The sequence below is a fragment of the Opisthocomus hoazin genome, chromosome 3 (assembly GCF_030867145.1).
Source record: "Opisthocomus hoazin isolate bOpiHoa1 chromosome 3, bOpiHoa1.hap1, whole genome shotgun sequence".
In the NCBI taxonomy this organism is placed as follows: Eukaryota; Metazoa; Chordata; class Aves; order Opisthocomiformes; family Opisthocomidae; genus Opisthocomus; species Opisthocomus hoazin.
Genome location: NC_134416.1, coordinates 25,097,515 through 25,235,751, shown reverse-complemented (window position 1 = coordinate 25,235,751; position 138,237 = coordinate 25,097,515). Strand labels below are relative to the sequence as shown.

General features: G+C 45.2%; 1 protein-coding gene across 1 annotated transcript; it reads left to right on the top strand.

Moving 5' to 3' along the window:
- The first annotated feature begins 67,128 nt into the window (after positions 1 to 67,128).
- GRHL2 (grainyhead like transcription factor 2) lies at positions 67,129 to 132,236 on the top strand. The gene is made up of 16 exons (XM_075415225.1): positions 67,129 to 67,265; positions 79,742 to 79,931; positions 82,900 to 82,967; positions 84,513 to 84,897; positions 88,015 to 88,067; positions 91,553 to 91,709; positions 94,213 to 94,324; positions 99,705 to 99,799; positions 108,746 to 108,904; positions 114,487 to 114,574; positions 114,662 to 114,801; positions 116,967 to 116,998; positions 118,494 to 118,588; positions 124,587 to 124,672; positions 130,801 to 130,865; positions 132,103 to 132,236. Exons 1-16 carry the CDS (start codon positions 67,246 to 67,248, stop codon positions 132,215 to 132,217), a joined length of 1,860 nt encoding a protein of 619 aa, XP_075271340.1. The 5' UTR covers positions 67,129 to 67,245; the 3' UTR covers positions 132,218 to 132,236.
- The last annotated feature ends 6,001 nt before the right edge of the window (positions 132,237 to 138,237 follow it).

Here is a 138,237-nt window from a genome sequence, read left to right as displayed (position 1 = left end):
AAGCCAGACTAATGATGCAGGGCTGATTCCTAATGACAGCCACAAGTCGGCATGTTTGCAACCAGTCACGAAACATCACTCACTCCTTCAGCTTCCAGCACAGGCTTATTTGTAAAGCATCTCCTGGCTGTTAGGGTAAAGCAGAATCTAGAGGGACTGGAAGTTTACCCTTACATTTCTGTTGTCACAGACAAATACCAGTTTACTGCCTACCAAGGTTTTCTAATGTCTGTCACCGTGCTATTTATGTAGCCCAAGCACCAGAACTCCCCTGGCATCCTGCGTCTTGTGCACATGAGTTCCTGGGAGTAAGCCACTGGCAAGTATTTCTCAGGCAAGACTGGCAGCTCAGCAAGACTCACCCTTTTTCAGAGAATAATCTTTACACTTATAGCTTCTTTAATAGGCTGATATTGAGAACATGCTGGAGAATGTACAACCCTGAAGCTTGAATGAGAGGAAACAGAGAGGAGATTGTATGACCTCATTATAAGGGTCTTATTAATAGTGAAAAATCCTTGTTTCTGTAGTACTCTTCACTATGATATTTGACCGGGAGAAAAACTCAAACCAGAAAGGCCCTGGATCACAAACACATGCAGCAACATTGTGAAATTGGTTGTTGGGCAATACCAACTGCTCTGATAGTTACAGAACTTTATATTTTGAGTTCAAATTTATTCTTAACCAGACTATGATCCTTTACCAGCATGATGTTAAGAACTTCAAAAGTTCTTCCTTTGCTCTGATATATTTAAAAAAGCAACACAGTCCCCCTCAACCTTCACTTTGTGAGGCTAAACAAGCCCAGTTCCTTTAGGCACTGTTAATAAAATGTATTCTCCGTTCTCACATTGAGGTTTGCAGCTTTCTCTGCACATGGTGCAGTCTTGAGTTCCTCTTCCTTGAGCACAGGTCACCTGAACTGCCCACAGATGAGTTCTGGGTATAGATGCCTGGGAATACGTCAGTACTCTGCTTCAAAAAGACCTCTTGAGATACATAAAGTATCTGTTTGCCTTTTTCACAACCATCCCATCATAGTCATGAAATGATCAACTATTATGCTTGACCAATCTGATAGCCCTCTATGATGGCATGACTGCCTGGATAGATGAGGGGAGAGCAGTGGATGTTGTCTACCTTGACTTCAGCAAGGCTTTTGACACGGTCTCCCATAATATCCTCCCAGGGAAGCTCAGGAAGTGTGGGCTGGATTAGTGGCCAGTGAGGTGCATTGAGAACTGGCTGAATGGCAGAGCTCAGAGGGTTGCCATCAGCGGCGCTGAGTCTAGTTGGAGGCCGGTAACTAGTGGTGTCCCCCAGGGGTCGGTACTGGGCCCAGTCTTGTTCAACTTCTTCATCAATGACCTGGATGAAGAGTTAGAGTGTACCCTCAGCAAGTTTGCTGATGACACCAAACTGGGAGGTGTGGTGGATACACCGGAAGGCTGTGCTGCCATTCAGCGAGACCTGGACAGGCTGGAGAGCTGGGCACGGAGGAACCTGATGAAGTTCAGCAAGGGCAAGTGCAGAGTCCTGCACCCGGGGAGGAACAACCGCATGCATCAGTACAGGCTTGGGGCTGACCCGCTGGAGAGCAGCTCTGTGGAGAGGGACCTGGGTGTGCTGGTGGACGACAGGTTAACCATGAGCCAGCAGTGTGCCCTGGCTGCCAAGAAGGCCAATGGGATCCTGGGTGCATTAAGAAGAGTGTGGCCAGCAGGTCGATGGAGGTTCTCCTTCCCCTCTACTCTGCCCTAGGGAGGCCCCATCTGGAGTACTGTGTGCCGTTCTGGGCTCCCCAGCTCAAGAAAGATGAGGAACTACTGGAGAGAGTTCAGTGGAGGGCTACGAGGATGATGAGGGGACTGGAGCATCTCTCCTACGAGGAGAAGCTGAGGGAGCTGGGCTCGCTTAGCCTGAAGAAGAAAAGGCTGAGAGGGGACCTTACAAATGCTTATGAATATCTTAAGGGTGGGTGTCAAGAGGACGGGGCCAAACTCTTTTTAGTGGTGCCCAGCAACAGGACAAGGGACAACGGGCACAAACTGAAGCATAGGAAGTTCCATTACTTTGAGGATGACAGAGCCCTGGAACAGGTTGCCCAGAGGGGTTGTGGAGTCTCCTTCTCTGGAGATATTCAAAACCCGCCCAGACGAAGTCCTGAGCAGCCTGTTCTAGGTGACTCTACTTCAGCAGGGGGGTCGGACTAGATGACCCACAGAGGTCCCTTCCGACCCTACCATTCTGTGATTCTGTGATTCCTCTCATTCCTTCCTCGCTGCAGCCCTCTCAGAGCTATGGGTGGCCTTTTTGTAGCAGACGCTCTTCTTAAGGTCTGACTGATCTAACACAGCTTTAGCTGACTGAACAGTAGGTTTCACAGCTACCTCTTGAGAGCACAAGAGAGACACCTCCCACAGGTGATTCACTCCAGATTGTTGTCTCACGTAGTAAGACTAAACTTCCAGAAGTGCTTTTCTTTCTGTATCACTGATGCAGAAGCCTTAATAACTGTTTGGTTTTGACATCTAGCATCCAAATAGCTCCAACCTTCATTCACGGGCCGTATTCCACCTTAGCAAATGTCACCTCATTTCCACTGCTTTAGTCACTAGTGCCATGCAGTGCTTTTAATATTCCATCCCTCTCCCATGCTGACAATACTTCAAAACTTCTTAGCATGTGCCATGGCAATAAATGAAAAAGTTTAAGAGGATCAGGCCCAACACCTTGAGGAATTCCAATATTAACTTCCTTCCCACTCAGTAATTCTTTGCCGAAGTTGACTTGTGCTGGCTCCTTATTCAGTCTGATACCCAGCTCTAAGGGCATCTTGTCCAGTCCAAGACAAGTATCATCACAAGGGAGCAAATCAACCTGGCTTAGCAAGTTATCTCATCAGTTTAGCATCCAGGAAAATGAGTTATGCCTGAAAAATCAACAAAACTACCAGCTGAGTTTGCCTTAATCATTTTATCTACATAATTTTCTAGTTACCTTCAGGTCTTAATTATTCTTTTCTTTAAAATCTGTTCTAAAGATTGCCCACGACTGTAGAAAGACTGATAAGTCACTGACTGCCAAGATAATCTTTGTCTTTTTAATCAGCTTGGGTATGGTGCTTACTGTTCTGCTGTCAGATTGCAGCACTCCTCCATTTTAAAATCTCTGTTCCTGGAACAGGAGTTTTGTACAGCAATTCTTCAAAACTCTTATAGAATCATAGAATCGTAGAAAGTTTTGGGTTGGAAGGGACCCCTAGAGGTCATCTAGTCCAACCCCGCTGCAGCGAGCAGGGACACCACTAACTAGATCAGGTTGCTCAGAGCCCTGTCCAACCTGGTCTTGAATGTTTCCAGGGATGGGGCCTCCACTACCTCTCTGGGCAACCCATTCCAGTGTTTCACAACCCTCATTGTGAAGAATTTCTTCCTTTTATTTAGCCTAAACCTACCCTGTTTTAGTTTAAAACCATTACCCCTCGTCCTGTCACTGTTGTCTCTACTAAAAAGATTGTCCCCATCTTTCCTATAGGCTCCCTTTAAGTACTGAAAGGCTGCAATCAGGTCTCCGCGCAGCCTTCTCTTCTCCAGGCTGAACAAGCCCAACTCTCTCAGCCTGTCCTCATAGGAGAGGTGCTCCAGCCCTCGCATCATTTTTGTAGCCCTCCTTTGGACCCGCTCCAACAGTTCCATGTCCTTCTTGTGCTGAGGGCTCCAGAGCTGAACGCAGTACTCCAGGTGAGGTCTCACAAGAGCAGAGTAGAGGGGCAGAATCACCTCTCTTGACCTGCTGGCCATGCTTCTCGTGATGCAGCCCAGGACACGATTGGCCCTCTGGGCTGCCAGCGCACATTGCCGGCTCATGTCCAGCCTTTCGTCTATCAGTACCCCCAAGTCCCTCTCAGCAGAGCTGCTCTCGATCCTTTCATCCCCCAGCCTGTATTGATACCGGGGATTACCCCAACCCAGGTGTAGGACCTCGCACTCTTGATGTAGATAATTTTGATTCTTCTCTCAGTCTGAGCACACTAAATGCTGTGAGCTTCTCTCCGACTTCACTTCTGGTCACTCCTGTGTCTCCACCTTTTTTCCAGCCAGCCACCCTAGCTTTATTTTCTGGTGTAGCCAGATGTCATGGTTTAACCCCAGCCTGCAACTATGCACCGGACAGCCACTTGATCACTCCTCACCTAACCCCCACGGGATGGGGAGGAGAGTGGGAAAAAGTAAAAACCCACAGGTTGAGATAAAGACAGTTTAACAGGAAAGCAAAGGAAGAGGTAACAATAATAATTACGATAATAATACTACAAAACACAAGTGATGCACAAATGCAATTGCTCACCACCAGATGAACGATGCCCAGCCCAGCCCCAAGCAGTGATCGCTGCGAGCCCCTGGCCAACTCCCCCAGCTTATCTACTGAGCATGGAACAGAATGTTCCTTTGGCCAGCTTGGGTCAGCTGTCCTGGCTGTGTCCCCTCCCAGCTCCCGCACACCTGCCATCCCAGGCCAGCATGAGAAGCTGAAAAGTCCTTGGCTGCCTAGAAACAGCTAAAAACATTGGTATGTTATCAGCTTTATTTTCATCCCAAATCCGAAACACAGCACTACACCAGCTACAAGAAAGAAAATGAACTCTATCCCAGATGAAACCAGGACACCAGAGCAGGAGAGGAAGTATTCCTTTGTTGCGTGAATTTACAGCAGCCACTGCTGGTTCCCTCTGGAAAGATAAACATGGCCATGTAAAGACAGCGTTACATACAAGACCACCTTCTGTTATTCACTATTTCACCTACCTAAAGCACCGTAACTTTTACTGATGAACCTTGAGAGAGAACTGAGGAGTCCTGCCAAAGTGAGGCTGAAGATGGTTCATTAAACTCCAAGGAAGCTGCTGGCAAAGTACCAAAGGAAGCAGTTCTATCAGGGAATAAAGGTCAAACTCTTCAGCTGAAGGCTTTGGCTTAGGCAGAGGCTAAAACACACATGTGAATTTACCCACAGGGGGCCGCAGGAGGGCCCAGAAGCCTCTTTCTTCACACCGTGGAGTGAGTCTTTCATGTAAAGGGTCTGCTTTTGTGCTCGTCAAAGTCAACAGCAAAACTGCCTTCGGTTTTAATGGCATCCTATGTTTGCAGAGTGCTTTTTGCTTGCTTGGAGCTGAACAGAGCTACCTACATGCTCCTTTGCGCAGGCATTAGTGCCTGTTTGGTGCCAAGGAAATGGACTGCATTGTCACAAAGGACCTTATCCAGCTACTAATTGCACTGCAAGAGATTTCTAAAAGCACACAGTCAACTAAATGCACACAGTCGATTTCCATCTCCTGTACTTACCGATCATTCTTACAGCCAGCGTTTAGGGAACTTGGCAAAGACTGTCAGGGTGAGCGCTGTTGCTGAATCAGAGTTTGTGCGAAAGAGGGGCATTCTTCCCTTCGCTGTGCTGTCTTGGCCGATTAACCATGAGGTAGCAGTGCTCCCCAATTTCATGTTCTCTGTCATCCTCACACCGTGTAAAGGTTCTTTCTTTCCTCAAGCACAGGTTTTAGGTCAGACAAGACGGCAGAACCTTGGTAATTCATCTGCTGCTAATTTGGTGGAAAATTACATCATCTGGTGAACTATTCTAAGAATTAATGTGATTCTAAGTTTGTACATTAGCTTTATTAACCTTTGGCTGTGTAGTCTGTGTACTGTGAAGTCTCGTGTGTCCAGACCAGCTGGACATCCTTACCAGTGCATTTGGGAATAAATGCATTTTGCAAAATGTTAAACTCAACTCGGAGGTTCCTACACGAGTCCATTAGCTACAACGGCAGAATTCCGGCGGCTTGGCACCAGCCCCCCAGGAGCGAGCGTGCAGCTGTCCTCGTGAGAGTACTGCCGGCCTCAGCCAGCCGTAAAAGGACAAGCGCTGTATAAGGTCACACACACAGCTTTCCCAGCAGCTTGCTGTCTTTATCTGCAGTATGCTCGATCGCACTCCTGGGCCTAATTTGCTCAGCTGATTGCTTAATGTGCCGTGCTCCACGGGGGGGTTGAGACACACAAAAAGGGACGGTGGCAGGAGCGAACGCACTGTCATCGGTGACCGCTTGTAAGCAGCACGCAGGCTACAGGACGGTGCTGACACGAGCACCGCACAGCCGCGGGCTGCAGCCGTCGCGGAGCTGCTCCTCAGTCAATCGCGCTCCAGCAAGGCCCGAGGCGTTGAACAGCAGGAGGGAACTCCCGAAGGCACCCAGGCTGAAAAACACGTGGAGCCGGGGCAGTCGCGGTGGCTGGTGGGGATGCAGCCTGTCCACCAAGACCTCACAGCCTTGCAGAAGAGCCCAGTGCACACGTCTGTGGGTGAGCCTGCCGGAGCCTGCAGTGTCAAGGCTCCTTATTAAGATGCTAACTGTTTATAGAAAGGCTTTCTGCAATAATGGGTAACAAATAGAAACCAAGGGTACTTTCAAAAAGGCTCACTAAAAGTTATATTAGTTTCTACAAACAAGCAAATATTTTTGGATGTAAGAGTGAAGTAGGTATAAAATATTTTAATGTTGGGAAGATCACGTGGTTCCTGCTCATGGAACAGTAAGACCATTTAACCATGAAGTATACTTTTACACTAGTTTGGCATGTTTGTAAACTACATAATGGAGGTGTTTTGGCATACCCTTATAGGATATATGAATGAGGACAGCGTATTTGTAGAGCTAATCTTTTACATACCTATAGTTCTAGTAATACTTTAACGTAAATACATTACCTAGTATGAGAAGATGCATTGTTTTGTGAAACTGAGACACATACATGCTTTACAAATGCATACATGCATTTAATACTTTTTCAAAATTATTAAAGCACATATTTGGGGAGAGAAAAAAGAAAACTGATGCCTGTCATTTAGTTATTGCTACGGTTGTCATGTAAGAACTACTAAGGATCCAGCTTTGTCAGGGTAGGATCAAGCTTACATCCTCCCGGTTTACACTGTGAAAGCACATGGCGTGCCCTTCATGGTTTTAATAATGGTCCTGTGACTCTTTAAAAGGATGAACTAAATGAAAGTTCAGGTCTAGACATCAGGAAATGCTGAAGTCCTGCAGAAGATACTGGGAGGTACTCTGGATCTGATGCCCTCACAGAAATGGCTCCCTCCTGCTTGCACTGTTTATTGAAAGTCATTTCCCTAAACGCTGCAGCTGGATGATTCTCAGATGGGATTTTTAAAATCATGATAACCTAGCAACGGGAAGCTGCACTTAGATATACACGCCAAACAATAAACATTTTATAGTGGGATACTGAATTTTCTACCAACTTGGCATCTCATCCAGATTTCCTGCCAGAAACATAACACACTGTAAAAATGGCATACTTTGGAAGTTCAGAGAAATCTGTGTTTTATGCTGGTGTCTAAACTTACTGAAGCCCATTAACAGTGTGCAGGAGTTATAATCGGGGCAGCTTACATCTGGAGCAAAGTGTTTGTCTTGGCTGTATTTTTGGTACAGGCTATACAGCCGTCAAAGACAAAGGAAGGAGAGCGAGCAGGCCATTCACATGACATCTGAGAAGTTAACAAATGCAGAGTTAGCAGAGAAACACCTGCACGCTAACTTCCAAAGCTAGTAGTACAAATTCCAAAGAAATAAAAGGAGCGTACAGTGCTCAAGAATGACTTAATTCAACCTCACCGCTTCCATGGCTTCTTTATCATTTATGGTGGAGATGATGGAACATAACTACTGAAGCCCCCGCTGAAGGCTTGCTTGCATCCCACTGGGATACCCGCTGACCACTGCTCAATATCTGGCTCCTACCTATGTGCATGCATCTCTAGTCCGAGTTACGCACTGTTCTGATTCTTGCTAGTTGCCCTGGTGGGAAGTGAGTAGAATTCAATGTCTTGCTTTTGTTAAAAATCAGAGGTCAAAAATCGGTATTTATTTCAGAGTTGCAAACATTTATTTCCTACTTCATTTGCTTTGACCTTATGTTGGTTTAGTCTGTCAACTGAGGTCAAAATTTTATCAAAAAAAGCTGAACCTTGCCAAACCAGCAAATCAGAAAATCCAGAATGAAAACCACAGACCTCCTGTCTGGATTCACAGCAGCAGGCTATGGCTCAGTTCAGCCTGGCTTACCCTGTAATTTTGTGCCGATAAACTAGCTATCACATAGCATGTGGGCTGTTTGGTAACGTGGCACCTCTCACCCCAGTTAGGCCTGAAGGTTCCCACGGGGTTATTCCAATGTGCTAATGAATCAGAAGCCCTTTTGTTTAAGCCTGGGGAGCGGGATCACTTTGCCGTGGGTGTGAGACAAACACAAGGCAAAAGTCAGCTCCTGCCCCAGAAGTACGACCTTGGGACCAGCCACAGGTGAGAAGAGAAGGTGAGACGAGTCCTGCAGGTGGGAATTCCTCACTGCTGCCAGGTCAGGCTTCTAGGTGCCGTACAGCAATGCCTGACATTGGAGCTCTACTCATTTAATGATTCATTCCGTAAGAATGAAGAATAAGGAATTGTTTATTTTACTAGAAATTAAAACCTATGGGTCTGAGAGACGCAGAAAGCCACGCCTAAATGTGCCAGCATGCAGGAAAGGCTGACCAGAAATTATATCCTGTGGGTCCAAGTAAGCATCCGCACAAAATCAGTTCAAACTGACGGTTAAATCCTCGGAGGCCATGCTTTCAGTGAACCTTGGCAGAAACACGAGCGTGGCTGAATCTCACTGCAAACAGAAGTAAAGCAGAAGGACTCTCTCTGCTTAGACAGCTGATCTGTGGGCCCTCCTGAAGCAGCAGTTTCTTCTGGAAGCCTTGTGTGCTCGCCAGTCTCAGGCTATGGTGGAAATGGTGGCCCCAGCAGACACTCCCAGAGAAATTTCTTGTGCTATTGAAATAGGCAAGATGGGAACTCTCAGGAGCTCTCTCCACAGCGTGTGACTGATTTGTCATGGGAACTGCATGGTAACATGATTATATGAATTTGTCTGAAAGGAAACCGGTCAGTTGACAGCATTTTCTGGTTGTTAGTTTGTTCCAGATAAAGGAATATTAAGATCTTCACTCTGTGCTCCATGAAGCATATTTGGACTACCTTCCCACAGCCAGCTTAGTCCGTTCTTGAAACCCTAGCAGTGTTTTCATGTGCATCACAACTGTACATAAAGGAAAACCTGCAGCTCACTAAAATCTTGGCTTGAAATTGTTGCTGTGCTCACGGGAAAAATCAATCCCAGAAGCCAAACCTACAGAAGCAAATGTTTCCACCATCTGCTGTGTCTTCTCTCCACCCTGCCGGCCCTTATACAGAACGCATTCCAGAGGTTTTCCAGAGCTCTGCTATCATTTTCAGCTTGTCCATCTCAAACTTCACACAAATTGAAAATTCTTTTCTTATTATCCATCTATAGAAGGCAGTCTCCCAAAAAACACAGCTTAGTCACTTCCCAAATTGATCATTACTGTAAGATTTCCAGTGACAACGAGCAGCTCATTTTCATTACCTTGGCATTCCCTCCTCACCGAAAAAAAACAGGGCAATAAGAAGTTGTGATTTTCCCCACCCTCCAGATAAGCTGCTTCCCTGCTGGAGCTATAGTGATGCTGTCTGATACCTGTACATCTCGAGTGAACTCCAAATCTGCAGCAGAAATATTAAAAAATGAACAACAAACCAAAGCCACAACTAGATACATATAACAAAGAATGGAAAGATTCTTTTGATATAAATTTAGTCAAAAGTCATCAGAATTAACGGCTTGAGGAGTAAGGAAAATGGGATGTAACAGCTACGGTCTCTTCCTGCTTCTTGCTGGAGACAGCAGAGCATGACTGGGCGTAGGAGAGCCGCGTGCTGTCAACTGTAGACTGCCTGTTTGTTAGCTCCAGAGACTTGCATGCTGTGCAGACAGATGGAAATCGTGTGATGCGGATACCAATGCCATGAGGCCGGGGAGAAAGAGGCGAGAGGGGAGGGTGTGTGGCTGCGGTGATCTCTGGCAGCGCAGGGCAGCGGCTCCTCAGCCGTTGCAGCTATGGCAGCAGCAGGCTCTGCTACCGAGAAAGGGAAATCCCTGCTGCTGTCTGATTTATCACTTGGTGGAAAACAGGCAGGATGGGTTGGCCCACATTTCTAAGACTCCACTGCTGCGTGCCTGCAGTGGGTGAAAGCTGGCTTCCCTGACAGAATTCAAACGTCCTGGGGGACAAGTCAGAGAGGCCTCAGTAGCAGAACTCACTGCAAACTGAAAATAAAAGGCATTTCTGTATGCATTACAGTGATCTCTTTTATTTTGGAGATGCACATTTTTTTTTTAACAGCAGAAAATGCTGGGCTCTTAATGCCCACCTTAGGTTTGCAAACATCTGACATCTCACAGACTGCAAAATGACCTGTTCTGCTCATGCACATGAAGAATACAAGCCTCCCAAGCCAGTGAGAAGAAATGGCATGCACAGTTATAAGAAGGCAGGACTGTGGTCTGGCTGCACGCTGAGCTCCGGATGCGCAGTCACTGAACAGTACTAAGCTGTACGGCTTCCTGGCTCTGTCACTTCATTTTCACTCGACAGCTACAGCACTGATCTTTACATACCCAGGGCTTCTGTCATCAGGACACAGAATGTACCACGGGCACGAACCCCATCCAACCAAAGCAAGAAGCCTCTGGTACAGATGCACCTCAGTGAACATGCAGAAGGAGTGGAACGATGGTTGCACAGTCAACCTCCATATTCTAGAGTGGTTTATGTGGCTTTGTGACCTCAACGTTAACTTCTGTGAATGTTTAACTGCCCAGGTTTTTAGAGAACAAATGGAAAATAAATCCACCACGTGGCCTCATACCTGCACCTGTATGAGTCACAAGTGGGACTGAAACACCGACTGTGTGATACGCACCTCTCTGCTCGAGCGGAGCATGTAACGGACCCTGAGCAGATGGCACGGAGCTGCCACTCTCCATGAGCCACCACAAAGGGCAGCTAAGCACACAGAGCACATGGAGTGACCTGAGCCACCCGACAATACAGTGGCAGCCTGCAGCAGCCACAAGCAGCACCGACAGGGGAAGTGTCCTTTACCCATGGTGGTCCTATGCAGGAATTTAGTGCATCTTCAAGGGTTTAAGCTGCCATATCCTAAATGGTCCCTACTGAGAAGAACATTTTCTACAGCATCTAATGTTTCAATGGTTTGGGCTGAAGTTACTTCCCTGGTTCCTCGCCAAATTCACGCCTGACAGCATGGAGGCACTCTGGTTTGCACAAAGTTGTGTGTTTTGACGGTATAAAATGACTGTGCATCTTAACACAGGCAAGAAAAAGCTTTTCACCACTAACCGGTTCTGGTCCTGGCTGAACTATTTTTAGGAAAATTTCAAGCTGAAATTCAGCCTGAGGCAGTATGAGAAGTTTCAAAGAAATGAAGTTTGGCAGAGAAATGGGGTGGAGCAGCCCTCTCTCTACACCCTGACATGTGCAAGCTCTGAAAAAACACCGGGATGCATCTGGCTGTTACAAAACCAACAGCAGGCGAGGCAGCCCCTCTTCTTCCCACCAGACGTAGATCTGCCTTTATACTTTAGTAATTTCCCCTCATCTTTTTTCACCCCAGCCGATCTGTTTGTCTGAGGCGAAGGAGGGATGCCAGGCCGCTGCCACAGCCCGCTGCGGGCCCGACCCTGCGCCACTGACCCGACCAAGCGCTCCGGCACCCTTCACCTATGTGGGTTTTATCGCTCCTGTCGCTCCCCTTCCCCTTCCCGCTCGCCCGGACCTGAAGCTCCCTCACACACCGCACGGCGGCGGCCGGGCAGCGGCCCCAGGCGCCATTTTGGCGGCAGCGGCGGCGCGCGTCGGACCAGGAGATGGCGGCCTTGCGCCGCCGGCGGCCCCGCCGCTGCGGGGCGCCGTGAGGGGGGAGGCGGAGGCGGGGCGGGCATCGTGCCGCACGGCGGGTCGCCCGGCCGGCCTCACGTCCCAGCCCGGAGTCACCCGGGCGAAGAAATCGCCGGGGCGGTCGCTGAAGGCGCGGGGGGGGGGGGGGAAGGGGCGTGAGGACAGGCAGCGGGCGGCGCGGCGGCGGCTGGCGCTCGCAGCCCCTCTGTCTGCCACTAAAGCCGGAGCGCTTCCCAGGCGGCTCCCGAGCTCTGCAGGCTCCCCGGAGCTGAGGTTTGAAGAAAAGAGTAGGAAATGGCTTCGTCTGGGTGGAGGGGAGCCAGGGCGGGCCGTGGCGCGGGGTAGTGCGTCAGCGGCCTCCTGGGCCCTGGCTGTCCCTGAGCGGCGTGGCCCGCGGGTCCGCAGGGAGCTGGAAGCTTGGACATCTGTTGCTATTTGTGCTTTGCCTTCAGCAAGCCATTTTCTGCCACTGCCTCGGCCTCCCCCCTCGCCAGCATGCGAGGACTCCTAACCCACTGGCGTCCAGAAGGCCTTCGCGAGGGAGAGGAGCTTGGCAGGTGCCTTCCCTGGGCTGGGCCGGCCGCTTCCAATCCAGCCACCCCGCGCTGTGCTCCTCCACGGCTAGTGGAAGTAGTTTGTCCATTATAAACAAGTGAAATACTTTGGTCTATACGCTTCATGAAAATAGTGTGACTTTGACCAAGTGTCTCCTTTTTCCATGAAAAAACACATTTTTGTTTCCCGTGATTTTTTAAAGAATAAAAGTGGGATTGGTTTTAGCTTGTACACCTACATTCTGTCCTCCTAGTGTATCTATTGCACAATGCATTTGCTCTCACCTCACTGTCTTTTTTTCTGAATAAAATAGTCACTTTGCTCTAACATACCAGCACTTGCTTTTTCTGCTCTGTGCATAAATGACTTTCTTGTAATTGTCTTCTTGACTCATAGCTTGAGCCTGCAGGTGTGGAATCTCTTGTGAATAGTACCAAGTGGCATCACTCCTGCTGACAGCAGTTCAGCAGTCAAATAAGGCCATGGCTGGACACAGGAATAAAACCAGAACGAGAGGCCTTGAACAGTGTGAAGCAGGGGTTACTCTCCTTTGGGAAGTCTGAAGGGCAGGTACCATCAGCTGCAGGAGTGAGCTAGCGCCAGCTGGCCATGTACTTGCGCAGTGGTTTGGCTGTGGAAGGAGCTGAGTCAGGGGTGCAGATTCAAGCTCTGTCAGTCAAAAGCACTTCCGTTTGAGAGGTGGGAGAGGCTCTGTCTGCATCCTGTAAACATCTGAGACAGATGTTGCCAAACATGTAGCTAAATTTGGGAGCATTTCTGTCTTTCTGACAAGCACAGCCATTTGTAAATGCTGTAGAAAGTTGCAGCTTTGCGAGCAGTTAGCAGAAGAGGGATGTGGAGTTGGACAATTCATGATAGGCTGCAGGGGCCCTTGGCCAAAAGAACACTTTAAAAAATCTAGCCCAGTAGCTAATAATCCATCTAATTTAATAACTACTGAGAGCAATGAAGCGTCCTCATTTTTTATACAAAGCTAATGCCAAAACTAGTCTTTTGTAGGGTCTTTTATTTACTTCTTTATTGCCATCAGAAGAGAGAGAGGTGTAATAATGCAGTAAGTTCTGCTACAGCCAGCCCATCAGTCCTCTACCAGGTGAATCGGTCTGTCTTCTTCGCAGCAGTAATGTTTCCTTGGAAGTTGGTCCTGCCAAGTGTGCGACTGTATTTTTATTCCCTCATTCAGAAATAAGATGAGAGAGCAGTGGATGGTGAAAACCACAGGATCATCTGTGCAGAGGGTGTGATTTCAGAATGAAAGCCTCTTGCAAATGCTTCCCCTCTGTAAAACGAGCTAGTGAACAATTAGGCAACTGTTTACTGGGTGAACACATAGCTGAGTGCTTCTCTTTGTCAGAGATTGTTTTCTTCCAAAATCTTAGAACAAGAACTGCCATAATAATTATCACCAGTTCCATTTTCTTTTGGTTTTTTACACAGAAGGTAGTACATCCAAACCAGCTCCAGCTGTGGGCTATAACGCACCTGCCCACAGAGTGTGTGTAGAGGTGTGGGCTAACAGCTCTGAAGGAAATTTTGTGTAAGCTGCTGTGAACAGAAGTCTCAGAACAGCCAGTTTCCAAACTAGGCTTGTTTCCCCTGCATGTATCAATATCGTGCTGTACACCATGTTGTCCTACATTAGTAAGCAAATATATGTATGCATTTTTATTAGAAAGACTATGTACCTGTAAAGTTGCACAAATTTAAATCAAGAGTAACCAATTCTAGTCTGTTTGGCAGGAGGAGTGTGAGGAAGCGATGGAGCCTGCTGCTTCAGGATGAGCAAACAGAAGAGGCTTAGCGTTGGCAATCATTTGTGTGTCCCTTTGGCCAAAAATGTAGCCCTTGGCTGTGGAGACTGCTAAATAATGCCAGTATGAGTTGCTACAAAGCTCTAGCATCCCATTCCATAAGTGATTGCCTTCCACTGAGGGCTGAAATGAGTGGATGAAATATGACTTGTATTTGAACCCAACTCCTAACCCACTGGTGTCCAGAGCAGCTGGAGGAGAAGCCAGTCGTCTGTGCATCTGGAAGGATCAGTAAGCTAAATGTTTTCAACTGAAAGGCTCAAACAGGGTGAGGAGCACCAGTGTACTTGGCAAGGATGGGGGTAAGCAGTGGCTCTAGAAGGACAAGGGTGCTTCCTCCCTGCTTCTACCTTCTCTCCATTCCTCTTGCATTAATTCCAGGTTATTGTTCACTGGCCTCTAGAGCAGATCTGCAGCATCATCAAGTGCTCTCTTGTTGAGCTCTTTCTGGAAGAGAGGATGCTTGGCTCAAAGATGAAAGCGCAGCCATCACACAAGCCTTGGTGGCCTGTTCACATCCAATGCTCGAGCACCGGTGACCTGCCGCCTATGACCATGGTGAGAGACCTGCCGCCTATGACCATGGTGAGATTGTCAGGTGGGATAGAGAGTGCCAGCTAAAGCACAGGGTCTCTGGAGAGCTGGATGGAGAGTTGTGTAGAGAGGAATCTCCCATCTCTGGAGAGTTGGGCTGGAGACTTGGGTGGAGAGGAACCTGATAAAGTTCAGCAAGGGCAAGTGCGGGCTCCTGCACCTGGGGAGGAACAACCCCATGCATCAGTACAGGCTTGGGGCGGACCTGCTGGAGAGCAGCTCTGCGGAGAGGGACCTGGGAGCTCTGGTGGATGACAGGTTAACCATGAGCCAGCAGTGTGCCCTGGCTGCCAATAAGGCCAATGGTGTCCCGGGGTGCATTAAAAAGAGTGTGGCCATCAGGTCGAGGGAGGTTCTCCTCCCCCTCTACTCTGCCCCAGTGAGGCCCCATCTGGAGTACTCTGTCCAGTTCTGGGCTCTCCAGTTCAAAAAAGATGAGGAGCTACTGGAGAGAGTCCAGCGGAGGGCTACAAGGATGATGAGGGGACTGGAGCATCTCTCCTATGAGGAAAGGCTGAGGGAGCTGGGCTTGTTCAGCCTGAAGAGGGAAGGCTGAGAGGGGACGTTATAAATGCTTATGGATATCTTAAGGGTGGGTGTCAGGAGGATGGGGCCAGACTCTTTTCAGTGGTGCCCAGTGACAGGACAAGGGGCAATGGGCACAAACTGAGGCACAGGAAGTTCCGTCTGAACATGAGGAAGAACTTCTTCCCTCTGAGGGTGACGGAGCACTGGAACAGGCTGCCCAGGGAGGCTGTGGAGTCTCCTTCTCTGGAGATATTCAAGACCTGCCTGGACGCGGTCCTGTGCAGCCTGCTGTAGGTGTCCCTGCTTTGGCAGGGAGGGTGGGCTAGATGTTCCGCAGAGGTCCCTTCCAAACCCGAACATTCTGTGATTTTGCGGTTCTGTGAGATGGACAAGGCTGCCCTGCTCTCTCACAGGGAGGGGAGCAATGCATAAACATCTTCTGCACCTAGAAAGAGCATGAAATTAGAAATCTTGCCCCCATAGGCCACCATGCTGCTTCCTTTTTTTTTTTTTCTGACAGGTTACCTGTAGCTGTGAGCATGAGCTTCCTGTAGGATGTGTTTTCTGGCAGCTGTTCGCTATATGGTACTCTGAGAGGGGAAAGACACCTTTACTTATGAGTGCTTTCAAATAATCTTATGGGTAGGCCAGTTACGTGTCTGCAAGGATTATAACGGTAGTTGCGTGCTTAAATCACCAAGCACTTTGTAAAGGAAACGATACATTGTCCCCGTTTCGGGTGCGTCGCGGGTGTGTGTAGGAGTCCACGAGGCATGCCCAGGCTCGCTGTTGAGCACAGAGGCTGCCGGGCGTGGGGCAGCCTGTGTTCGTGGCGCTTCCCTCCGCCGCGGAGTGGCTGCCTGCTGCACGCCTGCCAGGGACGGCCTTGGGTTGTGCCGACTCCTGAGCTGTGCGGGGAATTGCCTGGGATACTGCCAGTTGGCTTCAGCGAAACCGATGCCAAGGATTATGTCAACAGTTTATACAGGATTGGATTCCAGTGCCCTGGAACATCCCCTGGCGGGCTTTAATTTATACGACAGACTTAGCCAGAGAGAGACCAAGCGCTTTTCCCAAGGTCACGTAGTATGTTTTTGAGCCTTAATCGTGGGAGATCCCTTGGAAGATACAATTCCCTGGGCCGCAGTACACTAAATGCGCCACGGATCTTCTGTGTATGCCTAGGCTTTAGCGTAGAGAGGTGCTGTCACATGGAAAGACATTTTTTATATTGTTTCCTGAGTCTTTTCCCGGCTTGGAACCACGCAGCAAGCAAAATAAACTCTTGGGATTGAAAGCAGCAGAATTATACCAGGGCTAAATTAGGTTGTTATGCGAACAACCTTTTAGAAAAAGGGATTTGCTGAACTCTCCTGGGGCAGACAAAGATATATACCTTTGTCTTTAACACCTAAGCTCCAAGGTTTAAAACCAGGCATGAAACACATGATTTGAAGCACACTGGAAGAATGACCATACTTATCTTCCCATGTTTAGCTGGGATTCATTTAAAATTCCATTTAATGTCGTTTCTGATGCCTATCCCAATAAACCAAGACACTTTATTGCTATTGTGACATAAGGCTCATGGGTATCTGTTTTCCTAGAAACTCTCAGTGAGAGTCAGAATGCTTGAAACTAGATTTTGGTGAAATGTAGGTGCTTTACCTTCAGAAAACAATCCAAAATACCCTCTCTTCAGCACAGGCTAAATCTAAAGTACATATATTCCCTAGTTCCCTAGGCATGCAGGAAATGAAGGGAATGCACTGAGAAAGCAGGCACATGCAAACTCCCTCAAAATCTAGACTTTTAGCATGAAGAGATCTGAAATCCACCAGTTTCCAGCCTGGTTTTGCCTGTAGGCGTAGCTCTGAGTTCCCCACAAAGCACCGTAGCTGCCATCATCAGAATGTGACCCTTATTGGTGGCACTTCTGCTTGCCACTGAGAATAAGCATAATGGCTGGCATTCTTGCTTAGCGCTGGGAAGCACCTGGATCCAGTGCTCTTCTCAGCCTGAAGGCATTCAAACCCACAGTTTTTATTATGATTTATATTCTCTAACCACCAGGACTGGGGGTGGCAAAAGCAGAGCTGGGCTCAGACAGGAAGGCAGATCTGGAGCAGGAAGAGAGAAAGCCTGAGGGTATCTGTAGGTGGGTGGAGGAAGGCCTGGATTATAATCATGCTGAGGAGGGGGAGCTGAGAGAGAGTCTTCCATTCTGTGGGCGAGTGCTCTCCGGTCACTAAATTATCATGTAATGGGGTGGTGGTCATCTCTGCCTTCTCCTTTGGCTGTTTTGGGAAAAGCAGTGCTCAGCTCAGCCAAGTGTCTCATTTAGGAGAAGACTCTGAATTTCAAGAGGGCAAAGGAGTGCAGGGAAGAGGAGAGGGTCAGGGTCCCAGGCTGTGCCTTGTAATCCTTGCTCAGTGTGTGGGAGCATGGTGTCGCGTGTGGAGACACCTCATTCCCTCCACTGACCCTGCCAGGGGCCACCGAACTCCGATGCTGTCAGTCACGGTGGTGGCCCTGGGCACACGTGTTTTAGAGGATGCACTGCCTGTGGTGAGTGCTGAAGGGTGGCTTCTCAAGCTTTCCCCGTGCCCACTGCATCCCTGCCATGCAGTCTTCTCACGACGGCCGAGATGCAGAGCCAGGGCTGTTCTTACAGGGCATTAATGTCACATGGTAGGAACAGTCGCCTGGCACTCCAGTTGTGCCCTGAAGCTGTTTATGGGCTGCTGTGGTGATACTTGTTGTATTTATGCACCAAGAGAGGAGCGTGCTGCTTTCCAAGGGATATGTAGTGGTGGTTCAACTGAGATCTTCAGCTTACAGCTGACCCCTTGGAGACTAGAATACCCCTGTCTGCTCTGATATGACCCCATCAGGCAGCTGTTGGCTCTCTTTCCTGGCATGGGTCAGAGGTTTAGAGCTAGTTTAATTTAATTGTAATTAAAGGTGTAGACTTTGTGTAATTGCTGGAAAAATTAATGAATGTCTTGAGACATTAAGTTGTTTTCTGACTTTATTTGCCTTCCCCTTCCACACACAAGCATGTACACGCTCACACAAATGCCCAGATGCAGGCCCTCAGTGAGCTTCAGGAGGCTGCACCTCACTAGCTGTGTCCAGCTTTGGGCTGAAGAAATCCTGAAGGACAGCAATTCCACTGAAATGCCTCTGCCAAGCCCTTAGAGCAGTGAAGAACACACAATACCATCTCCCTGGGGATGGTCCAGAAAAATCCGACTGAAATTTTTTGTTTATGACTTGTACCCTTGTATGTGTTGGGACAATGCCCAAGTCCATGCACGCTCTGTCCTGATTTAAGTTACAGGGAGGCTCCAACAGAAATGACAGATAACATCATCTTCTTGAGAACTTCTGTCAGGTGTTATTCCCCATTCAGGTTTGCGGATTTGTTTGTGTGTTTGGTGCTGCTGCAAGTTGGCTGATTTATTATGCTTATTGTGGTAAATGTCTTTTAAATTGGGTGTTAAAAGGCAAGCAAGATTAGATTAAGCTAGAAATTACTGGAGGGTGATTTGCTGAACTTAAAGTAAATTAATAAGCGTATGTTTGGTGGTTCTAATGGCAAGAAGGACTTCTTTTTTGTCTCTGTTTCTCTGTCATTAGTGTAGTCAGCATACTGAATTATATTTCTCAGCTGTGGGTGTGTTACTGCAAGGGTGCGTAGGATGGTCAGGACATTCGGTCTGGTGTCTTTGTATTGGTTTAGGTGTGCAAACTGTGGCTGAGTGTAAGGTGGACAAGTTGGTAGAACAAATGAAAAATGGCAATTATTTTCTTCTGTACAGAAACACTGTCCCTGGAGGGCTCTTTGCATTTAGTAATTCAGTTTCATGGGTTTTACTTGAAGAAATGATATTTCATAAATCTCAGTCTTATACTTCTGGCTGGTTTGTGCTTGATAAATCATTGAATGGATCCATCAGGAATGTAGTTTCACATTTAAAACAAAGGTCTGGAGAGAGCTAAGAGACAGTTGTGTGATAGCTACAATGAACAAACAATTTACAGCATGCACAAGAACGGAGAACAATCATTAAAATCCCATGTGGAGGGTACAGGGGCCCACAGCTTCAGAGTACTGTGGAGTCCTTAGTCCATGCACATCAGCTGAACCCAAATAATCCTTTGCCCCCGCCACACAGGAGATCTTCCACTTCTTCCAAGCTTTCAGAATATCGCTGGCGTCAGCAGCCAGAGCCTGTTTCTACCCTTGCCTGTGCCCATGTGAAAAAATGCTGCTGGTGGATCCCTGTGTTTGCAGTTTGGGCTCCCTGCTACTCCCCAGCCCAGTCGCACTCAAACATCCATTTGGGATCTTGCCTCTAAACTTGCTCTGTGCCCACAGGAGTTCAGATTCCCTCTGCTTTTTGTCTTGCTGTGGATGAAATTGCCCAGCCATTAAAACCAAACCTCCTGGGAATATCCATAGGTGGTGGTATCTGAAGATATGGAACAAGCCTGCAGTGCGAGTACAGCAAATCCTGCCGCAGCACAGACGACGGGCTAGCTGGTTTCCTGAGGCTCCTGACAACTCTTTCTTCTATGGCCTGTTGGTCAGATAGCAAACGTGTCTAGGGGAAAAAACACTGCTCTGTGGTTAACATAATGATGGTCAGGCAGAAGGATGCTAGTTTGTCCAGCAAAGTGCAGGAAAAGAAATATCCCAGGTGCAGCTTGCAGCAACCAGAGATTAGGGTCTAGCTGGTTCAGTTAATGAAATTGTGCCAATTTATAGCAGCTGAGAATCTGGTCTCTGAAGCTTTCATCTGTATGAAGTCCTCAGGGACAGGAGATATTCTGGGAGGGGCATGTTCTGTACTTGAACACGGGTAGCAAGCCAGAGTGATCTGATTGGCCTCAGACCATAGCCATGTTTTCTCCTCCAAAGGCTTTTTCTCCACATGCTGGCTTCCATTTTTCAGTCTTTCTGAATTAAAACATGGTTTGTTCCTTGCCACCAAATCCTGTACTGGGAGAAACTCCTATTGCTATGGTCAATGTAGACTGGGGATCACCAGGTGCGATGAAGGCCGTAGGTTGGAGCCCAGCACCCAGGGTGGCCATTGTGAGACACCAGCCTTCTTGGAAAGTACAGCGCTGAGTGAGATCTGGCCATAAGGCCCTTCCCTGTACAGCAAGGCAGCCTGACAGCTTGCCTGGGCAAAGCCAGGGGCGAGTGGATTGGGGCTTTGGACACTCCACACTGGTTTCCTTCCTTTTGCGATCTACCCAAGCTGACATACATAAACAGGAGTTTTGTGAGAACTTTATTCTCGTGCTCTTTTCTCTTTGCAAGGCCATGCCCAGCGTATTAACTAGCTGTTTAACGAGCTCTTTTTTCTCCGAAATGCCAAGCTGCGAAAATGTTGAGAAAAACAGGACTGTCCCTTGCTACCAGAAGCAGTATCTTCTGGGGCAAGATCCTCTTACAGATGTAGCACCTAGGAGCCATAGTATATATGAAGTTATGAAGTCCTGGTTTCTGAGGGACTGGAACAAATTGAAATAAGGTGAGGGAGCTCTCAAGATATTTTAGATGAACCTTTATAGAGATGAATGCGTTTTTATGTTCTTTTGCTGAAAGTCATAGTCAAAATGTCAACAGTTTTGGGACCATTTGTTCACTGTTTCATTTAAAAGCTGGTAAACGGAGGTGGATTTCAGTGCAGTTGTTTAAAGATAAATGTTTTTAAAGAAACCCAGAGCCAATTGTTTTGTTATAAGCTCTCCTAGTGTTATTGTCCTGGCTTAGTTGAAGTCTGCATGTTCTGCCTCATTATTGTTTGACAGTATCTGAAGAAAACACCAGGAGTGATGTATTGGCTCTACTTAACAAAGTGCAACAGAGAAACCGGTATTTGGGCAAAATCACTTTTATATTTCTTTAGCACTTGGCCATGAGAGAGTCAGTACCTTAACTTCAGAGTAGGAAGGAAAATATTCTCAATATGTTTTAAGTTTTCTTTCTAAATAAAAGGTTTATAGATTATCCAATATTAAAAGTGCTCAAATGGTCTATTCTGTTTTGTGACAGTCAGTTGTAAAAGTCAAGCTTATAAAAGAATTAAGTGAGAGTTGTTTTTTATTAGTTTTTGTTATTGATGTTCACTGAATGTTAGAAGGGTTTGTACTCATAGAAAGTCCTGTCAGTTTAGGAAGCAGCAGCTGAATAAATACGCATGGAGTGGTTTTGAAGGGCTAATCGGTCTTAAACTGCCCTTCCCAGGCATGTGGGCATCCTCTGCAGGCCGCTGGGGAAGGGCATTGCCATCTGCGGAATACCCACGTAGCTGGGGACTGCGACACGTACGACGTGTGGGGTGAGAGGGTGCTGCTGCACCGCTCCCGGGGGTCTGCGTCCCAGAGGGGACCTGCTTCCAGGCTTCTCCTCTGAATTCCTGCAGCTGTCGGGAGAGGTGGGCACGTACGAACGGGTGGAGGGGCTGGCAGGACCCTGCTGGGCAGCGAGGGGCGGAGGCCTGAGGCAGTGGCCGTCTGCACCCAAAGCCTTGCACAGGCAGGGCTTCCCCGAGCACGGCACGCACAAAGCGGGCTGGGGAGGACATGCTTGGCAAGGCAGCCGCTGGCTTCTGCTTGTTCCGCTTTCCCAGTCCTCTGCTTTTCTGGTCTGGTTGGTGGGAGACTGTGCTGGCCACTTAGCTCTCTTACAGAATCATAGAATCGTTTACATTGGAAAAACCCTTAAGATCGAGTCCAACTGTAAACCTAACGCTGCCAAGTCCACCACTAAACCATGTCCCTAAGCGCCGCGTCTACACGCCTTGGAAATACCTCCAGGGATGGTGACCCCGCCACTTCCCTGGGCAGCCTGTGCCAATGCTTGATAACGCCTTCAGTGAAGAAATTTTTCCTAGTATCAAGCCTAAACCTCCCCTGGTTGAATGTGAGGCCGTTTCTTCTCATCCTATCACTAGTTAACTGCTAAAAGAGACCAACAAACACCCACGATTTCCGCATTTCAGTCTGTTAAACTCTTCATGAGAGCCGCTTGCTCCATCAGCTGGCCTGCCCTCTTGCTGTGGTCCGGCAGTATCTTCCTGAACTGCGCTGGAGGTTTGGAGTGGGGGTGGGAAGAGGGGAGAACACACTCATTGAGTTCCAGTGAGGGTTTCATTGCCTCCCTCGCGGTTTCAGAGGGGCCCGGGCCGAGAGTCTACCTGGAAGGCTGGACCCACCTCTGCACCGTTGGGGCAGTGAGGGAACATGGGCAATGACGATTACTGTCTCCCACACTGCTGCCTGGCTTGCGGGGCGTCCCGGGTTGGGCTGTCTGGGCTGCGCCCCTTGCCGAAGCACCCAACCCCAGGCTCCTCCAGCGCGGAGGGAGCTGGCGGTGTGCGGTCTCGGCAGCTCCCCGTGCTGCTGGTGCGTAACGCGTGCCTGCGTGCCCGCGGGCAGAGCAAGAAGGGCCTCCGCGGTTACGTGCTGCACCAGTGCTGCACCGCTGCGCAGAGCTGGCTACGCGCGCCGTGCGTCTGCCGGGTGCGTTCTCACAGGCAACCCACTCCCAGCGGGCTGCAGAGCCTTAAACCCTGCCCATGTCTGCAGCTCATCTGCCTGCGTGCCCTGATCAGTAGACACCATCCCTTCCTTCAGCGTCAGCAAGCTGATGCAGAGCCTGCTTGCTCGCTGAACCCAGCGTCTGCCATACAGGCACGCTCTTGTCCCTGCTCATGGCGGGGGGGTTGGAGCCAGATGATCTTTAAGGTCCCTTCCAACCCTTACCATTCAATGATTCTATGATTCTATAAATTTACACAAAATCTTTCCCGTGCTGTCTCCTTCCAAATGCAGCGTATGGAAAGCAAACTGTATCCGCACAGCCCCACGCTCCCCAGAAACGGCGTGTCGCTGCAACGGAGGTGCGCCGTGGAGGTTATAATGAAGATGCAGCCGTGGCCCTGGTGGAGAAGAGCAATGCTTCATCTGCAGTGATGTATTCTCTGGGATGGTGGCCAAGCAGTACAGAGAACGTTGTTAAATTTATGTTGTGCACCTAATCGAGAGCTCTTCAACCGCGGAGTTCATGTCCTCCTAGCCCAGCTAGAGAACAGTTTATGGAGTATGAGGAAAGATAATCCTTTTAATTGTCTTTTAATAATTGCTAGTGTTTCATCTCTATCAAAGATATTCGACTAAGCCCCTCAGGCTCCGAGTTTCATGAGGCAACAGGTTCTGTCAGGAAGGATGCACAGTCCATGCTCCACGGGAGAGCTTCATGGCAGAGCTCATCACTTTACTCCTTGTTTTATTTCTTCTGTTTTAGGCTGCCTGCATGGACTCCAGTAGCTACAGTTCACAGACACGAATTAGAGTACGGAGGGGAACTGAGCACCCACTCTCTTCTCTTTTTTCCCCTCCTGCTCACACATTAGGCATGTGGATCAGCTGGACACAAAAACTATGCTGACAGAAAGACACAGGGGATAACTGGAAATGGGATGAAATGCAACAGGAATTTGCTTAAGGTAGATTATGCCAAATTCACATGATGGCTTTCTTTTAGAAGATAACTGACCTTTTCAGACAAGGCAAACACAGTCAATTTTCACTAAGAGGTTGAAATAAACCCAAGAAATTACTTCTTATACTGGAGAAACACGAATTTTAAGGTAAGGAAAGCACTGACAAGCAGGAAGATCACGATGGGTTATGACAGAACGAGAGCAAACATGCCAGGAGCAATCACTGGTGGAATTCCTCCAGGATTAGACTTGGAATGGACCTTATTTAATGTTTGATTCCCATCTGTGGCACCAGAAGTCAAAAGGAGACAGCAGCATTAGCTGATGACACAGTGTTGAGTACAGTCAGTAGTGGGGTGCGTGAGGTGCTATCCACAGAAATCATGTTGGTTTGAGCAGCGAGCAATGGAGGGTAGTAATGGAATGAGGTAAAACATAGTAGTGCAGAGCACAGGGCCTGATATGAGAACTTCTAACAGGAAGCTCTGCCATCAGCTAGGTGGATGGTCTTCAGCTGGAAATAGAGGGGTGGGGAAGAGCTATGTGTGCGTTAGTCCTGGGCTGTTCAAACTCAGCTACAACCAAGATTTGGGACACTTTGTCTTTCCCCTTACCTCATAGGTTGTTGACAGTAACAGCTGACTTTTGCTGACCACACCACATCACACCTCGCACAAATACACTCACAAGAGGACAGGCTGCCCTGAGAGCACTCCTATTCCCCATGACTGGAGGTGACAGCAGCTCCAGCTTCTGGGGACTCCATCAGAGGGTCTGGGCATCTCACAGGCGGGACAGAGGTGAGGTAAGAGCAAAGGTAGACGGCAGAGCTGACCGCAGATAAATCAAGATAGCAGGTTAGCAGATGTGGTGGCCCATAGGCTTGCTTTCTAACAGTGTGGGGTAAGCAACCCAACATTTTTTAAATGGCACTTGATTTGTTTATGAGAGTTTGTATTACGTATTTACCTATGATAACTGACAACAGGGCTCAGTGCAGAGGTCCCTTCCTGCCATACATCTTCTAGTTTTTTTGTGAGTTGCTGTTATTTCCAATTTGGCATGTTTTGAAGATGGGAAATTTCAAGCAATCAGTCAAAGCTTACAGCTGTCCTTGAGTAAATCTGCGAAATATTCCTCCCTTCCTCCCCAAGTCCCTGGGAGTATCAGCATGGCAAGGAGGAAATGGTTCTTCATCTCTTGCTTCAGTGTCACTGAAGGAGCCACACGGCCACTGATTCATAAATCCTATCCAGTCCAGCCGGCGCTGTTTCCTGGGTACGTGCACACATACATACGTGCGTTCACGTGCAGGGCTGAGACTGGCCCAGTGGGCACTGGGGTGCCGTGCCAGCAGTAAAACTGCACTGAAGAGGCAGGAAAAAGATCACGCTGTGTGTTTTTTCATACCAATACTTGCACATGTTCCTGCTGGTGCTTCTGAAGTCGCATTTTGGCCAGTGTATGCATGCATCTTTGTGTATATACACGCGCATGCACATGTATTTATATGTATAGGCATCTGAAATGAGCGCAGGGGTGGGGAGGAGATCACAGAATCACAGAATGGTTTGAGTTGCAAGAGACGCCTAAAGATCATCTAGTCAAAGTCCCCTGCCATGGGCAGGGACACCTTTCACTAGATCAGGTTGTTCAAAGCCCCGTCCAACCTGACCTTGAACACTTAGATGTCTAGCTTCAAAGGTAGATGCGCTAATTTTACATGTCAGTGCTAGAGGACAGTATGTTTTCAAAGACAATCCTGCTTCCTCTTCTGGAGAGACCAACAGGAAGATACTGTTGTAGTTAAATTGCGGACATTAGTACAGTGAAGCCCAGGAGGACATTCCCATGCTTCCTTGGCAATGTCCCTTGTGACACCAGGATGGCCTGTTGTTCCAGCCACCTCAGAGACAAGCAGGTCATCCAGAAGAGAGGTGGAAATCAGTGTCCAAAGACCAGGGTAGGAGGGGCTTTTGTGACAGGGGAAATCCTGCATGGCTGTGTCCTTACAGGTATTAATTAAGATCCAGCTTTCAAGTGAACCTGTCAAATCCACAGTTCCTGTGACACATGATTACACCAGCAACAAAAAAAATGCTGCATTGTTTTATTTAAGAAGCCTGCTTATGCTGCACCCATACTTGGCAATTTAAGTGTTATCAGCACAGCAAGCTGCAGATGTAGAGGGACAGCTTGCAGTGCGCGCAAAGTAAAGATCCTTTTTCCCCAAACTGGCATCAGTTTTCCCAGCCCCTTCCACCCAAGTGGGAATGTTCCCGTTGCTCTGGTCCAGCCGCGTGTGCAGCTGGCAGACACACCTCTGCGAGCACCCGGTCCTCTCCTTGCTGTGCCAAAATGAAGGTGAAATGTGACCAGGGACACTTGTCTCCATGAGATGAGTTTGGATTTAATGTTCACGAACTTTCAGGCCTGCTGAAGCTATAAAGCTTCTAAGTTAACAAAATAAAGTCATGTAGTAGATTTAAACTGTTTGCTTATGTATAATCAATCCTTTTTCTAAGATGGATGGGCCTTGTATTGGTCACTGAATCCTTTGGTGAGAAAGGTCTGGAGATGCCTGAAATTTCTCCTTAATGATAATACTATCTTTGGTTAATTATCCCTTGTCAAATATACGGTTTGTAATTTAAAATGACTTATCCTAGATGTTGGCATTTGTATGACTGTAAAAAAGACAATTATTGAGTTATTGAACTATTTTTCAAAAAGCTAGAGAAAAGCACATCTTTTCTGGCTCTGGGAAGGTACTGGAAACTGCAGGGTCTGATATTGGTGGGGAGGAAAAAGGAGAAAGGGAAGAAGTCACATTTCCAGAAGTCACACTAAAAAACTGCTCATAACATTTCCCCCCCACCCCATCCTGTCTTTCTTGGTAATGCTTGAACTTTTTTGGCTGAAAGGATAAATCCCAGGTAAACAGAGGAGCGGGTGTGGGTGCCTGCGGCAGCATGGCACAGCATCTGCCCGGCGTGGCGGCGGCTGGTGGGGCTGGCATGAGCCATGCAGGGGGACGCGGGGAGCGGCTGAGGATGGCACGGTGCTGCCGGCGCCGCTCATCATGCACACCCATCGCCGGGGAGCACACGGGCCGTCACGGAGGACCCCACTTGTGCCCTTGCGAGAACAGCCAGCGGGCTGAGGCTGGGAGTAGCTCAGATTGGGCAAAAGTCAAGAATATTGTTTATATAGCTTAATTATTTTTCCAATGCTTTATGGAGTCTCTCAGCTGGGAAGGGCATTTCCAGCTAATGGAAGTTTGCTACACACACTAAATTTGTGACTCCTTTCTCTGAGATTTTAGCTAAGAAGTGCAGAAAGCTGCCAGGTGAAGAGAGAAAAGATACAATGAGAGATGCTTTCTCACTTTTCTGAGACTCTCCTCATGGGACAGGAGCTGTACGAGGCAGCAGTGCACAGCTCAGGCCTTTATTATTTATCTTCACCGGGACACAGTTTGATAACTTCAATCCCCAGTTTCACTTACCACATATTAAAACTCTTCTCCCCAGATACTCAGCCAAATAAATGCCCATGTATCTCCTTTTTCTGCTGCCAGAGGTCTCCAGGCTGCCTCCACACAACTCCTACGCAGACTGCAGCGAATATTTACAAGCAGTCTCTCTCACACATGTGAGAGAGGGTACATGCACAGCACTCATCTCATTTAGTGTAGGAGGTTTCTATTTTTTGCGTTAGTAGCTCCCAATAAGCTTTGCTGTAGCTCATGCTACATTATACTTTTTATGTGTTGTGGAGAGTCTAGAACGATAACAGGGATGCAGCAGTGCAAAACGGCTTCAGAATTTCCATTCTAAAGGACTAAAAGGAACGGTCTGCTTTTTCTTCTGGTTTTTCCATGGAGGCTTCAAGTAGCACAGTAATTGGGCAACGACTGGGTCGGAACGGTCTGTTTAGTTAGCACCCTGCCTCTCACACCGGCCAGGGCCAGACACCCCAGAGCTGGCTGTGGGAACAGCTTGGGCACACGTGTAATTTCTTGACACCGCAACAAATGGGGAGCTTTAACTACTAAGCCCGACAGTGCATTTGCTAGGAAGGGTGTTTCAGTGCATAAGACATTAAACTTCTATTCAAGTGACCCAGTATTTTTTTTCTGAACCATAGATTGCCAGAAAACCTTAGGCAATTCACTTTTGCTGTCTCATAGTTTCCCATTTGTATAAGTCCCTGTCTCACTGGGTCACTTGGACATATTGGGATACTGTAGTGATGGTGCCCACACAGCTCGCAGAAAGTTGCCAGGATGCCAAGAGGAAATGCCACAACATTATGTCCCCTGCTAGGGCTTGGTGTGATGGGCAGGAGTACCCAAGGCGTGTCCTGGATGTGTTCGGAGACTGCAATTTCTTGGATTTATGTCTCCATCAGAAGGGGCTTAGGTGACAGATTTGGCCACAGTCCTATGTATATAAATACTTTGACTAGAACTCCTAGTGATTAGGCAGAAAATTATCTTTCCTTGCCCAGTGGAGTCTGGGCCTCTTCATAGAAGCAACCAGTTACTGACCCTGTAGCTGGCAGTTGTAGTATGATGCTCCTCCCACGGAACTGTGTGCAGGCTTACTCACGTTTTACACAGGCCACCAAATCAGTGTTAATTGTGATGATTTACGGTCACTGCTCAGCCAGCCTGGACTCCTTGAGTGGATGAGTGACCTTGAGCTAGTGGATTTTGCACCTTCTTGCCGATGCCTTGAACTGTCCCCCAGATAAAGTTTGTTGTGAGTATCTGTCTTACCCAATCCAGAGGCAGGCAAAGGTGTTTGGTTAACCAGCTGCAAGATACTCTCTACATTTTTTTCGATGCTTGACTGAAGTAAAATATGACTTAAAAGCATCAGTAAATACTGCAGCTTTCACGTAAACACATCAGATATATGCCTGCTATTTCTTTGTTCTTTACTGATAATAGAGAAGTTGTAGAAGCAAGGCGTGTCCATACCTTCTGCTGTGTGGACTCCTCTCCATCCCTTCAGCAGCAGCCTTTTCCTACCAAGGAGTCTTTCAGGGAGTTGCCTGTGAAGGAAGGAGATGGGGCAAAAGGAGATGGGAAAAGCTGGGTGCTGCTCTTGGTTTTGCCAGGAATCTCTCTGCTTTAAGAAGTCCTTGGGAACGGGTTGTACCTGATACTATGAGCTGCCACGTAGCTCAAACCTTCTACAGCAGACTCCCAAAGGAACGTGTCTGGAAACAGCGATGCACTGCTGAAGAAGTGCTGTGTAGTCATACACTCATAATACAGCTTAGGCAAAAGGAAAGGTACTAACTAGTTACCTTCCTTGGTAAAATAAGCTCTACCATAAAAAAAAGCCATAAGGCTCCATATATTATATCTGAAAACTCCTGAGAGCTCAGCTAGGGAAAAGGCCAAAGGCCACCAAGTCCAACACCTTGCACTCATAGAAGCTACAATAGATGCAAAATTCAGTACTATGTCCTGGTCCCAAGGTAGTCATTGTTCTTTGAAGGAAGCAGGATAAACATGATGTTCTGCAAGATAATCCCAAATGCAATAGTAGAATATTAGCCAAAGGCTCTGCATCCCGGAGGAACAGTGGGGTAGGAGGTACAAGGATTAGGCAAAGAATCCCAAACTGGTACTTCATATATCTTTTCAATTCACAGAATCACAGTATCACAGAATGGTAGGGGTTGGAAGGGACCTCTGTGGGTCATCTAGTCCAACCCTCCTGCCGAAGCAGGGTCGCCTACAGCAGGCTGCACAGGACCTTGTCCAGGTGGGTCTTGAATATCTCCAGAGAAGGAGACTCCACAACTTCCCTGTTCAGCCTGTTCCAGGGCTCCGTCACCCTCAGAGGGAAGAAGTTCTTCCTCATGTTCAGACGGAACTTCCTATGCTTCAGTTTGTGCCCATTGCCCTTTGTCCTGTCGCTGGGCACCACTGAAAAGAGTCTGGCCCCATTCTCCTGACACCCACCCTTGAGATATTTATAAGCATTTATTAGGTCCCCTCTCAGCCTTCTCTTCTTCAGGCTGAACAAGCCCAGCTCCCTCAGCCTTTCCTCATAGGAGAGATGCTCCAGTCCCCTCACCATCCTCGTAGCCCTCCGCTGGACTCTCTTATCTTTCTTGACCTGGTGAGCCCAGAACTGGACAGAGTACTCCAGATGGGGCCTCCCTAGGGCACTGCAGAGGGGAAGGAGAACCTCCCTCAACCTACTGGCCAGACTCCTCCTAATGCACCCCAGGATCCCATTGGCCTTATTGGCAGCCAGGGCACACTGCTGGCTCATGGTTAACCTGTCGTCCAGCAGCACTCCCAGGTCCCTCTCCACAGAGCTGCTCTCCAGCAGGTCCACCCCAAACCTGTACTGATGCATGGGGTTTTTCCTCCCCAGGTGCACGACCCTGCACTTGCCCTTGTTGAACCTCATCAGGTTCCTAAATTTTCTAAATTTTCTAAATTTTACACTAGAACTAAATTGTAGATCAAAGATGGCTTCAGCTGTTGATAAATCTGAGTCTCTAACATCACCAAAGTTCATGCTTTGAAGTGGACCATATGGCTGGGGTGGAAAGTGGGCAGCCTTCACTGAATCCTGGTAGGGTTTGTCCTTGGGGTGCCGCATGGGTACATAACTACAGCGGTCCTGGTCCAGGCCTTGGTTCATGACCTGGCAGCCAATGCCGAGTGCTGTGGAGTGGCGTAACAAAAACACTGGTGGTGGAGAGTGCATCCATGAATGTGAAACTCAAACAACCTCTTGACCCACAATCCACCTACAGTTCAATCCACTCCACTCAATCAGATAGAAACCGCTTGCAGCTATGCAAATAGTCCATCCTACCTGTCTTGTTGGCCTTCCCTCTGCCTGACCTAATTAGTGTGGTGAGTAAATAGAAGAATGAGGTCAAATACAGGGCTAGATTTTCTTTGGAATGGCTCCAGATATGGCCAGGCCGATTGTTACTGTGGCATCCAAAGAGCCTGCTCCGGGAGCAATACCTGCGACATCCGTCCATCCAGAGGCCAGATGAACCAGAGTGGGGTGGCAGAGTTGTCAGCCCCTGAACATTGGGCTGAGGGTCAATATAAACAAAATACCATCTGTATAACAACAAGTATTTCCCCCGTTTGAGCTCTGGACTTGTGCTCACGCGTTCCTTTGCTTCAGATGCATTTCCATGGGCAAATTACAACAGTATCTGACATAGTAGGGGCTTTTAATGCGGGATCAGGTGCCAAGTGACTTCTTTTTTTTTGAGTATTAAGTAAAGACAGTCTGCTAGGGAGGCAGGCAAGCCCGGTCAAGTTCTCACATACTCGCTCTGTGGTATGAAGCCAAACTGCAAAGTTTTCCAAGTATTTTAATGAGCGTGTTTCAGACTTTTTTATTAATTTTTAATGCCTCTTTCTTTTGGCAGTTCCAACTTCTGTGCTACAGGAAAGGCCAAGCCACCCTCCAGTGCTGTTCCGGATAAATAGGCCTTAACCACAAGTTAACACATATATCTTGTACTACTTCTGAAGCTGAACGCCCCATGATCTGTCTGAGAATTGCTGTTTGCAGTTTCAGGTTGTGGTTTTGCTCTGAGAAGCCCCAGCCAGCTGAGGGTCTTGCAGAAAGGGCTGCTTCCTCGATGCCCTGACACCATCAGCCACTCTGAGAGAAATGCAGGAGCTGCAGCATCATTTGTTGGGCTTGCTTATAGGGATTTTGAGGGCAGAGTCCCCTTTTGGGGGATGGAGCTGGGTGGCAGGATGGGGAGGGAAAGGGGGTCATCAGAAGAGCAGCTCAGAGGATGGGGGAGAGACACGGAGGGTCTATCCTGCTCTGAGCCCTCTGCACATGCCCTTCTTGTAGTCCCAGCGGAGAGCGATCCTGGAGGTGCTGCATCCCTGGCCTCTGCTCGGTTTCTGAGCAAATCTCTTTACTTTGACAGTTTGATTTTGGATTAAGAGCTGGGAGGAGGATTCAGCAGTCTTGAAGGTGGAAGGAGTCCATAAAACACTGTCTTGCTTCTTTCAGAAATTTGTTTCCAGATCCCCTTTGGGGATCAACTTCAAAATTTGGATTGGCATTTGTATTTCTATATAAAAGAGCCTGTTACGATCCAGGCCTTTAATCACTCCCTTTTTACCTAGACAGCAATAAGGATATAACGTCTACCTCCCCAGAATGCCCCCGAGCCAGACCTCTAGACATTATTTCAGCAAGATCTTCCAACAGACACAGGCCAGGCTGGAACTACACGCATCCTGTTAAGTCTTCTGTTACTTTGCCAAATCTGGGAGATTTCCAGTTATGCATAAACTGGACACACTTGAATCCATTTGAAAAACTTTGTTGTCACCTATTGGCTTGACCCTAATCTCCTCTACCTGGCTGCTCCCAGTGGGATGGCACGTGGTGCTTGGGTTTAGCGAAGAAACCTAACTGCGGCAAAGCAAAAGGCCATGCAAAGCAGTAGCTTTCTCCATTAGTGTATAGTGAATAATTCTAGATTTACACAGAAAAATGTATGCATTTGAACATATGCTGTGATACAGATAAAGTAACACAACCCTTGCAGATGTAATTACTGATACAAAGTTCTACTTATTCTGCTACAACCCTTTTCCACATTGGAGAAGAAATAAGCCAGACATCCTTTTTCTGTGATCATTTTATCTGTCTATGGCTTACACCTACTTCAGTGAAGAAAATTACCTGCTTACCTGAGGTGGTTGCACAGACATCAAGGCTGTGAGTAGGCTTTAGGAACAGCTTTTTGTGCTAATCCAGTCCACACACCGCCGGGGCCAACAAAATGCTCCTGCGGATTCTCACAGTAATGGTACAAATATTGGCAGGACCCTTCCCCAGGTGGTGCAGGCTCCCTGTGGGAAGTGTTCAGACCTGATGATGGCACCTGAAGTAACTCTTGCCCTGTGATGGCTCCTGCTTTGGAGAGTTGCTCAGCAGCAGTGCAGTACTGGCCACTTCTGGCTTGGCCCTGCAGGAAAAGCTGGCTTATGGGCAGGGACTGACCACATTTCAGAAACCTGTTCCTCCTCAGTGCCTGCCCAGAGATGCTGGCCTTGCTCTGGATTCAGACCAGCTTACTGAAAGGCAGCAGGGACCCACTACAGCTTCAGTCTCCTCATGGCTATGTCTTAGATATGAAGTCATCCCCCAGTACTCCACACATGACAAACACCAAACAAAATGGGTGTTCTTGATGTTTGCTCTTTGCTTTCTGCTGGTCTATGATGGAGTGGCACAGAGATTAAAAGCTACCTCAATATGTGTGTGGCAATCAGGAGAAGTTCCTGAAGACTGGAGGAAAGCAAATGTCACTTCTGTCTTCAAGAAGGGCAAGAAGGAGGATCCAGGGAACTACAGGCTGGTCGGCCTCACCTTGATTCCTGGGACAGTGATGGAGCAGATAATCCCTGAAACCACTTCCAGATGCATGAAGGACAAGAAGGTGATTTGGAGTAGTCAGCAGGGATTTATGAAGGGGGAATCATCATCTCCGGCGTGACCTCATAGCAGCCTTCCAGTACCTGAAGGGGGCCTACAGGAAGGATGGAGAGGGACTTTTTACAAGGGTGTGTAGTGATAGGACAAGGGGGAACGGCTTTAAACTAAAAGAGGGCAGATTTAGGTTAGATATTAGGAAGAAGTTCTTCACCATGAGGGTTGTGAAACACTGGCACAGGTTGCCCAGAGAAGCTGTGGATGCCCCCTCCTTGGAAGTGTTAAAGGCCAGGTTGGATGGAGCTCTGGGCAACCTGGTCTAGTGGAAGATGTCCCTGCCCATGGCAGGGGGTTTGGAACCAGATGATCTTTAAGGTCCCTTCCAACTCAAACCATTCTATGATTCTATAAATCATGCTTAACAAACCTGATAGCCTTCTACGATGCAAGTTTGCAGGTGATACAAAGGTTGTGCCATCGTTCAGAGGGACATGGACAGGATAGGGAAGAGAGTCAGAAAGGAACCTCCTGAAGTTCAACAAGAGGAAAAGGCAAGCCCTGCCCCTGGGGAGAAATAATCCCATGCACCAGTACCTGCTGGGGGGCGACCAGCAGGAAAGTAGCAGAGAAGGACCTGGGGGTCCAAGGTGGCCATCAGTCAGCAATGTACCCATGCAGTGAAGAAGCCATTGTGTCCTGGGCTGCAGTGTCCGGTGCTCCCTAGTGCGAGAGAGACGGGGACATACTGTAGCGAGTCCATTGAAAGGCTGCAAAGATGATGAAGGGACCGGAGCAACTTTCTCACAAGGAGAGGCTGAAAGCACTGGGACTGTTCAGCATGGAGAAGAGAAGGCTCGGGGTGATCATGTGTATAAATAACCAATGGAGAGACAAATAAGAGGAAGCCAGACTCTTAGTGGTGTCCAGGGACAGGACAAGAGGCAACAGCACACACAGAAATACAGAAAATTCTGACCGCAGATAAGAAAGCCCATTTGTACTGTGCAGGTTGTTCAACACAGGCACAGGATGCACAGAGAGCTTGTGGAGTCTCCATGGTTGGAGATACTCAAACCTCAGCTGGACGCAGCCTTGGGTAGCCTGCTCTGGCTGACCCTGCAAGAGCAGAGGTTGGGCTGGACAGTCTCCAGTGGTGGCTGCCAGCCTCAGCCATTCTGCCTCTGTGATTCTGTTGTGTAAGGGCCTCCAGAGCCACGACCCTGGCGTTCCCCTGGTCACTGTGGTCACGGGTCTGTCCCCAGTGAGCTCCAAAGCTTACCCAGTTTCCATACATGCAGAGAGGAATATAAGAGGATGCCAGTGCAGAAGTGTTCCCTTGCTGTGTTTTATCTCAGTGTGTGTTGTGCAACTAACAAATCTGCCAAGGGATTTTCCAGTGGCATCCCTGAAGGCTTTGGGAAGGTTTTCTTTTTACATGTTTCTGTATTATCTTGAAAAATTAATCCTTCTTCCTGCATACTCGAAAGCTGTGATAGATGATAGAAATGCAGTCGTAGGTATGGATGGTCATCATGTTTTCCATTCACTTGCCATCTTACTTGTGTGCAAGTCTTGCAGTAGTTCTCCATACTGAAAGTCATTCAACTCCACTCCTTAAACATCGCACTTATGTGATCAAAGCTGCCTGTCATTTTTTCACCTCTGACTTCAGGGTTTGAGGTGGAGCATCTTACGGGCTCTCTCATTGCCTGCCCCGTGTCCCGGTATCCCTGTGCTACAGTTATAGCATGCTGGCTGCACTTCTCCACACCTGGTGAAAAGCACTGCTCTCCAGGCTCGCTGCCAGTCTGGTGGCTTTCCGTGTGCGCGTTCCTCACTCCACAGCCACAGCTCAGCGCTATCCCGGATTCACTGGCTGGACGTTTTTAAAACTCAGACATTCATTGCTGCTGTCTCCTTTTCTTCCTGGTATTTCAAAACACTTTTCTGGTTACATTTGAGTTTTATCAGTTTCTAGGTCAGTACATTTTTTGAGGTGAGCTCTTTCCTAGCACTGATCTCTGGGCACCTGCTGAGAGTGAAATCCCTTGCAGACTCCTCCGGCCATGCTGGGGCTCCCAAGCCGGCAGCGGTTTGGGGCTCAGCTGCTGCTGCAGCTCCTCCCTTGGGTTTCTGCAGCTCTGATGCCCACAGACTTACAGGGCTCCTGTCCTGGCTGCCCTGTCCCAGAGATGGCCGATGTGCTCAGTGCTGGTGTGCAGATGTGTAGCTCCCTCCTGGCCTGATCACGCTCTTGCCAAGGGGAAAGGTGGCTTTGGGCAGTGCCATTGCTGCACACCCTGGCAAGGGGCACACTTCTGGCTCCCCCAGCCTTTTAAATGCAGACACGGGACCTGCTGATACCTCCTCTGCATAGTCCTTTTCTCATCTGCCCTTGCGACGGCTTTCATGGCAGCTTTTATTTACGTTCATGTTTAAAGCAAACTGCAGGGATGCCTGGCTGGTGCAGTGGGACAGCGTCATTAGCAGGACACACGGATGAGGTGACTGTGCTTGCTGTTTTGTAAGATGCCACTTCCTGATGAGATGGATGGAATTAATTACAGCATTGATATTAGATTTTTTTCCTCCAATTAGCTACTTTTGAAATGTTGGCACAAACAGAAGAAGTTACAAAGCATTACAGCAATACTGAGAATGTAAGCTGCAGCCCTTTGTTTTAAAGGAATTAAAGCTTGATAGAAAGAACACTACACAGAGCATAGAAAATAAAACAGTAGAAATTTGAGATTAACTTTGTGCCACTTCCTGCAAATTGATCCTGGTGGGGAAGCTTATACAGAAATGCCAAAATAATATCACCTAGTTAAATACCTTACCAGTATTAAAACCCTTTTTAAAAAAATTATATTCTAGGTTTTCAAGTCTACTACCTTTGTCTTTGTATATTTCTGTGATCGGAATTTTCTAGCTTTATTTTTATTAGTTAATAAACCACATCGACTTTAATTAAAGAAATGCAAGCATATTGCTTCAGTGTTGTTTGCAATACTGCAGTTGTATGACTCTTGCTGTCTTCTTTACATCTTCCCTGTTTGCCTGTCATCCAGGCAAAAAGCATGGAGGTTTGTTTCAACATTTAGCTAAATCCAACAGGGAGTGCCAGCTTAATATTTCTGCATGTGACACAGGGCTGGACATGTATGGTTCTTTGTAATGTCACAGGCAGTGTTAGAATTTTTAACCTAATTTAAAACTGCTTTACAGAACTCTCATGGTAACACTTGAATTTGCCATACCGTTTGTCCAGGGATTGGAGCTGGAAGAACAATTGTGACAAATACATCTTAGCGAGTTTTCCTCTTCTTGCATAAGTCATCTGGTTTCTACTCAGCTACCCCTCTCATTTCCTCTTTTTAAAAATAATTTGCAAGCTAGGCATCGTTTCAGAAATTCTCACCATGTACCACTACTTTGTTCTGCTCTGCCCGTAACAACCTCCGTGAATTCAAGCAGCTTCTTGAGGTGGTCTTATGCTCTCCTAAGCATTTCTGCAAACTGATCTTTTAAAGAGCTTTAAGACTTTCCAGCAATGCATTTCCAACTGACTAGATGTAGTCTTGATTTGCCCTCAGGCTGCTTTCCCTCAGCACTTGCTTTTTGTTATATTTTCCAGTCCCAAGGGATTTCTCTTGAACTTCTGAAAAGGTTTGCTAAAGCGTCTCTAATTTCTTTCCCCATTTCCTTCAGCATGCCTGCATATGGCCTTTCCTTTTTACTGGTTTTATGGATCCCAAGCTTTTTATTAACTATTCCTGATCTTATCTCCTCGTTTCTTAATTCCTCATCATCTGCTCTCAGTAATCAGATTCTTGCTTAAGAAAATACCTGTTCTCTTGCAGCCAGAGACACAAAGGAAGTGTTAATATTTTCTTTTCTCTCTGACTACTCTTTAAGAGCCTTATGAAAGAAAATGCCTTCTCTGTTCTTTTTTTGCTGTTTATGGTCTTTCAGATGATCCAGCCTGATCTAAATATAGTGAAATATATCAGTGTCTCCGCCATCAAGTGTTTCAGCTGCAACTCGAGTGTGGCTTTGCTCCACTGCCTTCTAAATGTGCGAGCGCGTTAGCAGCGACCGCTGGCACAAGCTTCCTGTGCTCGTACCCTTGAATGGCGTTTGCAATCGCTAAACACAAACCAGGCGCAAAGCCCAGCTCTGCAGGTGATCTTGGCTCAGATTAATAGCGGATCCTTTGTGCCTTGCGACACAGGAGCAGTGCTCTCTGTGGAGTATGAGCACCTCCAGCTCCACTCCTGAAAACAGCTAGCAGTGTCGCACAGTACCGGCAGAGTAAGGGGCTTTGACTTGTTCGTGCGAAAAATAATGTCCGTGTGTGGGTTCTGCTTTTTTGTTGCAATGCTCACATGCTTAAGCTGTTGCTTGATCCACATTTCAGATCTCATTGGCTGGTGGTTACTAGAGGTTGACTGAGAGTAAATCCTAAAGTGTCTTAATTTGTTGCTCAACAGGCTGTGTTGAGATCAGCTTCTAGTTTAGCCCAATGCAGGCAACTTTGGGCACTTGTTGTTGCTCTGGAAGATGGTACTGGAGCTTTTTGACTCTCACAGAAAGAGGATGGACACATTTTAATGAGATTTGCGTAAACATTTCTTGGTGTATCTTGGTTGTGGGCCTTGGAGACCCATCAGCTGCTGACAATGACTGATCCTTTCCTCTTTTGACTAAAATTATTATTTCAAGCAGGAAAACAGCTGATGGAGACACTTGCTCTGGCCTTGGCAGCCTGATGGGCTCAGGGAGAGTGTCACATGGATAAGGTGAGGTCCTACCAGGTCTCCAGCCAGCACGTGTGAAACTGGCTGAGGTTTTTCTGCACAGTGCTTGGGAGACTAAAGCAATCAAGAACTCCTCAAAAATACTTTGACAGATTCACTTTCCACCTTGCTCTTGCCAGCCATTTCATTTCTCTGGACTGAGAAACCTGGGAGTCTGCAGGGCTTTGGGCACAGCCCCAAACCCCGAATAGGCAGGCAGGCCGCTGCTGAGGACCAAGCCACCTCTTTTTGTACCTACAAACTGCAGGTTGTGTCACTATCTGTGCTCTCCCTTGGGTGCCAAACCATGATTATTCCCTGCAATCAGTCCTACAGGAGCACAACTATCAAAATAAACCGGGGTCTTGGAACTGCTGTGTAGTATGTCAATGCTGCAAAGACTGCCTCGGTCAGCCTCTCTGGCTTTGCCTTTCCCAGAGAGATTAAAGTTGTCATCTTTTGCACCAGGACTGGATGTGGTAGCAGCAAACAGCCTGCTTGGAAGCACAACCTATGCAGACAGTAGATCCTTTTCTGCTATGCATGAGATTATGAGCAAGGTAGAAAAGTCAGTTTTCCTTATTTGTGTGTCACCTCCTCCAAAAATGTAGGTGGCTGTGGAAGTCAGTTCCCCTGCTTCTCTGACTTGCATGCATTTGAGGTCCCTTTTCAATGATGCCTCCATATCTGCTTTGCATAGACACCCAGTCGAAGCAGAAAAGCGGAGGATGCCCACATACTGCCATTGACAACCCATCTATCCCCCATGGGTAGCCCTGTGCCTGATTTAGAACTCCCTAATTAAACCCTGCTCTGAACTCAGGATTGCCCTTCCTTTGGGCTCTCCTGTGGGGCTCCAGCCCCAAGCACAGACGTGCCCCACAGACATCAGTGAAATTATTCTAGTAACCGCTTGTTTAAAAACACCCAATATTGCTATGGCTTTAGAAACAGAGGCACAAAAAAGTGCATGTAAACTAGACAGCGTCAGGACCGGGGCCCAAGCATGGACATGCAATAAGTGTTGGCATGGTCTCGGTTCAGGCCGAAAGCACTGTCCCCATCGGTGCCCGGGCAGAGCCCCGGGGTGGCCCAAGCAGGGTCCACACAGCGTGGGCACCTCCTTCGTTGAGCCAAATCAATTCCCCACGTCCTTGCTTTTGAGGAATGTGCTTTGTGTGCTTTTGCCCTAGTGAGGCCCCATCTGGAGTACTGTGTCCAGTTCTGGGCTCCCCAGGTCAAGAAAGATAAGAGAGTCCAGCAGAGGCCTACGAGGATGATGAGGGGACTGGAGCATCTCTCCTATGAGGAGAGGCTGAGGGAGCTTGTTCAGCCTGAAGAAGAGAAGGCTGAGAAGGGACCTAATAAATGCTTATAAATATCTCAAGGGTGGGTGTCAGGAGGATGGGGCCAGACTCTTTTCAGTGGTGCCCAGTGACAGGACAAGGGGCAATGGGCACAAACTGAGGCACAGGAAGTTCCGTCTGAACATGAGGAAGAACTTCTTCCCTCTGAGGGTGACGGAGCACTGGCACAGGCTGCCCAGGGAGGTTGTGGAGTCTCCTTCTCTGGAGATATTCAAGACCCACCTGGACAAGGTCCTGTGCAGCCTGCTGTAGGTGACCCTGCTTCGGCAGGAGGGTTGGACTAGATGACCCACAGAGGTCCCTTCCAACCCCGACCATTCTGTGATTCTGTGATTCCGTGATTCTGTGTTGTCACCCAGAGTAATCTTTGAAGAACAATTTCCAAGCTGTTGGTTTTTTTTTTTCAGAGCAAAAGGCAGAACCAGCCCCATTTCCCTTGGGTGACATCTGGCCAGCCTGGCCGAGGGTCACTGCCTTGGGCAAACGTCCACCACTGGCCAAAACCACGGGCTGTTGTTGCTGTGAATCCAGATTTCTGAGAGAAATGGCTTATGCAGTTGTGTGTGAGTGCATGTGTGCGTGTGTGCACATATGTATGTGGGCATATGTGTCCCTGTGTCTGGCTGTTTATCTGCCTGTCATCCCTTGCTAAGCTGTGAAGCCACTGGCTGACTCAATCAGATGTCACACATGTAATTTACTCCCAATGAATTTCACAAAAATAAGGCAGCAGAGGGAGGAAAGTGACACAAAAAATCCCAGACTGTAGAAAAAGTGGCCACAGGAGCTTGCCATTTATGACTCGCTAGAGAGTATACATGGGACAGTGTTTTTCAAAATGTTCCTGCTACAAAAACAGCCTCCAGTTGGCACGCACTTGTTCCTGGAAGCCAGATTGTTCATTTACAACACAAAACCCTGTAGGAAATCATATCCACTGTGTAGATGGGGACTGCTTTTAAACAGTTCATAAACTGGCCAGGTTTTGGTGGATTTTCACAGGCACAGACAGGGCCACGTCTGGTGCCAAACTGCAGCAGCAGCGTGAGGACATCTCAAGGGAAAGATGCTAAAACCATGTGCTCTTCCCAGGTGAGCATTCCAGTGCCTGGCCCGAGCCTCCTCTTGGAAGCAGCCAACTAACCCTTTCCACCAGTACTGGCTGAGTCTCGGATCAACACAAGAGGCAGATCCACAGAGGACAATCTCAGCCTCAAATGGTTGCAGTTTGCAACGGTTATCAGGAGCGGAGAGGAGAGGGTGACACTGGGAACATCAGATGACCTGAACGTTAGCCGCTGCCATGATGGGCTGCGGGAGCGGTGGCTCGGAGGGAGCTTGGCACTGGGAAGGGGCAGTGTGCCAGCAGCCACGGGGTCCAGAGGCACAGCCACGCCATGCCTCCTCCATATCGCAAACCCTCCCCTGAGGTCTTGTGCCAAAATGAAGCCCTTTGGTGCAAAAGATCAGGAGAAAAACAAGGAGACCGAGCGCTGCCAGGGGCGAGCAGGAGAGGAGAGAGGGGTGCCGTGTGTGCATGCCCCCGTGCCCGGCTGTGCGGTCAGCAGCTCCCTCAGGGGCATGGTGGCCTGAATGCCACCGGCGTGGCTGGGTGGGGGGAGCTGGGCCAGGGGAGAGGTCTCCCGGGGAGTGGGAGGGAGCGGGCACCATGCTGCAGCACGCAAAATCCCGCTCGGCATAATGAGGCCTGAGGGAAATTGGCAAGCGGGATGGGGCAGGAGTTAAAATGCGTGTGAGCGGTGGAGGGAGGGGGGCTTAAGCAATTCTCTGGGGCATGAAGCAATGCAGAAATACTTCCAGAGAAGCCCTGACACACTGTGTGCTGCTGAGGTGCTTCCTAGGAAAGCACACGCCATGGCTCTGAGCAAGGGCTGCCTGCTGCGTTGTGTGGGGCAAGGTGGCTGGCGTGCCCGCAGAGAGTGGCAGGCACCCACCGCCTGCTGGCAGCTCTCGCCCAGAGATCTCCCTGCTGCCCGTGACATGATGGGAACCCACCGAGGTCTCACGCTTTGCTCACTGGAAGCGGTTTCAGCACTCGGAGGTGAGATCTCACCTTGCTTCACGGTGCAGAAAATACATCTGAAGACTTAAAATCTAGGCAGGCTTTGTGCATCTCTACATGCACAGGCTGCCCAGGGAAGTGGTGGAGTCCCCATCCCTGGAGGTGTTCAAAAAACATGTAGATGTGGGACTTCAGGACATAGTTTAGCAGGCATGGTGGTGTTGGGGTGACGGTTGGACCTGATGATCTTAGAGGTCTTTTCCAACCTCAATGATTCTATAGTTCTATGATTCAAATGACAATACAAAACGTGCCATGGCCCCGTGGCCTGTCGGACTGCGCTCGCGGGAGAAGGGGTGGGGGTACACCCTGCAGCAGCTGGGTGGCTGACGCTCATCCAGTTTGTGCAATGTGCTGCAGCCAAAGTCATCCTCCTCACCTCCATCAGAGTCCAGAGGTGAAAAAAGTAACATATTTTTATTGTTGGGAGGCCTGTGTTACTTGGCAGGAACTGCAGGCTCCCTGTCCCCTTGCCAAGAGGAGCTTTGCAAACAAACGCCAGCCCTCCCAGGTTACCACTAACAACTAACGCATTATTTGAAAATCAGACACGGATGTGTAAGAGGCTGGTGGATGAAGGAACCTCCAGTGCCCCAGACAAACCGATGAGGAGCAAAGGCCGGAACTGTGTTAGTGCATTTAAAACCAAATTAAACCCAGAAACACAGCATGCTCCGGACAATCAGTATCAGGCAGGAGTGTGTGAAAGCAAGGAAAAAAGGACATTTGAAAGTCATTTCAGGACTGAAAAATCTGAGCTAAATGCCAGTAGCATTTCTCAGCAGCCTGGTACAGTAGCACTGAAGAAAGCAGTGCAGCATGCACCTAAAATACAGGCAAAGGTAAGTGACAGAGCTCATGCTGAGAACAAGGGGAAATGAGGCTTCTGGAGCAAAGGCAGAGGCAGATCCGGGTGAGCCAGCTGGAAAAAACATCTAGTTGTTCTAGGTGATTATTCACGTGAGCATTGTTCACAAGTTCACACATTCGGCATGACTGAAGAATACTGCAGCTAAAAAGGAGGCATGTGTACACAGTCCTCCTAAATCAGATGCTGCTACTTGATGTATCATGTCTGATAACTGGCCGCAGAATGATGACTGCAAGTTTAGACGTGCAACTGCTCATCCCTCCACTGCTGGTAAAGAATGCCCTGAGAGATAAAATCCCTGAGGGAACATGCAGAGTCAAAATCTGATTTGAATTTATGACTAGATGGCACTGACAGGAGCAAGAGCTCTCACCTGTGATGCTGCTGTTCGAGAAAACGCAAAACAAGTCTGCTCAGCTTGCTGCAGTCAGAAGTTGCAGTCACTGGGGATTTACAGATTCACAGAGGCAGACCCTCTGGGTCTTCTCTCTTGACTGCAAGAAGTGGCCTCTCCATTAGTGTGCTGGTGAATGAGTCCCACTTGAACACTCGACACTCCCTGTGGCATCTCTAGGAGAGCTTAGCTGGGCTGGGAGCTGCTGATGGGCAAAAGCCCTTCAAGGGTGAGGATGATGCGGGCAGGCCTATCCATAAAGAAAGAATAAAGCCTTGGAAGTTGTGGGAAAGAGCCGAGAGGTGCTTTTTGTAATGTCTCATGAGGTGACTTTTATGACTTGCATTGCTGCTCAGGAGATAAGGACCCAGCTGCAGACTGCCTCTGGCTCCAGCTCAGCTGGGGAAGAGGGCAGCTGGAGCGTCACATCCTCATCACTCCCGTCTCATGGAGGTCGGGACCTGGATGGAGTGGCAGCCATACTGGGTGCTGCTGGTAGTTTGGATGTGGGCTCTTTCCATGACTGTGGGAGAAGTCTGCGATAAGTGCATTTTCTCAGTTGACAGCAATTCAAATAAAATTTCACCACCCTTTTACCTTGAGCAATTTAGTCATCCTGAAGTGTTGCGCTAGCACAACCTGCTGCCAGCAGCCAGCTCCTCCTCCCATTCCCAGTGGGGAGAAACACGTTCCAGTCATTGGTCTCTACCCTTACGTTCCCTTAAAGATGATAATTTCTCCACTGTTAGCTAAGTCTGTTCAGAGATGCCATTTTTGTGATCACGAACATAGCACTGCAGCAGTGAGGGGACAGGAGTGGGTGAGATTGGACCAAGGGGCTCCTGCAGAGGCTTCAGGAGAGCGAGATGGGACTGGGGGACTAGCCCCAGGCAGGGCTGAAATGCCAGCCTGGCCCAACGACAGGGATCACAACAGCTCAGCCCCTTCTTCCAGCACCTCTGGAGGGGGTGTGGGGCAGGGAACCGCCGTATCAGCAGCAGGAGACTGGAGCGTCCGCAGCTCGTGGAGGTTGCACGTGATGTAAGAGCTCCCTGGGGCAGCATGGGTTGTGCAATGACTCCAGAGAGCCCTCTGTGACCACAGATTATGTTGGAGTAACTACACAAGTTTGATTTACAGCATCTGTGGACCTGACACAACTTATTTAACAAGCTCTAGAATACTCGGTTGCTGCACTGCCAGTAATAAAAGCGACTAGTACCCATGTCTTTCACAGGGTGAGCTTAAACAAGGCTGGCGAGGGATTTTACAGCTCTCAAATTGTTACTGCGTAAATTAAGTGTCAGGTATAACATTAATTGTTTGGGGCTTTTTTTATCTTTACACCATCGTGAAGTCATAACTTATGGCATTGCAGTCCTTTCTTCCAGGGCATCCCAGCATTCTGGCTATGCTCCTGGAGAAAGAGAAAGAAGGGTTGAAAAGATTTAGTTCCAGATTATTTACAAAACATGTCTGAAAAGATTTGACATTTCACAAAGGACTTTTGAATCACTAGAACATGAAGTAACATCTAATGGGAAATTTCTCACACTGAAGTAAAAACATTCCTTTAAAAAAAATCCAGTCTGTGAATTTGGGAAAAAACAAAAATTAAATATTCTGGAAGTGACCTTCTGAGCTTATTTCAGTTCTTAGCAGGACATTTCTCAGGGATAGAAAGGTGAATTTCCTTTTGACTCCCTGCTTCATTCAGCCTTTCACAGAGAGCATTTGTAAAGACGACAAGAGTTTTCACAAGAAATTAGTGATAAATGAAATTGCAATGGATTAGTATGTTCTCTAGTTCATAGGTCCTGAGGCTAGATTTACACAGCAGCATTTTAGAAAGGGGAGGAGTGGACTATGGAGGTGTTCACCACAGCATCACATTACCATTGACTTTGGAGTGGAGATTGAACCTGATAATCCTGTATTGCGTGTTTTGTGGGGTGTCTGGTGACATCAGATGCTCCTGCTGTATTTCCTAATAACTCTCGTCACATAACTGTCCTCTGCAACCCCTGCCTTGGCATAGACATTGGGGCTTGGTGGGTGAGAGAGAAGGAGGCTTTAGAAGGGTTTGGAGAACAAGGCTCTGTAAAGAAACACACTTGGATTTTCCTCCTCAGAGTGTTTGCCACCTCCTGCATGGGCTAACCTGTGCAAAACTGCTCATCGTCAGAAGTTAGACATCCTGGGCAAGTGTCCTCATTCAAGTGAGGGCAATGAGATACTCCAAGACCAGATTAAACTACTTCCCAAACCAAAGTGCTGCACAGGACCTCAGATATCATCCTGCCTGTGAAGGCTGCCCACAGAGGCAACCATACGCCACTGTAGCTTCAGAGATAATTGTGCATATGGAGGAAGATTTTATTTGAATGTCTGCCATGACTTCTTTCAGCCATTGAAGGAAACAGGCAGGGACATGTCAGTTGTCTGCTCAGGCTTTGTAGGAGGCTTTCATCCTGTGCTACCTACATAAGAAAAACTATGAGATCACTGGTTGCTAAACACTTGACGTGGTTTCCCAAGGTTTGCCTCTATGGTAAGTACTCTGGTAATTTGGGTAGTGTTGACAGAAGCCCTGAATATTACCCAAAGCGCTTCGTGATTATTTTTTTCTGCTGGCTCTAACAGCAAAGCACAAGTTCACACCCCCCTCCCTTCCAGACAGAAACACTGTTATAGAATGCTATGTTATGCTACTAATGATTCACAAAAAGTCCATCTTAATGCCCTGGCCTTTCCATTTTGGTGACCTGGAAGGTACAGGTATTAAACTCTCATATGGTGTCATGTACACTGCTCAGAGAAGGAAAATTTATGAAAGCATTATTACTATATTTAACAATGATATAATAAACATTCTCAGTTACTGATCTAGTTAGAAAATATTGGACTGAATATTACTTTTGTGCAGTGCAAAGGTTGTGTTTGTCTGTGCTCTTTGTTTAAGGCTCGCAGTGGAGAGAGGAGGGAAGAAGTGACTATGGTGACAGTGCTAATCCCCAATACTTTCCCTTTATTCCCACAAACAAAGAAACATCAACAGCAGACTCAAGCACTACAGCTATTACCACGACCTACACAAATCTCAAAATAAGATGGGTCTCATTAGCTTCCCTTTGACAACATGGGGTGCTAATAAGCACACATGCCTTTGAAGGAGAACCCAGGCACCTGCCACTTTAAAAGGAAGCTCAGGCCAAGGTGACACTGAAGCCTTCTGTAGTGCGTCTGTCCTGGGATTTTGTTTAAATTAAGTCATTGCGGAAGTTGGCAAAAAGCAGCCACAGGGGGTGGAGTTGCAGAAGAACCTATCTGTGTGTTTGCTTGGGTGTGGGGACTCGTGTTTGCTCTTTATTTCACAGATTTGAAAATATTTAAGAAATTATGTGTGTCATTCAAAGTAACAAATCCTTTACAATCTCAGTTCTTCCATCATAAAGCATTCCCTAGGAAGGCATTACTCCTTCATGTTGGTCTTTCCCCGGCTTGCCATCAAGACTACACTACAGTGACTATCCAAGGGATGCTTCTTCTCATCCTGCATAACTTTTGTTATTCCTGGCAAGGAAAGAATCCTCTGAGCTGTGATGGCTGCAGTTTATTTCCCACGAAGGCTTGCCATCACTACCTGGGCTGCAGTCAAATGGCGCTCTTTGCTTTGTTCCAACCAGGCTTGGGTAAGTCAAGTTCTTTGTGTCAGGATTTAATTCCTGGTGGCAGCAGATCAGCTTTGTTAAATGCAGATAGTTGCCTTTTTCTGTTTCTCTTTTTCTACTACCAGTACATAATCAGGCCAATATGAGAGCCACCTTAGTCACTGAAATAAAATAGCTAAAGCTGCAGAAGACCCAGTATGATGCTCCCTGAGTGCCCTGGAAGAGCAGTGACAACTCACAAGTTAGGAGATGCCAAAATGGAAGTTGCTTAAGCAAGTGGCCTGGAAGGGCTCGCATGCCCCACTGAGCCCTGGCTCTGGGTGCTCCTGGCAGGGTCTCCCAACCGAAATGCATCCCCAAGCCCCCTGGGGCCCTTGTTCCCACTGCTCCTTCTGGGGGATCTCTTCCAATAGCTCACTTCTTACCTGGTTAGATGCCACCCTTTCTTTACCACCTGAAATATGTTAAAGTCCGTTTGCGCCCTATTGTCCTTGTGCCAGCACTGCCCTTTAATTTAAATCGTGTTTATTTCCTGGTAGTTACTTCCTTGAGGTATTAGTATCTCCTTGCAGCCTTTGCCTTCTGTGCTGAACAAGCCTGGGACACCTCTGCTAGGGCAGAACGAGGCAGGTCGTGCCCGCGGGGTCTCACCACTCCCTTCCGCAATGGCCTCAGCTTTCGCTGGCTGGAGTTGCCTTCCTGCAGCGGCACAGCACTGGTCTGTTCATTGCTGTGCTGTTGGCAAGGAAAGCTAGCTGGCCTCTCTGCTTGTCTGCCTGCTCCGGCTGATGACTTCCCACATCTTATACCAATGCAGCATGAAGACATCCACTAACTACACCACACTAACCATTTAGTGTTGTTCCAGTTCTCCAGTTTCTTGTTGTTCCAGCCAAAGCATCTAGCTCTACAACCTCCGCAGGGACACGGTAGCATCCCCATCACTAGAGGTTTTCAATATGTGACTGGACAGGGTGCTAGATAATTTCATCTAGGCTCCATTTCCTGTGAAAGGTTGAAGTAGATGATCTTTCAAGATTCCTTCCAACTTGGGCTGTTCTGCAATTCTGTGATTCTACTGTTTGAAACAGCATCCATCTGTGGTCCTGCTTGCATCTTGGAAGTGACTCCCCTGCTGTGACACTGCTCCTGGTAGTGCAATTAGTGTCAGTAATGTTGAGATCTCTCGGAAATCCAGAACCAGGGGACAGCAGAAAACGTGGTGGCTGAGCCAGGAGGCCACACACAGTCATTGGTCTTGTCCAGACTGGGTCCCCACTGCAGCCCTCAGCCATCAGTAGCCCTTGTTCCTCCAGCCCCACCGCATTTCCTTCTACCTCTTTTAGTTTTCAGTTCTTCTCTCTAGTTCAAACAGTCCTGGTCCTTCCCATGTCCCCACATCCGTCTTCAGTCTGCCCTGCTGTTACCGCTGTGCCCAGAGGTCCCCTTCCCTTGCTCCAGTCTCATCCATGAAGTTCAGTGCTCCCCACGCTCTGGTTCCCAGTTGCAGCCTGTCTGCCCACCTTCCCAGCCTCCAGTGCCCGTCTTCCCCTCCTATGGTCCTTCTCCATTCCTCTGCCCCAGCTCCAGAAAGTCTCCCTTGAAGGGTAGTCTGTCTTCACAGAGGACTTCTGCCTCCAGGGTTGTCATCCCAGCAGAAGAGCTCTGGAGAGGCAGAGGCATCGGCTTGTAGGCCACACATAGCCTGGCGTGTGCTTGGTGTGGGTGGAAACACAGGTATATTCAGCTGCTGACATTAGCAACGTTACTGCTGAGCAAATGTGAATTTCAAAGGGATTTTCAAAGCAGACTCCTGAAGAAGTTTTTTTGTTTCTTCTTCTGCCTCTTCTGATGCCATGCTAACTTTCAGCATCTTTCTCGGAAGCAAGGAAATGGAGGAACTGTTCATAAATATGAAAACAACACTGGATAAAATAGTGTATTTTTCTTTACCCTTACTGTCACACACAGCAGAACCATTTTGGCTAAATATTTCTTAATACTAGGTTATCAGCCTCAAGCTGATAACTATTTCAGAAAACTTCTTCCCAGATAGATCGTCTGGTGATGGACAGCTGATCTCAAGGTCTCACAATGTGTTGTTTCATGAATCCTTACCCTAGTAACAGCAGATCACACCAGTCAGACCTATGGTTGTATGAAATGATCCACAGAACTATCTGCTCTTTTCACCTGCCCAGAAAATCTCATGAAGAGCTGCTGGGTGTAGTAATCTGTTTGCAATATGCTGGGAGGATGGAGAGGCCTGTAAGTGTCCAGCATTGCTCTGTTCAGCTGTTACACACTGGGCAGAGTGAGAAGGACTGCAAGAAACAGAAATGGCCGCTGTGGGTTCAGTTATGAATCATGGGAGGGACCTTTCCGTATTTGGTGACTCGGTACTATGGTAACAAAAACTCCACAAACACTTCACAGAGAATAAGGCCATATGTTTTCCGTTCCTCCTTATGCAGTGTAGTGCTGCCTGGGAATAACCTGTGGTGGTGAATTCTTTTCCTATGCTGCTATCCTAAAATATCCTTTGCTGGGGCGAAAGACTACTTCAGATGCCATTTATGACCCACTTTATCTAGTAGACTCTTTATTGGTAGTTACCAGTGAACAACAGAGCCCTTGTCGTGCTCTCCAGAGTCCCCATGTTCAGCCTGAAGTACTGCCAGCCTTTTGTACAGAACCCGAATAGCAGGTGGAGTCATCCTGCCTCTTCACACGCAACGGGCCATTCACTGTAAGCTTCATTCAGTGATGGCTGGAAGCCCCTTCAAAACAGTGGGTGCTTCCTAAGGGTATGTTTAATCACCATGACTGCACTGCTGAAGTGGGAAGGCTGCCTCCCAAACCATCCTCTAAGTAGCTTCATCCCTTCAGGTGTCCATTTAGAAAAGCATTTAGTACAATAGCTATTCTTCCGGTCTTTCCAAGTTCTTCATATCACATTGGTTCCCAAGTCACCTTTAACTCATGCCACTCTTTAAATGTTTACAGCTGTTCTGGCTAAAATGCTGATATAGCAGAAAGCAGCAGTCACCAAACTGAAAGGATGAATTCCTTGAGTTCACAAGAAGCATTTAATAAAGTGAACGGTGAGGGAAAACTCTCTCACAAGGCCACCACTGGTACTGCACTTCATTTCTCTTCTGACTTAATGAGTCTGGAAATTTCCTGTTCCCAAGGACCAGAAGAGCAAATCAGTCAGCATGAACCGCTCACAGCTCAGCTTCTCCGTGCAGCTCTTCTTGACATTATCAAGAGATGCTCCCAGGACTTCCAGTCTTGCTGAAATCAGGGGAACTCTTTCCACACACTCCAAGTGATGGTGATCAAGCCTGCACAGGGACACAAAACCTACAGGTGGGCAGAAAGCTGCTGGAGGGAGGAGAGCTCTTCACTTGACTCCAAGGCATTCGTGCTTATGGTGCAGCATGACTATGCATCACGATCATGACAATGAAGTCTGATGAAAGTGTCATGCTAAGGCATGCTACGGTTGCTGCTGTGCTCAGCAGGGCCAAAGCAACATCAGGAATGTAAGGAACAGAAAGCACTGGTACACCACTGGGGAAACTTAAAAGTGCCCCAGGTCTCGAACACTGCACGCAGTTTCTGTCCTCTGTGCCCAAAGGGGAGGTGACTGGAAATGTTAAGGTTGCAACAGCCATCATACGAACACACACTAAAACGTGCAGGACTCTTGCAGGTTGTAGAGGCCAGCAATACACAGGAGACAGAAGAAACAGTTTGCGTGCTGTTTCACACAGTAACATAGATGCCAAATGCCACAATCAGAAATGTGGTTCATAACAAATAAGATGATTATTTGAAGTACTTGATAACCTGTGGGGCTCATGGCTGCAAAACATTATGGACGTCAAAAGTGTACAGGGGTTCAAACGGTGGTCTGACAGATTCACAAAACAAAGTGTTGACTCAGAGGTGCGAAACGCAGAGACGTAGATCCAAACTCCAGCTGAGGAAGTCAGAGGCACAGAGTGGAGGATGCCTGGAGGGGGGAGAGTGCTGCTCACTTTTCCCAAAGTGCCCGGCGTGAGGCTCGTGGAGGTGTGTGGAGCAGTGGACGAGCCCCTCGTCCAGCCCAGGACAGATAATTGCATCCTATTACACAGTGGCTGTGGGCTGGGGGACGGGCCTTGTCACGTATTTCTCAGCGCTTTTTGAGAAAAGGTTGTATTTTCGCTTCGGTTCGGTCCACAGTGCAGAGATGACGCTGTGCTTCTGTAGTGCTTGCTTGGAGCCCGTGAGGAGTTTGTGAGAATAAATACAAACCTTGCTATTGTGTCACTAGTAGTCAGGCTTAATGACCGTTTATTGGCCCATACACTGTTGAGCAAAGAGACTCCCTCTTAATGAAGGTCATACTAAATAGCAGTGTACAAATAATGCTTAATGATTCAAAGTAATGCTGGATCCTTTAAGATCAAGGAAAATGGTCCCTAATTACACTTGGATTTCTTCTTTCTCAAATGACATCTACCAGTACACCAAGGATAAAGTCTTTTCAGCCAGGGAAGCATTTCTAAGTAAAAAAGACATCATTTTTACTAAAAATATAAAATCCTTTGTCATCTTGGTGAAATTAGGTTCAAAAGAATTACTGTGTGATACAAATAAATATTTATCTATAATAGCATACATGTATATAACCAGCAGTACTTATCATCTATTTCTCCCGTGGTGAATAACACGGGACTCACTCCTCCAACTCTGCAGGTGAAGATACAGAGACCAGGAAGGAGGATGTGGCTTCTCCAAAGCCGCACAATAGCTCAATTGTCAAGTATGAAACACGTAAGTGGAAATACACAAGCACAGAAGCCTGTTCAGGAATGGGAATAAAATATGAAAAGAATGAGCAAACCTTTCTGTTCCTAAAAGAGATAGGTCACCTCCTGCGGTAAAAAAAAAATAAAAATCAAACATCTTAAAAACACCTGCAAAGTCCCTAACTGTCTGCATAATTTATACTAGATTCCCTCTGGGGACTCGAAGTTGGGAGGGGCTGATGCAGGAATCTTTCCTGACTGCTGCGGGAGCTGGAAATGGGGCCATTTGCCACAGATAAGTGGTTTCACTCGATAAACTCCTGAGGCTTGGATTCTTGCTAAAGGCAGAGTTGAGGGTAACTGCACATAAGCTGTTTAACTGTTTCTAAACCAATTGATTCAGGGTTTCCCCACTTCACATTTATACTGTGCCAAGTGAGCTTCTCAGCTGTGCTATACGCTGTTGTGCCTGAGCTGGGCTGCTGCTGGGGAGCAATGCACACGGAATCCCTGCAGACATGTCCCGAGCCACGCTGGCAACCCATCCGCACAGCTTTTAGGCGGACACGCACTTCTCCTCAAATCAGCTGTACTCTATCTCAGCTTTTCCTTTCTTTTTTATCTCCCATGAAACTGTAATTGCACTGAAGTCTCAGTTATTGAGATTCTACGGGAAGAATCAAAACTCTCCTCTCTCCAGGTAAGGAAAAAAAGGGCCAGCTGCTTCTCACAGCGTTTTCCTCAGCTCATCTTCTCTTCCACTATTTACTTTACTTCTTTACCTCGCAAACAGCTCAACACCTTGGAGCCTGAGCTAAGCCCAGCCCTTTTGTGCCCTGCAGTCATCGCTGCATCTTTAAGGGAAAACTGATTCCCAGGAATGCTGTGCATGCACATACCTATCTGGGCGATGCACCCACACCTGCCCACCAGGTAACCCAGTGCCTGCTGGCCCTCGCAGCTGCATTCCAGCCGGCAGAGCTATTACTCGCTAATTGTTACCTGTCAAACAGGTAAACGAAGCTCTTGGGCCACGTCCAAACAAGCCTATATTCCCACGAAATCCTAAACCGGCAAACCTTTGACCTTTCTGCAGCCCCACTGATGATTTTTGTTGGGACTGATTTAAAAATACGATGGTATCTTTAATGGACGGAAAAACAGTGGCATGTTTGGCTCTTGTTTATTGTGACGAAGCTTTCTTGTACGTGTTAATACCTGCAGGAGAGCAGAGGATTACCAAAACAGGAGAGCAGAGCAGGCAGCCCAACAAACACGGCGTAGCTCATGTCTCCCGAATCACACGAGTGGGGTGGCTTTCCAAGATCTCGGCAACACAGCGCTGATCCAAAAGCAGTTTGTGGATGGTGAAGAATTAATATGCGAAACCTCCTGAGGCTGAAAAAGTTAGTGTACAAAGTGGCCCGGAGCCATCTGGGAGGGCTGGAACTGGCATTTCCTCTTCATTTCACCCCGTTCAGACTTGCTCCGCCGAGCGTAACAGCATCAGCCATAGGCAGCAGCCTGTTTCTGTTGCCCAGCGAGGCTGTCAAGATGGCTGGCTTTGCCCTGCTTAGTGCTTTCTGAACAGGCCAGTGAGGGAAAGTGGCTCAGACCAAGCTTCTCCATTGTAAAGCTCCATCCTCCTGGCTAATTGCACCAAAAAGTCATTCCCCCGTAGAAGCATACATGGAAAGGCAGCCTGCTCTTACTATAACACCTGTAAGATTGCATATGCTTCAACATCAAAATGCAGTAAAATAAAAAATGGGCTCTACTGAAAAAATATTCAGAATAGCACAGAAGTCCCTACTGTACTATGATCATCCTCCTTGAAAGCTCTTTGGCTCGGACTGTAAGCGCTTTGGGACGAGAACTGTGTACCTACGCATTCTCACAGCACGTCATACGATCTCACGACACTTCTGATTCAATAACATGATTCAGCCTCATCACAGCTTCACCCTGGGTGTCGTGTGGAGTCTCCCAGCTGTCAGAGGTGATAACCAAACAAAGAGAGGAGAGTAAACGGTATAAACCAGATTGTTATTGATAATAACAGAAACATGATCTCCCCAGCAAGATTGTAATCTTTCTCCACAAAGGTTGCAGATAGCCTGCATGGTAAGCTTGATTTTGACCTGTCTCTCACCTTAGCTTTACCCCAGTTAAACCAGACTTCTATAAATCTTCTGGATGTCATCTTAGACACTGAATTTTATTTTTGAATAGGTGATTTTTAAATTTTTTAATAGGTGAATTCTATTTTGGAAGTTACTTGGGGAAAGCAGTTGCTAGAGAGATCATTTCAAAGCAAATCAGTTTTTATACTTTACTTGAAAAAGCATTTCTGTTTTTAACTTAAAAGAAGCTCCAGACTGTGGCTTGGCACTTTTCTTTGGAACAGGCTAGTGCTTTAAGCACATTTTTAGGGGGTTTTAGCTGACATGAGATCAGATATGCTTGCACAACTTCAGCTCAGTCCAGCACTTTATCTAAATGCTGAGGGTTTGGGCTCAGAAACCAGAAGAGATCCTGGGATTTACAGCTGAGCTACCAGGTTTCATGGGGCTGTGCACAACTTCGGTCTCCTGCAGACCCAATGTGCTGTGCACAGATTCCTGCAGGAACTGGAAACTCCTCTGCAACTCCTTCTCTTTAGCTCCTCCCTCCTTTTTCTTCTCTTTACTGTGCAGAAAACATTAAAAGAGAAAGGATGTCCTGCAAGGGGATGAAAGAAATAACTTCTTCCAGCAGGTTGCCAGGCCTTTCCAGACCTGCCTATCTCCCTGCCTGTTGAGAGGTGCAAGTGGTAGGTGGTGGGACAGTTGGCTGAGTTTCTGTATAGGAGGAACAGGTACAAAATAAGAGTCCTTGTGCCGGGGAAGAATCTCTTGTCTTCTCCCGTTGCACACAGCCCACTGCACCCCCACAAGACTCCTCAGCAATGCAGGAACTGATCAGACACAGCATCTGGAGGTCATTCCATGGCTGATCCCCTCTGCCAGAGCCTCCTCCACACTCTGGGGAGACGGCTGGACTGCTGGCGGTCTGCTGACACCCACCTGCATTATCCCAGATTCCCTTGTGATAGGGCTGTTCTCCCAAGTGATGAGGGGGAGCCCATGGGCCAACAGCCATCATCGAGCCTTGACTTTAAATGGATGCTGTGAAGAAGTAGTCTTAAGGTTAAAGAGAAGATATCTTAAAATACAAATACAAAGGATGCCTGTTTAAAAACCGTAATGTGAAAACTGACAGCTGCATTACTAACACCCACCTAGAACCAGTTGGAAATAATTTGGCCAGAAAATGCTGATTTTTCCTGTATCTCTCATTCCTGTTTTGACAAACATTTACTGAACGAAGAGCAAGGTTTCAGGAATTTGTTGCTCCACACAGGCTATTAAGATTCCTGGAGCACCTGGGCTCTCGGGGCTGCCCTGCAAGCTGGCTTTATCCATGGCAGAGCTGACTGTCTGGGGCTGTCATGTCTCTTCTCTCTATGGGACTTCTGAGAGGGGGCCAGGAACAGCCCAAAGTCTGGGTTTTCTCTTTCAGACCCATAGAAAAACTTCTATGTGTGAAAGCCTGTTAACTTTTCCCAACGACGTACGTGATCAAATAAGATATTAGCTCTGTTGGCAAACCTTACCTCTCCTCATAGCATCACTTCTACAACAACATGGCTATTATATGAAGGATCTCCCCTTTGCAATTAGCTCTTATTGGGGAGATAATGGATGAATTAGGTTTTTCTCAACAGCTGGAGAAGCAGGTTAGTTGTCCAGAGGGTTGATTGATTGGAGGATTAAGGAAAATGGAGTAGAAATGTCCAAGCACTGATCGCCAGAAAAGCTGACTTGACAATCACCGGCTCATGCAGTCCCAGACCACTGCCCACGAGCACAGGCTTCTTATGTTGCCACACTTCTGCTCTAGCTTGAGCAAAACTGCATTATTCAGAGAGCTGGTGACATGGAAAGAAAGTTTTATAGCTTCTATAATGTTCAGAAGTGAACCATCCTAGTACTGTTACTCGATGCCCAGTTAGTTTAATTGAGAGGAGGTGTAATAGTTTAAAGCTGTGTTTACACTTGTTTAAGATTCAGAAAAGCAAATGTGGGGAAAGGAAGAAAACATGTAACTCTGAAGAGTTACAAAACAGCCTTCTTAAATGAAGAAATAAGGGATTCTAGCAAATGAACTCAAAACAATTGAGAAAAATAGATGTGTGCCTAATCAGACAAAACCCTGATTAGTTCAGTGGTGTCACTGATGCATCATGTCATTGACACTAACTCCTACAACTTTGCGTACCTCTTTTTACTAAAGGCCAACCTCTTAGATTCATGACAGAAATGTATTATTTAAATCTCTGATTCTTATATTTCATTTGTACACCAGGGAAAACTTGCGAGGGAAATACTGGGACGCTGACAGACAGATGAAACCTCTATTTTTTAAATGTCATGATTCTAAAACACGACACAAGGAAGGAGGTGCCACCACCTGTATGCATTCACTTCAGAGTCTAAAGCAGGGTTTGAAGCTCAGGGCCTCTGGAGTGTGTTCTATCATCTGTTGCAAACATGGCATGAAAGAGGCAGAAAGTAAGACAACAAGATTTGTGCATCTGTTAAAAAGAAAAATCAGCTCAGTTCTCAAATGCCTGTTTCTTTGCTGTGGCTCAGGACGCAGCAAGCCACCTAAACAGCAGCATCTTTGACACCGCTTCTGTGCACGCTAGGAGAGCCTGCTGCAGCACTGGCCTTGCATCTTCCCGTCACCACACTGTCTGTTGCCCACAGTAGGTGCTTCATTGCTGGTATCGGGGCAAGAACCGATTGCATGGGCCAAGCTGCCTGTGCTCAGTGTGAGATCGCTGGGAGGAGTTCGCTCCAGCTCCCAGCCACTAATTAGCCACTAATCTCATGCACTAAGATTCCCACACACCATGCAGGCTGCCTTTGGTGACTTTTCAATTAGCATCACAACACCCCAAGCTTTGAACACTTTGTGTATATTTATCTTTTCTTCCAATTGTCAGGGCCAGCAGACATAAATTAAACCAATTTAAGAGTATCTGTGAGTCTATTATTTGGCAGCTATTAGCCTAAATTGACATAATCCTCTCCCCGCTGAGAGTTAGACACATTTATGTTAACCTGGGTATGACCTGTAGTCTTTCACAGAAAATACGAGAAAGCACGTAGGTACTGCTGCAAAACTGGAGTTCACTTCTGCGCGTACAGGAGAAATGTCTGCCCTTATTACACTGGTGTGCCATGTCTAGGAGGGCAGATGACGCAGCCCTGCTGAGTGCAGGAGGACAAAACCAGCATGTCGATCCCAGACTGAACAGGGGCTGTACACAGTGACAGTTAAGGGAACTTTAAGAGAGGAACAGGCATGTGATATGGGAAAAAGAGCCTGTGAAGAAATAATTTGTTTGACTCCTCTTCTAGGACTGGAGACCAGGGCCGAGGAACCTGCTGCAGCCCTCCAGCATTATGCAGGCAGCAGCATACACCTGCAAACAGACTGAATTCAAGCCTATAGGGTCTGATCAGCAGCTCACAAAATTAGAAGGATTCTCAGTGGACTCCATCCACCCCAGGATCAGGCCTTCTGAACAAGCAGTATAGCGCTTCAAAGGAGAAAATGATGCTTGGGGCTTGGAGAGACTGAAAGCCTCACAGCCAGGAGAGGCCGCAAACTTACTGGGAAAGTGACTGGTCAGTACAGTGCAGGTCAAGCAGTTTCCTGGACACAAAGGCAATGACTACACATATATGTAACAAAAAAATCCCATTCCTTCACACTGCCATCAGTGATATGTGTTGGCTGATACAGACAAGCCCACAGCCAGGTTGCCACAGGCTACTGCCTCATCTCTGTTGGAATTTTAACTACTGTATTGTCATATTAGGGCATCCAGCTCCCAATCCACCCAGCTCCATTGTCATTGCCACCAAACTCTACACACTGGAGCCAACAGCTGCTGCTGGTGCAATTCTCTGCATTAATAGGCAATCTCTGAGCAGAGGCACTTCAAAGCACCCTCCTCAGGCTCAGAAGGTTCTCCCCATTATAAGTGTGATCGGTTGTTTACACTGAGGTAACTGGTGTGTGTATAATTGGCCTTGTTTACACTGAAGATTTTCAGATATCCTTGGTTCCCCTTCCCCCTCCCTGCCCTGATGGAAGCTCTGGAACCCAAAGGGAACTGCACAGATCAAGGGGAAATCCCCCCTCCATGCCCCCCATCTTGCAAGGCTGGGTTTGGAGGGCCAAAGCATCGAATTTAACCCCAGGCATCTACTGTCTACAGCTAACAGAATTTGAGCACTAGCTAGCTGTGAAATCACTTCCGAAGCAAAGAATGGAGATGCAGTGCAAAGGACAACCTGAACAACTGACATTCTTCATCGCACTGTCTATAAAAACCAGGCACAACACCTTCTACACATGCATCTTTTGAAGAAAAGATGGTCATTTCACCTGTGACTAACAAAATACCTTCTTGATCAGATAGCTGAACTCAAAAGCTTCACCGGGTCTAGTGATGCTGATGCTGTGGATTGTCTTGCACTTGCAGAAATTCACCACCACTGCAGCCACTGGAGGAGGCTGAAAGATTCAAGAAACAGATACTGCCAGAGCCGCTGGTGATGCCACGTCTCTCTAATGCTGAGAGATATCATGTCAGCCAGCCATGTGTGTGAGACTCCAGCAGAACTGGGCTGTACAAATGCTGTAATTAATTCCCCATGCTTACACCTGGAAGGCTTTCATTCACAATGAACAGAAAAGACTTCTTTGCATGCACTTTCACAATTGCTTTAACCCAAAGCTAAAACCAAGCTGCTGCCAAAAGAGGTGGGCCTGCCCTACAACTATCATCCCCTTCCTTTTGTTGGCTCTAGCACTCCCACAGTTTGGGAATGGAGTTTTCAGGGGGTCAAACCAGCCTACCTACCTGCCTGAAAGCTAACCCTATTAAAAAACAAAACCAAAACAGTTTTCAGGAAGATGAAAGAGCAAAGCTGCTTGCTGTGACACAAGAGGGCAGACATGCATGACCTAGGGTAAGAAAGAGAGAAAGCCCCTTTAGGCAGCCACATGCTCTTCTACTGGGCTAAGCCAACCAGCGGTGACCCTAATGCATTTATCTGTTAGGAATCTCAGCAAAATATGCTTTACTCAATGTTACTGTAAGAAGAGAGTTGAAGCATGCAGTTATCCCCCTCGCCTTGCAAACAAGATCCCAGGAGAGCCAGGGTGACAGGACATTCTGACGTTCTCTTGTGTGCTCCTTTTTACTCAAGTTGCTGCCTGCTCATCGCTGTGACCTTGAGGATACCATGGGAATCCCCACTACGGGATTACTTCCTGCTCCACTGCATTGTGGTACCAAGCTCAGCGTCCACCACCTGCACTTCATACATACATAAGACTCAGAAAGATTTTATCAGGAGTTATAAAACTCTGGTGAGGATGGACTCCACTCTGCCCAAGGTAAGACCTGTCCTTGAAGACAAACATGATATTGCATCATCAGTTGTCCTGTCTAGATATTGATGTCAGATTAGAGTTACCAGTGCAACATTTAAAATTCAACCTATGCTGCACATAGCCTGAACCAATTAGCTCTGATAAAATGAGATAAAGACATTTGGGTTTAAAATCCTACATTTCAAATGCAATTTGTCTATTTTGTGAGTGCAATTCACCCTGAATTGTTTTCCCCCTGTAAATTCTACCTTCACCTTTGCTAGTGATTTTAAAAAAAAAGGGCAAGGCTAGACTGAGAAAGGCATCTTGCACTCTCTCAAGCACTGCCTGGGAGCCCGCAGGAGGGCTGAGGGATTCTGCTAGGCAGCAGGTTTAATGAGCAGTTAGGCATGATGATGTTTCGGGGGCTAAGAATCCACAAGGCACTCAACACTGGCACGAGTTTGTCAAAGCATGTAAACCCTGCCTATGCTGTTTAAAAATAATTGTATCCTAAACCGGGGAACTCACTGGTTTCACTGGGAATGCAAGAGTACTTTCTAGGAGTCAGGCTGGAGCATTCAGCAAACTACCTGTCTGCATCTGGCACCAGCCTGAGATTTGGGCAAGGTGTAATAAATTCCTGGCTCTGTGCAGATTCCCCACATAACTTTTGGCAAGTCTGTTACTCAGAAACCTCACGTATAAAATGGAGAGGTGCTGCACCTACCTCACCGCGTCTGCCTCGCGCACCTCCTTTGAAAACTTCATAGGTCAGGAACTGTCCCTGGCAGTTGGTGCCCAGGCTGTCAGAGCTTGAGCAACTTCATCGTGATACCAGACGAGGTCTTCACCTTGGGGCTAGGAGACTGCAGGGTGTCAGTTTGGCCTCCATCTCACACGGGTTTGCTGAACCTGTCAGTGTGTCCTCCTGCAACTAGTTCACTCTGGAATGACAAAGCCCGAGCGTATGATTTTTCCTTCCTCCCCATGCACCTTAACGGTGGTATTGATTATGCAGAGGTGTGATTTATACCCCCAATGATGGCAAAGCAGGGTTTGCTTTCCCCTGAAAAGTCCTAGTACTCAGAGCAAAGTTTATGGTGAAATAAGAAGCAACATACTCATCTCACTCCCACCCTTCCCTGCAGGGCTATTGCTGATGTGTGGGAGCCAGAGAAAAAAACAGTAAAGAAATGTAAATGTAAATCTGCCTGCTATGCCCCTCACACCCCAACACTCCATATAAACAAACAGCCATCTCCAGCTACCGTTTTCAAGTCAGAGACAAGCAAATACTCAGCATCTGTCCTGGAGCTGCATAAAACTTCTTCACTGCAGAATACCTTCACCTCGCTTCTTCCTGAAGCTAAGATTTCCACTTACTTGGGAAAACAGAAGAGAAAGAAAAATATAAGGGAAAAGCACAGATTTTGTAAATCTGTTTATTCTGAGAGATTTGCTTTCTATACTGAAACAAAAGAAGCAAAATCTGCACTGCAGCTTCCATTTACACAGTGTGTAGGGCATGACACAGTAAGAAGTTTCTGCATCCTCAGCTAAAGGAGTTGGAATTACCTAGTAACTCCAATATGCGTCAAAAAACAATGAAGAAAATCAGTACTGGATTAGGCAGTGTAATAATGCACACAGGTAACAGAGACACTGCAAAAGAAAAATGAGGCATAAAGGAACTTGTAACCAGCCCCTCCAAGTGACGCACCGAGAGCCTGATTCCTGGGCCTGGCTATCCCACAACACCAGGACAGAATAGATGGAGTAGTCATCACCTCTCCCTGGGTGTCAGAGAAGTCGTTCCAGCAGCAGAGAAATAGCAAAATCTACTTTCGAAGCAGAGTCTGAGTAGAGATAAAGCAGGCTTGTAGGTGCATGCAGGGCATGTGCACTGTATAAACATGGTATCACTGAGATGGTGAACCTGATAGGACAGGCTGATGAAGCAGCTGCAGGGGATCTGGAACTGGGGTCTTCCCCAAGCCGTGGACAAAACGATCCTGAGCACTGAAGAACCAAACCCAGGCAATAAGAAAGGCCAAAGATTATGTCAACAAGCCCTGATCGTACATTGCCCAAAAAACCTGATGGGGTAATAGCATATACTGCCTTTATGTTTATGAACGAAACCAGTTGAAGGCTTTCTTCCGAAATATTCCTCTATTTTGAAAAAGAAAAACAACAAATAGTAGAAAGTGACACCGCTACACCTGTCTGTAAAGGTACCAAAAGCAGAGCTGACAAAGCTTAGACAGAAACACAGAGACACATGGTCTAGTGACCTTTCCATACAACAAGGCACTGCAGAGATCTCCTGGCTCCAACACTGGTTCCTTTTGTGCCACCAGACAAAGGCTTTATCCTCTGCCCTTCAAATAAAATAACATTTGCTTGCTCCTGAGGGCAGCCACAAGGATAAATGAGCAACAGCCAGGGGCTATCAACCCCACCTCTTATTCAGCAGATTCTGAAAGCAGCTTTTTCCATTTGCTGTGATTTCTTAAGTACCTTGCTATTTGATTATAGTATTGACCTATTTTAAGGGAAGCACACATTGATTTTAAGTGAACAGGATGATACCTCTACAGCTTTGTTTCCCAACTCCTGCTGCTCCGGTTGGAAAGTACTTATGTGGATTCTTTGGGCTGCATTTACTCTAGTTCCTGAGTGTGGGAAAAGTAAACAAGCAATTGTTTATATGCCATCCTTCACCTGCTGCATGCTGGAACACTTACATCTATTTTAGGACAGACTGTTAGAGCAAAAGGAGACACATTCATCATTGGTTTTAGAATACTTCTTACTGCAGTGCAATATTTTAGGCCCGTGGAGCTTCTATATTTTTTTTAAACTCTCAACATGCATATAACCAATGGAAAGACATTTGAAACTCTTAGGTTTTTCCACACGATGATCACATGCCTATCTCAGAGTCCTTTAAAACAATGCTCTGTAAGTCATAACGGTTCAAGAACTGACTGATGAGAGTCGGGAGCAGCAGCCCCAGCGGCAAACACAGGCTTAGCCACTCCCACTCCCCAGGGAGAGCCCTTCAGTCTGGGACTCCGTGGAACTTGGAGAAGGCCAGCCCACCTTCCCCAGGCACCCACCGCAGTAGGAAGAATAACTGTGAGCTCATTTTGTACAACTGAGGGAGTTCTATGTTATCAGGAAGAAAGAAACAGAAAAGAAGGAGGAGGAAAGGAAAAACAAAAAACTTTAATTTTGAGAAAAAGTTAGTTTTAAACTACTACTGGCAATTTAAAAAAAAATGTTCTTGTAATTAAAGAAAAAAGGCTATAGAGGTATTAGGACAATTTTCTTCTTGCATTCCCCAGTAACTGGGGACAAACTGACAGCATTTTACCTTCATCCCAAAATAGTTCAAATTAGGATTACTCCAAGTGTGTCTATGAATTCGCAGTTTTGTTCTATGGTGATGCAAAGATCACGTTGATTAACCCAGGAAGCTGGACAAAGCTTCAGGAAGATGCACTCTTAACATTTTTCTCACAGGTTGGGTTATTTAGGTTCTCTAGCTCTGTCCCGTAATGACATCACACAATTTTAATGGCAGTTTTATTTAACATATTTCCAGAGTCCCGGATGCCACAACATGATAAACTGCCTTTCAGAGACACCTTCTTATTCTTTTTCACACTACGATTTTACACTAAACACAAAATTACCATCATTAGGCGACCTAACTGTATTTTCCCAGTGTTTCAAAATGCTTGAGTGAATCACTAGAAAACGCTATCAGATAGATCAAAGCATCTGCAGAAAAGCTATCCTTCTATGTTAAATTCAGCTGAATTGGTTCCAAAACTGTGAGTAATCTTTATGAAATGGATTGGTATTTTAATGTCTGCTAATCAAGTACGAACCTAATATTCCAATCTATTGTCAGACTTTGCCGCCTTTTTAGCTGTCTCGATGACTCAATCCTGAAAGGATTTCCATGCTGTGAGCTATTTTCATCACTAAAAATGGCTTCTTCTGTTTTAAGCTGAAACAACATCACGTGTGCCAGGCTGCCTAAATTCAGCGTTGCAGATATACAGGATAGTCATGTTATAACTTTGGCATCTTTCAGAACCATGAATTCTACACTCATAATGAGCAAAACAAGAATACATAAAGCCCCTCCTTCTTTTCTTACATGTTTCCATACTGCTTTGATGAATCTAAAAGAAATGCAAATCAGCATTTCAAATAGAAAGTGCCACTGAGCTCCACACCTTACCCTGTGGCCAGGAAACGCTTGATGTTCCATGGTCCTCTACACTGCTGAACTGCTGCTGTCGTACATGATGTGGAGGCACCCGCGAGCTGCAGGTTGCTAAAGCGATCCCGACAGACCTGTTTGGGGAGCACAAATTGCAGTTTCCAGGCAGCATGACAGAAATCCACAAGTACTTGCCATTAATCACAAAATCTTCTATTCTCATAGGACTTTCATAGTTTCATTGTGAATCATTAGAAGGGTTACCAGGATCTTGGTTACTTAGAATTGCAGAGTAATTCATTCCTACAGGATAAGAATGATCTATTTGGGGTATAGGAGAGTTGCACTGAAATATTTTCAGCTTGTTTTGATGTACATGACAGCTTCATTGAAGTCAGCTGAGGATCCAAAGGAAAGGCTATGGGGAGGATTAACAGTAAATGTTGCATATCACAAAGTTAGTAGGTAGTTGGTTGTCTTTGAACTTACTGTGAGAGAGTATATTTATATTAACAGCCATCAATGACATAGAAAGACATAAATAAAAATACGTGGTAATCATTGCCTACTGAAAACAGGTGTTTTCAAACATCTGCTTTCTCACTGAACTGCTTTACAACACTGTTTTGACATAAATATCTCTCTAACATCTTTTATTGCATAGACTTCTTTTAAGAGTTTTCTGAAAGATATTTCAGGTACTTGGCACAATTAGTAAGCCTAGCTGAGCCTTATTTGTACACTTTATTTCCTTTACCCAGTGCTGGCAAGTCCAAACAACATCGACGCTAGCTGCTATGGAGTAAATGGTGTAAACGTGAGATAAAGCTTTAGACAGTTGAATTCTATACTGAATCCTTCCAACGCCAAAAAAACTATCATCTGCTGTGCAAACAAAAAAGGAAGCACAGTATAAAAACCAGTAGTTTACTATTTTAATTTTTTCCTGTACACTCCAAACACAAGTCCTACATTTTCAGTATTGTATTGCATGACTTTCATTTTTGCTCTACACAGCCTTTATTCTACAAGAAGCGACACTGGTCTGGCCAGAAATAAGATTAGCTGAGTTTTCAATGACTAACAGATTAGTTTATAATAATCTTGTAGATCATGAAGAATGAGCATCAGGCTGGATCAGGTAGGACTTGTTTGACCTGCTCAGCTAGAGGTGGAGTCCGACACTTTCAATTTGATTCCAGTCTGCAGTCTGAAGCAAAAGACTCATCCAGAAAATGATGAGCCCTATGTCTACCTATCTAGTTAAAGTAATTTTCAGGGTATATTTTTCCATCTAAGCAAGTCCCAACTAAATAATAGTTGTCATCTCCAACAGCCTCAGATCAAGAGTTCATTACTGCATTTTCCACTTATATTCCTAATAAACTTTGACCTTGGAACACCACCTAAGACGGTGAGCAGTAATTCAGTCTCCTGACTACCTCATTCTAAGAGAATCTCTCCTGAGAGCAGGCTGCTAAAGGCAGTTTTGTATTTGACCCAGTACTAGAACAACAAACTCCATTTCAGTCTGAGTTACAGTTTGGGTTTTGTCCAGGACTGCAGATGGCATCAAATGCAGTTTTCTTTCTTGTAAAATCACACATCAGCAGCATTTCTACCTTGGGGAAGGTGGCATTTTCAAAAGTGCTCATCACTGATCTTTTTCTCATTCTTCCTATACATTTGAACAGGAAAAAAAGGGGAAAAAAAAAAGACATCCAAATGTTTCTCATAACTGAAAAAATTAAAAAAAGAGAAAGAGGATACCCGAATTGGTGTTAATCCTATTGATGCTGCTCAAACAGGTAACCTTTTCAGGTCTCAAAGTTTCTTTCAGTGTAACAAATATTTGGGAAAGAAACCTTATCATTTCTACAGTTAACAGGGGGGCTTCACTAACTTAAACTGTTACAGCATTCTACCACTATTTCTCCAAAACAGCTCACAGTATCTCACAATAATGTGCCTGAGAGGCTCAACTTGTTTTAAGATTACATAGTAATTCTGTATTCAAAACAACTGCACTATTTGTAATGAATAGATTACTCTGTTTCTCTTCTGTATTTTATGAAGCCTTATGGCTTCCTCAAAATGTATTACACAAAGTAACTCATACAAGGATTGTTATGAAGTTCGATACCAGTATTTGTTATTCAAAATTCAGGCCACATTAGTGACTTCTGATTGAATTTACAGATTGTAAAACAATACTTCTTTCCTGTGACTGGACAAGAATGGCTAACTAATATCTTGTGCTCAGTCAAAGCATCATTAACCTAGCTAAAGTATTTTTCTAATTCTATTTAGTTAAAGTGATGGAAATCTTCATGGGGCTATGTTTAAGCTGACTTAAAATGGAACTGGCTTAATTTGGTTAGTTACTATGAATACAGATAAGGCCCGAGACCCGGTAATAGATGTTTGTGCCTGACTGCAATCCCATCATACCAAAGACTTCACAGAGTCGTTTGATTTCAACTGCAGGAGTAGGTGAAAGAAGATGATCGGGCCCCAGACCGCAATACTATGTTTTATACGTATATATAAGTATACATATGTATTTGGTTATGCAAATATATATTTCTGTGAATATCTCTTCTACTACCTTCCCTTGTCAGGTGAAAGCAAAGGTAGGAAATGGAAAATGCCTTCACTGAAGACAGTATAAATTTGACGGTTTTGGCATCGTTCAGATAATTTTCTTGCAAAGATCACTAAGTAATGTAATGGCCTACGCCACGTAATGGTGCATTCTTTACACATACAGCACTGTTTGTACAGCAGAGGTTATCAGCAGTCGGGTTGGGTGCCTACTATAGGAAGGTGTCTCCAGGAGGACAGGTGCAGCAGGGAGAATTAGCAGGGTCCTGACCTGTCTCTGGTGGAGGAACCGAGGATAGGTGAGAGCAGATGGAAATCTGTCCGCTACCTTTCCACGCCTCCTTCTCAAACTGACCCAACGGGGGGTCACCTTCCCCATCAGGGGCACAGCTGCTGCCCACAGGGCCCGATCCTCTCCCTTGTAAGCCCACTTAGCTCTTCGGGCAGATCCTGCAGTAGGGTGCGCTGGCCCGAGGGGTGACTGACAGACCGACGGTGCAGTCCTCCCTATCCACTTCGCCTCTGCCTAACAGAGCCTTCCTCAATAAACACCCCGCTGCGGCTTCCCCGTTTTCTCCCCAGCTTTCCCCTGCTGACGAAACAGACCCTGCAGCCCTCCCGGCCCCACTGTTCGCTCCCAGGCCACGCAGCGGGTGTCATCGCCTGCCTCCACTTCACCCCTCCGCCGGGAGAGGCCTTCTGTGCCAAGGCGTCCACCTGCATCAAACCCGGCCGGTCCCCACCGCGGGTAAGGTAAAAAAAAGAGAAAAAAAGTAAAAAATACCTGAAACTCAACAAAAGGCCCTATCTACGGGAACCGTCCTGCGAAGGCCGACGCCTCCCCGGGCACCTCGCAACGCGGCCAGGCTGCGGCCGGGGGCTCGCCGCGGGCACGGCCGCTGGTTTGGCGGGGCGCGGGTTCCCCACCAGACGCGAGGGGCCTCGCCTCGTCCCGTCGCCGCGGCCGGGAGCGGAGGCGGAGGGAGCGGGAGTTTGACGGCGGGGCCGCCCTCGCCGCCCGCTTCCCCTCCGCGGCGGGCGCGCTACCTGGCGCGCGCGCGGCGGCGGCCTCGGCCTTACCTGTGCGCGCCTCTTCCAATGGCAGCGCACCTGCCGGGCCCGCGCCGCCCAATCAGCGCGCGGCTCGCCCCTCTGCCCCGCTCCTTTAGTGAAAGAATCCCGGGCGCCGCTCGCGAAAGTTACCTGCGCGCGCCCGCCCCGGCCGCTCTCCGCGCCGGGCCCCGCCGCTGCCCGCAGGCGAGGGGGGAGGGGGCTCTACCTGCCCTGCCTCGGCGGCTGGCTGGCTGCGGAGCCGGGAGGGGGGCTGCGGGTGGGTATGGGGGCTGAGGGAAAGCAGAATTACCAGTAGCTCTGGTTCTGCCGTCCCGGGCGTTCACACGCGCGCACCTTCACCTGCACAGACCTGAAAGTCCAGTTCCGCCGGGCGGACGGAGGCACCGGGAAAAGGGGAGCGAGTTCATTGGATCAAACATGTCACAAGAGACGGACAAGTAAGTGATCGCAGGCACGCCGCTTGCTCCCGCCGCGCCGGTCCGGGCTGCTCCCCCTCGCCGCCCCGGCCGCCGGTCCCCCCCTCCGGACAGCGGCGCCGGGCCGGGCGGCAGGGCAGCGCCCGGGGACTCGCCGCCCCCCGCCTCGCCTTCCACCTGCTTGTGGGGATTCCGATATATATGTATATATATTTTAATTCCTCCTCGAGTTTAATTTTTTTTTTTTTTTTTTTTTACTTTTTTTTTCGCTTTTTTCCTCTTCTCACCTCGAGGGTCGCTGCGCGGGAGGGAGCTCTCCTCGCCCTCGAAGAGCGGAGCGGCCTCCGCCCGCCGAAGGCGCCGGACGAGAAGTGCGTTCTGGGGCTTTTGCGTTAGCGCAACAAAGGGCTTTCACCCCGCGCCGGGCACGGCCATCTTCCTCCCCTCGGCGGCAGGAAGGCCCCCGGCCCGGCTGCTTCCCAGCCGCCGCGTCTCCAGCCTCGGCGCCCTGACCTTGTTTTCCCGGCGGGCCCGCGGCCGCCCGGAGACCGGCGCCTTCGCCCGGGGTTAAAAAGTAACTTTTCCAGTAGCGGCGCCGGTGGAGGAGAAGGAAACCGGTCGGTCCCGGTCCCGCCGCGGCCCTTCTCCTGTCCGCCCGGGCGGGCACACGGCGGCCGGCCCGGGGCCTGGCGGCAGCGAGGCATGCGGAGCAGGCTGCCCCGCGGCGGGCGAGGCCGGGGGAAGAGCGGTGGTGAAGTGGGGTCCCCCCCGGTCCCTTCCAGCCGCGGGGCCGCCCCACCGGAGCCCGCAGTGGACGGAGCCGGCGGTGGGCTCGGCGGGCTCGGGGCCCGTCGCGGGGCGGGGAGAGGCGCCGGCAGCCGCCCTTGGGCGCGCAGGCCGCGGCTTGCTCCCAGCCCGCTTCCACCGCCCCTTCGTGCCGATCGGCCCCAAACCGGGGGTCGTTTCGATGGGCCCCGTTCCCCGCCCGCCCCGGCGCGTCGATGCTTGTGTTCCCGCGATGGCGGCGGGCGTGAGGGCCGCGGCCTGGCTGGGAGCTCGGCGGCGCCGAGGCAGCCGGGCGGGAAGAAGGCCATTTTACCCGCTCGGGTTGTTGGCGTGGCCGCAGGAGGCGGCTGGGGAGAGCAGCGGGACAGGGAAGATGGAGGGAGGCCGCCGAGGCCGAGCACTTCGGTCTCGCTGCGCCCCGGCCGTGAGGGTGCGAGCCCTCGCTGGGCTCCCCGGGGGCCTTGGTGGCCCGGGGGGGTGGAGAGGAGGAGCCTGCTGTTGGCGAGGTCGGGCCCGCGGAGGCTCGGTAACAGCCTGTCTGTCAAGGAGTGAAGGAAGGGGATTATCCGTTAGAAGCGAGCGGCAGGGTTGGTTGCCCCGATAGGGGAGAGGTGGGACGGTTCGAGAGAGAAAGGTTGGAAAAATAACTTCAGTCCTGGGCTTTTCAAACAGCCGCTGACAGTGGGATAGCACAAAGGTAGTTGCTGACCTGAAATGAAGCTGATAGTGGTAGGAGTTGGGAGCAGAGTGGGGTTTGGGAGCTCGTCTGAGCGGGGATGGGAACTAATGCCTTAGGTGGCCAGATAAGAGCAGTAAATGATTTAAGTGCAAGGAAGGGAATGAGGACAGAGCCCCCAGGGGTGCCGGTGAGGCGGGGAGGAGCAGCTGAAAGAGCAGTCATTGAGTTGGGAGGGGAGCCATATTAACTGCAAAAGACCCTAGAGCTGACAAGAATCGGTGACCTAGGGCATCCCAAAGCAACGGGCAGTTCCAGAGCTGCACGAAGGTGTAAGTTACTCGCTGGCTGAGCCTAGTTGTATGTAGTTTTAACAAGGGGTCAGAAACAAGGCTGCAGCAGATCAAGCACAGTTGACGGGAGTGGGAGGGGAATACGGGCCAGAGGTGGAAGAAGGAGGAACTTCGTACCGCAGGCAGCTTTGGAACAGAAAAACAGTACAGTGGAAACCTAACTCATGGAAGAAGCCAGGGCAAAAGTGGTTCTCTGGGTCTAGGATGCTGAGCTACAGGACTATCCTTCCTTCCCAACAGGAACAGTATGGCATAGGTGTAAGCTACTGAGACTGGAGCATTAATGCCCTTCATGCCCTGCTCTGTGTAGTGCTGCTGCTGTTAGCACTGTGAGGAACGTAAGAGCACTGCAGAGCACGTACCTTCAAGTAACAGCACTTTCCCCGTTGCAGGTACGCCTGTGATGTGTTTCTGGTTAAGGTGTTTAGAAAATTCATAGGTAAGAGTTTGAAAAGGAAATTAAAGAAATCCTCTGGGTGCTCTATACAGAAGTGTAACCTGAGAAGACAAATACATTTGTTTTCTGAAAAGATGATCACATGGAAGGAGATATTAGACTGATGGGGGGAGTCTGCATGGGAAGTTTTTTTGTTGGGTTTTTATTTGATTTTTTTTTTTTTAGGCTCTAATTATATCCAATTAAAAGCTAATCCAGAGAGTACAACGTTACTCTCCTCCACATGGCCTTTCTTTTACTTAAAAACAGATCTTCCCTACAGGCAGGGCTGGAGAGGGAAGCTCATTATTTTGAGGTCAGTTAATTTGTCAGTGTCATTGGACATGTTTTTGTGGGGTTTGTGCTAGTAAAGTGCCGGTGTAGAGGACTAAGCAGCTGAGGGGGTATAGAAGGCCTGGAAAAACACGTTCCTGCCTCATCCTTCAGTGGGTTTTTGTTGGGTTTTCTGGAGAGGTGGTACACCCTGCTGCACAGCAGCTCCGCAGGGCTGCCTGCAGTGTCCCTCTTCGGAGGGAGGAGCAGAGCCAGGGGTGCTGTGGTGCTACCTGCACCATCAGCTTTGAGGGAGAAAGGTGGACAGTCAGGTGAAAATGCTAAAGAACAAGTCGTTTGATTCTAATGCTAACTGAGGAGCTTGGAAGGGGAGATTACCCTTAAGATAGCGTGCCTATCTCTCCGTCTTTCCCTTTAATCTTTCTGCCTAAGCTGGGTCTTGCCTGCTTGCTTCCATGAACTCCTAGGTCAGAAGAGATAAGGCATGATTTCACATGCATTTTTCCGAGGTAATACCGACTTAAGCAGGCTGTGGCCACTTGTTCCTGCCTCCATTCCGCCCTCTCAGCTGTGTCAGGTAGAGCTGTTTGTGCATCTAGAGAACTGGCTGAGGAACAGCCTGATCTCCTCTTGGAGGCTATTTTTAACATCCATTTTTCATCGGTCTGGGTGCTTCATACACACAGGGGGTGCGATCAAATGGCAGGTGTTTAACGACAGAACTGCTCAAAGTAGAACCTCTGCAGAAGAAAATGTGTGTCCCTGCCTCTCTATGAATGATTTGGACGTCCATGCAGCTGCTTCTGTTACCGTCTGATTCCCAGAGCCATCACAAGGGGACCCTGGGGATTGAGCGGAGGTTGGGGGCCATCGAGTGGGGAGGAGGGAGCATCCCCTCTGCAGGATGTAAAGATGATTCCAGGGTTCCCTTCTGCATTTATAGGCTGAAGAGTTGTTCTTACTGTAGTATACAGAATAAAAGTTATCACCGCAGAACTCCAAATTGATGGCTGTAGTGCATTAGTGAAGCTAACTGGTGACCTCCATGCTTGTGAGACTTTACAGGGCTTTAGAGGTTGCCAGCAAATTGTACAGCTGCTTGGGATCTACCTGGTAAATGCCACAGCTGTGTCCCCACCACTCCTGGTGTTGTGTAAAGTCCTGAGTCCCACACAGGCTGGGGCTGCAGTTGCACACAGAGCAGGCATGGTAGCAGGCCTGAGCGTGCTGGTTGCTGTGGCTCTCTTGCTAGCTGGCCAGGCGCATGGCTGCGTGGTCAGGCTCCCAGCACTCCCAGTATGTGCAGGAGCTACTTGGGACACCCGGCAGATGGGGCTGGGGCATGCTCAGACTGACCACATTAAGGAGGACTTGGGGCAGCCTGGGTCTGCAGCTGGGCATGTGCTTGTTGGTAAATAACCCAGGGGAGGGTGAGCCTGGAGGTGGGAATGGGTTCAGACCTGCTCCCATGTGTCAGTGGAGGCATGTTCACATCCAGCTTGCTGCTTGGTAGTGTCTGCGGCAGAAGGAGATCTTGGACTCTTCACAGAGTAATTTTGCCCTGGTTTCCTATTTCTTCAGTGTGTAAATGTAGGTGCTGCCTTCGTAATATTTAACTTAAGCATCTAGTACCGTAACAACAAAGGGTATTTATGGTTTACAGTGTGATTCTGTGAATTGTTCTTAACTGTTTCTTTGAGGACCAAACATGTTTCCCATCAGCAGATGTTGAATGGCAATTAGATCACAGACTACTCAATTTTTATTTTTTTTTTTCCCCCCCCACTGCCAAGTGTCTGGATAGGACATCCATTGAGATGAATTTTCCAAAGTACTCATTCAGGAATGGACGGAGAAACAGGATTTAGAGGTGTTTAGTGTTTGCATTTTTCAAACATCAGGCATGCTGTCATGGATGTTCCCTAGAAAACCATCTCTGTGTAAGGAAGGTGGAAAATTGGTGTGCAGAACCTCATAGAACTTGGAACCATAAGCTTAACTGAGAGGAGTAAGGGTATCAGATGATTATGTCTTGCTGTTAACACTGCTGTCTCTCTGGTGCTGAAGTCTGAGACCAGACTGAAGATCAAAGCGGAACAAGAGGGAGGGGAATTTCCCAAGTCACTTGATTGTAATGATCGCATAACCTCTTCCCTGTGGAAGGTTCAGCAGGGACATCTGAAGGGGAAATGATATTACACCGGTTGATGTTTGTTGTCAAATATTTTCACAAATATTAATCTAGTGCAGACTGTCGATGGTTACTTTAAATATTTTTTTTCCCATGATTATGGAGCAGCCAGTTAAGCTGCCCTGTTTTTATACACACACACACACACACACACACACAAAATAACACTTTCAAATGCTGATCTAGGAATTCATCCTGGGATAAATCTTCATTAGCTTTTTAATCGGTGATTGGGACAGTAGTAGCTAATGAAAAGAAGTAATTATTTCAGACAGCCCAGTGTATTGAGACACTGTCCTATTCTTTGATAGTACTAGCTTCATAAAGAAGAGAACTGTTAATATGTTATGAAGTATTTAGCCAAGGAAACCATATTAAGTGCATGTGAACTGTGGAGAAGTCAAATATTGCAACATACCTGTAGCTGGAGAATGTCTCCAACCTTGAAGATTGTGTGTAATTTTCCTAATAGTGGGAGATAATGGCATCTTCCATGAGTCTATATTTTAGTTCTGTAAAGTATATGTTTGGTTTTGTGTGCTTTTTAAAAAATATTTGTGGGAAATCTTGACTGCTAGGATTGCTCAGCTGTTGAATTCATGTTTTCGTTCTGACTGTGTGAAAGATTTCATATTCTCAAAAACCAGCAATCAGTGATCAGTGCAGTAACTATTCCATTTCCATTAACTCTGTGGAAGCAATGAATGAACAAGGGCCACAGGGCCAAGGGTCAGGTTAAACTGCAGCAGGTTTGGGAAGCCTTGTCATGACCTGTTTTTAATTTTAAAGCTTACTACTGGCTGCTTTAAGTCGGCAAAAATAACCTATGCACACTGGAAGTATGCTTCTTAGCAAAATGGAGCATGGCCTGGTATGAAGCTGCTAAGTAATTGCTAATTCTGATCAACTCAGTTAGCTACTGCAGTCATACTCCAGAGTATCCTCATTTTTTGAGATGTCAGTTTTTTTTTACAAATATGCTGAAACCTGCATTTTTTTGAGATTTTCTGCTTGGTTTAAAAAAAAAGGCAACAGGCTACTTAGTGCACTAATAACAAAAGATTGTCTGGTAGAAATAATGTTTAATTAAAAGTGGAACAAACAAACCTCTGAAATCACAGGTCTAAAAAGTCTTTCTCAGGGTAATTGCCTACTTGGAACTAGTACTCACTAGACATTTACCGTACGTATTTAATCATTGTGTCAGATTTTTTTTTCGTATTTCCACTTTGACATACTTAATATTTTTTTTGTCAATGTTAATGAATCACCCATTTGTTTTAATCTTTTTAATCACTAGTGCATGCTCAAGTTACTTCGGTTCTGAGTAAAAACAAATAAAATGTCTAGTAGGCATCTAATTGTTGAAATAGTCTGTTTTGCCGTTCGCTGTTTCTGCTCTCAGCATATTATTTTACTTCCTCTCGGAATGTTTTGTAAAGGTAAAGTAATTTCTTTTAATCATTTAACATGTGTAATCTTGTTGAGATTTGTCTTGTGCTCAAAAAGAATAATTGTCCCAAAATTGCAAGAATCCCAAACCTGCGTTCATTAGTAGGTGAAATTACTCGGCCTCTTTAATGGGAGTTTTTTCCTTGCTATGGACTGCTGGCTGGGGCAGAGGGCACCTCATCTGCTGGTTTTCTGGTGGTCTAAATGCTTTGATTTTCCTTCACTCTCGAGTCATTTGTACGTTTGTATGCTCACTGGATTGGTTTAAGTGCAGTTTGGAGACCTGTTTATGTGTTTGGGAATGATGTGATTGTCGGCTGTGAAAGACAAAACACTAAGACACATGGGCCATAATTTTCCTGTTCCTTAAACATTTATGTTCCTTTGTAGTTTTAACGGAACACTATTATCTAATTGAAACAACAATGTTGCTGACTTCTTAATTATACTTTTGGCAATAAATCCTGAGGAGTGTAAACTTTTTTTAACTAAATAAATCAAAACTAGCAGTGAGTCACCCATGTTGTTTCCGTGGTTGTGGTGTTTTTTTTTTTTAACTTGATGTCTAGGCAAAGCAGTATGCTGAGGGTAGTAAATTTAGGCTAACGTTAGAATATTTAAAGCAAATATTTTCAAGCACTAGGGCTAGCTTTGGTTTGTATTTCTTTGTATAGTAAGCACAGACAGAAATTAATGATCTGGAATCTAAAGTTAATTACGTTGGATCTGTCCTTAGCTGCTTTTCAAATGGTCATAGTAGTTCAATTTGTACATGTTAATTCATATGTATGTACATTAGTTGTAAGACAAATTGTATGAACATCTGTTCTAAATCTGTTTTATAGTAGCTGTATAGCTGAACTGAGATTTGTGTAAGTGTAAAATAAACTTACAAAGGGCTTTGGAGCTTCTGAAATGCTCGTAAATGATCACGCTGCTCTCCTTAGCTATGTCAAAACTGGAGTGGGAGCTTCAGCTCTTTTTCCAGCTCTTGGATGCAGCTGGAGTGTACTCCTGTACCTTTTGCCACACCAAATGACATTCCCCATTCCTTGCTTTGCACTGGAGGAAAGACTAAGCAGGCCGGTATTCTTCCCATAGCACACAGAGTCGCAGCAGTCTTCAGCCTGATCTCTGGATGATTAAGGGATCAGAAACCCAGGATGCAACATGGAGTGCAGTCCGTGTCTGAGTGCAACACAGAAGTGGTCCCTTTGGCTAGCATCTTGTTCTACCATTTGTATTCCTCCCAAGGTTTACAGATTGGAGACAGTTGCGCTGTGTACCTTCTTACCTTCCAACTAAAACTGAGCTTAAGACATACATCCTATGGCCTTGATGCGCTGGGCTGGGAGCCAGCATGACATGAGTCTGTCTTGCCTTTTCCAGTTATTTGACTGGTGCTAAAATTTGTGTGCTTTATAACAGCTGTATGGACCAAAACCTCCTCTCTCCTCTCATGAGAGCTTGCAGAAGATGTGTGCAGATGTGCTTGGTCCCTTTGACTCACAGGTGTAAGAACAGGCAGGCTCAGGCCTGGGCTGAAACCTGGGGATGGGGACTCCTCCCATTCCGCTGCCCCTTGCGCATTGCTTGCTGTGTTCCCGCCTGGCACCTGGCCTTTGCAGGGAGGGGGAAGCCCTAATGCATTATCAGGGGGCAAAGAAGTCTGCAGGGATGTGTATGGAATGGCTCGATTCTTACAGTTTATTTTTTTAAATGTTGTTGAAAGAACAAATGCAATGTCCCAAAAGCAATTAAAACAAGCAAACAAAAACAAACAGGTAATGCCTGGGCTGCCTGCCCACCTTTGGCGCTCTTAACAGCCTGCTTTGGATTTCAGGGCTGAATTTCCTGGACAAGACAAAAGTTGGGGGACAGGCAGGCAGAGACCTTCTCCACTAGCACCAACTGGATCAGGATGTAATGCTGAGCCTGGATGGAGGAGAGTAGGATGCCACTGTGCTCGATGCAGCATGGCATCAATGGCAATGTGTGAACTCCACAAATTCAACAGAGAGCTCTTGAGCATCAAAATTAGCTGAGAGAGACTGGCAGGCGGGAGGTCTTGTTGCCGACTGAAAAGCAAGCTCTGATCACAAAGCTGTGATCTGATCACCGTGGTTCATGAATGTGTTAATGGGCGTTTATGATTGTGTAAGCTAATTCACAGATTGTGTCAAGTTGGGTGAGAATTTGCCTGTAGTAGGATTTTATAGCCCTAAGTGCTGGCTGTTGAAAGTTCATTATCTCTAATCTGAAGAAGAGCTTGAAAGGCCAGCCCTTTCCATTCAGCTAATTTATTGACATTAAGTACAATGTACCTCTCCACCTTAGGTTGTTATACAGCAGTAACTGAAACGAAATGAAGTCAGCCCAGTTTTGGACATCTCTGTTCATACGCTACACTTGTATATGGATTTATAAAATTCCATAATCTTCATTTTGTGCAAGTTAAAAAATATCAGTTTACTAGTTGCAGAAGTCACCATAACTGGTATAAATCTGGAAAATTTATGTATAACTTTTCTTATGAGGAAAGCAGAGCAATCATGTAAGATGGTACAAACAAGAAAATCTCTCCTAAACAGTTGGGGCAAGGGGGGAAGATTTTGCTAAATAAAGGCCGTCTGAAGTTTAGCCTTAACATAAACACTCAAATGTCAGGACAGTCTAGCTCCTAAGCATCCTCACACCTGTATATTAAAATACATAACCACCTACTACCGTTTAACATGAAACAACTGAAACGTTTTGCATTCTTTGGGACCTCAACTGATAGCTCGAAAGGGAACATGTACTTTTTGGACAGAAAGTATCCTCAATCGTTAAGCTGTATGGCCACGGTAAAAGGAGGGTGTGCTTTCAGCTGGGGCAGGACGGGGCTGCTGCTCCGCTCCTCGGCAGGCTCTTCTGGAAAATGGCCCTGGGGCTGCGGCGGGTATTTGCTGGTGTTGCTGGCCAGGTTGGATGGGAGTCTTCCACCTGCAGTCCTGGCCCCTCTTCCTTTCTTGAGTGAGTGGTTCTCTGTGAATGTGGTCACTGATGGGTTTGCGGCTTTTGATTAGATTCATAGATGTGTTGCTAATTGTGGGCTCCAGCTGAGGCTTTTCTCACAGGTGGGGGGCATTCAGAGCAGCTCTCCCCGGTGGGAGCTCTTTTGAGTTCCTTGTAGGTGTTACCCTTCGTCTTCTCTGTGGTCTGGGTGCCATTGGAGTCACTCTCCTGCAAGCAGCAGCCTGCTGCTGCACAGCTGGAACAGCTGGGGATGACCTGGCATGGACCAGTGCCTGATGGGGCCTGGGAGCTTACTTGTGCAGAGCCTCACTCAGGAGGTTGGGTTTTCTTGGCATGTATTAAGATACAAAGTATTTCTCCTCTCTGGGTATGGGGGACTTTGCTACCCCTCTGTCACATTTGGTTGAAATTGTGCAAGAGGTTCAGCAGTCGTGGAAGAGGAAAGGGCACGCGTGTGCACACACAAGTCTCATTTTTTAAGAGAACCCTCCCTCCCATCCAAACGACCTTAATTAGTAGAGAAGTTTTCTTAAAGTGAGCGCAGTTGTTTTGGCTGACTGCTTTGGATATAATCTTTGAAATGATTGACTATGTTAAATCATGATAATTGGGTCTGACCATTAACCTCCCACAGAGCTGATTACAGGGATGGGGGTGATGAGGAAGTTTTTTCTTAGTGCTATTGTTTCAGTCTGTTTGCAGTGTAAACACAATGAGTGTGTCGGTTGATTATGCTGCAGACCATCTCTCAAGCCAGAGGAGATGGGTATTTAGTTTTTAAACTTGAAAACCTGGGTTTTAGAGAAAACATGCTTTGGGGAGATGCTAGGGAGGCTGCGGGTCTGTGCGCCTGCTCCTTTCCAGCCATCCCAACTGTTTACTTACTGAGTGGCTCTTCCTAGACCATTTATCCCCTTTACTTTAGCTTCTCCCCGACGTGACTGTATAGAACACCTCTGAGGGACAGCACTCTCTTCATTGCTTTAAGATTGTCTTGACTAAGTTAGAGCAGCAGAGACTGACTCATCCCCTCCAGCATTTCTGCAGACGAGCACAGCCCGGCTCTTAAAAGGTGTGTTTTTAGAGGGCATATCATAGTCTGCCTGTAGTGCTCATAAATCAGTTATGATGATCGCATGGCTCTGAGCGCTCTGAGTAACAAAAGGCAGTTATTGATTGTAAGGGAAGATTGCTACAGGAAGGAGAGTGAGCGGTATTTTGTGCGTTGCAATGGGCAGCTGCCCATGCGGTGAAACAGCCCGGCTTTAGCTGAAGGGTAGCTTTGTTGAGGAAAGGAGAATCCTTGCCTGGAATAATTGCGTCTGAGCCAGGGAGAATTGGCTACTCCAGAGTGGAAACAGCTACCCCCAGCTACCTCTGGCACAGACAGCGGGGCTGTTGCAAATCTGATTTGAGTCACTAACAATAAGGTATTGAAAAGGCGAGCGGACCTAGCAGTTCTCTGTCTTTCTGTGGGTTCCTAATTTGTGCTTCAGCTTTGGTTGCTGAAGCAAACCAGTGAAAACACAAATGAGTATGTGGAAAAAAGAAGGAGAAAAATCTTTAGAAGAGACAGCAAAAGGCAAGGCAGAAAGAAAGGCCCTTGGAAAAGAAAGGAAGCTTCTAAAAATCCAGGTAGTTTAGATGAAAGGAAAATGCAATCTAAACTGTAATTGTTGGGTTGGCTGTATTTTGTGATACGAGGCTACCAAAATGCCCTCTTCCCCCACAGAGCTCATAAAAGTGTGCTCTGTGTACCAGGTGGACTGTTTTGTTTTTCATTAAATAAAGAAACTTGTAAACAGTGCTCTGTACCGTAGAGATGATAATCTCCGCCACCCCCCTCCTCTTCCTTAAACACCAGAGCACGCTCTTGGCAGGTTGTGCCAAGCAGCGGTGGGGCCCTGGGTGAAGCCTGAGCTTGCCGGTCACTGTGGCTTTGGGAGCCAGGCGAGACACGCTCCGGCGTCTGAGAGCGTTTGCTGCCTGGGTGTGGTTGTGCTTTTATCAAATCCTATTTCTGAAATCAAATAGAAGGCTCAGTTACACAGTGTTTGAATGCCACTCTCTGTGCAGCAGCGCCAGTTGGTTGGGTTCGGTCTGTGGAGCCGGCACTGCTGCAGGTAGGGGAGAGCAAAAAGGAGACTGAATAATGAACAGTTTTTATGTAGGAGACGGGAAGAAAGGTTTTATGAAGGTGACTGGGACTAACTGCTAGTCTCGTCAGCCAAGTTGGTATATTCAGTTATTCCGCCATCTTTGCAGCTTTCAGATCGGTAAGGTGTAATGTGTTAAAAGTTTCATTGTGATCCTTGTAACTTGAGCCACAGTTCTTGACAGTGTTCTTGCAACGCACAATAAGCAGCACCCCCCTCAGTCCACAATTTCCCTGCCTAATCTGTTTGCCTACTATCTTGTGTAATAGGAATGCTACTTTTTTTTTTTCCCAACTCTTTTATCCTGGAGTTTATTGAACATTTTACAAAAGGGCGTACTATTGGCTTCATTTATGTTTCTGTTATACTGGAAATTTCAGCGATAGCTGTGGTGAAGCAGTCTCTCCCGTGATATACGCAGACACTGGTCAGCTTGTACCACTTTCAGGGTAGGGGAAACTGCTCTGCTGCAAATCCCACTAATGGCCTTGTGTATTGCCGTGGGTCTGTAACTAGAGGTGATGAGTGATAAAGTGGAAATTGAGACCAAATATGTTGACTACTTCTGCTCCATCCGCTGGACCCATTGCTCATGTCCTGTTACAGAAAACCTCTCTAAAATTATGGACAAACTGCTTTCCAAAAGCAGAGAATAGCTAAATCATAAGGTGTACGCAGTATTAAATACTGAACTGTACTCTGTTTATGTAAACACTTGATTAGTATTACATATTTTTTCTTGTTTTCATTCATGTCATCTTATTATTTTAACTTATTTCAGTTAAATGCATTTTTCCCTAATCAAGTGTACATCTAGCAAAAATACTGCGGCAACATGTCCTTATATTGTTATGTCCTTTTTTCTGAATAGTTTTAAAATATTTTGATGGCTCTACCTGTATATTTGTAAAAATACATTTGAAATAGTATCACAAGATCTGCACACGTTTGATATTTTTGTTAAGTACTGAAGATACCTAATACTGAGAAGTATTTATGTCAGCGAGTTTATTACAGAGATGCTTTCTTTGATGTAATCATATCACTTTCATTGAGCTATGTGATGTTCGTTAACATGCCTTGTGACTAAAGTAATCCCTTCTGGATCACCATTTTATTCTTCCTGTCTATGCAGTAACAAGCGACTTGTGGCCTTAGTGCCAAATGACACTTCATTCAACACCAGACGAGCCTACACCAGTGAAGATGAAGCCTGGAAGTCGTATTTGGAGAATCCCCTAACAGCAGCTACCAAGGCTATGATGAGCATAAATGGTGATGAGGACAGTGCTGCTGCTCTTGGCCTATTGTATGACTATTATAAAGTAGGTAACTCCGTTGTTATTCCTCCCTGCTGCACTAGCAGGGGACGGTTCTAAGAGGCATCAAAAGAGCCAGTTTTCCAAGACAGAAGTCACTGCATCTTGTTTTCTCTTTGATACTTGTATCAAGCACCCTGTCCGTTTTAGGAAGCCTTTCTGAGACTGTTTTGATGTGTTTAGTTCCAGAGAGAAAAAGAAAAATCAGAAATCCCATATTAAATTTGCAACCATGTTGTCTTTTCGGGATAGTGGTGTTCCTCTTTCCTCGCAAGAGCGCTGGATGAATTAACCCCCTTTTTATTTGTTCTCAAATACTTGCGGTGTTCTTTAAAAAGTGGCGAAGGGAAGGCCTTGTCCATCTGTAGATTTGTCTGCTTTTCTGGTTCATTCCACACATGCTTTAGTTTGCTCTTTAACTGGAGTATCTCTCATCTGACAGTTTCCCATGTTATTTTTATTTGTATAATGATTGCAGCAGGCTGTGTACAAACATACAGTGAGGTCTAGCCCTTGCACTGGAAGTTTGCAGTCTGAATAGAAAGGTAGAGGACAGAAATGGAGCTGGACACAGAGATCTAAGTCAATATATGGGGGAAGCCCACACAGTTCCAGTTTATGTCAGGTTCTAAGCCCAGGGCTTTACATACCATTTTGATACCACTTTCCTTTTTTGTAGATTTCATAGTGTTGAAGCAGAGCTATGTTTGAGATTGCTGAAATCAGAGGGGAGTCCTACAGGGTGCATCTATACGTAATGCAGAAATTTCACTCTGAAACCCAGGCTGACCCCTTTGTACTCTGCAAATGGAATTGGTGTTGCCTACCAAGCACTAAAGTATAAAATTGTTCATTTCAGTTAAACTATCTCAGTATTCCTGAAGCCACCTATGGCTGCATTGGACAGATGATCTTCTGTGAATGCCAGCAGAACAACGCCAGCTCCCCTTGTAACTGATGAAGAAGCAGCAGGAATGGAAATTAAAAACCTTTGCTTTTAGTATTTATTAGTATAAATGGTTTAGAGAAAGGGGTGCCCTTTTTAGTCTCTGCTATGATTATTAAATGAGTGTTCAGGAGAAGGGGTTGTAGGCAAGATGCCATATACCAACCTTATGGTTAAATATTGTTTTAATTTCTTTACCGATTGTATTTCAAGATATGTTCCTTGCTTTTGTGTGTTGTTGTCAGCAGAGAAAAGCTTTTCCCAATGAGAAAGAAGAAAGGTCCTTTTTTCTACTTCAGAGTTACCACAGTGCCAGGGTCTATGAAGTTAATGCGGATTCCTAAAATTCAGGATGTGTATGAGCATCTGGAGCGTTGGCTTCTGTCTTAGTAATACCTTTGTATGTAGCAATTCATTAATCTGCTGGACTTTTTAAATAAAAACAGGGAACAGCCCTTTTCCTTCTCAAAACTATGTTCCAAGAGACATATCTGTTCCTTGTTCCAGGCAGTTGCAAAAGACTCGAGGTTCAGGTGGAATAAGCTGTGTTAATCTCAAAGCCATTTACAGCATTCAGACATAACTATTTCTGTCTTAAACTGGGAGAAAAGGACAAGTCTTGTTGATGCTCTCAAACAGGAACTTAAAACCTAACTTAAACCTCTGTGCTGTAATGTGGAAGTGTAGAGGAGGACTTCCAGTGCACCAGACTCTCGAATTGCCCTTATTTATCATCTGTGTCAGTTGTTCTGACATGCTGGGTAATTTTTTTGAAGTCCTTTTTCAAGTCAGTAGGAATTATTTGAACTTAACTGGGTTGTGTTCCCCCCCCCCTTTTTTTTCTTGTAGTGATATTTACCTAAACACAGACCCTGCTTCAGGGATAAATATATGATCTTAACAGGGGAATCGACGTGTGCTAGTTGTGGTTTGGATCCCACTTCTGAAATACGTGAAAGAGGTTTTTTAACCAGCAGGACACTTAACAGGGAGAGAAGATGTCCCTAAGAGAAGCAAAGGCTCTGGCTAGTACTCTCTGACTCTGCCGTTGTCTTTCAGATATAGCTGATGTTAACCTTGGCTACTGTAGTGCACTGTAGTATTGTTTTTCCTCTAAATTCAGATATTTTCCTGATTTTTCTTTATTTAAAGATAAAACGCACAGCTTTAGCCCATTCTCATGTCTATTCGTGCTCTTTAATCCTGATTTAACTGCTCTGATGGAGTGGATATACCTTCTTTTGTAAAAGGTAGAAGTTTTAGCTCCCAAATTGCTGGCTCAGCAAGAAGAAGAAAGTATGGTCATGGCAGCAACTTTGCCCTTGGTGATTTCATATCTGTGCTGGTGTCAGGAAACCGGTATTTGGGAAGAAAAATCTTTTAAATCACTTGATGTCAATTCTGAGTCTGTTGAGGGGCCAGATGTGACTACAATTTTACTTCTCATGGCTGTTGATGAAGCAGAAGTCAGTGTTCTCTGCTGACATGCCAGCATGCCCTGACCTGTCTCTGTGTTAGGAAAAGATCCACAAACTTTCCCGATTCATGAGTGCTGCTCCCTCCAGATTGCTCTGTAACAGGAGGACTTAGCTGGCGCTTGTGGTTTAATTGAAAACCCTTTTTCCTCTGAGTTAAAAGGTTCTCCATGCAAAGCTCATCAAAGCATCATGTCTTCCTTCTCATCGTTTACTGTTGTGTGAAAAGTGTGTGTGTGTTTGGGAATATAAACTTTGATTTTGGGATAGCTTGACGTAGCTTGATATTCCAAAGATAAGGACATACAGAAGAGTGCTTTGCTCCAGACTTACGTGCCCAAGAACTAGAAAGAAAATAATCTCTACATTTTTCCCCTCTGGTAATTCTCGTTCTGTTTACAATCAGCCTCCCAAAGAAAAACAGCTCCTGGCATCTGTGAACTAGACAACAAAGATACAGTTACATTTTTCTAGTTGTTGCAGTAGAGCAGTCTGAAGCTGCAAATACCTGACAGTTGCATTTACCTGACCCCATGCCTGGTGTTGTTCTCAGGTTCCCAGAGATAAAAGGCTGTTGTCTGTTAACAAAGTGAGTGATAATCAAGAAGACCAAGATAAAAGGTACAGTATTATTCAAAATCATATACCCAGCTACTAACAGTGTTGATCAGTTGTGAACTGAAGGAACGATGATAGCCTGAGGGTTTATGGTTTTCTTCCAAAAGATAAAAGAATGAAGGCTGTTTTGGGAAGCAAACTTTACTCCTTTTTACTTTTAGTTTATTGGAAAATTGAACAGTATTATTAAACATGCAATATGCAAAGTAGCAGAAGGTTTTGTGACTGTGTTTTGTTGTTTTGCTGCTGCTGAGATTAGTAAAATCAGATTATATTGACAGTTGGCTATTGGCTGCTTTTCTTTCAATTTTCTTCTTCTAGACCAAAAAGTTAGTAGTTGGGCCTCAGTAACCTGATTTTTATAGTTTTATTTAACATAACTTAGGGTCTGCCCAGAAGCAAATAAAGTAACTCTCTCTTAATTGTTCACTCAAAATGTTTTTCTCACTTCTCTCAGATTTCAGCCTTCCTCTGTAGGCTAAAAGTGACTTGAAGAGTCAGAGGAAGCTGACTCCTGCCTTTATTAAGACTTGTGGATAAGAAAAAGTGTGTATTTATGTAGAAAGAACTAAGTTTTCACATACAGGAAGGTATCTTCCTGTAAAATTATAGTGGAGAGCAGCTATACAGGATTTATTTCAATGTAGCTAGTTCGGGACAGCCTTAGATGGTCTCCACTAGCAGTATAAGGTGAAAGTTTAAATCATAGTAGTACAAGTTCACTGTTTCAAAACAGAATATGATACTTTTTTGAGGGACAGTTTAACTTCTGAGAACACCACAGAAATTCCTAAGTTGAGTGTGATTGACAAAACTGGCCTTTGGTGGAAAGCCAAGAGAGGAACTGTAATGTCAGAACGTATCTCCTGGATTGAAAACAAAGCAGTGTGTTACACCTACTAAAAGTTTTACGAGTTAACAATTTTATGTCAGTTCAACTACTATCAGCAATCAGATTGCTTTCAACAGCAACCGTGGGTAGATGTGGGAATGCTGCTGGAGGTTACCTTGCAGCCGCTATAGTTACTGATCTACTCTGATACAATGGGATTCTTGGGCTTGCTCTTTCAGAAGAGCATTGGTACCAGAGTTACACAAGCAGCAGTGGCCTGTCAACAGCCTGAAAGGGCATGCATCAGTGTATGACTTTTGTTGTTGATATTCTGCCTATTTCACATGCAAATTATCTACTTTGAGTAACCCATACCTCGCCTTACTCTTTATAATTGTTTTGTACCTGAAGGCTGTTGCACTGGTGGATTGATTTTTGCATCCAAATTATAAGCAAGGCAAAAGCAACCCCGGATACCCAGAATTTGTTGTAAGAAGTCATACCAATTATAGGTCATATGTATTGTCTTTCTCTAGCTCTGGACCTCCCTGCTTGCCTTAAGATGTCTTTTGCTTAGTATTTGTTAATGTACTACTTCTTATGGCTCTGATAGAGCTGAAAGATCTCCTTCCCTGCCATCTAAGAACATTAAGCTATTTAAGGAGGAGACTTACTTTGTCAGGACAATTCTTAACATTTTTGGTTTTGTCTCACAGAAATTGTGTTAATACCACAGAAGCTCAGACTAATTTAAGCGGGGGAGAGAACCGCGTGCAAGTCCTGAAGACGGTGCCGGTTAACCTTTCCTTGAACCAAGATCCTTTGGAGTCGTCCAAAAGGGAATACAACACAAACGTGTCTGGGAGCTCAACGCCCATCACGGGGACTGGAGTGACTGTGGTTAAAGCAGAGGAGTTCACCCCTGTTTTTATGACGCCACAAGCACACTATGCAAGAGGAGAAAATGAGGAGCACCGAGGGGTTATCTTTGAACCATATGAAGTGTCCAACATTGCTCCTCACACGAATTATCTCAAAGATGACCAGCGCAGTACTCCTGACAGTACGTACAGTGACACCTTCAAAGACGGAGGAACAGAAGTAAGTTTTTCACCTCAAATTAGCATCTAAGAACTCAATAAAAAGCTGTAAACAAGGAGATTTGGGCTTGTAAACAAGATAAGGAGATCTGGGCTGTTCACAAGAACCACTAGAAGAACAGTGATGCTTCTTTCAACAAATTAATCTCTGCTGCTTGCCCTGTTCCTGTCAGTCTGTCCGCTGATTAGAGGGGAGCATCATGAGGTGTTTCAGAGCAGTTTTAAAGTTGTTTGTTGGAAACTGACAATAACAGATACTGATCTTTTGTCTTCTGGGATATTGTGTCAAGTAGACTATAGTTGCCATTCTAAGAGAAGATCTGTTACCTGTTAACAATATCTGCCTTCAGGCCTGGTCGTAACAGTAAGAAATAGCAGCCACTTTGTAACTGGAAAGTTCTTAATGTTCTCCTGAAAGTGCAAAATGAACAGTGTCAGCCTCTGCTGCTAGATATACCCAAGTGATTTATTCAGCAGCTGTCTGCTGCACTAAGCTGTGCTCTGCAACATGGGCAAGTGAGGAAAAACTAGTGGAATTTGGTGACTAGAGGGGAATGGAGAAGTTAACAGGCAGGGAAAGACTTGGGTGTATGTGTATGTAGGGGAATAAGGAGGAGAAGGGAGACAGGGAGCTGCCTTGTAACTATTTTACGCTGTTATGCTGAGGCAAAGTAATTATAGAGTCAGCTCTCATACAGTGAGTACCCTCTGGCTGCTTTTGCCTGCTGCAGAATAATGCAAACAAGCCAGAAATGTAGAAAGGTAAAAAATATTTAAGACTGACACTACCTCTGCAAATAATTAGAGATATTAGGTGGTAAAACTCTCCTCGGATTTTCTCCTCCAACTCTATGAGATTGTAAATGTAACAAAAGTAGAAGGCAAGCTACATTAAGGCTGAGTTGTTCTGACTGAATATATTAGAAATTTACTGTGTGTATGTGTATTATAGAAAAGTAATTGTCCTTACACAAGCATCATAGATCAGAGGCGAAATCCATTTTCAGATATAGAACACATTTAGGTCAACTAAATGAATAATTAATGAAGAAATCTAGCTTGATATTGAAAAATCAGTAAGATCAAACCTTGGATTAGAAACACTGCTCTGCATTAACAAACCACATCATTTCAGCTGTTTTTCATTGTAAGTGGTAAATGGCTCTTTATGCGAGTCCAGTGGTAGTGTACTCATGGCTTTCCCTGGGGTGCTGTAGCTGAGTGATTCCATTACGCTGGTTTGTTCTGGGATGTGCTGATGAGAGCTATGCCAACAACCTGCCTCTGCTGTGCAGAGTGCCATCAAATGTGCACAGTCGTTTAACTTCGAGGTAAAAAGTGAATTTGGGCCTTCTGGCCCCAAACACCTGCATGCTTATGGCACAGGAGCAGCAAGAGCTTTCCCGCCCTGCTGCAGCCTTACTCAACCCTTAGCCTGTACCTTCGTTTTTTCTCAACTACCCAAATCCTGGGATGCGCTTCACCCTGCAGCGCTCCGACGGCTTCTCCAGCCATGTGCTGTTATGTGGGGACCGCTGTAGGAGGCAGGTGTAGGGACAGCGTGAGGTAAAATGTCAGTATATTCCAAAGGAGAAACTTGTGCTAAATAGCATTTAAAGTAGAAATACAGTTGTTCTTACTAGTTTTCCTACTCGGTGAGAATGGCTGGGTTTGGCTGCAGTAGATTTGCTCTGATATCTGCTCAATTGTTAGACACATTGTGAATACATACTTAGAAATTTTTTCAAAACATTTGAGTGACTTAGTTCTGTTATACTGAAGGAGTGGTGAGTTTTTGTAGATCCCTGTGGTAGTGGACACTTCAGTCAATCATTTGCTATGTTCTTCAGATACAATTTTAACCATTATGTAAATATACCTTTCTCATCTTTTTCATATTCTTATTTAGTTGTGATTAATTTGTTAGTCCTTTTAGTATAGACAAAGTTTTCGGGGATAGGTAAGTAAATTGAATGTTTTTGACAATGTCAGCCTCTAGCCTTCATATAAAAAATGATTAGCATGTTAATGTGGGAACATCTTTATTGTAATACCCCTCAGATGTTAGATTTCTTAGAGTATTTATCTATCCTACTCCTCATGGATGCTTGACTTTTGATCTTCAGGAAATGTTCCTAACCAGTACATATGTTTGCTCTTAACTAGTATCTGCCTGGATATTTGTTGTGGCACAGTTGTGCGTAAGGTAAAATTACAATTTCAAAAATTGCCTGACTTGACACTTCTGGAAACAAAGCAACCTTTAATTGCGTACTGGTGATCACAAAAGAAATCCTGGAGTAGTGATCCATCAGTGAATCAGAGAGACATCTGCAAAAACATGTTTCAGGCAAAAGGCAAGCCAAGAAGCAGCAGCAAGGCTTACACAGTAGAATATGAACGGGCTCGTTTGCTTGGGAAGACAGAGTACAAATCCTTGCTTAGTCTGTGCAAAAAGATTTCAGTTTATCAGAATTCCACCTCTTGATATAATTTTTTTTAGTAAATGTCTCTTCATTTTTTTTTTTTTTTTTAAAGAGTGACTGTAGGTCTCCTTTCATCTGGTAAAGCCTGTGTTTTGCTCAAACAGAATCTTACACTGAAGGTAAAATATTTCCTTAGCCTGCGTTGCCACTCCTATTCAAAGCAGACGGTGTAGCAAACTGAATTTTTGTCAGCATTTCATTGTAGGCCTTAAGGTTAGCTAACCACGCATATATTTTTAAATAAAGCAAAACAAAACAAAAAGTGAAGTCTCTAGGAAAACTATTATTTCATTTCAAAATCTACTTGTCTTTGAGATGGGGTACATTTTTGCAGGCTTCTTTTCGTAAAAGTTAACATGTAGGCAAGGAGTTTAATAAGGCAGAAGATGGTTTTTCAGCTGCATTCCTGCAGCAGTTAGGTTATGAAAAACTCTAAAAGCTTAACATAAATGAATTATCTCTGTCAATTCTAGTGGAGGATTGTAGGATCCACTCCAGTTTTTAGGGATTCTGAGTTTTAAATGGTTGATGGTTTCTTCTGAGGGGTTCTTAAATAAATACAATTCTACTTTTGTTGGCATTTGCATTTTGATTGTATCAAACTAGATTTAATTGTTGTTTTTATTTTTCAGAAGTATCGCAGTGTGTCAGTGGGGGCTGAAGAATATATTTACGAACAAACAAGGTATGGCGTAAGCTTTGAAATGTGTTGACTGGCATCACATAGGAATGTATCGAGGAGAGGCTGCCTGCGTCCACTTCCCACCTTTGCTTTCATCACCCTGGGGCATCTGCAGGGCTCCCTTGACACTGCCCAGCATCACTCTCCCCTTCTCCTGTGCATGTTACCTTTCATATCTGACCAGTTTATATCTTCATTTGTTATCTTCCATCAGCATTGTTTCAAGTCAAACTCTTCTGAAACCCCCTGGAAATAGGTGAGATTAAAACTGTTAAGAGAGGTCCCCCAGGTAACAGGGCACAGCTTTGACAGCCAGGTCATGGAAGATCTTCCCCACCTTTCCGGATGGTAGGATGCACAAGTCAGATGTCCAGGATGGTTGAAATGGCTCCACCAACCTCATGGAATTCGCATCTTTGATTTTACCATTTGTTTTTTCTAGCTACTCCTAATAGGTTTTCTGGGAAACCCTCTGTCTTTTTACACTGCTTGTTGTGGTGCTTCATGTTTACCTATAAAAGAACATAAATGAACTACCTATTACAAACCATGTAAAATATCCTAAGAATTCAGAAAAGATTTTTGAAAAGTTCCAAAAATTGAGGCTTGAAAGGAATGGCACCTTCCCTAAGCACAGAAAAATGTGCATGTAGAATAGGCAAACACTGCAGAGTGACTAATTACTAAAGACTGTGGTCAGTACAGTTTATAAGCTGATGCTTCGTTTCATGCTTGTGAATAGTTCTGTTTATATCTGAGAGATTACTCTCACTTTAGAAACAGGAACATGCCTACATATTTTTCCTGGAGTAGGCATATGACTGCTTCTGTAGTGGAGGTTTGTTACAGCTTGGTCTTTTTTGTGAGGAATATTAAAACAATCACTGACTGCAGTGAGCTCAGAACTGAGTCATTATATAGGCAGTACATATGAAACAGATATTTAGCAAAGACTGCTCACTTACTACACTGGGTATTTGTAAAATAGAATCCTGAAGCATTAGTATGGTTAATAATTCTCAGACGTTAAGTCTTTCATGCTGTGGCCCAGGTCCACATTAGAATGAGACCTCTAAATGTGCGTTAGGAAAAACGAAACATGTCTTTCCTGGAAGTTACGTGGAAGTGATAGGTGCTCAGAAATGAAAACTTCAGACTGGAGGGGGAAAAAATAAAAGTGGTCAATATGAAAGTAATTGGAAGCCTGATAGAAGATCCCTTAATGACTACAGGGGGCTTTAGTTAAGACTCATGGTGAGATTCAGAATTGTAGTATAATCATTTGAGTCACTGCAATGAATTTTAAGTCTATTAGTAACCCTCCTGCTGTAGGGCACATTTCGATTGCCAGCTGGGAACAAGATGAAAATTCCCAAGTGGTACCACACAGAGACTGCCAGGTGCAGCGTGTCTGGGATTTAAACTTTTCAACGGCTTTCTGAAACATACAGAATGCCAGGAGACAGAAGACCAGACCGTGGCAGACTGTAGGCAGCTCTGTTAAGACACCGCGTGTCTGACTTTCGTTCATCCTAAGCCCTTCCCAGCACGTGTCCTCCATAGACCTTCTGTCTGGTGGGAGGTTTTGAGGTGCCCTCAGCATGCTTTGGTATGTGTCATGCCGCAGTCTTGCAGCACGTGACCTGCAGTCCCTTCGTGTGACACTAAATCAGAGGATGTGTCCCCACCGCTAATGGGTGGTCAATCCATGGGACAAGTGTGGATTGGGTGGATGCTGGGTCCCCAGCACCAGCAGTTCTGCCCTTCCAGCCCACTCGGATGGGGATGTACCATGTGCCAGCGTCAAAGCCCCTGTTCTCTGCGCATGCAGGACAGAGGGGCTGCGGCAGCGTGCACTACAGCGGAGGGGACCGCAGTCCCCTTCATGCTCCCTGCAGGCAAGAGCCTTTATGTGGGCAGCAACTGCGCTGCTGGGAAGAGCTGGTACTGCCATCAGCGGGTTGGATAGGTGTAGGCTAGTGTTTTCTTTTTACCTTAGTTTGGCTTTCAAGTTGTACCTTTTAAGCAACTAGAAAAATGACTGGATTTCCATTTATAAGCTAAGAAAAACTTAGAAATTGTCTTGATTTTTTTGAATGATTGATATTAAACTAAATAATTGATATTAAACTGTCTGAAACTTCTTCCTTTGGGTGGAAAGACAGTCGATCAGGTTACTTTTTTCTTCTACCTTCTCTTCAAGTGGGGATTTAAATGTTATTATTATCTGTGCATTTTAGTGATTTTTTTTTTTGTTGGTTTTTATTTTTTCATTGTATAGTTAAAAAAGTTTTTTTCTTCCCCTTATTTCCATATTGCTATGGGAGTGTTATGACGATCCAGAGTATTTACTTGAACTAGAAAGTTAAGGATACAGTGTTGTTTTGGGCCAACATATTCATTCAAGTCAGCACTGCTTAAATAATTTTGCTGAATAAGGACTTTTGTGAAAATGCTTCCCCCGTACCCATATCTCCAGTCTGTGAGGACATCCTGCAAGTGACTCCTTGCATTAAGCTTCCTGTGGTGACAAAATGCAGTTTGAAGAGGAGATTTATTCTGCAAGGTTAACATGATTTTTTGTTTAAGATAATGTGAAGAGCTGCAGGTGTCATTTATGTTGGATTATTGTTTAAGCCTGTTATTGGAGAAGGCGGCTGGAAGAGGCTCTCTGAGAATTGTGTTCAGCCAGCAGCTGACTAGTTAATGAAGCTTTAACTGTTCGTGGTTTGAGAACTGCTTTGAAGGTGGAAAGTTCTTCTGTGAAGGAGGGTCTTTTCTAAAGTCTGACTTCTAATACAAAAGTAAACTGTTTTTCTCTGAATTTTTGTCTTTTTCTGAAGGGAGGTTACTTGATTGCAGATACAACTAAATGTAGGTACTTTGTTCTGTCTGGCTAATTTTGAAAAGAAGGCTTGTGAAAACCTTGATTGCATGTTGCCTTTAAACAAATGAACCTACTGTCACTTCTGGTTGTATTCCTTCTCTACCCTGTGCTGAAAGTAGCAGCTGGACTTGCTATTCGCCGTGTCCATCTTTTGCAACAAGTTTTATTCTTTTTTGTTGTTGATTTGCTGTTTTTTTTTTTCTTTTAAATTTCTCTTTCTGTGACACTTCTAAGTTTGAATATCTGTGAAGGGTAACTGATTTCCTGCAAATCATACTGAATTCCCTCCTGGTATTTGATGCTGTCGCTGTGGGGTTTGTAGTCTTGTACTTCACGATGGTTCTTTTCAGAGAAGGCAAAGATGTAGTCTTTGCTCAAAGAGACTTACAGTCTGGATAGTTTTGTGTTTGATTTCCGGATCTGGTAAACTTGAAAAAAGAAAATAGCATTTTTAAATACCTGTTTGACATTTTCCTGGAATTTTATTATTAGCTTCTTATGCCTTGCTTATACAATGCATGAAATATGTAATAAATGGGAACAAAGAGAAAAGGAGAAAGTGATATGGATTGTGTTGGTGTTTCTCTCCCTGTCTTTTCAGCAGCACTTTTCAGTATACGCTAGAAGCAACCAAATCCCTGCGTCAAAAGCAAGGGGAGGGGCCCATGACCTACTTGAACAAAGGACAGTTCTACGCCATCACCCTGAGCGAGACGGGTGACAACAAATGTTTCCGGCATCCCATCAGCAAAGTCAGGGTATAGTCCAATTTCTTTCCTAGATGAGAATGGAGCTCTGCAGATAAGTGTAGTTGTGGCTGGTTGTTTTTAATTTTTTTTTTTCTTGTGGGAGGGGACAGAGCAAGCTTACTCTTATGCCCAATGTAAAGGTGGGAGAGTAATATTGATGGTGGTCTCAAATATATCACAAAAACAGTTTTTTCATAGTGTGACCTTATGAGTTAATTATGTACTTATCTGCCTCAGTTTATGGTTTGGCAGGTTGGTAATTGCACAGATACTGCACTTGACATTGATGAGCTTATAATTGCCATGATTAATGAAAAAAATCAGAGAACTGCTACACCTACTGTGCAAGTCCATCTTCACTCACTTGTTCACTTCGGCAGCTGCTTTCCAGTGCGTTTCAGATAAAATGTGAAGAGTTGAAGCCACCCTTTGTGACATAAATTTAAAATCGTTTACATGTTACAAGTGTGAGCTTTCACTTGATATTTACCGAGAAGTATGACAAAATGGGTGATTCACACCTTAGATTCTGTGGGTAGAACTGGAGCTCGGGTATTCAGCAACATCTGCCTGGTGAACAGGCCTCCTGGTTTCCCTGGTAATGTTTATGAGTAAGCAAATCCCAACCCAATAACCTTGGAATGAACAATGAGCCTCAGAATTGCTGCCCTGCGAATTTCACCCTGAAGCTGGAAGGGCTGCGTATGTACAAGGCTGCAAAAATGTTTCCATCCAAATAAATGAAGTAGGGTAAAAATATGCTAATTTTAGTTGAAGGAACTGGCGAAAGTCAACATGAGCAGCGAAGCAGACAACAACCTATATGTTTCTATAACACATGAAGTTTAGAGAGACTCTTCCTGAAGAGAGGCAATGATTTGTAAACCTAAATAGCAGTTAATTTTTAGCCTAGTTTCCTAAGGACATGAGGCTGATGATGGCGTTTCGTTGTTGGCTGAAGCTGATGGAAGACTTCTCTGCTGCTGAAAGGTCTCTCTCCCTGCCAGGCACACGTTCCTTCCCACTTTGTGGTGCCAGCTCTAGCACTTGTACAGCTGAAACAGGAGTCAGGAGATCACTAGCCTGGCTGAAAACCAGTCCTCATAAGCCTCGTTCGCTGCACAGCCACATGAGTTTTGAAGCTGTGGCAGCAGGGTGGAAATTGTAAAGGAGAGATGAGACTGTTTCTTTTGAAGATTGTGAAACCACACGCGACTTTCATGATCGTGTTCTGTTTGCCAGGCCCCCAGCCAAGTGACTGTTATTGCCTATTCCATCCCAACCTGACAGAGGAGCAAGAGGTTTTGAAGGTATTAAACCTCTACAAGTTCCATGTAAGTGGCTCATAGAGGAAAGAGATGAATGCTGTCCTAGGTGGAAAAGCTACAGTCTGCATTGCCAGTTCTGGTTAGTGCATCAGCTGGCCAGCCAGCAAGTACCTGATGGTCAGCCAGTAAGCGTGTACATACCTCAGAACTCATCCACGGCATAAACTGCCTTGTGCCCACGCAGCAACTAGACATGGAAGATGCAGTGATGACGTTCAGCTTTTATAGGTGGAAAGGAGAAGGTTGCAGAGCACATGAAGGGTTATGGTGGTGACTGCGTGGAGGGACATAGATCATGAATCAATCGTGACCCAGCTCATTGGCTTATGAAACAGCAACAGTTTGATAGTATTTTTTTATGAGTTTGGTGACTTGGGATTAAAGGAAGAATGGGAACAAAACAGGATATTTAAAAGTGAATTTTTTGTTCTCCATGATTTCTTTTCACTTAACTTTACCTAGTACAAGCATTCTTTCATTTTGTATTTGTTGTTTTTTTTTTTTGCTTGCCTACAACATGGCTTTTTTAAAAAGCCTTTATTACCTATGTGAAGTTTTGTGTAAAGTTTCAATCTGTTTCCTTTGAGTCATGCAGTTTAACAAAGGGAATTCAGAACTGAAAAGCTCAGCAAAACTCAGTGAATAGTCACACTGAGTTTGTCATTAAATACGTGTATGCAACAGTCCTGCTACTGAGAAGAGTATTTTGACTATGTATGGTAAAACTGAGAAAATCCTACCTTTAGCCAGCGAGCCTGAGCTCCATAACAAGATATCCTTTTACAGTGTAATGTCAGCCATCTTCCAGAGTGACAAGCAATCTGAACTCCAACACTTGGACTGGACTTGGATCGGAATTGGAACGGGGTCTCCTCTGACTTTGAAATGACCACTTTTTACTTAAGGGAACTTAGACTTCTTTTAATCATATTCTTAGATTTATTTGGACTGTCAAGAACATAAACCCAGCCCTGCATGATTTTAAAACTACACTTCTGCTGCCCTGAGTCTTTAAGTGCATTGCAATGTTGGACTGGAATAAAACCCAGCAATCTTCTACAACCAAAGTACTGGGGGAGGGCAGTGACTAGATTGGCGTTAGAGGCATATGGGAGATTTTAATTTTTGTGTTTCCGACTATTAGTTATATTAACTAATGCAAATTGTGCTGTTGATTTTCTTAGAGCGTGGTCATGGTTGTTTTCAGTGAGGATAAAAACAGAGATGAACAGCTGAAGTACTGGAAATACTGGCATTCTCGGCAGCACACAGCTAAACAGAGGGTCCTCGACATTGGTGAGTGTAAGAGGATCTCCAAATGTTTCAGAGCAGATTGCAGAATGTGGAAAGCTCTGGTACCTTACACAGGGATGCGGTGGGATATACTGGTGATGACTGCAAGGCTTGTGCCAGTTTTTAGCAATGGCTTGTCCCTGCTAGGACTGGGCTGTGGGGTCTGTGAAGCAGGATGGAGACCATGCAGAAGGAATAGTCCTCAGTAGTCACAAAGAAGTGCTGACCCTTGCATGCATATCTAACGGCGTGCCACCTCCTGCTGCTGGGAAGTACAGGTCTGCACCTCCTCAGGAGTGGCAGAGTGTTTGTTTCCTTTCGTTTTTCATAGGCCGATCCATTCTTTGATCCAGTAACGGTATCAGCCCACATAACAGTTATGTTAGCTGATGTGCAAGTGCAGTCTGACACTGAAGATACCATCGTTATGGTGACTGCAAAGGAGCGTGCAGGACTCCTACACCTCCAGTTTTTGAGTCTTGTTGGTGTCAGAGAAGTGAGGGAGAAGCAAGCTCTGGTGTGCTATCCCAAGAGACCTGTTCATCCCGTCTGAGGTATTTACAGGCCCATTTCAGCCACAACTGCCCTGTCCACATGCTTGGGAGATATTAGCAGAGGAAGAGCGCATACCTGCTGCCAAGGAGCCTGAAGTCGAAATCTGTGGGAGTGTCTAGACATCAAGCACTTCTCCCCTCCCACGGGCAGTTTACACACGCAGCCATCTGCAGCCATCTGCAGCAGATTCCTGTCAAAGGAGTCGGCAAGAATAAAGCAGACAAAGTCTATCTTGTTTTGACCGCCTGAGGGAACCAAACCGTTTAATGGCAGGAATTGGAGGGGGCAGAGAGGAGGGTGAAAAAAAAATCAGAGTTACTTGGAGAGAGCACTGCAAGACTTCAGGGGTGATTGAACAGGGTGATCAGAGCATCAGTCCCTAAGTGATCCTACTCATGCAGTGCCTTTCCACTTTCAAATGCTGCAGCCTCCAAAGAGGCTGGCATTCTTTAGTCAAGTGTATGTGGTCAAAGCACCTCTGCCTCAGTTTCCTCTCTGCCTCTTGTCTTATCATCATAGTTCTGGCTGAACTGTTTCCCCAACTATTTTTTTTTTTTTTTTTCCTTTTGGCCTTTGGGGTAGTTGGGGCAGTAAAACTTCCAGACCAAATGACTCCTATCATGACAAGTTAGAAAAACCAGTATGCCACGTCACAGCTGTTTCTGAAGGCTGCCTGGTTTTTTTTGTGCTAGTCCATGCAAGCTTGCACTGCTAATGCTCATACCTTCTAAGGTATGTGCTGAGGAGCTCGTTCCACCGCAGTGCCAACACCCTCCGACTTCACTGCACTCACAGTGTACTGGCACATTTCAGTCCCCTTACCCGAGCGAGATGGGTTATGATACATATGCTGTAAAATAGTGCTCTTCAAAACAAGCATTGTATGTGAGCTGTGTGTTTATCTATATTAAAGTGAATCTCTTTTATGTTTCCATTAGTTTGAGATGAAATAGGTCTGGGCTGACTTTTGAGGCACTCTGGCACGTATTCTTTATTTGGACTGCAAACATGAGCAAAGCCCAGTGTAGTAAGACTTACTGATATAGCACTTCCTGTCAGATGTAAGAACTGTAAAAGCACAGTTCACCTCGGTGTTTTCAGAAGAAAGACCTAGATGTTGCTCAGTAGTGCTTTCTTGTGAGCAACTGAAATACAGCCTTAGGTCTTGTCAAGTACATAATTTTTGAAGTACATTTCATTTTCTTTGGGACCTACATTCTGGATATTTGGATTATTAGGGCAGAATGGCTCCCTACTACATTTCCCATACAAGCATCAAACTGTGTTTAGCAAAATCTTCCAGTTTTCTTGTCAGATGATCTGAGGAACTTCATCCAGATTTGAAGTTAGCCCTGCTTTGAGCCACAGTAAGGTAGGGGTTGATCTGGATAACCTCCAGGGGTCCCTTCCAAGCTAAATTATTGTGTGACTCTGAAGATTTCCCTTTACATTAAAAGTTCAGATCCTTGAAGGGCTCCTGTAAAGAATTGCTGAGTTAGTGTCCAGGCCCTGTGTAGTTAACAGGGAAAATTAGGTGTCTATGAGGGAGATTAGCAAATACCAGGGTACAGCCTGGAGAACCATTTAAACAGGCAGTGAGAGAAGCTTGCTAAGGATGGGGTGTGTATCACTCATGGGATGGTCTGGCAATCTGCTAGTAGTCTCACTTCTCTGTTTTGGATTTCACTCCAAGTGTCAACAGTATATAAAGGATTAATAATGTATTCGGCTCCTTTAAAACTATCTGTGAATAGCCATAAATCTGTATAAACCGTTCCATGGAGATTTATAATCATTAATATTATTTTAATGTAATGTTTGTAGCATATGCTTAACATCTGTGAATGCTTTTTAATTGTTTATGAATGCACTTTTGATCCGGAGCATGACTTGGTCATTAGCGGGCAGACGCTCAAATGAACTTAGGGTGTTCTAGTTCTGGGATCCAGCCAGTTAGCCCTCAGACAGGGGTAATGACTCTGTGCTGCTTTCTTCGGTGGTACAGGTCTGTCTGCCTGCCTTCTGGCCTGCAGTTATGTTCTGGAGATCAGAGGAAATGGAGTGACTTGTTCCCTCACTCCAGATATGCAGGGGTCACTGCTTTAATTTGTTTAGTGTGCTGGCTGATGCACCTCCTGGGAGGAGGGAGGATTGAATGGATTAGCTGCAGTACTGGGTCTGAAGATGCGTTGAAGTTAATAGGATAAGCATGTACTTACATGTAAGCAAGTCCTTAGTGCTTGAGGAATCAACCTGAGGACTTGATGCTTATTAAGCAAGAAGGAAAGGTGTTTTCCAGAATTTAGGCTATGTGCTGCTATGGATTTTTCCTGAAGAAGGAGGGAGGCACTTTCACTGTTTTTAGTAGGAGTGAGGGGGGGAAAAAAAAAGCTGACTTTTCCACAGTGCTGGGCTGTGACATTGGATCACTAGCTTTTTCTTTTAAAATAAAGCCAAATAAAGAATACAATACTAAATTGCAGCCCATACTGATCATTTAGAATCAGTACTATAATTTGATAGACACTGGAACAGGTTCAAACATGGACATACAGGGTGGGTGTGCAAGCTTTAGATTGGGGTTATTTGTGCTCCTGAATCTTGCCCACTTTTTTTTGCAGGATAGTTTGTATTATTTATGTGCACAATACAAAAACTACTACAATGGTATGTAATGCATGCAAATGATTAGTGTTTAATGTTGAAAATTTTTTGTTGTTTAATATGCTGTTTACCCAATAAAAGAGGAAATAATTCCTGCAGAGCTGTTTTCTTGCATATTGAAGAATCCTAATTTTCTATTTCTGGTAACTCAGAGCAACAGAAGAGGAAAAACTGTAGTCACACTAACAGCTTTCAGATATCCTTGGATGTAAATGCTTTCTTAATCTACTGAGGATCCTTCTTTAATTATCTGTAAATTGAGGGGAATAGGATGCATTTCTGCTTTTAAACAGTGTGTCACATAGACATTCCATGAGATTTGTGTATGGCAATTAAGGAAGTGGAGGCATGTGCTGGGGGAAGGGAGGGGTTGGTGGGATGCGAGGTTCTGGCAGCCTTTGAGGAGAAGAAAACATGTGTCTTTACAAGACATCTTGTTCGTGTCTTTCCAAAGTGCACCTACACAGCACGCCCATATGCAGCAGTCAGTTGCACAAGGCACTTTCTGGTGAATCATAAATTTAAGGGGTGGGTGGATGTGTGCACACGAGTATTAAACTACTTACATGTTTTCTAATTCCTCTGATATGCATTCCCACAATAAATTTAGATAGTGAAGCCATTGACTTCAGTTAGAAAGGGGGTCTGAGTTCACAATGGGAATGAAAAGCCTTCCTGCCCTCTCAAACACCATGTTCGCTTGCTGCATCACCAAATACCTTGTGCTGTCCCTATGGTCAGAATAGTCAATTTTTACTGTATCCAAAATCATTCATGTATCCCAGGCACACAGTTTTACTTGCCCAGTGAAGTGCCAGCATCCCTACATTTCAGATGGAAGAAAAGTATATTGATTGCAAGTCTCAAATGTTTAAATAATTCTCATAGCAGTGGTTTTGTTATAAATGATTTTAAAACAGTTATTACCTAGAAGTTGTTCTTTAGACACCAACAGTTTATTTTTAGAAGGGCAAAAGAAATGAGTATTGAAACCATTTGGGCGTCCAAAGAATAGTCATAGAATACAAAACCATCCTCTTTCTATAACTTATTACGAAGCTGAGAATAAGTGTGCTTCTGAAGCGCAGATTTGGGCAAACATTAGATCAAGATTGCCGCAAGACGTAATCTCAACCCTCTGGTACAGAGTTCAATCGCAGCCCTGGAGGAATTATGAGGAAATGTGTATGTCCCAGAGAGATCTGATGCATTTGTGTGAAGAATCTGGAAGTTCCTTTAATCAAGCAGATACTACCTCCTTACAAACCTACTCTTTCTCTTAATCTGTCAGCAAAAAGTGCGTTAAACTGGCTAGCAAAGAGAGAGAAAAAGGGGGCTTGTTTCTCTTTTTGATTATAAAGAAGACCTGGAAGTTGTCTGTCTTACATGGTTTTCTGCCCTTGCTATTATTGGGGGCGTTTGGATCACCTATGAAATTTGGTCTTCCTCTCTCTAGCTTTGCATTCCTTCTGAAACGTTAACTTATTGGTGATATGAACGGCCCTTTGGAAAGAAGTGAGAAGAGGGTACAGATTTTGTAGTGAGACAATTCAAAAATACTTTGTTTTGTTTGTTTGCTACTTTAGTATCGCATATACTTTGAAGATAGGTTCGGCTTGTGTTGGTATGTGTGAGTTCTTTTTTTTTTTTCTCTTTAAATAGAGATCCGGCATCCAGTGCAGTAATTCCTGGGAAAGTTGAAATGGCTGGGCAAGGAATGTACTGTCCTTATTGTTTCATCCAATTATAGGTCTTAGCTTTTAGAAAGCTGCATTAGGATTTACCATAATGTCATTTATGTATGTCAAGGTTTGAACAGTTCCTTTAAATGTTTCAGTAGCTTTTAGTTAATTTTCCAGTTTTGGCCATGCCTTGGCCAAGCTGATGAATGCATCCACTCATTCCTGCTACGGTCACGCTGATTCCTTTTTGAGAGCAAGCATTATTTTTCAAGAACACTAGCTAGTGGTATACTATGCATAAGGCTCAAGCTGCAGTATATTACCTTTTTGCAATTAAGCCTATTAATAATTCAACATAAATAATACAAGAGATAGTTTTGATGTGTTAGACAATCCAGCTGGAAAAGCAAGGATATACCATGAATTGTAAAAGAGAAAGTTAAAACCTTTTTCGTGAGTCTTTTGTTTGTTATTTTTTACAGCTGACTACAAGGAGAGTTTTAATACCATTGGGAATATTGAAGAAATCGCATTCAATGCTGTGTCCTTTACTTGGGATGTCAATGAGGAGGCAAAGGTGAGGAAAAGCCATGCAGTTGGTATCTCTTTATAAGTACGGTCCATCCTTAGTCACTGTTCTACTTCTTTCCTTTTTAACAAATAATAAGAAGGGTGGGTGGAGGTGAGGGAGCTCAGTCTCTGCAAAGCCAGGCAAACTGTGGTCTTTCACTGACCGTGGGGATTCTGGCCATCTGTAAAAGGCGAGACGGTATGTAACGGCTGGCGGGATGGTACTGCGTTCACACCAGTAGCACTGACAAATGGCGGTGTAGTTCTGATGAAAACCTGCAGGGCTCTCGCAACGTAGTTTCTTGTTTGTGGCCTCTCAGTGATTTTTCCATTTAAAATATGACCAGCCTGAGAAACAATAAACATTTTTTCCCACTTGAAAAGGCAGTGTAGAAAACAAGGTGAATGTTGTATTTCTCTAACTTATCAACTTTTTTCTATACTATAAACATCTCCAATAATCAGTACTCTGTAAGACAGACTATGCCTTCCCTTGTGTTTGTGCCATTATTTTTTATAATATTACACAGACTGTCCTTACAATTGGAAAGTCCGTAAAATGTAATTTTGAAGGCTGTTTTTGAGGTCTGGTGCATTCTTTCTTTCTTTTTTTTTTTTTTTTTAATGGTCAAATACCCTGAGACATGGGGTTTTGCATTTGGGGATGTGCCTGCTACAGTGGACCTATGAACAAGAACAGCAGAGCGCCTTAACAAGTTTCTTACAGATAAAGTTATCCGAATGGTGGCAGAGTGTTTCAGCTGCATGGAATAGTGTAGGAGAAATGAAAAGCTGCTGGTAATTATAAGAAGTTGTTGGCCCCTGGAAAGCAAACAACAAGGGAAATAGGCTGGGTAAAATGCACGGGGGTAGAGCGGGAGTCTCAGGGCTGTAGAAATAATAAACAGCAAACACGACTGAGTTTAGCAATCTCCTTGATACTGTTTTCATGTTGAATACAAAATGCCCAATATCCAAGTAATGTTAAGGACCTTTCAAATATGGAGACATCTTCACGCAGGATTCCCCACTGCATCTCTAACAGAGTGTTAGAGAGATCATATAGAGCATGGAGTGGTAGCATTAACACTCCCTGTCCTGACTTGCTGACCGAAGGTGCTGAGATTTGTAGTAACAGGGATTTTCATCTCTGGTGCACATTTTAAAAGAACAGAGCACTAAAGAAAAGACAGTAGTTCTGAAAACTGCCTAGCTGTTTCAAAAGCTGGCCTTGGTAAACAGAGTTGTACTTGTCCCAGTTACTAGTGGTGCTATATTTACTTTTGTAAAGATTACATTCTTACCACCCCAGATATTTCCCTATTATGTGATTCCATTTCAAAACACAGTGGTATGTTGTCCTCTGCAGTCACAACAGAAGAGCATTGTGTGCATGTGATCACTATGCAAGCAAATAGAGCAAACACAGGTTTGGGATCTCCAACTCGACAGATTTTCCCAAGGAGCTTTACACGGAAGCATTACTGGGGCTGACCATGGCAGTCTCGTCCCACCGGCTACTACCATCCCTGCTGCCAGGGCTGGCAGTTCTTTAACACACTTGCATTTGCAGCTGCAAGCCAGACTTAACAAGACAGCATGTTGATCTAGGAGCAAGAAGGTCACATCCACTAATGTCAGGTGTTATTCTTGGCCATTTTGTTCTAGTCTCACACCTTTCACATTGCTCCTGCCTTGGGTGCCAGAACATTGAGAACACAGCTTTCGCAATGAGCACTGGAAATACACCGTAGTAAGATTTTAAAATAACGACTCTCTTATTTTTTGCTGGATTAAAAGTGTCATGAGTGAAGTTTAAGAAAGCCACTGGTATTTCTGCAGAAAGTAGGCATTAAAATGCAAATTAACTTATGTGTATTTGTTTTGGGAAGTAGTTATCAAGTATCTGATCTTTCAGGAGCTTGAACTGCAAATGTATTGATAAAAGTAAGAGGATTCATAATGTGCTTTGGTACTGGGCTGTCAAGCATAAATCAGGTTGTACTTGTAAGCTTATCACCATGCACTAAAGTGTTTCCCTCCCTGCATAAGTGTACACGTACCCACATGCTTGTTCTTGTCGGAGTCTTAAATACAATAACCAGTTGCGCTGCGTCTGGGGATTCCCATAGGATGCCCCTGTGGTGTCTGAAAGCTGTGTGGACTCTGAGACACGTCACTGAAGGCTGTTATTTCTCCAGCAATTACCTCATCGAAGAGAGATGAAGAATTTCAAGGCCTAATTACAGACTGTCTTTTCTTAAGCTTTTTTGAACGGTGATCTTTAAACTGGCTGTATTGTTTCTGCTCAGTGTTGTTTTCCCTTTTCACCACAATTTCAAGATTAAAACTTAACCTCACAGGCACAAAGACCTTTCTCTTCTGAGTCAGACAAAAGCGGCACAGAGCAGTTCTTTCCTGGGCCTCTGAGATGAGATGTGGTGAAGCACTCTACTGGCCCGGGAAGAAGTACAGAAAACAAACCCGTCGCTAGAAGCACGCAGGGGAGCAGTCTTGAAAAAAACCAAACAGAAGCAGCAGAAATCACCTAACCAAATATCCCTGTCTCTCCTGGGAGCCTGAACCTGCATCTAGGAAGACTTAATCTGGAGTGTCAGATTTCTCACTTCTGCACCTGGAACACAGCTGGTTTAAAGCCAGATTTCTGCTCCCACACTCAAGCGGAGCAGCACCCTCCTTCTGGAGGCCCTTCGGGCTGAGGGTATAGCAGCATGGGTGTGACAGCCATAGTCTGCCCGTTACCAGTGGGTCTGCTGAGGGTTTGTATGGCAGCACCTCAGCTGGATCTTGCTGGGAAGAAGCAGGCGTTCAGAGCACAGGCAGAGGCCTCTCTGTCGCCTCAGTAACGTGAAGGGAGCTGGGGTGTTGGCTCCAGCTCCTCATGCTTGGTGCCTCATCTTCCAGCTGCTGCCTAGCAAAACAATTCGATGTAAGAGGCAATCTTGTAAAGCAGGTGTTCAGCTGTGGAATAATCCCACCGTTGCTTTCTGTGGACTAAGGGAACAGCACCAAAGTCAGAAATGCCGCTCCACTAGTGTTTCCGCTGCTGTACCTGGTCGACAGCAGCAGTCAGTCCCCTTGCCTTGTGGCAGAGCAGAGCTGGGGCCCGGCACATCCCTATATTTTTCTAGAACAACGTCCTTTTCTGCTGGGGCCATTGGCTAGAGGTCACTGTGGGGCTTGTGGTTCGGAGTGGGACGCAGGGAAATGAGGGGAGGGGTCTACAGCCATGTCGAACTCTTCCTTATGCTGCCTTGAGGCAAAAATGCCATGCAAGAAGAAAGCAGAGGCAAGAAGTGAAGAGCACTGTTTGTACAGTCCATCTTTGTTTCACTCCGGTATTTACTTCTGTATATCAATATCTAACAGTTATGGGCAAGGTGATTTGTTGGCTCCCTTTGGTTGAACCTGAATGCTATGTTTGGTATTTTTAAAGGAGTTCTTTAAAAAAAGGGGAGGAAACAAACACCAATTAACAAGAGCTGGTTGACTCTTTAACCATCTTTTAAAAGTCTTTTTACAGTATGCTAGAAGGTAGTTATTTGCTTTGCTGTTGCCCTATGGAAGATTTTGCTGCAGCATCTGGCTGGTTCACAAAGTTCTAGTGGAGGCTTTTGAACACAGAGCTCAGCTTCATTTTTGGTAGACCCACATCTGCCTGCTTGCAGTCTGATTGCTGGCAGAAGTTAGTTTGCAAGAAAGATTATTAAGAACCAGAACTCTCCTAGTCAAAGGAGAATGTCTTTGTCATAAATCAAATATCTTTGTCATAAATCACACTAACTCTGAGATATGTCTTCTCTCTGATTAATACTTAGCTAATTTTTATTGGTTAGAATTATGTTATTCTGAAACAATATATTGTATATTTTTATGGAAAGCACTTTTTAACCTTGAATTCAAAGGGGTGACTTCAGTGAAGAGTTGCTAAGGAATAATGTCATCTTAAAACAGACAAAAAATACTTTTCAGTGATACCAAGAAAATACTGATTTCTGCAAAGTGCTGCAACGTGGACATGCGGTAAACAGACATGTTGGCGGATCTGTTATTCGGGCAGGTGCTGGCACATACTTTTCTGTGTGTACAGTAGTTGTGTGCTGTGCAGTTGTTGTGTATATTTGCGTGCAATCATTGTCCTGCTATATTTAACTGAAATGTAGATCTTTAATCCAAAGCATGCTGAAGCCTCTGGGAACCTTTCCAGTTATTTAATGAGTTTTGGCATAGCCCATACAGTAATAAGCTGTGCTTTCAATGAGTGAGTGATTTGCAGGATTAGGTTCTTAGATGTTGTGGGCTGAAGTGAGCTATGATTCCAGTGGGCACAACTGTGAAATCAAGCTGATAGAGCAGCACAGTCTGTCAGTGATTTGTATTGTGACAATCCATATTTCTTTAACATTGCTAGTAATACTTAGAACAAGCTTTGACTAGGATAAGAATTATTTTGTTCTTAATTATTAATTTCCTTCCTAACTTTAGATCAAATTTTGTTTCATTAGGGACGAAATTAGTATTTTCTCCACTCTCAAAATTTGAAGGAAGATACTTTGTATGGGGGAATTAGTACCAGAAGTTATGTAGTATTAGACTTGGCAACTGGTTTAATAAACCATGTCTGTGTGTGTACGCATGCATATGTATTTTTTAATATATATGTCATGCATGCAAACACATGTGTAAATATTAAATAAGAGTTAACTTGTGGTAACAAATAATGTTGAAATTTTAGTGTATACAAATGGTTTGGTAAGTATGCTTCTGGGATTCAAGGCAAATAGCATTTTTATGTAGTTGCCAGGGTGTGGTGTGGGTTGAGGAAGCTTCAAAAGAGTAGTGTAAACATTTGCTGGAGACATTTGTATTGAAGTAAAACAAAGGTCTTACCTTTGTATAGGATTTATAAGGTAACTGCTGGCAGGAGAAACTATAAAACCACACTTTCTGTGTATACGAGGAACGATGGGATTCACGTTAGTCATTTAAGAGACAAGTCATTTAACTCTTTGTTACAGTCTGGAGGGATGAACCCCTTTAAAACAGGATTTGGTAAAGACCCATCACCCAGGCATAGATTCGACGTATTGCCAGTATTCAGTAGAGAAATTGCTTTAAGTTTCTGATTTTTTGCTGTAACACACTCTTCCCTCCCTTCTGCCCTTGGCTTCTTCTGGGACGATGGGAGCCAGAAATGTAAACAGTAATAAAAGACTTATATTAGAGGTTTCATAACCGTAGACCTTTAAAGTGTATAAGCTGAGACACCGCAGCAGGAGTCCTGTTGGCTGGGTTAAATGATAAAAGGGGAAATGCATTTCTGGGCCTCGCTTTCTCTTAAGGCAGGTTGCTGTGTTTGTGTCTTGTACATCACTAATTATTCTGCAGTCTTCAACAAACAGTAATTCACATAATAACAGCTACACTGTGGAGGAGTGCCTTCCCCAAAAGAGAGTGCTTTTTCTAGACATGCTGTATAACAAACAGAAGAGTTGTCATTGTCTTAGGCCACTTTTGAAACTTTCTCAGGCACCAAATGTTTCTCCAAATTAGTTTTTCATTGCCAGTGGCGTGCCCGAGCTGGAGACTAGATGGGTGGAACTCTATCGCTAATTGCTCTAATCTAAGATACGCTGACATTAAAAAAAAAAAAAAAAAAAAAGACATCACTATAATGACAACTCAACCTTGTTCCTGATAGCAAAACATTGCTAAAATCTAGTTTGCACAGCAAAAAAAAAGTTTGTAAATTAATTCAGGTACAGCCGTAGTCACATCCATTAAAATAGTTTAAAGTCAAGTGTAGACAGGGCCCTGGAGGAAAAAAAAAGTGCAGTGATTTCTACTCCTGCTACTGTCATTTCTATTAACTCTACATTTTCTAACCATGTAACTGTACCTGCAAGAGACCAGAGCAAGGAGGCTCTTAAGCTAGAGTGTCTTCCAAGAGCGGTAGGATGGGACTTAATCTTTGTGTGGGGTGGTTTTGCTCCTTGTCTCGCTGAGAGTGGGAGTACCTGCATTACAGGGGAGATACAAAGGAGGGAGAGGTGAGGGTTGTAAAGGACAAAGCAGGCTGTGCTTGAACAGGCAGGTGAAATCGGAGCAGGCGGCATTCCTCGAGGAGCCGAAGGTTTCTGGGCAGGGCTGGGCCAGAGAGAAGGGGACTGTGCAGAGGGTTCCCCAGGTCCCATTCACTGCAGCAGCCTGGTGCACCACGGTGTTGAAACTGGTGAAAATCTTCAGTCATGCAAACAAAAAAAAACCCTAAGATCAACTCAAGCAACAGAACTTATGCCTTCTCTCTCCCCGCCCCCCCCCCCCCCCCCCCATGTTTTCCAAAGTCAGTGTTGTGCTTTACAGGAAAGCTAACAGAAGATTGTGTGGAGACAGAAATTTTCCCCCAAAATAAATGGTCTGTGTTATTTCAAAGCCATCAGTCTATCTGTGAGGTGCAAATGATGTGGCAGAAAGTATAGTACACTTCATGCACATGAATGTACAGTCATTGCTCCTCAGAGAGATCCTGATGTATCACAGTGTCAGGACAAGGATATTGAATCTTACAGCATCAATCTATTATTCATGCTGAATAATCTGTTATTGCTCTATGGGGACTCTTAAAACAGTAAAGTCTGTCTTCCCAGCCGTTTCTGCTCTGCTCCGTGTTTCTGGAGGCAGCCGAAGAGACGACACACAGTGTATGTAGTTGATTAAGGTGGGACAATGTCTCTTTTTACTTTTCAGCTGACTGTGCAGCGAAGGTGATAGATGCACAGACTTGCTGGGTAGATGCAAAGCCTGCACGTCCTCTCTCACATTTTAACGTACAGTTTGGAAAATCCCTGTGCAGAAGTACGGGCTAAAATATAGCAAGACCAGATTCTGTTTTATGCCAGACCCTGTTCCACTGCTCTGTGTTCGCACTCACTTTTAGGCATTGCCCTGGCACTGTGAAGGAGTCTGAAGGCAAATAAAAATTCAGGCTGTCATATTTCAAAGGCATATGCACCCGTGTCCACACTTACCTTTGGAGCTGGAGGAGACCGAGTTGTAATTTGAAACAGAAATAACACTATCACCTTCGAAATCAGAGTTTCACCTAGGGCCCTTCCCCGCCTCCCTCCTTTCGCTGCAGTTAAAGTTCAACTATTTCATTTGTAAATGCAGCGCTCCGATACAATCGGAAGCAGAAATGCAGAGGTGCCATTAGCTCAGTCAGGCAAACAAGCTGCTCTAGCTCCATCATAAAAAACCTGACTGTAATGTTGACTTCTGCCATTAGGGTAAAGTATCCCCCTGCCGGCACCCTGCTCTATTCTCAGCCGCCTTTCTCTTTGGAATGTTAGCATTCTGGTCACCCAAACTTTTTTTTTCCCTGCTTGTGGACTGGGGAGGGGTTCTTTCAAGCTTTCCCTTCCTGAATCCCCACAGACCCCAGGGCCATGCTGGCCTCGCCTCTGCCTGGCGAGGTGTGCATCTGGTCTGTTTGAGAGACCTCGCAGATCTTCCTTTCCCAAGGGTACTTGTTCTGCCTGGAGCGGATTTCACATCCTCCTGGTTCAGGAAGCATGTACGGGCAGTTTTTTTTGTCCTTTTTGCTAGTTCACAAGTTCTGGGTTTTTGTTGTATTTTTAAACTGAGGAAAAATGATAAGTAGGATCAGGTCAATAAATTGGCCCAAACTACTATGTAATGCATGTATTCATCAGTGGGAAGAACAACTGGATTTTTAATACAGTTTCATCTCTGAAGGTTCATGCACACTGTCCTGACCGAAAGGTATCAGTGATATTTTAATTCACAATGCTTGCTTTGCGTCAAAATAGTCCTTGGGAGAATTGCTGGTGGGAGACCCTTCTGCCAGGTGCTGTACAAACACATGACAGACAAGACACACAGTGTCCCATAGTACCGGTGGCAGTTAGAGGGCAGGAGGTGACTCCTGGCTACCAACAGATGTAAGTGGGTGTAGGAGGAAAGCATGAGATGGATTTCTGAAGCAAAGGCAGGCAGGGCTTGCCAGGAACCGAGGGCAGTGTCAAGTTGCTTGGACGCTACGTGGCAAAGAGGACTTTTGAGGAGAGGTAGGGTGTAGTTTTATAAATGTTTGAGAAACTCCTTCCAGTTTGAAAGATGGACAAAGTGAGATGCACTTTTGAAATTCAAGGACAGTGAAGGACCCTTAAAGTGAAGATCAGGAGTGTCTGTTGATGGGATGGAGGAAGGGGTGTGGCTGATGAGAGTGTGAAAGAGAAGTTGTAAAATAAAAAAAGGGTAGGTTTTATCTGTGGCCACACTGAATTTAGATTGTGAGCTGTCAGAATAACAAGCCAGAACAAAAGACAGCTGGAAAGGAATAAGGAAAGATCATCTTGCTGTATCTGTATTAACAAACAGTGCAAGCATACAGAGCAGGTATGTAGAGTGAAACAAGTCAGGGCTAAAGACCTGACTTCCACGTGAGATACGTTTTAGGAGGTTTTATCTCGGATAATCTTTAGTTGTTTCCCACAGTCTGAGCAACCATTAGCAGCTGGAGCGTGTGAGGCGTGCTCTAGGACACATCATCTGGTCTGGCTCTTTCAAAAAGAATCCAACGCATGCGCTCTGCCTCTCTGGTGTGAACCAAAGCACCGTAAGCTGGGACGGTCACATGCTTTGCCTCAAATGTGAACTCCTGATCCAGACTGAAGCATCAATACAAGCTATAAAAGTTTGTCCTTCCCAGAGCAGGAAATCTTTACCGGGCTTGGGACAGAAGTGACGAATAAATACATGAATTGCCAAAGTGTGGATTGTATCCAATTTTTTTTTTTTTTTTTTTTTTGGAGGGGGTATCTGCTTTTATGTTGCTATTTGTTGTCATGTGTTTCCAGAAGTGTAACAGTTGTTTGCACCACATTTTAAAAGTAATCTCTCTGGCACACAGATCTTCATCACAGTGAACTGTTTGAGCACAGACTTCTCCTCACAAAAAGGAGTAAAAGGGCTTCCTTTGATGATTCAGATCGATACGTACAGCTACAATAACCGCAGCAATAAACCCATCCACCGAGCCTACTGCCAGATCAAGGTTTTTTGCGACAAGGTAAGTGGAAAGCACAATTACCATGGATAGAGGAGGAACCTTGTTAGACTGTTTATTATTGCTGTATTTTAGACCTAATTAAATGTGGTTTTTTTCCCTGAAAGAATTGTGTTTCATGGTAGAATTTGGACCAGCTATATCATAAATCTAACAGATCGTCATGTAATTATTTTACTGCTTTTAAATATTTTTGACCCTGATCCTCAGCTTGTGAGCAATAGTTGGGCTGTTTGAGGACAACATGTTATAGGTATATAGGTATAGATATACAGGAATAGCAAAAAAGTCATAGAAAGCACAGACGTCAAGATCTCTCCTTGGAAGGTCAGTGCTGACTATAGGCTCATGCGAGTACCAATCTGATGATGTTATTCTTTCTGGCTCTAACAGCCAGGGTAGGTAATGTGTAAACTTTGCGGAGAGGTCTCGGACAGCGAAATGCGCCTTTCAGAAAGGCCTGCTAAGCTCTCTTTTATGGTACGGTGGAAAACTCCGAGTCCCACTGATGCAGCTGGTGTTTTTTTTCCCCCTGCTTGATTACATACTGTTATTTCGGAAGCTTCAATGAGACTTTTATGTTGCTAGGATTTTCTTATTAAAAGTAAACTGCAAAAATCTATTATTCATTCCCATTTTGAAGTTCAGTAACTGGTTTGTTTTGTTTTTTTACCTGTTTTTGCTCAGTTCCTCTTCTGCAAAATTTGGTTCTTTTATAATGGGTTTCCCTACTCCTTTGTGGGAATTGGTGAGATTTTTCAGCAGCAAAACATAGATCATGCCTTGATGAGTCTGCCAGTGTCATGGTCAGCTGTATATATCGCTGAGTAGAAACAATTGCTCGGAAATGTTGTCTCAGTGATGATTCTTAGATGTGAGCGTGACTGCATTTCAGTTAACACCTGCCAGCCGATGACTTTAACCCCACTGGAAAGTATCTTCCAGGGGGGAGCTGATGCCTGGATTCTAGTCAAGGTTCATGGATTCAGGAGCCTGCATCTATTTAAGTTACTTAGAAATTTATCCAAATGAGTCTCGCTGTATTACAGGTGGGACTAGAAAGGCAGAAGGCCATGCCCCAGGCAATACGTAGCATTAACTTTTTAATGGAAGGGTAGGAGTTCAACTGTTCTAGGTCTCTGTGCTGCTGCTCCTTCCTCTTTTTCAGTTCATTCCCTTGTTGCTGTCTTGACAACGGGATCTTGAGAGCTAATCAGTCAGTTGTGTTAGTGGAGCAAAAACTTTGAAAGTAATGAATGTAAATGTATGCACTGAGGTCGTCTTGCAGTCAAAATGTTATGCTTTTAATTGTAACTTTGAATGTCAAATATTTAGAGGTTTAAAGCTACAGCTGGGTGTTAAAAGCTCAGTAAATATCAAAGTAACGAGTTGTTTTTATCTACCTGCTTTTGAAAAGCAATTAAAAAAATGTGGATTATTTAAGAAAAGGAAGGAAATTCAGAGCACAAACTCATCAGGGGTGACCTGTAGACACATCTTGTGGAGAATTTGAATAATACATGTTCATTGCATCTATTGGCTTAATTGGTACTTGAAATATCCAGACTAGAAAGCAGGAAATGGGTGTTGAGTCTTTTAATCAAAACTGTCTCAAAGTAGAAGAAAAGATCACAGGGGTAGTTAAAGCGTTATTGACATCAAAACTATGTTGAAAGTGGGAACTGGAGGGCTCAAGGGTATCAATAATGGGATATATAGCTGTATAATATAAATGTATACATGCATACACGCACACAGCTTTTTAACTTAATGCAGGACTGAAAATGAGTTGAATGAATGAAAATTATCGAGGTCAATTCACATGACAGTTTGTGCTAATTGGCACTTGGAAGGATACAGAGGCCCGCTTCTCCCCTCACTTATGCTGCTGTATCTTTACTGACATCTGTTTGTCATGGTGCTTTTGTAAGTAAATGAAAGGCTGGAGAATTTCCACTTGCTGGTGGCACTGGGAGGGTTCAGGGAAGGTAGCTGGTGGGACTGGGTACCACCATCCTTCCTAGATGCCAGAATCAACCCTGGCACTGACTGGGGCGGTGCTGGACAGAGGGTCCCCACTCCGTTTCTCTGTCAAGCCTGGGACTTCCCCTCTGCTGACAAGGATGGTGTTTGCTGCCTGTTTGAGAAAGGCTGGGAAGCTCAATTACTGCCCAGCTTGTTGTCACGAGCAATTAAAAAAGTATTACAGGGTCATTTAAAAAAAACTGCAAACATATAATAGTTCTTACACATTTTAAAAGTGTGAATTGCACCATTATGCCCCAACCAGACAACCTGAATGAGAAGCTGATGAGAAAGGTGCCTGATTTATTACAGTCTTCTGGGTCAGAGGAACTGCAAAGTAAATTCCTCCCGCATAAGTGCTGAAATGTACCCTAGTTTGAAACATGAAAGAAAAATAATTTTCTGTGCCTGACAGTGTTCTTACAAATGTTTTTTCCTGCAGTGATGGTGCCTCTTTAGGACCAGTAGATGTGTTTGTATATTAACTTATATAAATCACAGGTAGAGATGTCCAGTTTTTAAGAAGAACATTTGCTGATAAATTAATGTCCTCCAGCTGAAACACAGCACAGCAGTTGTGGAAAAAGTATCCCTAAAGAAATAAAACTGAATTTAGCTAAGTGGTACATATTGTATATATTTTAGTATTTACTCACACAGTTGCTTAAATTTAGTATTCATTTACATATAAACTAGAGAGCAACACCAACTCAGATCCAGTGTGTGCTTTGTGACATAAATGTATGGAGATGGAAGCTGCAAAGGTTGTAATCATGTGCTTGCTCCCTATTCATTCTCCAGTCTTTTGTCGCTGTTTATTTTCTGGTAGGTAATCTTCAAAGCAACTGTTACAGTGCACATCTTGTTTTCTCAGTGCTAGTTCTTTTTGCCCTTGCAGTCTTTTTATCAGTGATCTGATGCTGCATGATGATAAGAGAATATAATTTTTATTTGTTAACTAGGTTGTCAGGGAAACTTGCTACCAGGCCTATTTATATTTATATATTGCAAGATGCTTTAGCCACTGTGTATGAAGGAACAGAGGATTCAGTGATATTTTGATTTTTCTGTATGCGATTAGTCTTGCTGAAAAGAAGCAGAAGCATTTGACTTTGCAAATACCATAACATTTGTTCCAAAATCAAATAAATTAATCCTGTTTTCTTTACTCTGAAAAGATATGTGTTGTTTGGGGTATATGCAATTCCTGCCCTCTTGTCTTCAGTATGGATTGTCATAGAGAAAATAAATTATCATAGGGTATTGAGCAACTCTAGTTGTCTATTAATCTTCAGCTTTAGAGAGAAAAAGCCTGAAGTCTATGGGCCTGTCCCCCCAGATGTGGAATGCTTTGGTGTTGAACTAGAAACAGGTGTACATATAAGCTTCATAATGGCATTGGAAGTGGTCCTTATGGTGGTGAGGGCTTTGCTAGGCTGGAGCTCGAATGCAAGACATAAGGCTAAATGAGCTGAAGTCTTGGGAAGAAAGTATTTTGAATCAGCTGAAATTCATAGGCTACATTTTGCTAATGGTTAGTAGCAGAAGTACTTTTTGCATTTATACAAAGTCCAGACATCAATGAAAAAAATTTAAAACTTGTTCAATTATTTGACTGGTCAGAGCCTAATTTATAGTCCCCTATGAGAGGGTCATTTCTTCTTCTGTCCTGAAGAGATGTGCAAACTCTGATTCATTACATATATGCCAGATGGCTCAGATATGAAAACTGTCCAGCAGAAATGCTCTGGTATGCAAAAATCTTATTGTGGTCCATTGTTTAAGCACCTAAAATGATGATGTACATCGTGTAGGCTTGGCTGGCCCCCGCACTGTGCCGTGTGGGATGCTCCTGGCTGGGAAGAGCTGCTGGGTGGTGGTGTGGGAATTGCAGCTGCCGCCTTCGTAAAGTGGCCATGGCACAAATAAGCACTGGCGAGTGGGAATGGCTGTGCTGCTCAGAGATTGCCTGCACCCCAGAGGGTTTGGGGGTCTCTTGCCTTGACTGAATGAAGACAAAGCTGTGAAGCTTTACTAAGTTCATAGTTACAGAGAACAGCAAAGAAAAAGCAAAAAATTATGTTTTTATTGTGTATAGAAGGCTGAGTCCTCCTTGGTTTCTGTGTTCCTGAGAGGAAACTGGCGCTTGCTGCCGTGTACAAAAAGCCTTTTGGTGTTCACCCTGCTCCCTGCGAGCAGCAGAGCGGCAGCGCCGAGCAGCAGGCAGGGCTGTGGATGCCCAGCAGAGCCACTTCGTGCAGCATGGGGCTCACGGGGAGCTGCCTGCTGCGGGACAGTGGCTGCGCGGGGTATTTTTACTCCTTTCTGCCAAAGAGCAGGTGGCATTTAAAGATATGAATGTACCCCTAGAAACAATTCTGAAAAGGGCAGGACTGTGAATCCTTTGTGGCTGAGGTCAGCAATGACTGGATTAGGACCTGAGTCTGGAGGCAATGCTTCTGTTAGATGCCTTCATGTTTTTTGAGGAGCTGTTTCTTTCTTCACCTCTTTTATCCTCTGGAAATCTATTGATAGATCCCAGCCAGGAGTGTGTCTTTCCTTGCGTTCTTTTCAAGCTTAGTTCATTGGCTCATGTGTGAATTTTGCCATCTTGAGTGGTTATTTTTGGCTTTCCTTACCTCCTTCCCCCTCCCCCCTTTCATTTAAAGAAACTTCTAATTTTAATTTGGAAAAAATCTTTAATTTGCATGCTGACTATCTGAGAGCATATGGATCTTTAATATCCTTCACAACATGACTATTCATATTTCTGAAGTAAATTAGGAGAACTTCAAAGGAGATGTTGCTGCTTTTTATGTCAATAACAAGTTTTATTTTCTAAACTTGTTGAGATTGTATTCACATAACAGAAGCCTGCAACTTCCCAGGAGTTCCTGGGGCCTGATAGGGCAGTGCTACACTGCCTTCCAGTTTCTGGAGGGCTTCTCCCTGTTCGAAATGCCTGTATTTTTCTGTAAGAGCACTGTTGGCAAGCTGTCAGTGTAGCCTTCTTGCACTGGCATATCTCAAAGGCCCCTACAAACCTGGCTGCCGTGGGGTGATGCCACCCCCAGACAAGGTGGGCAGAGGAGAGTTTAGGGAAGAGCTTAGCATGGACAAGAGCTAAGATGATAGCAGCCCTGCAGGTGTTTTACGTCAGTACCTATGTGAAGTATTTGGCCTGAGCACTCCGTCCGTCACAGAGGCGCTGGGCTCGGGATACCCTTTGCGCACGTTGTGGTGGCAGCAGCCCCGCTACAGACTGCACACTGCCTGAGCCGTCCACCCCGTCTCCTCCAAGCCAGTGTGCGGATACGTTCCTCTTGCTGTCTCCAGCCCTGAGGGCTGCTGGATGTGCCAGCCTGAGTTTCAGGCACAGGTGATCGATCTGGAGCTGGTGCGTTCCCAGCAGCCTGGACAGATTTATCTGTAATGAGATAACCAGTCTCTGTTGCAGCATTTCTGATGTGTGCTTCGCTGTAGTTCCAGGCATCGTGGAGTATGATGCTTACAGTGGCCTCTTTGGATAATATCTGTGGGTTGTCTTTTTTTTGCATCAGGGAGCAGAAAGGAAAATCCGAGATGAAGAGAGGAAGCAGAACAGGAAGAAAGGCAAAGGCCAGGCGTCCCAAGCCTCGTGTAATAACTGTGAGTAGGACGGGCCTTTCTGGTTTGGGGCTAAGTCACGCTTAACATGCTTCCTCTCATAACCACATTGCTTTGTGATCCTCCTAGCAGCTGAAGGGAAGTTGAGTGCACTCCCTCTGCAAAAAAAGAGCGATATCACCTTCTTCAAAACAATGGTTGACCTGGATTCCCAGCCAGTTCTCTTCATACCGGATGTTCACTTTGGAAACCTACAAAGAACTGGACAGGTAGGAAATGATAATAAGATGAGCCGGTGCCCACCTGCCATCTGGCTACGTGTGCTCTGAGGCAGGTTTCTGTTCCTGGGGGCCATTGGTTTCAGCTCTCATTTTGGTAAATGCAGATCGTGGTGAGTCACTTAGAAAAGACTGTACAAGAGACAAGTGCCTTTCTGAGTTCTGGGTATGAAAAAGGAGCCTCTGCTTCATTAACAAGTGACTAGTGTGACATTCTTTCGTTAGGAAGAAAGAATGGAACAAATAATCAAGAATTTTGTAGTAGAAGGTTGATTTGTGACTGAAAGAAAGTCTGTTTTTGAACGTGCTAATTGGCTTGATGAAATGAAGGGCCACCTTGTGGTAGCAGAGATCCTGCTCCCTGTGACAATGGAAAGCAAAGACCAAGCTCTTGTGTGTAAGGAGGTCAAGAGTAGGCTTGCTAAACACCACTGCCCATTTTCTGTTGGTATCACTTAGAGATCTGGGAATTCCTTGGAAGAAAATATTTTTCACTCGACAGAGTAAAAATCTATCATGGTAATGTTAATATTCAGTATTGTCTTAGCACAGAAGTCATGAAGTCATTACCATCAGCAAGTGTGAGGAAGTCTTTGCTGATTTCACTCTTTTAAGACTTTTTGCTTGCTGGGAAATTGCAAACCTGAATTAGAGGGTCAGCTCTGAGAATTTTTTTAATATGAAGCTGTTATTAACATCTCAGAGAGTAGAATGAGACCTTTGTGCATGTGTTTTCAAAGACAAATAGTAGATGAGGAAATTTTATATGCATCTTGCTGCAAAATATTAAAATAAGGAAGATTAAATGACACTGAGTGTTGGAATTGTCATTTATTTTAAAGCAGTGAGAAATGTGATAGAGCAAAGCACAAAGAGCACAGACATTGCAATCACAGCTGTCACTGACTTATTCTCCAAAACTGGAAAGACGCCCACTCACATATCAGTGCTGGGTACCTTCTGTCCTCGTGGCTTTCAGACCAGAATGTGGATTTGTCTCAAAACAGGAGAAGGTGGAAGCATTCCTTAGTGTATGTAATCCTGTAAATAATTTTCTAAACTAACTGGGAGATAACCTAGGTTGCTAGCTCTTAGGCAATGTTCAGCCTGGACTTTTACTGCTGTATAAGTTGCAGTAGTGGCATTCTTGGTATCCTGAACTTTTCAGTTGTTTTGTGTAAGACAAAAATTATTTAGTATGACATTTATTATTTATGAATGTTTTATTATGAAAGTGTAGCTACTTTCAGGTCCTGGTCATAGAATGAGTTACAGACCTCAGCTTTGCACACAACCTCTGAGCTATTTTCATTGTAGAGGTTCAGAAGTGAAGGCTCCCCTTGAGAGCCGAGTGTGTTGAGTCTTGCCAGCACCAGTGCTGGAAGCCTGCCCGAGATGCTTTGCCCTGCCCCAGCAGAACACAGGGCTCTGGTGCCCTGCCTTCGCCTCGTGCTTGCACGATAACTCAGCAGCTGGAATGTTGGTATGCTTGTTGGTGTGGACCCGCGGTGCAGGCACATTGTGAGGAATTTGACTGACTGTTCTGTAAAGCCTGTGACAACAGGCTGTGATTTTATACCTCCCCTGCTCCTCTTAGCCGTGTTTGCTGCTGTTGTAAGTTTGGTCCTAGTGACTGTAAGCTATACTGATTTACACAAAACAACTGTCTATACTTAAAGCTTCTGCCCACAGCCTGTGCAGAGAGGTTCAGCTGTACCGTTAGTAATTGTATTTCCATTAGATCTGTAGTTTAATGTTGGTCTTTATAGTTTAATTCAATTTTCAGACAGTATTAAATACGTACAAAAGTTTGTGAGTGTTGTGGCTTAAATCGTATTAGGGGTAATTTAGGTCAGTAGTGATCTGATTTAGGGGACTGTAAAATAATTGGGAAAATGATATAAACTAGAGGACAGGGTGGTGTCTGTCAAAATGCTTTGGTACATCTCCACTAGATGATTCAACAGCAGTTTTTCTAAGCCACGCTTTTTCAAGATCACAATTAGAACTAGAGATGTTTGTGTTTTATAGAAGGAAAAGGATTTTTAACGGATGAAAAACTGCAAACCACTTGTTATCTTTTCTCTCTTTTGAAGTTACTGTGTTAAGCAGGTGTCTAAGTTTTTGGAATAATTGGTTTTTTTCCACTCTTCTAGGTTTACTATAATACAGATGATGAGAGAGAAGGGTAAGATATTTATTGTTTCACAAGCTTTGCAGTTAGCAGTTCAAATTGATAGAAAGCAGGCACAAAACACGAGATCAGATAAAACTGATCCTCTCTCTCCCCCTTCCCTCGTGTTCTTCCATTGCTAACAGTAGATGAAGACTACATAACACTGGTAGAGCATGGTTTATTTTATGGTAACTTTCTTTTCCTGCGTGTGAACTGTCTGCTTTTTATGTCTATTTTTTTATTAAATTTCCAAATAAAACAGTTTCAAGAGCCATAAGGTTCAATACAGGGACAGGACAAAAGGTTTGATAATCAAGTGCATTTTATATACATATTAGGGTTCTCAGATAATTTAAAACACAGGAATTTTTTAATGAAGTGCTGAACTTTACTGTATTCCTGAAAGCTGTTTAGCAGTGCACATGTGTGTATGTGACAAATACAGGAGCTGTAGAGAGAATGCCCAAGTGCCAGAAGAGAAAGGCAGAAGAAGAACGGGAGATCTTGGGAAGGGGGAAAATTGGGAATGGGAACATCCCCCATCTGGCTTTGGAAGGACTGGAAGAATTGCAGAGAGTCCCTAAAGTGGTTAGAGATGTCATGAGATAAGGGCTTTAATATGTGTGGCTGAAGTTCAGCCAGTATTAACTGTAAAATGTGCAAGCCCCATACTTTTATAAGTTGCTTGAATCCCAGGTGAGCACCCTCAGATCTGCGAGTCTGGAGTAAGACAACTGCACTTGTGTAAGTCTGCGAAAAGTGGCCTGTGGTAGGGAATGGCTAGGCACCTGCAGCCAACATTGACTTGAAAACACAGGACCCTTTCTATTTCTTTTATGAAGCTAATGTTCTTCATAAAGCTCATGGTGGAATTTGAGAAACAAAGGCATTTATTGCACCAAGCACATTGGCTTCAGTTCTCCCCTCCAAGACTAGAAGGAGACACAGAGTCCTGCCAAAGCTATGCCAAGGGGAGGCGGTGGCTGTGGTGCCTTCAGCCCTCGGCTTCCCCGGTGGACCGTGTCGCAGCTTTGGGCTGGATCTGGCCCAGCATGTTGTTTCCTTTGAACTTGCTGGCTTGTATGGTCTCGGATTTTAGAAATATTGCTGGCGTTTCCTGAGGCTGTCTCCTTGACCCCAAAGAGGAGGTGAATCAGTGTGTAAATGTGGGTTCAGCTCCTTACTTATCTGTTTCTTCCTCCCCACTCCCCTTCCCACAATATTTAAACAGTTAAGGGCCTCTGGAGTTTTCAAACTAGTGTGTAACATTTGAGCGTATTTTCCCATCACCTGTCCCAGCCAGTCAGTCTGGGCAATTTGAGAGGCCTGGAGAGTTCAGATAAGCATCAAAAGCTAAATCCTTGCAGTTTCTGGTCTGGTGCTACTTGAGTAGCTAGTGGGGTGTTTGCCAGCGTACAAAGTGAGTCATGACTGCTGCTGCTGTCACCTCCTCTCCTCCTGGGAGCACAGTTTTACTGTGACATGGTCCCTGTTGTGTGTTTTCTAGTAGCAGTGTCCTGGTCAAAAGGATGTTCCGGCCTGTGGAGGAGGAGTTTGGTCCATCCCCTTTGAAACAAATGAAAGAAGAAGGCCTGAAAAGAGGTAACAGTCAATTCTTAGCAGTTAAAAATAGTGTGGTGGGACTCATGCCTTCAAGCTGGGAAGGGAGATGTGGCTCGGACCAATTCAGTTGTTTGATGCTAGTGCAAATATGGGCTAGATGGGAGAAGAGATCATTACACCTGCCAGTGTGCAAAGAGGCATTTTAACAAATGCTAGTAATGACTTAAAAGCAGAAAAGAAAAAAAAATTTGTGCTATCTCAAGAAGGATTCAGAACACAAGTGTATATAAATTATAAAAAAGCTAGAAAACTTCTTGATCCTTGGCCAAGCTACATAGTTCATAAATGTTACAGTAGCAAATCTGTGGTTGTCTATTTTTAACTCTTGCTCATCTTTTCTGTCTGATTGGGATCACCAGCAAATATGCAAGATCCACTGGGTCAAATACAGAGACCTTAGACAGGCAAGCTCCTGCTGGCTGCAAACATAGATTAGCCTGAATAAAATCTCAGAAATTTCCTACCCAATCAGAAATATAAGGCATGGAGAGACATCTTCCAGCAGGCCTAAATGAGTTGTTTAAGAATTTGTTTCTCTTAGCTGTTTTTAATGCCCTGAGTGAATATTATTACAGTCACGTTTCATATGCTATGCCAGTCCAAATCCTGTTTTCCAGTCTGCTACAGTGAAGCTTAAGTTGAGTGACGTTGAAGCAATGGTTTAGGGAGAGCTGTTAAACTTTCCACTGAAAGTAAAGATGAGCAGATGTTGGTTTTGTCCACAAAACCTGCATTGTGTACAGTCACTTCCAGTGCAGTGCTGTAGGTGTTAACTTCCTATGCTGCAACAGTTAGACACCCTGGAGAATATTTGCCATTCCGTCAGGCTCATGAGTTCTGTTTATTGGAAGCTCCGGGGATTTGACCAACTTATATGACTCAAACTTGCAAATGTTTTGAGGTTCACCCATCAGTTTGTGAGACAACAAAGCAACAAAGTACAGAAGTGATCTGAATTGTTCTTAGTCGCACCATTTGTAAGACTCATTTGAGGTTTATACAAACAACTTTCCATAAGCCTGCAGTTACAGAGTTTCTCTGGTTAGAGTGGTGTGCTTGAACCAGGGGAAGCATACAAGATTACAGGATGGACACTGATATCTTTCTGGAATAAATGTGAACATATTCTTTAAATTTAATCTTCAATTAATTATGCGTGGTCAGCACTGACTTGCATCTGGTTGACTCAAGACCTTGACCAAATTCACATTATCTGGGCTTCATCAAGCAGAAGGGGACAGCCACAAGGGTTGCATAAAGAACAGTCATTTGCTGCAATCTCACCTGGATTTCCCAGCTGGAAGGCTGGAGAGTTGCCTGCAAGGAGGTATTGGTTTGCTTTGATTATTCCTGTCCTTTGCTGTGGTAGGTTGTTTTAATATCATCCAGGACTTTCAACCATTTTAATGGGAAGACTTGAAAGAAAAAAAAAATGCTTTTCAACTGGTGGCAAAACTATGTTAAATAATTAAATCCGCGAGAGGCATGAAACCAGAGAAGCTGGAGGATGCTCCCTGCACACCCCCTTCCTGTTCAGTGTTTCTTGCAATGTGGACTCTGCTGGCTGGAGGCCAGGCATCTTCCAGCACGGGCTTGGCTCTGGTGAGCTTCCTGCCATCGGGAACCCTGTATCTGGGGTTGTGCTGATGGAGCCTGGCTCAGCTGAATCTGACCATTTGACAACACTGTCGTTGCCACAGGAGTCACCGGGTGCTACAATATTCTGCTGTTTTTCCCAGGCTTAGCCGTGCTTAGAAGCCTTTTTTCTCCTAGATTTGTTTGGTGCAGCAGGATCACTAACTCCTAGAGAGCAGATATAGATGGCACACTGATGTAAGGTTTGAGAGAGAGCAGGTCTGATAGATGAAAATAATTAAAAGTAGTGTAATCGCAAGGTGGCTCATTATCAGAGCAATGCAGGTAAGTAGCACCCAGCAAGTGGTCCAAGCCCAGCTAGAAGAACTGAAGTGACAGTTTGTGGCCTCGCTTCTGCTTGATGGACCTAATTGTAGTACTGTCTGGTGGAAGCAAAAGTATTAAGGCACAGCCTTCAGGAGAAAAGGTCTGAAGGGGTTTGCAAACCATTGGTAAAACAAGGTTCATATTCTCACACAGGTAGCTGCATCTTTGTGAGTTATTCTTTCACCTCCTTGACCTCTAAGGGAAATACAAGTGCCCAAAACAGAATAAAGTATGTTAATCTGTACCGAGTGTGCAGTGCAGCTAGTTACTTGGCTAGACTTGGTGGCCTTTTCCTGTTTTGAGTTCTCAATAAGAGTTTTCAAATCACTTTCCCTTTCAGATTTCATAGGGAGTTTGCCATTAATTATAAATCCAGCAGCTGTGTTACAGATCAGGGAGATTTCCAGTCCTGTAATTCTCATCTTGAAGAAAGTAATATTTTTATCTAGCTTTTGTCTCTCAGGAAAGTCATATTAAACTACTCTGAAACATTTTAGATTCATAACGATCAGGGGTTTGTGAGCCATCCTTGTGGAGGACAGCATTCACTCTGTCACCTAGGGAATTTGTGCCTGGGCAGTTAGTGAAAACTCCAAATGTGGGAAAAGAAAGCCAGGTCACAGCCACCAGCCCTCCTTTCCTTGACCAAATTGTGCCACATCTCCTTCCAGAGACCACTTCACAAAGACTGTAGTCATTGCTTATAGCGTGTCGGAGCATCAGTAATGCCTGGGCTCGGACCTTCGTAGTGGCCCAAGTCTTACTGTCCCATCATGTCCTTAGTTTTGTTTTTGCCACATGTCTGTTGCTTGTATTCTGCTTTGGCAGATTTGCCAATGCAGAGCCAAGCTGTTAAAGAATCACAGAATGTTTGGGATTGGAAGGGACCTCTGGGGATCATCTGGTCCAACCCTCCTGCCGAAGCAGGGTCACCTAGAACAGGTTGCACAGGACCTTGTCCAGGCGGGTCTTGAATATCTCCAGAGAAGGAGACTCCACAACCTCCCTGGGCAGCCTGTGCCAGGGCTCCGTCACCCTCAGAGGGAAGAAGTTCTTCCTCGTGTTCAGCTGGAACTTCCTGTGCTTCAGTTTGTGCCCATTGCCCCTTGTCCTGTCGCTGGGCACCACTGAAAAGAGTCTGGCCCCATCCTCTTGACACCCATCCTTAAGATATTTATAAACATTTATGAGGTTAACACTTTTAAAATGTATCCAACATTGTTCTTCTGCATTCACACTTAAATCCTCAGTTCAGTGGCCTGGTTTCCAAAAACCTCCTGGATGCAACAACCATCTCCTGGGTGCAACAACCGCCCTTGCCTTCAGCAGAGGCTGGTTGCCACGCTGCAATTCTGTGAATCAGGGCTATTTCTAAAGAAAGTAAAGATAAATTTATCACCCACATCTTTTGCAATTCTTTTTAACATCTAAAGAGCATTAGGAACTACTGTGGGTTTCAATGCTGAAAGAAGGCTAAGAACTGAGGCCAGTCAGTGTAGAGGTCAGACAAATTTGAATTTCTCTGTTATATTTCAGTCCAAAATAGCTCATTACCTGGTACAGGATTTTCTCCCCCCCAAAATATTGCAGTATGTACTATTAAAGTGAGCCCATCTAGATGCCACAAGCATAGTGACAGTAGGATCAGAAGGCATATGTACGAGTTGTGTCACATCGTCACAGCCATGGCTTGGCATCCCGTGGCGATGCTGCTGAGCCCGTGGAGCCTTTGCAGCCCCCATCCCTCCGCTCTGGCTGTGCCTCCTACTGCGGGCAGCCACCTGCCTCTCCCCAGTTATGCCAGCACAGAGGCTTGTGGGGCTGCATTTTGCCTGAGGTGGGGACCTGATCTGTCTGAAGAACAACTCAGAAAAAAGGATCTTTTTTTCGCTCACATCTGCTGTTTGAGAGTTTGTCATCTGGGAAAATTCAGTGAGACGGGCCAGAGTAACAGAGCAGAAGGGCAGGGATGAGACAGGGGCTTCTTAAGGCTGTCACCAGAAGTCATTTAAGGAAAAGTGCCCTTGTGAATAAAAGCTGGGATTTTCACACCTGTCAGGGGAAAGAAGAAAAACCACCCCCACCCCCCCCTACCCCCCGTATGTTTACTAATCCGGGCTCTCTGTGTGTGTAATAGTGATTCAAGTTCCCCGTTATCCTTGTAATGGATCCCTCGTTCAGCATAGCATTGCCCGACACACCAGGCACAATGGAGAGGTTTAAAATTCAGCACTTGGATTGTGTAATGTCCCCAGCTTTAACATCGGACCGAGAGATTTTTTTGCTCCTTTCAGATACATTTGTAATTATTAAGGCCAGCAGAAGTCCAGATATTTCAAAAGCCAGGAGTTGCAGGACAGCCCTCTAGTCAGAAAAGAAGAAATATTGAATTAATGAAAGTGTTAGTACAGGTAAAATTAGCACTTTGAACAAGTGCTTGCTCATGTAAATAAACATGTCAGACCCAATAAAATTGAACTACTGATGTGGATTTTGTTTGTTCTCTTATATTCTGATAGTTATTTAGGTTGTGACCCAAAGTTATCTCAGCTTCTAAGTCCTTTAAAAGGACACTCTCAGGCAAGACCTAAGGAATTACCAAAGCATAGCTAAAAAAGATGTGGCTCTGTGTGCCCGTGGTAGCAGTTTTGTGGTCATCCTTCTGAACTAAAGATGCAAAAAACCACCACTGTCCTGCATGTCAGGTTTGTAGACCAAGATAGGGGACTGATCTGCCCGTGCTTTAAATCTTTTTTTCAGTCATTTCAAAACCTACAATTCTTGGCAAATGGGCCTGAGTCCACCCTGCTACCATCTCAGCCTGAGAATTAGCTTCCAGACAATCGCTTCTGTACAAAAAATACCATCGTCTCGGTTGATTCATCTGCAAGTCATCTGTTGTGTTACCTGGTGAAGATACCTTTTGGACCACAAGGATTAGCAGTTTCAAAAGATATCTTTTTCTGTCTATCAAAAAAAAGATGATGATTACCAATGTAGTTTGTCACACAAACCTGAAATACCTAACAGTGCATGTGTGTTTGTATCTAATGTGCAGCACTGCTATTTGAAAAGGCGGTTTGTTTAGGGAACAAAATCAATTGTGGAACATCTTATTTAGCCTGCTACTTTATCAGAGTCATGTGAGAGAACACCTAAACCACTTCTGTAGTGTTTATGCTTATTTGCTTTGTATGTCTGTTTTGCTTTTGCCATGTAACAGCAAGTCTCCTCCTTTTACCTGTACAAGTCAGAGAGGGGAGAACAAGAGCTAGAGATGGCAGGGCACTGCGCCTGTGAACCACTAAGAGCTGGCAGGACATCGGAGGGAGAAAGAGGAGGTTTTGGGGAATACAAAGGGCATTTGGGAGCCTGAGCAGGGGTGGGTGTGCAGGTAAATGCCTGCTTGCCAGTTGTGCTGTCAAACGTCTCCCGTTGTAAAGTCTCAGATGACTTTGGACTCATTCTTTCCAGTGTTTGTTTTCAGACTGGCCAGGCCCATTTGCAGTCATCCACGTGGTAATGTCAGAATGAACTATTTCTTTTCCTTTTTGTTTTTTGTTGCTCTCAAAGGCTCAGCTAAAGGCAAAAGAGACTTGTCTTTTCTGAATGTTCGTTCCCAGCTTTTCGGAGGAAGCATGGAGAAGCGCAAGCCGAGATACAGGTTTAGGCAGACCTAGCTTGTGTGTTTTGTCCTATGACCCAGGGACAGGGCTCCAGTGCTTTTTAGCTTCTCTTATTTCAGTAAATGGAGATTTAAATTCTTGAAGGTATAGATTCTTTATGTTAAATTTGCCGAATTTTCTTTTTGTGTTTTCCAAGCAACTTTGATGTCTCTTCTATGTTTAGATCACCAATCATATGACAGTAATTTTTTTTTTTAAGTGCAAACCATCTTCAGCACTAAATTTTATCTGTCATGGATTAATATTTATTTTTCTAGTTAGTGTGGGGTGTTTCCTCTGTTCAATTGACTGAACCTGCTCCAAGTTTGACTTTTTTTTTCCTGTTGCAGTGCTTTTGTATGTGAGGAAGGAGACAGATGAGGTGTTTGATGCTTTGATGCTGAAATCGCCCACAGTAAAGGGGCTAATGGAAGCAGTAAGTATCCGATGTCCTCACATTGTTTGTCTGTTTTGGCAAGAAAATCTTGAGACTTTCAATGTATTATTGAGATAAAACATGAAGTTATTCTCAAATACATTTAAAGCATTTCATAAAGGCTTTCTGGAGCATGCCTCTGAAATGCTGGCATGTTCCGAAATCAGTGCTGTCAGCAGGTTGCTGGGATTAAATAGTGTCACAGAGCTGAATTATTGGAGACCTGAGCCTTGAGGAGTGGTGGTAATTAACAAGTGTCAGGGAAGCAGAGAGATGCAGTCTGCGTTTTCTCAAATGCTTCTTTCTGAACTGATGATTCAGAGACTGCTGAATCTTCTCCTATAATGCTCATCGATGTGTTTACAGCCATCTTTTGAAGAGGAGCCCCAAGAATGCACTGTTTCCGTGTGAATTTCATATGGCTTTTGTGCAATTGCTGTTCCAGCATATAAGAGGCAGTTGCAGAGCCAATGCAGGCTAGTCCTTCACACCTCCTGTCTCAAATCCCTTCTCTACCCCTCACTCCCAGAGTGACCTACCTATCAGCCTGCCTCTCTGCTGCTTCTTTGACTTGAGTTTTTGCTTCTTACCTGTTAGCTGTTATTGTGAGTGGCTGTTTTCACATTGAATCCTGCTTATATGAGCTGATGGCTAGTAGATGTGTGAAATTTGGTGAGGGAAGAGTTAAGAAGCAACCACGTGTCTCGCTGCTTCGGTGGGGGGACTAATGTGAGATTGACATGTGGGATGCTGAGTTGATTTCCAGCCTTAGTTGCAAGATGGGAATGGATGAAAGCGTCCTTAGAGAGCTCAGCTGTGTGCTAGAATTGTGTATATTCGTACTCTGATAAAACAGTCACAGTGTCTTGGTGCATGTACCAGACACTTCAAATGCAGTAAAGTTTGAGTTATTTCATCAATATTTGGCCAGCAGCAGAAGGCAAAAAAAGGTTTGTGGGTTAGTGAAGTTGTTTATAGCACCTATTCAGATCAGGGTATCTCTGAGGAGACTCAGCTGCATTTTAAGGATGTCCTAACTGTGCTTTTGCTGATACTGTTTGTTAGCTGTGAGTGCAGCTCAGTTGTTAGGCAGAACACACATGTATAATAAAAGCCAGGTTTCACTTGAAGAGGCTGCAGTCTGATTCATTATAAGCTCTAACATGATTTTATCTTGTCTTCGCATGGAAGTTAGGAGTATGTTATATTTCTTCTATAACCCTTCAAGCTAACATGAATATTTTACCTCCAGTAGTCTGTGCCTCTCCATGCCTTTTCTCCAGCCACTGTCTAACATAAAAACAAAGCTGGTGCAGAAGCAGGAAAGGTTTCTGCATACCTCTGTCAGCACAGCTGTTGACTCAGTGGCATGTTTTTGGCACAAGAGAAATTTGATCCATTGTGAAATGTCCCAGTTCACTGGAAGGAACACATTCAGAAAATTTTAATTCTCTTTGGTAGGATATTGTGGATAAATCAATGCCAAAAAGCTGTCAACCTGCGTATTCTTAAATACGGTCTCTACAGTCGTTTCAGTAAATTATGTAATTTTGTAATTATGCACATCCTAAATGGTCAATGCTAAACTCAATACTAAGAACTTAGACACTAAGGCTCTGAATATTATAGAGCCTCAGAGCTGAAAGACAGCACCAGTGATCCTGAGTCATACCCTTCTTCTCTGTTTATTTTACTTTTTTTTTGTTAATAACTATTCCTAGTCTGTGGCTTTCTCCTAATTTTCGATGATTAATGATACTGTTTTCTCAGATAGTATGTTTATTTTAATCTCTTATATACCTCCATTCCAAATGAACAATTAGATTCCTTCTCAGATTTCTTTCTTCTGGCAAATACGTTTCAGGAAAGTGATGTAAATGTTTGGTTTTTAAGATGTTTGCATCCTACAGTAGTCAGTCTTGATCAACAGGCAATAGTGAAACAATTGCCCATCACAAAGCATCACACATATGTAGTGACTGGCCGGCTCTAAATCCTGCTGGAAGCCTGAACGAAAGTCAGGTTAGCTCTGTGCATCTGAGTAGATACTCGAGTCTTAGACTGTGCAGAATCATGTATTTATTCAAATTACAGAAGGCGATCTAAATTGGGAAATTCAAGCATCTCCCAAAGTCTTTCTAAAATTAAAAGCTAACAGCTGAGCTCAATAGAGCTTGCTTAGACCAAAGTTTATTAGATACCTTTCTATGTATGTGTCCTTCCAACCAATGTAGGGCAACAGACTGGACCATTCCGTAGAAATAAATTGACAAAGATGTTTTCCTATGTGCCTTGACCAGCGCAGATGTTTCCCTTTCTGTCTTCCTGACTCCAGCAGAGAAAACATTTCTGGTGACGTGTGCAGTCAGATTTGTGCTGCAGACAAACTTGCTATGCCAGGGAACTGCAGCCCAGAGGGACACCCAGACTGTTATTTCAATGCCACTCTGAAGGCTGTCCCCCTGCTTCAGGCATCCCAAGGGAAGGAAAGAATTCTCTGCTCAGAAGAGTGAAAAACGGGCAATGGAGATGATAAAACAAAATATTCCTCCAAATAAAGATATCTTTTTAAAATTTATTGTATCCTGTTTGGGATCAGGTAAGAAATCCTGTTGTTTTATATGGAAGTTTGCAGTGGTGATGTTCCTTCTGAATTGGCAACAAACATGTTTCAGAAGAGGGTGCTAAGTGAGATGCCCTAGCAGATGCTAGCTCTCTGCTTTCTCAGGTTCTGCAGCAGGACTTAGCACATTTGCACTGGAGACTTGTTATCTCAGCCTGTGAGGGGGAGGTTCTCCCATACCACCACTTCAAGCCTTGCTTCCACAGCTCGGCGTTTGGTATAATTGGTTGAATCCTGAGGGGTTGCTGAGAAATGTGCTTATTCAGTCAGTTGGAAGTCTTTCACAAAGCTCACTAATCCCTGCATGTTATATAAATCCTACACCTGTCATAGGCAGTGTGATGGGCAAGGCTTTCTCAGCGCTACCTCTCATAGCTCATGTACGAAGTCGTGTCCCAGAGTCCCAAACCACTTGGAACAACATTTGAAATGCATGAGTGTTAGGTATCCCAAATATCCTAGGGAAGTTTTGTGCTGGAATGTGCAGAATGCTGTATATTAGCTGCTATTAAACCTCCGCGGCACAGGAATGTTTTTCCCTGCTTGTTTATTTGCATAGGGGCAGTGAAAAGTGTGTTCAAGTACTGATCTTTATAGTGTCACTAGGCTTCAGAGTTACCAGCCCAGAGAGGAAGATATATTGTTTCCTCACGTTCACACAGTTGACACCGTTATGACATTTTCTGCAGTTTCAGGTTGCAGTTTTTGTCTGATGAGTGCTATGAAGGATTTTTTCAACCATCTGATGAAATGGAGTCATTTTTATTATTGCTTTAGATGAAAGCTTATATTTAGGGGTACAACAAACCCACAGATACCAAAGCTCAGTACCAGATTGCTTATCTGACATTCTATTCACGGTAAGCAAAGCTAGAGGGTGAGAAAGAATAAAAGGAGAATGTGAAAGTTTCTCTGAGAACATCTCTAGAACAGTCCAGGTTTGCCCTCACAGCTTGGCACCTCCGTACCCCAGAGGAGTCTCCAGCCTCGGGTCAGGCATCTGCTCCCCGTGGGCAGCACAGGATGAGGCGTTGAAGGAAGAGAGACTTGTGAAGATGGTGGTAGACAGGGGTAGCTGTGAGTGAGGGGCAGGGTGTGGGTAGCTACCCAAGTGCTTCTGGTGAGAGGTAGGTGATTCTTTCTACCAGGGGTCCTGCCCATGGATCCTCCCTTGGATTTACATGCGTAGGCTGGGTCAGGTGTTCACAAAGGCTAGGTGGGGCCTGTCCCATCTCTGATGGAGAGTAGCTGGAATAGGTTAGGACATCCCACACAGGGATAAGGCAAACCCTGGGTTCAAATCACCCTTGTTCTACCATGTTCCAAGCAAAGACTTGAACTTGCTCCAGATACGCTGAGTATGTTATGGAAATTCTTTCTAGGATACATTTCTACTGTGTGCATGTGGTTACATAGCTTTTCCGTAGGCTACACAGAGCCTGTTGCATAGGTTATGTATAGAGCTCAGAGTGAAAAAGATTGGTTTTATAGTCCGATAGTGAGGATGCTTGTGTGAGATATGACATGGGGTGAAGCCCGTCTTCTCGTAGCTGTGCAAAGCGGATTGCTCCCCACAGCAGGGAGCGTGTGGCTGTGCAGCACGTGAGCTTGCACAGACTTGATGCTGAATTAGGCCTTCCCTATGGCAGGTGAGAGCGTGGAACTAGGACTGCCATCACTACCTCCAGCACCATGTCCAAAAGGGTAGTGAAACATGCTGGTGCAAGTAAAGCTGAAGTAGCAAATACAACCCACAACTTAATTTGTATTTTGTTCTCTGCCAGATGCAGAACTTATGGAGTGGATGGGTCTGGTGTACCTTATCAGTTACTCCTTATTTATATCCTCCCTTTTCTGTTAACCACAGATGTACACTGTGGTCAGACGAAACTGTTTACAGTGTGAAAGAACCTTTATTGGTTCTTCAAAATCTTGGAGTTATTCCATACTTTTAAAAGTACAAAATTGTATCTTAGGTAAGATGACAATTATACAAGTATAGGTGACATAGGCAAGTATAGGCTAATTAATTCCCTTTCTTCAAGAATCCTGGCTCTCTGGACAGGAGCCATACTTGGGGTTCAACCTGTGGCTGTTTGAATCTGTCCTGGGTGCTGAGTTCATCCATTGCTTTCTTTCCGTTTTCTATTCCGTGATAATTGCTTTAATTTATTTCTCTAAAATATCACTTTTTCTCAACAGAAGTCTGAACACAAACACAAAGAAAGGATTTTACAGTGACTGATGGGTGGCAGTCTTTAAATGGATTTTTAGTTGTGCATTTCAGTTCTCTAGTGCAGAAGATAAATAGTCAGCCATTTAGGTGGAACTGCATTTCACCTGGGAAGAGCAGGAAAGCTACTTAGGTTGGCAGTAGAGTAGCACAGAATATTAATCACTGACAAAAAGTAATTTTTCTGTTGTTATTTTGCCTTTGGGGACAATCCTCTTCTAAAGTACGAGCTGAGAGACCTGATCCCTCAAAGAAATGTCACAATTTGGAAGGGAAACCTGGCTCAGATGGAGGGCTCAGGGACACCATCTCCATGCGCACACCACAGACTCACTGCAGAATGGACGTCCAAAGAGGTTTCTAATATACTGCTGCAAAGCAGTGCCAAAGCATCCCAGTGAAGTGCTTGTTAGTGTTGGTAATTTGTCAGCTAAGTAGTTCTTCCTTCAAAAGTTTTGCTATATTTTCTGCTTTATTGTTTGAGAAATTGGCAAGAGGTTTATTTTAGAAGTCCTTTACCTTGTTAACACACTTCTCTGCGGCATCTGATCTTGTTATCTGTACACTCAGTTGATGTTTTGTGAGCCAAACAGTGTTCTCATCTTGCCACCCTACTAACTAGACTGAGTCACCTCCTCAACAATACAGAAGCTTCCTGATCCTATGTGTAGCATGTGTGCAGCCCTCCCACAATGAAAAGTACCTTGAAGATACTTTTCAGACAAAAGAAGTACCATGGAGGGTCCTGCTAGCTTAACAAACCTGGAAATGCCATTGAGAAATAGAAATGTGCACGTTCTTTTTGTGGATCTATCAATCCATCAGCTCCTATTGTGTTGCTAGTCATCTGTCTTCTGCCTGGTGGAAGAAGCCTTTGCTTCCACGAGCCCGGAACACCAGAATAAGAAATGGCAGAAAGGCAGCTGATCAGATTGAAATTCCCTGGCAAAATCTGAAGCTGGGAAGAGCGTTGACTCCTTGAGCAGAGCAGTAGGAGGTGCTGAGGCAGTTTTGATGACTCACGCCCTGTGAAAACTGTAGTCTCCAAGTTTCTGGATGGAAATGATTGGGGTTTTTTGATCAAGGAGTTTAGGATTATTCCTCCTTGATCCTTAAATGAAGCTATGGTAGGGTTGCGAGTGACTTTTCTGTATAGCTATCCTGTTAAAGTTTGCAGAGATAGTGTTTTAATGCCTTTTGTAAAGTGAGAGCTGATAATTTCATATTTCTCATTAGTCTTTAATGATATTTCTTTCATTTTTATGATTTCAGATCTCTGAGAAATATGGGCTGCCAGTTGAAAAGATTGCAAAACTTTATAAGAAGAGCAAAAAGGGGTAAGTAAACTAACTGAATAGGGGCTATTGCAGGAAGTACTCAGAGATTCCAACTGTGCTTGGGGCCTCATGATGCTGGACAGTGTAAACCCTTTTAGGAGACATGCCCATACCCTTGAAATCTTGATGTCTATAACGACGACAAGGGGTGGCAGAGGAGGAAACATGAATCTCCAGTCTGTGTCTGGCCAGTATTCATAGACTTACTGTGAAGAAACAGAGTTTGTGTTTGGAAAATGTGTTTGGATAAATTCTGTTTTGTAGGCTATATGCTTAATAACATCATGGAAACGCTAGCATGGGAGAGGTGCAGCCTTTGCTGTGAATGTGGTGTGGAGTTTCCCTGCAGTGTTAAAAAGAAGCAGGCTACTGTCCGAATCTGAAAGGCAGGCAGGCAATGTTTGCTGCAGGGGTTTCAGCTGAGTGAATTTAGACATGAGCATCACAGCTGTGATTTTAGAATAGCTAACCTACTGCTTGCCATAAATCTAAAACTCTCCACTTGAACTTTTTTTACTTCTAAATAACCACAATATTGTAGTGATATGATTTTAAATCAGTAGTTTATTTTCAGCTGTAACTCTAGCCTAGGGCATTGTTTTGTCTGGGGATTTCTTTAGCTTTGGAGAAGGCAGGTGAAACTTCTCATGTGATGCTTCTTTGTAATGCTGTGCCCAAGTGATACGTTCGTTGGAAGAAACGCTTTACGGTAAAGAGTGAGGAAAACACTCATATACACTTCTAATAGTTGTTGTCAATATTCTCACATCGAAGCCGAGTTCTAGGCCTGTGAGCTGTGTACAAAGCACAAATTGCACTGCTTCCCCGTGTTAGCAGCTCACTCCACAGAGGTGCAGCAGCTCGTGTGGCGTGGCCGAGGAGCAGCACGGAGGGGTACCTGGGGAGCTGACACCAGGCGTGGGAAACCTCTGCTAGCTGGGTCTGCCAGAGATCTGGAGTGCAGCTCACCTTGTAGCCAGCTGAAGTGGGTTAACACCCCAGCGCTGGCATGTCTCTTACCTGGACTACTTTGGCAAGGAGCAGCCTCTAATCCGAAGGCTGTCAGGCACTGTGGGGCAGATCTTGATGGTGGTTCCTGGTACTGTCCCTGTACTGGCGTGTGCTGGAGTCTGTTTTTGCATTGTAGCGAAGTGAGCACCTGCGGTGGGTGGAGTGCATGGCATTCTCTTTCAGTGTCCCAGTACATTAAAATATTGATTTTTGCCTTTGTCACCAGTATCTTGGTAAACATGGATGACAACATTATTGAGCACTACTCCAATGAGGACACATTCATCCTGCACATGGAGAGCATGGTTGAAGGCTTCAAGATCACACTCACAGAGATCTAGCCTCAGGCAAAGCTTTTTTGTAAGGAACCACAGCATTTCATCCTTTTTGGAAAGCAGAAGTTTCCCCAGGAACTTGACAGACATTGATCAGAGAAACTGTTACAAGACTGCTTTGAAAATACTGTCCATTCTGCACATGTGCACCCGCTGCATATAGACTTGGGTTTGTCAAGTGCAAGGCCACTCGTGTAACCTGGTCCCTTATTTATTGTTCCCCACTCTGTAGTGCACAAGCAGTTACCAGCCCCCAGATTAGTATCCACATGACCCACTGCAAATGTGAAATGCAGCATTTTAATCCACGCTTTGGTGTGGACAAGCTCATTCTAAAACATGTTAAGGAACCATGCTGGTCTAGTTTCAGAAATCTGGTGTGAATCACTTTACCAGTAGTTCTCGCTGTCATTGCTAAAAAACTGGTGCAGTGCTAAAGATGGGGAAAGTGGCTGACAGAATTCATTTGCTCAGACTGATCCACATCTCTGTAGTGTATAGTCTTGCCAAATACCTCTGGTAGTTCTCAGCACGTAGCAACGAGGACTTGTAAGTAAGGCATTCAGCTACAAATGTCACTTGTAAGTAAATGGTAAAGAAACCATTTTAACCTTGTACATAATGTTTATAATATGCAATAATATATTTTAACTACTGTATGTGGACATGTTTACTGCCACTATGTTTTTGTATGTGTTGGGTTTAGAGTTTAACAGAATCTTCCCTAGAGGATTAATTAGATTGCTACGATCTGTTAAGGAGTGTGTACTGAGAAGCCGATACCTGCATCTGCACTCATATGCTCCACCCTTACCCACCCAGTTTTATGCTGATACGTTGGAGCAAACTATGCTACAGGGTCTGGAGTGCTCTGGCACAATGGGACCCACCTTAGGTGCCCAGGTTCCAGCTGTAGATACCTGCGTGACCCATCCAGCTGTCACCAAATCCAAGGGGCACCGTGTGTCTGCTGCCTGGTGTGCCTAGAGGTACAGAAGGGATTCTGCCTGTTCTGTTGATGAAGCAGAGGCTCTCAAAATGGGCTTTTCTCAAGCCTGTGGAGGAAAACATGCTTTCCACAGCAGCCTGCTCATTAAAACATTCCTCTAGACTGTAAGAGACAGGACTTCAAACCCTTCTTAAGGGTACTTGCTCTTGTGTCTCCATTGAGTGATTCTATTTTGATTCCTAGGACAGTTGGGTGAGGTATAAACCTGGGCTTAATGTAAATATTTTATCGAAACGGGAACAATTTTACCAGTGGAGACTGAGTATCCCACAACTGATGTGTGGAGACAGGTCTCCCTCACAAGGGCTGGATCTGAACCAAAGTTCAACTACAAGATTATCCCATCAAATTCCACTCCTGTCTCATGAATTATGTGAAGAGAGAAAGTTGCAGGCTAAAATCATACCAGGAAAGGGGTTCAAGGCCTGAATGTCCCTAGCGCATCCAAACCCAGCACCTCTCTGTCTCTTGTCCACCTCCTTTGGCTATCGTAGAGATACACTCAGCACACAGTCCTGTGAGTTTTAGCTGCAAGCATTTTATTCTCTGTGCGCTGTGTATAGATCCCACATGACGGACAGAAATGTGGGTCCTTCCCTACATGCAGCCTTTAGAGTTTCTTTATTTTTTTTCCTTCTGAAATATTTTTTTTCATTTAGCCACAGAATCTTTCTTTATTAGGTGGTTAATGGCATAAAGAAACATTGCCTAGTTTGACAGGCCTCATTCTGTAGTGTTTTGAGCTGTGTGGGGCTATTTACATTCAAGCAAAGTAGCTGTGATGGCTGACCAGTCTGAATTGGTCATGCTTTTGCATGAATTGTCCTGCAAGCTCTTCATGCTTTCTTAACTTCATTAGCAATAGCACCACATTAAAATCTGTACTTCAGATAGGAATATTTGGTACCTGTCAGAGTTTCTGTGGGACTAGAACCTATAAAAGGTTCAGGAGGTTAGCATTGGGGCTAACATACCCAGAATCCACCTATATTTGCAAAGCAGTGTCTGTTCTGTCTTCATCGCTCCCTCTTCCTTTGTCCTGTGCGCGTTCTCCTTTTGATGCAGAGTTTGTAGTAATTCTCTTATCTTTTTATAAATATGTACTCCAGCAAAGATGTTCTTTCTCCCCTGCTCAAGAGCAGACATCCTGGGAATACAGGGCATTTGTGGTGGTTCAGTTTGTTTCTAGCTGGCTCAGGTAAAGTCTAGGCTGACTTAGGACGGATACACTTTTCCTAAAGAAAAAAAGAGCACAGTTTTGGCAGGCGGCATTAGGAACTGGGACCAGCGCACAGGGCTGGTGAGCAGTCGTGTTCGTTCTTATATTTCTCTGTTGTTTGATGGTGTTTGGGATCCGAAGGATATTAACTGGGATCTTTCAGCTGGTCATGGGCAGATGCTGCAGGTGAAGCACAGGAGTAAAAGTACACAGGAGTTGAGCCCTGGTTCTGTCCCCAACAAACCTCTTACTTAGAGGGTTTGGATGTTGGGATGTGCTGCGTTAAAAGAGAGGACAGTGAGAATTTGGGGCTCACAGAGGAGGACAGGGCTGTCCTGGCAGCACCAGCACTCAGGTCAATGGGACATTCTTGTCTTACGGGTGGAGGTGAGCTGGGATCTGTTGGATGCTGCAGCACCCTGTGCCACAGCAGGGTAGGATCAGTGAGAAGTGCAGGTCTCCAGGAGGTACTGGGGCTTAAGGAGCTGTCTTTCCATTGCCATTTTAGGAGCTCCTGGTCAGGCACTGTCCAAGGAAGGAAAGTTGCTTCCAAGATTAACTGAAAGCTTTTCTAAATACACCTTAAAAGTGTGCGAATTCTTGATACAAGGGAGCTGATACTCGTGCCTTTTGTTGCTTCTTACAGTCTCAGTGAAAGTAGCAGGGTTGAGGAAGATGAATAGGATTTACCCTGATGGTAAGAGTGTTTTAAAACAGCAGCTGGAGCTAGTTGAGGATAATCTCCCTTAACTTTATCTGCCAGGTCTGACAGCTTTATTTCTCTGCTCCAGATGCAGGTGCATCGCGAGCACCTAAGGCATGACAAAGAGCACATCACCCTGCACCCCTTCAGTTGCAGTTGCAGCATCTGCTGCTGGAGGAGTACTGAACCTTGGATGCTGGTTGTGGAGAGCTACAGGCTCTCCAGGTTCACCTCGTTGGTCAAAATCAGGCTATCAAAGGGATGGGGAAGGGCCAGTACAAGTAATGCAAACTTCTGAAGCAGTGGCCTGCCTCATGCCCTGCTTGATTCAAAGGTCTTGAGGAGTGCAAAGTGCTCACATGTGTATTGTTTAAAGTATACATGTTGCTTTTGTTTAATGAAAAATATTGGTTAATGCTGGATCTTCCAAATATTAGGAGTTAAATGGAAGTAAGATTTGGCTACTGTTCAGCAGGGGACAGGAATATCTGCCTTGCCTCCTTTTGACTCTTTGTAGCACTGCTGTGGTTGTTTAAAGAACAAAACTCTCATTTCCTTTCCTTCTTCAAGACAGCAGTCTTGAATCTTAACTAGTCCGGCCTGAAGGGTGGCTTGCTTCTCAACTCTTTTTCCCTATGAAGAGTTAGAGCAGTGCAATGTCTGTAGAAGTTGTGTTTTGAAAGGCTTTGATAGAGATGTGCAAAAGGTGAACAGTCTTCTAGGCTCTAATTTTGGTTCCCACTGCAGATTGGCACTGTGTCCGTCCGTTTGATGCTTTATTATGAAACCCCCAAATCTCAAATTTTAGTTTCTTTCTGCACAGTCAGTTGCTGATATCCCCAAAATAAAGTGCATCCTTTCAGTGAAGCTTTGCTGATTTACGGTGATATCCCCACCAAGAAATCTTAGAGGATTTTTACCACTGAATGTAAACTACAAAGAAAAGAACTTCTTTTTTTTTCCCATGTGTCCTCTCATGAAGTTTTTGGTCAATGAGGTTCAGAGATCAAGTGTCTTTCTTGCATATTTTCTTCTTTCAGCCTATGGATTGTTTAAATGTTGTAAATTAATTCAAACAATTACTAAAAACCGAAGTCTCCAGCTGTCAGAGATGATGTATATTGATTGATATGAAACTGGAAAGGAGTGTCTTATGACTTTTAAAATGTAAAGCTTATGAAATGTTTATATGCTCTTCCATTTCCTATGAATTGAGACAAGATACAAACAAGAAAGTTTGTGCCAAAGTTTGTGACAAGCCCTCTTTCTGGCAAACAAGGAACTTTATGTATAAATAGTGTGCTTTTATATTAAGAAAATAGCTCATGTAACTTAATAGTGTTGCATCTGGGAGAGGGGTTTGATAAACTGTAAATACAGTTATTTTATTTTTTGTACATTTTTAAGAAGGAAAAAAATAAATATTCCTATGTATAAGATAATATTTCTGTTGCTGTGGTGTGCATTGCTACAGACTGGGGATTGACTTCCTACTTCTGAGCCCAGAAAACTTTTGTAAAAGAGGAAAATAGGCCAGTGACTAGTGGCGTACCCCAGGGGTCAATACCAGGTCCATTTGTGTTCAATATCGTCATGAATGACCTGAATGATGGGACACAGTGTGTACCTGCAGCAAGTTTGTGATGACACAAATCTGGGAGGAGTGGCTGATACGCTGGAGGGTTGTGCCGCCATCCAGAGGTGCCTCAACAGGCTGGAGAAACGGGCCCACAGGAAACTCGTGAAGTTCATCAAGGGGATGTGCAAGGTCCCGTACCTGGGGAGGAACAGCCCTGTGCACTGGTATGTGCTGAGGGCTGTGTGGCTGGACAGAAGCTTGGCAGAAAAGGACCTGGGAGTCCTGGAGGACACCAGGTTGAACCAATGTGCGCTGGCAGCATAGAAGGTGGCTGATGGTATCCTGGGCTGCGTTAGGCAAAGCAATGCCAGCAGGCTGAGGGAGGTGACCTTTATTCAGTGCTGGTGAGGCCACACCTGGAGTCCTATGCCCAGTTTTGAGCTCAGCAGTGTGAGAGAGATGTGGACATACTGGAAAGAGTCCAACAAAGGGCCACTAACCTAGTGAAGGGACAGGAGCACCTCCTGTGAGTACAGGCTGAGAGAGTTGGGACTGTTCAGCCTGGGGAAGAGAAGGCTCTGGGGGGGATCTTGTCAACATACTTAAACACCTAAAGGGAGGGTGTAAAGAGGTCAGAGCTCTTTTCGGTGGTGCCCAGTGCCAGGACCAGAGGCAACGGGCACACACTGAAACACAGGCAGTTCCCTCTGAACATCAGGAAACGCTTTTTTTACTGTGAGGGTGACCAAGCACTGGCACAGGTTGCCCAGAGAGGTTGTGGACTCTCCATTCTTGGAGATATTTAAAAGCTGCTTGGCCATGGTCCTGGGCAACCAGCTCTCGGCGGCCCTGCCTGAGCAAGGGGGTTGGACCAGATGACGTCCAGCGGTCCCTTCCAACTTCAGCGATTCTGTGACACGTTGAAGTGTCCTGGGAACCTCTCTGGAAGCGTTGGCACTAACATCTTGGTGAGTCCAGGGCACCTGGGATGAGGTCCTTACCTGCAACTGCTCCTGCTGTGCCCTACATGCCCAAAGCACTGAAGCATACCTGGCCATGCATCTTGCAGTAAAATATTTTCATCAACCATTTTATTCTTCACCAGCTGACTTTGTATTTTCCAGAAAGAATCTAGGAGGTGAGAACATCTAAGTAAGCGGGAGATTTCTTGGGAAAGCATTTGCCTTGGCAAAGGGAGACTGCCTGAGCAGTGATGGGGCAGCCCTGTCTTACTATGGGTTGGAGAAAGTTCAGTGCTCCTGCTCAGGGCAAGTCCTGAGCGGTACAAGCTGGCATGCGAGAGCCAGCCCCCGAGATGTCCTCTCTTGTGTCAGGCAGAGACCATGCCCGGGCAATGAGGAAAGAAGTTAATTCACCTGAAATGTGTTTGCTTCAAGAGCCCAGCTTCCTCCAGCCCTGCTTCAGCCAAGCAAAACTCATCCAGTCGTGTCCAGCTCTAACAGTCTTTTCACAGTCACCAAAGGTTGTAAAAAAAGGCTTTCTCTGTGTGCTTGGC

What these genes read in the sequence shown, in the direction of transcription:
- GRHL2 (XM_075415225.1), top strand. Translation starts at nt 67,246, where the DNA reads ATGTCACAAGAGACGGACAA. An exon ending in ATCCCATCAGCAAAGTCAGG is followed by an intron (nt 91,710 to 94,212) that starts GTATAGTCCAAT and finishes TGATTTTCTTAG; the next exon opens with AGCGTGGTCATGGTTGTTTT. An exon ending in CCAAGCCTCGTGTAATAACT is followed by an intron (nt 114,575 to 114,661) that starts GTGAGTAGGACG and finishes TGATCCTCCTAG; the next exon opens with CAGCTGAAGGGAAGTTGAGT.